This window comes from Eptesicus fuscus, chromosome 2 (assembly GCF_027574615.1).
Source record: "Eptesicus fuscus isolate TK198812 chromosome 2, DD_ASM_mEF_20220401, whole genome shotgun sequence".
In the NCBI taxonomy this organism is placed as follows: Eukaryota; Metazoa; Chordata; class Mammalia; order Chiroptera; family Vespertilionidae; genus Eptesicus; species Eptesicus fuscus.
Window position 1 is genome coordinate 43,600,223 of NC_072474.1, and position 144,179 is coordinate 43,744,401.

The following is a 144,179-nucleotide window of genomic DNA, read 5'->3' on the forward strand; positions in this document are numbered from 1 at the left end:
AACCATAAAATTAATAAATAAGAGTACATTAAATTGAGTAATTTTTATTTGTTAAAAGATACCAGTAAAAGAGAAAACTGATCACCTACAAATTGGGAGGAGTTAATTTGCAATATATATTGTCAACCAACATCTCGTATCAAGAGTAGAAATAAAAAAGTTTAAAAAGTCAAACAACCAAATAGAAAAATGGAAACTAAAATCCTGAAAGGACATGTCACCAAAATAAAAAGACTATAAAATGATTAATAAACATAAGCTCAGTTTTCTTAAATCTGAGAAATGCACATTAACCATTATGAAATACTATCACATAAACACACATGCTATAATGATTAAAATAAAAAAGAGATAAAATATTAAATTTTGGCAATAATGTGGAACAACAAAATGTCATATACCTTTTCTAGTGAGTATAATCACATTGAATAAGTTATTGGCACTGTATACTAAACTTGAACCAAAATATACCCTATGACCATCCTGGCTGAGTAGCTCAGTTGGTAAGAGCAGCATCCCAATAGGCCAAGTTTGTGGGTTTGATCCTTAGTCAGGGCACATGCAATAATCAACCAATTAAGTGGAACAACAAATCAATGTTTCTCTTTCTCTTTCTCTCTCTCTCCCTCTCTCATTCTCTCTATCATATCAAAAAATTAAAATTTAAAAAAAGATATACCTTATGACCAATAATTCCACTCTTAAGTATAAATATAGATGGCCTTTGACAGAAGTATTCTTACACATAAATTCATATTTTGAAGTGATTTTTATAGCTTAGACATGTATATACTGACCTACCTATGGAAAAAAATTATGTTATGTTTTTATTTTGTATCTAACAACAAAACCTATAATAACACATTGAAACATCATGACAATCTTAACAACAATACAACATAACCAACCAGAAATGCATATACTATATGGTCATCTCAAGACATTACAAAAATATTCATAGCAGCATTATTTGTAATAACCTAAAGCTAGAAATAACACAAATGTCCATCAAGAGTAGAAAGGGTAAATAAATTGTGGTATCTATATATATATAAAACCCTAATATGCAAATAGACCAAATGGCAGAACAAACAAACAACTGGTCGCTATGCCTTGCCCTGACCACCAGGGGGCACGCATGGAACATGGCAGGCATCGGCCACGGTGGGATGGTGGAGCAGGTGAGTGGGGGTGCCAGACAAAGGTGGGGTGCCGGTTGTTTTCATCAGGGTGAGCGTCTGGTGGTTACTGAAAATTCTTTGCTCCCACGTGCCACAGTCCCACTCACTGGGTGCTCGCACCCACTGCCAGTGCCTAGTGCCAGCCCCAATTGCTCGGTGCTGTCAGCAGGTGCAAGTGGCAGCTGCTAGCCCTGATCGCACCTCAGGGCTTCTCCACCTCCCCCTGCTTCTGAGGGGCGATTGGGGCAGCAGCCACCACTCGCACCCACTGATGGCACTGGCCCCACTCACACCCACTGCTGGTGCTGGCCCCAATCGCTCAGCTCCATCAGCAGGTGTGAGTGGGGCCAGTGATGTCAGCATTTGGGAGTGGTGGCAGTGGGGGCTGCCGGCAGACAGAGGACTGGGGGCCACAGTGGGAGGGGCTGGACAGGGGCACTGAGGATGGGCCAAGACCCGCCACTATGCTCACTATAGCCTCACGGCCCACAGTTCCTTTCAAGATGCACGAATTCGTGCACTGGGTTTCTAGTCTATAAATATAAAAGCCAAACAACCAGTCGACTGGTTGCTATGACGTGCACTGACCACCAGGGGGAAGATGCTCAATGCAGGATCTGCCCCTGGTGGTCAGTGTGCTCCCACAGCCAACCTCCCTGCAGCTGGCCAACCTCCCACAGTCCCTCCCCCTGGCCAGCTGGCCCTGCTTGTGGCCAAACTCCCACAGTCCCTCCCCCTGGCTGGCAGTCCCTGATTGGCACCAATCAGGGTGGCCGGCCAACCTCCCATGGTCCCTCCCCCCCAGACTGGGCGAGATGCCCCAATCGGCCCCAATTGCCAGGCAGGCTGAGGGACCCCACCCATGCACGAATTCATGCACCAGGCCTCTAGTATTCATACAATAGAATAATAGTTGATTAAAATAAACAAATTAATGTCATGCACAAATGCTACATGTATTAACATAGATAAATCTCATTAGTGAAAGAAGCTAGATACAAAAGAACACATAATCTATGCTGATTTCATTTTTGTAGAGCTCAAACTCAGGTAAAAATCTATGATATGTGAGGAGAGTGGTTAAATTTGGTGTGAAAAATCCACCTGGCTTAATAAGCAATTTCAAATTAAATTTCCATAAAATGTCTTATCAAATGACTACAATATCCAGGTATACACATTGTTATGTAAATTTCTCTATACATGTTTATTATTCTGCTTTGTAAGAATTTTGTATTTCTAATCCATATTAATTATTTTCCTGAATTGTTGCAGAGGTTATATACCATTTTCATGCTGTTCTTTTTAACCCTACCAAAAAATTAAGAATGCAAATTTATTAATATTTAAAGTATTTGAGCCATATTTCTTTTCTGATAGCAATAAATATGTCCTGCTAACATTTTTCATATATAAAATGGAATTGTTGAGTTCAAAGTGCATTGAGAAATTATTTCAGTTAAACTCACTATATAAAACATATTAAACCCATAGAATCCATTATGTCCCAGGTGAACCAAATTAATGATACTGAAACAAAAAACAAGACTATTTCCAACTGTAGAGAAGAACAATTCTTAATGTTATTTCTTTACTTATATACTTATGAATTGATAAACGGCTTGTTCCTAAATTTCAGTCATATGCTCTGCATATACTGCCTTAGAAAATTAAAGAAATCTTGCATTTGTCTTTGATTTTTTAACTCTGTCATTTTATTATTTCAAATTATATGTCAAGATATATATTTGCAAACAACAGGTACTTGAAAATTATTTATTAAATGGTCAGAAACTTTGTGATGTGAAGATTATATTTATTATAAATTACCTTTGTGAGCATATCTGGTCATGAATGATCATCAAGATGCTGGTTTCCAAGATTCAAGATGGCAGCTGGCAGGATGACAGGTTGCAAGGTAGTGTGTGAGTGAGAGAACTAAAGGAGAATCTGTGGACATGCAGGGAGTGTCTGTGTTTGTGAGTGAGGGACAGTTACATTCCACAGGACTGTTGGGGACTGGCAGACAGGCATCCCTGGCTGGGCAGCCTCTACTACTGCTAAAATCTCTCCTGGAGCAGCCAGCTCTGCCTCAGAGACCACACCATCTTAAAGGGAAAAGCAGCTATGACTGAAAGCCCAGCCTTACCTTCAACAGGGGAGACCTCGGATACCTTCCAGGACTCTAAAACCACAATGCCCGGGGACCAGCTGCCTCAGCTGCAAACCCACAAACACTGAGACTCCAGCCTCCCCAGCTGTGGGCACCTAAAAATTTGTCCAGGGGGAGAGAAGATGGCGGCAGCATACATGGACAGGTCCTGTGCCTTCTCACAGAGCAGACAGAAGGAACAGCTGAATCATATAACATCCACCTGGAATTGACGAACTAAACACAGCTGGTGAGGCAATCCATGGACAGAAAGGTCAGAGATCACCTAAAGAGAGTCAATGCAGGAGAGAGAGAGCTACATAACCAGACACCCTGAGAGGAGTGAACATGGGGAGACAAAGAAACAACCCTCATATGAAAGAAAAAGAAGAATCACTGGAAAAGGAAGTAAACAAAATGGAGGCAAGCAATATGTCAGAGAAAGAAATCAGAGCAATGATCATAAGGACACTGAAAAGGATGGAATACAAATTCAACAATATGTGTAAGAACCAAGAGGGAATGAAGAAGAACCAAGAAGAAATGAAGAGTGACATTGCTGCAATAAAGAACACAATAGAAAGCATCAAGAGTAGACTAGAAGTGGAGGACCCCATCAGTGAGCTAGAAGACAAGGTAGGAAAAAATACCCAAGCAGAGCAGCAACTGGAAAAAAAAATTAAAAAACAGGAGGAGAGCCTAAGGGAACTTTGGGACAACATGACTTTTGTGACAACATGTGCATTGGGCCTCTAGTAACATACCACATAATAGGGGTGCCAGAAGGAGAGGAAACTGAGCAAGGAATACAAAACCTGTTTAAAGGAATAATGACAGAAAACTTCCCTGATATTGGGGAGAAAAATCTCACACAAATCCAAGAAGCTCACAGAGTCCCAAACAAGATGAACCTAAAAAAGCTGACACCAAGACACATTATAATTAAATTGGCAAACACCAACAACTAAGTAAGAAATTTAAAGGCTGCCAGAGAGAGACAGAAAGTTACCTACAAGGGATCTCCCATCAGACTATCGACTGATTTCTCAACAGAAACACATCAGGCCAGAACGGAATGGAATGAAATATTCAAAGTCATGCAAAGGAAGGGTCTGAATTCTAGAATACTGTACCCAGCAAGGCTATCAATCAAAATTGAAGGTGAAATCAGGAGCTTTACAGACAAAAAAGAACTAAGAGTTTATTACCACCAAACCAGCAGTGCAAGAAATGCTAAAGGGTCTGCTGTAAAAAGAAAAAATAGCAAAGTGAGAAGGAACACAGGCATAAAGAATAAGAATGGCGACAAACAAGTACCTATCAATAATAACTTTAAATGTAAATGGATTAAATGCCCCAATCAAAAGACACAGGGTAGCTGAATGGATAATAAAACAAGACCCATATATCTGCTGTCTACAGGAGGCCCACCTCAGAACAAAAGACTCACATAGACTGATGGTGAAGGGATGGAAAAGGTTTTTCAGGCAAATGGAAATGAAAAATAAAAGCTGGGGTAGCAATACTTATATGTGACAAATTAGACCTCAAAGTTAAGGCAATAACAAGAGATAAGGAAGGCCACTTCATAATACTAAAGGGAGCAATTCAACAAGAAGATATAACTCTGGTAAACATTTATGCACCCAATACAAGAGCAGCCAAATACATAAAAAAACTTCAGGAAGATATCAAGGGAGAGATTGACAGCAATAAAGTCATAGTAGGGGACTTTAATACCCCACTAACACCACTGGACAAATCTTCTAAACAAAAAATCAGCAAGGAAACATCAATCCTAAATGACTCACTAGACCAGATGGAATTAATTGACATCTTCAGAACATTCATTTCACCCCAAAGCCACACAATATACATTCTTCTCAAGTGCACATGGGTCATTTTCAAAGATACACCACATATTGGGACACAGGCAAAATCTATCCAAATTCAAGAAGAAAGAAATCAGCTGAAACCGGTTTTGCTCAGTGGATAGAGCATCGGTCTGCGGACTGAAAGGTCCCAGGTTCGATTCCGGTCAAGGGCATGTACCTTGGTTGTGGGTACATCCCCGGTAGGGGGTGTGTAAGAGGCAGCTGGTCGATGTTTCTCTCTCATCAATGTTTCTAACTCTCTATCCCTCTCCCTTCCTCTCTATAAAAAAATCAATAAAATATATTTTTTTTAAAAAAGAAGATAGAAATCATATCAAGCATTTTCTCAGATCACAATGGCATAAAATTAGAAATCAAATACAATAAAAACAATGGAAAAAATCAAACACCTGGAGGCTAAATGGCATACTATTAAACAATGACTGGGTTACCGAAGAGATCAAAGAAGAAATAAAAAGCATCATGGCAACAAATGACAATGAAAACACAACAATCCAAAATCTATGGGACACAGTGAAAACAGTCTTGAGAGAGAAGTTCATAGCTCTACAGGCCTACCTCAAAAAAAAAACAAGAAAAAATGGAAATAAATTATCTAACCCTACAACTCAAAGAATTAGAAAGAGAGCAACAAGAAAAGCCCAGCATAAGCAGAAGGAAGGGAATAATAAAGATCAGAGCAGAAATAAGTGACATAGAGACTCAAAAATTACAAAAGATCAACAAAACCAAGAGCTTGTTCTTTGAAAGGATAAACAAGATTGGTGAACCTCTGGCCAGGCTCACCAAAAAGCAAAGAGAGAGGACCCAAATAAACAAAATCAGAAATGAAAGAGGTGAAGTAACAACCAATCCCACAGAAATACAAAGGATTATGAAAAAATACTATGAACAAATATATTCCAACAAAATGGACAACCTAGATGAAATGGACATATTCCTAGAAAAATACAAGCTCCCAAAACTCAATCAAGAAGAATAAAAAAACCTGATTAGGCTGATAACTACTGAAGAAATTGAAGAAGTGGTAAAAAATCTTCCAACAAACAAAAACCCTTGTCCAGACATCTTTACAGAGGAGTTCTACCAAGCATTCAAAGAAGAACTAAAGCCTATCCTTCTCAGACTATTCCAAAAAAAATTCAAGACGAAGGCACACTTCCAAGCTCATTCTATGAAGCCAGCATTATCCTAATTCCAAAACCAGATAAAGACACCACAAAAAAAGAGAACTACAGGCCAATATCCTTGATGAACATAGAGGCTAAAATACTCAACAAAATTCTAGCAAATCTGATCCAGCATTACATTAGAAAGATCATACACCATGACCAAGTGGGATTTATTCCAGGGATGCAAGGATGGTACAACATTTGTAATTCAATAAATATGATGCATCACATAAACAAATTGAGAGATAAAAATCCCATAATCATATCAATCAGTGTAGAAAAAGCATTTGACAAAATCCAATACCCTTTCTTGATAAAAACTCTCAGCAAAGTGGCAATAGAGGGATCATACCTCAACATAATAAAAGCCTTATATGACAAACTTACAGCCAACATCATATATCAATGGGCAAAAACTAAATTCATTTCCCCTAAGAACGGGAACAAGACAGGAATGCCCACTTTCACCACACCTGTTTAATATAGTACTGGAAGTGCTAGCCATAGCGATCAGACAAAAAGAAGAAATAAAAGGCATCCAAATTGGAAAAGAAGAAGTAAAACTGTCCTTATTCGCAAATGACATGATACTATATATAGAAAACCCCAAAGACTCCATCAAAAAACTATTACACCTAATAAATGAATTCGGCAATGTAGCAGGGATACAAAATTAACACCCAGAAAACTATGGCCTTTTTAAACACCAATAATATACTCAAAGTGAAACTAAAAATAAAAAAATAAAAATCCCATTTATCATTGTATTAAAAGAATTAAGATACCAAGGAGTAACCTTAACTAAGGACTTAAAAGACCTGTACTCAGAAAACTACAGAACATTGAAAAAAGAGATAGAGGAAGACATAAACAAATGAAAGAATATACCATGTTCATGGATTGGTAGAATCAACATCATTAAAATGTCCATACTACCCAAAGCAATCTACAGATTAAATGCAATCCCTATTAAAATACCAATGGCATATTTCAAAGATCTGGAACAAACTCTCCAAAAATTCATCTGGAATAATTTTTTAAAAAAAGACACTGAATAGCCACAGCAATCCTGAGAAAGAAGAACAAAGTTGGAAGGATCACAATACCAGATATCAAGCTGTATTACCAAGCCATAGTTCTCAAAACTGCCTGGTACAGGCACAAGAACAGACATATAGACCAATGGAACAGAACAGAGAACCCAGAAATTGACACAAGCCATTATGCTCAATTAATATTTGACAAAGGAGGCAAGAGCATGCAATGGAGCCAAGACAGTCTCTTCAATAAATGGTGCTGGGAAATTTGGACAGATACATGCAAAAAAAATGAAACTAGATCACCAACATACACCATACACAAAAACAAACTCAAAATGGCTAAAGGACTTGAATGTAAGATGGGAAACCATAAAAATCCTACAAGACTCCATAGGCAGCAAAATAGCAGACATATGTGGTAGCAATATCTTTGCAGACACAGCTCCTAGGGCAATGGAGACCAAGGAGAAAATAAACAAATGGGACTACATCAAAATAAAAAGCTTCTGCATAACAAAAGAAACCATCAACAAAACAACAAAAAAGCCAACTGCATGAGAGAATATATTTGCCAATGATATTTCAGATAAGGATTTAATCTCCAAAATTTATAGAGATCTCATACAACTTAGCAAAAGGAAGATAAACAATCCAATTAAAAAAAATGGGCAAAGGACTTAAATAGACACTTATCAAAAGAGGACAGACAGAAGGCCAAAAGAGACATGAAAATATGCTCAAAGTCACTAATCATCCAAGAGATGCAAATCAAAACAACAATGAGATACGATCTCACACCTGTCAGAATGGCTATCATCAACAAATCAACAAATGACAAGTGCCGGTGAGGATGTGGAGAAAAAGGAACCCTTGTGCACTGCTGGTGGGAATGCAGACTGGTGCAGCCACTGTGGAAGACAGTATGGAGTTTCCTCAAGAAGTTAAAAATGGAACTCCCATTTGACCCAGTGACCCCACTTCTAGGAATATATCCCAAGAAACTAGAAACACCAATCAGAAAGGATATATGCACCTCTATGTTCATAGCAGCACAATTTACAATAGCTTAGATTTGGAAACAACCTAAGTGCCCATCAGCAGATGAGTGGATTAAAAAACTGTGGTGCATCTACACAATGGAATACTACACTGCTATAAAAAAGAAGGAACTTTTACCATTTGCAACAGCATGGATGGAACTGGAGAGCATTATGCTAAGTGAAATAAGCCAGTCAGAGAGAGATAAATATCACATGATCTCACTCATATGTGGGATATAATGATCAACATAACTTGATGAACAAAAATAGATCCAGAGACAAATGGCAAGGAAAGTGGGGGTTTAGAGAGCAACCAAAGGACTTGTATGCATGCATATTAGCATAACAATGGACACTGACACTGGGGTGGAAATGGCTGGTTGGATGGTCAATTGGGGGAAAAGGAGACATATGTAAAACTTTAGACAATAAATAAATAAAATAAATAAATGTTTTTAAAAAGTAAGGGAAAAAAAGATGCTGGTTTCCACAGAGTACAGCAAGTTTCCCAACTTTAATATTTATGTACATCTTTCTAGATACAACAGTTATCCAAATTTGGAAATGTGACCCATAACTTATTTAATGTTGACAAATGTGTTCTTGCTATTTGTTTAGAATAGATTTTAAATCACTAAAGAAAATACCAAATAAAAAAGTTTGTTTTATTGAAACCAGACGTAAGAGACTCAACATTAAATATTTCAAAGATTCATGGAAAGTTCTAGAAGACAGGCCAACACATTTTTTTAAGATTGTTATTGATTTTGAGAGACAGGAAGGGAGAGGGAGAGAGACAGAGAAACATAAATGTGAGAGGAAAACATTGATCAGCTGCCTCCTGCATGCCCCCATCAGGAATCAAGCCTGAAATTGAACCGACAACCTTTCAGTGCATGGGATGATGCCCAACCAACTGAGCCACACTGGCCAGGGCAACAAGCCAACAATTTAAATGGTGCAGAATTTATAGCATTCTTACATCAGAGTTTTATGCTAAGTATGTAATTTTACATTTGGTATTTGATTTGCTTGAAAATCATCAATAATACTTATCTGGTCATTTTAATACATGCATTATAAAGTTGTTCAAAAGATATTGCATATATATCTATATTTTAATTTTAAAAGTATAAAAATTAAAAAAATTGTGGTTAATATGATAGAAAGTATATGGGAAGAGCTAACAAATCAATAAAATACTTTAAGCCTAGTTTCCTTATTTATAAAATTAAAAATACTAATACCAGCTAGGGTTTCCCCATGGAGTTGTTACTGTGAAGACAAATGTATCTGTATCATATAAAAACACTTGGTAAACTGTGAAGTGAATTAAACCTAGGACTCCAGGGCATCTGTTCAATTACATGAGGAAAGCTTCAGTCCATATGGAAATAGACAGCTAGTGTGACAGCTTTCTTGGCAATTAAATTAATCCCCTGGTATTCTTCCTAGTCGCTCAACTCCAGAAGACTGAGCAGAGCTTTATGGGAAAACACAGAACCAAATTTGACCTGTTTCAAGGGCCCTGACAGGGTAAGTGGCACTGCCGGCTTTTCAAGGAAAGCCTGCCCAGGTGTCCTGAGGAAAGCAACACCGTGACCCAAGGAAGAACTGAGATGCCTACATGTTTGAACAGACTCAATTGGAGAAGAATTGTTCATGATCAGATTAGCACTCAGTGATTGACGGGAATATACATCTCACTTCCATGTCTGTTTTCTTTCTTAAGTGGCTGTGCCTATTAGCACTAATATTTTCTCCCCTTAGCTCTTTTTCTTCTTCTTCTTTCTCATTTACTCCAAGTGTGGACAGCCTGGCAAAACTTCAAAAGTTAGCCAAAAATGTTACTTTATTTTGGACCTAGGGCTATAGATTTTAAATGAATATTTACTTTGGCCCATGTTTCACTTTTGTTTATATTTTTGTCTGACAATCTAAATCATACTTGAAAAGAGTTATTTACAAGGCCTCAACTGACGCAGATCTCCAAGAATAACAGTAACAAAGCCTGACATCAGCAATAATCAGGATATGCCACATGAAGGACTCTAGGGTAGCCTCTCCGAGTTAAATCCTAAGAGCTTCGTTACCAAATGCATTGACATAGATGCATACTGAAAACTGAAGTTTTCTTCTTATTTCCCATGTTTTGCTAAACTTTACCTTTTTGATAGATGGATCTACACAGGGGAACTTTATAAGAAATTTGGGAAGTGGGTTGGACTCTATAAGATATTTACCTGTAGACCATGATGCTTGAGATCACTCATAAAAATATGAATTTATTATAGTCAGGCAAATGTGACAGACTTCTGGGAGTTTCAGAACAAAGGTTTTTACATACTACTCATGGGAAAATGTTGACTTTAGAGGTAAACAGCACATTCTGGAGATTCTTCATAATAGATATTCTAATTTTCAAAGCACTCTCAAGCATATCATTAGTAAAAATTTAAAAAGAGGAAGAGATTAACCAAAGAACTTATTTACATACTAGAGGCCTGGTGCACAAATTTGTGCACGGGTGGGGTCCCTCGGCCTGGCTGGTGATCGGGGCCGCAGGAGGTTGGCTGGCCTGCCAGGAGAAAGGGCCACAGGAAGTTGGCCAGTGAGCCAGGGGAGAGGGGAAAAGGGGACATTGGCTGTGGGAGCACACTGGCCACCTGGGGGCAGTTCCTGCATTGAGTGTCTGCCCCTTGGTGGTCAGTGTGCATCATAACGCCCGGTCGTTCAGTCATTTGGTGGTTCGGTCATTCAGTGGCTTAGGATTTTATATATATAGATATCATAACCCACAGACACAGGTAATAGTTTAATGACGGCCTGGGTTCAGAGGGTGGGTGCAGGCTAGAAGAGTCAATGAGGGATAAAAGGGGACATATACATAATACTTTCAACAATAAAGATTAAAAAATAATAGTAAGTTCTCCTGTTAATTACCATATTTTCCAGCATATAAGATGACTTTTTAACCCAGGAAAATCTTCTATACGCCCAGTCGTTTTTTACGCCGGAAAATATAGTATATGTGCATAGCCCATGGACATAGACAACAGTGTGGTGAAGCCTTGGGAAGGGTGGCGCGGCAGTGGAGGGAATCAATGAGGATAAAACAATAACAAAAGAAAAATAAAGGGGACATCCGTAATACTTTCAACAATAAAGATAATAATAATAATAATAATAATAATAATAAAAGAGATCATAATCTCAATGCATCTGCAGAATTTAAATAACTAGATTGCTTTTTGCTTTAACTTTCTATTTAAAAAATGTGGCTTTCTTACTGCCACCATGGCCAATTTCATCTCTATCTGTTTACAGAAACAGTTAAACTATAAAAGTACAAAATCCAGCCCTAGCCCATTTGGCTCAGTGGATAGAGCATCGGCCTGCAGACCTAAGGGCTTCCAGGGCACATGCAGGAGGTAACCAATCGATGTGTTTCTCTCACATTGATATTTCTCTCTGTCTTTCCCTTTCTCTAAAAAATCAATGTGAAAATATCCTTGGGTGAGGATTAAGAACAACAACAAAAAATACAAAATCCACATAGTAAGTATTTTGAATGCTTAATTAAGCCTTCTGATTATATCCTGTCGATTGGTTCTAGGTGTTCTTTTACATTTCCACTTCTCAGGGCCTCCTTTCTGACCACAGTTTTCTCTAATTATTCTGATTTTTCTCCCAATTTTCAGTGACCACTTATCAGCCTATCAATTTTGTATGAGTGTACCATGGTTCTGTAAAATGCAGCACAGGGGAAGAGGAGGGAAGGACATATACGAAAACTTTGTACTATCTTTGCAACTCTTCTGCAAGTATAATATTACTAGAGGCCCGGTGCAGGAAATTCATGCACTGGGTCCCCTCATTCCAGCCTGCACCCTCTCCAATCCGGGACCCCTCGGGGGATGTCCAACTCCCTTTCACAATCCGGGACTACTGGCTCCTAAACTGCTCACCTGCCTGCCTGCCTGATCACCCCTAACTGCCCCCCCTGCTGGCCTGGTCACCCCCAACTGCCCCACCTGCCGGCCTGGTTGCCCCCAACTGTCCCCCCCACTGGCCTGGTCGCCCCTATCTGCCCCTCCGCCAGCCTGGTCGCCCCCAACAGCCCCCCCTGACAGCCTGGTCGCCCCCAACTGTTCCGCCCCCGCCAGCCTGGTTGCCCCTCACTGCCCCCCTCTGCCAGCCTGGTTGCCCCCAACAGGCCCCCTGCCGGCCTGGTCACCCCACGCAGCCTGCTGCTCAGTCATTTGGTTGTCCCTCACTAACCCCCCTGCCGGCCTAGTCGCCCCATGTAGCCTGTTCGGTCGTCCATTCAGTTGCGATAGTCACTTAGGCTTTTATTATTACAGATTTCCAAATAAAAAAGTTTTTTGAATGTACCAGATATTGCTATTTAACAAATATCTACTATTTCCCCAAATTTCAAATATACTTTTTCCTTTCAATTTGATTTTTTAATCACCTCTATTTTAATCTTTGTTCAGGAAGTTTGTTCTGCCAAAACCGGTTTGGCTCAGTGGATAGAGCATCGGCCTTCGAACTGAAAGGTCCCAGGTTCAATTCCGGTCAAGGGCATGTACCTTGGTTGCGGGCACATCCCCAGTAGGGGGTGTGCAGGAGGCAGCTGATCGATGTTTCTCTCTCATCGATGTTTCTAACTCTCTATCCCTCTCCCTTCCGCTCTGTAAAAAATCAATAAAATATATATTTTAAAAAAAGGAAGTTTGTTCTTTTTCATATATTATTTTGCTCATAGTCCATACTATTTCTTAAATATGTCTCTCTTCAAACATTCTGTTTATATATTTTTTCTCTTAGGGCTTATGGCATCAAAAATACAGCATATAAGTTAAAATATTAAGGCTAAAACTTCTTTTTTTCTTTCTTCACCCTAATTCCTATTTACCTTCCCCTCAAGGAAAACTTTACCTCTTTCTACTCACTCAGAGAACTTATTTTCTTTTTCTTAGAATTTACACCCATTATATCTTCTCTTATAAATAAGTTTTCCAACAGCTAGTTTATTAATTGAGCTGAAATTTTATACATAATTATATATTCTTAGAACTTCCTTCCTAATCTTCTCATCAGATTTAATGATTATATATTTCCTAGTCTAGATCTGCATTGTCTAAAAGGGTAGGTGTAGCTGCATGTAGCTACAGAAAACTTGGAATGTGACTAGTCTAAATAAAAAGGTGCTATAAGTAAAAAATAACAGGTATCAGACACATAATATAAGAAACAATATAAATATCTCATTAACACATTTATAACTATTTCATTTTAAAATAATTATAAGAATATATTAGATTAGATAAAGTATAATATTAAACTTAATTCACCTATTGCTTTTTACATTTTAATGTGGTTCCTAGAATATTTAAAATTATAAATATTGTTTGCATCATACTTTTGTGGGACAGTACTTCTAAAGATATTTATTTTCCTCCTTCACTTCCTGACCATCTTAAATAGGATTAAAACTAGCTTCTTTTCATCCTTACTGACCTTAATTACAAATGCTCTAAAATTACTTAATTCCTTCTCTACTTATTTTCTTCTTCCTCATCTCCTTTGTCAGCACCTAACCCTCTTCACTCATTTTCCAACTGCCAGGATTAACAGTCTTAGATGTTCTGTGCTTCAATTTATATATCTGCTTCCTTAAAGAGGAACCTCAGCCTATGTGTTATTGGATAGCCTAGTCTCTGTAAATTTCTCCATCAGTGAAATCTAGAAGCAGAGCAAGTGGTTTTCTGAGAGTGCTGTGTGGTAGAAATCTGCAAGAAAAAAAGAGAAGCAGAATCCTAGAGGAGATAAGCAAAGACTTGGGTTCAGCCAGGCCATCTTGGCTCAGTGGTTGAGCATCATTCCTATGGTCAGGGTTGCAGGCTTGATCCCTAGTGTAGGGGTGTGCGGGAGGTGGCCAATCAATGATTCTCTCTCATCATTGATGTTTCTCTCTCTCTCCCTCTCCCTTACTCTCTGAAATCAGTAAATACATATAGTATATTTTAAAGACAGGATCAGCAGTAGTCTAGCCTTAGGGAGTTAGGGATTTTATATCATCATATCCGTCCATTGTTGGTTGCATTTGTAAAGAATGCAGATTTCATGTTATATGTTTCTTACCAAAAAAAAAAAAAAAAAGCATTGACTGTAGGTCACCCTCAGGGAAGAGATAAACCCCCAGCATGCTCTGGGTGGAATGGTTCTGAGCATTTCTCTAGAGAAGGGTGTAGCTGTGAAGTAGCAGCAGCAATTGCTCATAGGAGTTGAGGGACAGGAGAACTAGCCTTGGAGAGGTCTGCACTGGGCACCAACAGTACACAGGGTAAGCTTCCAATCTACCAACTCTTTCTTCGCTGTGTACCCTGTGCCATTAAAGTCATACATTATTGTCAATGTAGGTATCTTTCAGTTCTGTAATGTTTTTCTTATTTTCTAGTTCTCTTATAAAATTTGTCATATTTCATCTATTTTGGGGGGAAAAAATCCATTTGTTAAAAAGTCTATATCTGATAACTCAGCATCTGGGTAAACTGTAGGTTTCTTTCTATTGTCCTTTTTCCTCTTCATTCTGCTTTGAGGTTTGTTGGTAATTTTTTTTTAATTGAAGAGATCAGATATTTTGTATGAGAAACTGGATGAGCTTATCTCCCCTAATAGTGAATTCTCTCTTTCACTTGAAGGCAGATAGAAAGGAGACATGACCAATCCAACCAAATGCCAAGATAATTGGGGTTCAGTAATACTCCCAGTAAGACTCGGTCTACATTTGAGGTGTCTCCTAGGACGTAGTGCTCCATGGTTTGTAAATGAGAACCTTGAATGCTTCCTCCCTTTTGAGTGGTCTTAAATTCAATTTTTTGCTTTTCCAGGATTGCAAAAAAAAAACAAAACAAAACAAAAAACAACTCATCTCTGCCCTGGTTAGATTGCTCAGTTGGTTAGAGCATTGTCTGGTACACCAAAAGGTTGCAGGTTTAATTCCCGGTCAGGTCACATACCTAGTTTTCAGGTTCCATCCTCATGTATGGGAGGCAAACAATGGATGTTTCTTTCTTCCTATTTCTTTTCCTCTCTCTCTCTTAAAAAAAGAAAGAAATCAATGAGTAAGGATTATGAAGAAGAAGAAGAAAAACTCACTTCTGCCTCTCAGCTACTTTCTGCTTGACTTTTAGCTTCTCTTTCTGTGGAACTTAAAACTAGTGTTGAGTGTTGGGCTCACTCCAGATCCCTAGGCCCTCAAGCCTTGGCTGCCTTGAAAGCCTCCTCATTCCAGTTTTGTCTCTCTAGGCCATGACATTGCTGAGAACTCTGCTGGCCTCTGAGCAGCCATCCTCTGTCAGTTTCTTGGTCTTTACTGTTCTTAAAGTTAACAGATGCCTACAGAATATTTGGCTCACCTCAATGCAATTCCAGAATTTCTCAAAAGTAGGCTTCTAAATGGTTGGCTGCCTAAGCCATTTCCTGATGCCTCAAAAATGAATATATATGATTACACATAAAATCTATCTATTTCTATGTAATCCATGTCTGGCCTCTCTTTTGATCCTTAGTGAAGTGGTTAGTTTGCTACAAGCCACCCAATCATAAGTGAAGCAGCAGTCATTTTAACAAGTGTGGTCAAACTTCAATCTTAAAATAGTTTTTGACATTCATTAAGCATCTAGTTTTACTGAGCACTCACCTTGTACAAATTCTGATCCAGGTCCTGGTAAAATAAAGAAATGAATAAGATAAAGTCTATGCTTTCAGTAGGATCTTATAATCTCCTGGGCTCATTTTAAAACCTCATTATATAAGTTTTCCTATAAAATTTCATTATTTCTGCCTGAGTGACAATGCCCTGCTCACCCACTTTCCCATCTCAAAGTTATTCCATGAGTATTATTTTATACTTGTTAAAGTGATAAAGTGAACTAATATTTATGGAGTTCTAAATTCTTTCTATGTTTTATTACTCTTAATCTTTATGCTATTAAGATTTTAACTCCATCATATAACTGTCTCTGAGATTTTAAAAAGAAACAGTATATCAAAAGTCACACAAGATAATTAAGTGAAAGAAATATTATGTTAACTTAGGTGCAGCTGACTCTAATGTCTGTATCTTTCTGCTACTAAGCATTTTTTCTTTATGGCATCTGACTTGGGTAAATGCACTATAAGCTTTCTAAAAGCACACAGCCCACTCAAAATTATGTGAACTAGAAATGAGTTCTATTTCATTTTTATATTTATTTCTATACCTCATATGTATTAGATTTGCTGCCTGATTTCTATTTGGCCCTCTACCATTTCACTAGTCTCTAGTCAAATCAGCCTTTTTTTCTCTCTATGGTTTTTAAATGTACATATTGTAGCATAAATGAATCATCATAAAACTATTTTCTTATTGCCTCTTGAACTAGAGAGTAGAGATTGAACATCAAGCATGAAGCCTGGATCAATTAAGTTCTCAAAAAATAATCACTGATATAGATTCATCAAATAATGTGTTCCTCTTCAACTGAAAAAGTCATACTCAATATTGTCCTTTTGCCATGTAATTAAGAGCATTAGAATTTGTATGAAGATGAAGTAGCTGTTCTTCCTGATAATTTTTTTCTGGTATCTCAGATAGCTTGTGAGTCTTTCCTGGAAGCAAACACCAGGGTAAAATTATTTCTCCAGACTCTCTTCAGACTTCCTCAGGAATCTGTGCTCTAATATCTCTCACATTAGCACCTATAACAGAGTTCCTGGTTAACAGAGAGTTAGCACATGTCCCTCACACCTGGTTCCTGTCTGGGATGTAAGAGCAATTACAAGTCCCTAGCCAAAGATAACAAGTGAAATTGGACAGATGCTTCTTGGTTTCTCCAGGGCTACAATGAAATATTTCTTTTCATCCATGGAAGTCCCTGATACTAACCCAATCCTCTTTTTACTGAAAATGTGAAAGACATAGCACAGTATTAGAAAATAAAGCAAAAGTACTGTCTGACTCTAGTATATCAACCTGAGGTTATTAATATTCTCAGAAATACTTTTATTCTTAGGAAAATAACTTTAGAGAGATAGAAATAGATACATACATATATTTATTGCATTACAGGATAGAAACTTTGGAGTCCTATGAGAAAAACTGGCAATTAAAATATTTACTAGTACTTAGTCTCATCTAGAACAGCATCTCACTGAGAGTAGGTTATTTGCACCATAAAATATTTTGAAGATCATGAGGAATTCAAACACCCTATGGTAGTGTGGCTGATTTCCATTATATTGCAAAAGAAAGACAAGCTTCAAACATTCAACTGATTCTATAGTTTAGTAAAAAAACAACTTAATTTTTTTGTTTGTGTTTTTGGCCATAAGGCAATGATCACAAAGATAGTACTCTGGCTGCTTAAAATAATAACTAAAAAAGAAGGAAGGAATCATCCACCCTCTCCTGTGAAGCACTCTCCAATGACTGCCATTGCCTAAAAAGTAGTTCTTTTTATTCTTTGGAAGTTGCTCTTCCTCCCTTGCCTGAGGAATCTCCTTTATAAGATGTAGCTAGTAATTCCTCTCATGACTTAGCCCACTGTTAATAGACCAGTAAAGAGAACCAGACTCCAGAATGCCTAAGGGTATCATATACAGGATTAAACTGGTATAGAAAACAGTGACAAGCCAAAAGAATGGCAAGAATTTGCTGATTTATGCTAGCAAAAATCTGTTATTTTGGACTTTGAGAGTACATGACCCAGGGAAGCAAAGTTAAATTTAGATTAGTTTAAATTTGTCAAAATTGAAGTACTTACCAGAAAAAAAAATGTATAAGACTTGCCATCTGAAACACTTAGTAGGCTCCACAATCTCAGGGGGACTAAACAAAACCCTGCAGAGGTAGAATCTAGGGCATGACAGCAGTAGAGAAGTATTTGAGATGCCTATAAAGGGGTTTATAACATGACTCTCAAGATATGCTACTTCAGCATGCAGTTTATTTTGAGCTAAAGGTAATCAAGACCTTGTGGGTTCAAGAGAAACGTTTACTTCTCCCTTAAAGAATTTAAATTAAGGGTCTTGCCCATGATAAGAGTTATTAACAGAGATAATCTTTTTTCTTTTTTTTTTTTGACCTATCAATATGGCAGGGCAAATTTCTAATTACTGAACAAATGCTCTTTTTATCATCCTGTGAATGGCCTTCATCCCCTATGAAGGTCCAGGCACCATAGCTCATTAGTTCAGAAAACTACATCAAAATAAAAACCTTTTGCACAGCAAAAGAAACCATCAACAAAACAACAAGAAAGCCCACTGCATGGGAGAACATAGTTGCCAATGTATTAACCGATAAGGGTTTAAGCTCCAACATTTACAGGGAACTCATACAACTTAACAAAGGGAAGATAAACAATCCAATCAAAAAAATGGGCAACGGACCTAAATAGATACTTTTCGAAAGAAGACAGAAGGAAGGCCAAGAGACATATGAAAACATGCTCAAAGTCACTAATCATCTGAGAGATGCAAATCAAAATGACAATGTGGTACCATCTCACACCTGTCAGAATGGCTATCATCAACAAATCAACATAGGACAAGTGCTGGCGAGGATGCGGAGAAAAAGAACCCTCGTGCACTGCTGGTGGGAATGCAGACTGGTACAGCCACTGTGGAGAGCATTATGGAGTTTCCTCAAGAAACTAAAAATGGAACTCCCATTTGACCCAGTGATCCCACTTCTAGGAATATATCCCAAGAAACTGGAAACACCTATCAGAAAGGATATATGCACCCCTATGTTCATAGCAGCACAATTCACCATAGCTAAGATTTGGAAACAGCCTGTGTCCATCAGCAGATGAGTGGATTAAAAAATGGTGGTACATCTACACAGCGGAATACTACACTGTGGTAAAAAAGAAGGAATTCTTTCCATTTGCAACAGCATGGTTGGAACTAGAGAGTATTATGCTAAGTGAAATAAGCTAGTCAGAGAAAGAGAAATATCACATGATCTCACTCATTTATAGAATGTAATGAACAACATAAACTGATGAACAAAAACAGATCCAGAGACAGAGAAGCATAGATCAGACCATCAAACCTCAGAGGGAAGGTAGGGGAGGGTGGGGGTAAGGGGGAGGGATCAACCAAAGGACTTGTATGCATGCATATGAGCCTAACCAATGGACACAGACAACAGGGGGATGAGGGCATGAGTGGGGGCGTAGGGGGGGGGTAATGGGGGAATAAGAACACATTTGTAACACCTTAATTAATAAAGAAATTAAAATAAATAAATAAATTATTTGGACTGAAATAATAAAAAAAAAAAAAAAACACAGCAGAATACCGTATATACCTCATTTTCACTTTCTGTCTTTGAACCTTTCATGTATGTTGGAACTCTAACTCTATTACGTATGTGGGATTCCCATACATACATATGTAATTAAATTTTGTTATTTATTTTGTTGATCTTTCTCATGTTGATTTGATTATTAGACAAGCTGGAAGAACCTAGCAGTGAAAGGGATTTTAGAGACAGGACAGGCAGTTTTAGGGAGAAGCGGGGGTCCATGGGAGAGGAATGCATATGTGATGGGCTCCAATGTTTATCTTAGTTTCACAGAGGATAGAGAAATGTCACAAGGTATGGAGAGAGGAAGAGGGGTCACCATGTGGGCTTTGGACTTTGAAACTGATACTCTGTAGAAGAATGACCAATTAGGAAAGCATAGGGGGGTCATAAATTAAGGAAGGTTACAATTAGAAAGGGTCATGAAGAGACAAAGAGCTACAGCCTTTATAAACCCAGAGACAAGGAGACTCAGAAGATTTTAGGATTGATTTTTTTCCTCCTAGAGAGAGAGAGCAGGTTTTTCCCATCTGGAGACCTCTGCACAGATGGAGTGGTATATACTTTCAATAAACTTCCATATTTTTACTAAAGAAGCCTTTTAGTCCGTGAGTTTATTTTTCAAACTTCGTAGGGTAAGAACCCACAAGGGGGAGATTTGTGCCCCGAACCCCACACTACAGCAGGATAGAGGAAATTTCTTCCTCCTCCACAGTTGCTACTGTGAACATGATACCTCCACTGCTGGGCCACTGCAAGCTGCCTCAGTAGAAAGATCTGGCACCTCTAATATGCACTGGCAAAGGTAAGAAATCTTGCCAAGTCTGACTCTCTGATCTCTACCTGCAGATTTTGGTAGAAGCACAGGTGAGAGTCTTTGTTTTTTCCTATTCCAAATTTATATTAGCAGGAGAAAATATCTGTTGAACTGGTTCCTAGGGCTTAGGTACTCTGGGTTAGTATGAGCAGTTTGGGTTTTTACTGATTATTTTCTCCCATAGAAGGTCACTGTCCTATGATGTTGTTTGTCTTGTTCTATGCTTTGAGAGCCTTCTTTGGCCTCCTCTTTAGTCTCTGCCATCTAGAAGGTGCATGTATTAGTGTTTGGAAGCCAGCCAAATAGAGTGGGGATTCCAGGCAACCACTTCCAGTAGGTCTGCTTGTGACTGGGTCAGCTGTAGCAAGTAAGTACAACTGGCATCACTTTGTCATTTTGTACAACTGTGCCAGCTCTCAGGGGAATTTATCATAAGGGTTCCCAATCCATAAAGGGTTTTATTGTCTTTTTGGATCTTGTGAAGGCTGCTTTTTTTTTTTATATATAGTCTCATGTGACACTTGGTTAAGGCATAAAAAGGCTTATTGGTTTGAATCATTATAGATCCTACCATCAGTGGACAGATGATAAATCTCCTGAATTAGAAAAACTTTAAAAATGAAAAAAAAAAATTAGAGATCTCTCATTATACAGATGTTTTATTGGTATCTATGGAAAGACCAGATTTTAAAAAGTGGATACAAAAAATATAAGGCTGAGCCTTAAGAACTGCCTTAAGAAGACAATACAAAAAAACCAGTTTGTGAAGACTTACTAAATTTAGGTCAGTTAGCATGAGAATGAGAAGTCTAGGGGAGAACCAAGGGACTCTTCCAAAAAAGGTAGAAATTTTAATTTTTATTTAATTTGTTTTCCTTTTTATTCCTTTATTAAAATTGAACTTATTGGGGTGACATTGAGTTGTACACTTGAAACATACAAGTTTCAAGTGTACAACTCAATAAAATATCATCTGCACACTGCATCCTGCGCCCATTGCCCAAAGCAAAGTTTCTTTCTGTCTACATTTATCCCATCTCCACCTAGCCCCCACCCCCTTTCCCTCTGGGTATCACCACATTGTTGTGATTTTATATATATATATGTTTTTTGCTTAAGCCCTTCAACTTCTTTCATTCAGCACCCCAACCCCCTTCCCCTCTGACAGCTGTTAGTCTGTTCCATGTACCCATGCCTTTGTTTAAGATAGAAAATTTAAAACAATATATATATATATATGTTTTTTGCTTAAGCCCTTCAACTTCTTTCATTCAGCACCCCAACCCCCTTCCCCTCTGACAGCTGTTAGTCTGTTCCATGTACCCATGCCTTTGTTTAAGATAGAAAATTTAAAAATATTATTAAGAAATCGGTAAATAAGCAAATACTGACAGAGGTGAAACAAAGAGAAAAAACAGAAAGGAGAGTACCAGGACTTATCCTGACTAAATGGAAATTCTTCTAGTTTCCTCCAATATCTGGGTAATAAATACTCTCCAAATTGACGTTTCAAATTTTACTCCCACCCTCTGACTTAGAATCATTGAGAACTAAAACTGCCCTTTTGGGAAAGCCATGTAAGTTAATGTTGTACAACTTGATATAACTTTGAGGGAAACCACCACAATAGTTCATATATGGGCAAGCTTCATGCTTGTTGCAGAAAGATCACCGGAAACATTCAAACTGCAGACCGGGAAAATCTGTTAGACTGTCACTGCCTGCCCTCACTCCATCTGAAGACATCTAAAATTGTCTCAAGTGGCTATGTTCAGACCTCGGAAACTGGGATCATGGTTTGTTCCAATCATTAACCATTGTTTTTATTTTGTTTCCATAGAGATCCCTCATATTAAATACCTGATTGCATGCACAATATAGGCCTAACTTTGGGAGTTCCACTTACATCACCCCCTCCTGAAATGAGACACAACTGTTTAACTGAATTGACCTATTTTCAAGACTGAAACTGGTTTAATGAGATATGAAACAATACCTGAAGTCTGGAATGTGAAATGTCTTAGGAAGTTTCAGAGGTGGGACATAAGGGGTTCAGAACAGGGCTCCCAAGATGTGCCACTTTGGCATGTAGATTATTTTGATGAAGGCAATTGAGACCCTGCAGGCTGAAGAAAAACTTTCTCATAGCACTTAAAGAATTGAAATTAGCAGCCTTGCCCATAATAAGAGTTATTATCAGTAATAACTTTTTGCCTTTTCTACAGGGCAGAGTAAACTTCTAATTGCTGAACATCTGCTCTTACCATCCTACTAATGACCTTCCTCACCTCTGAAGCTCCAGGCACCGTACCTCACTCTGTAGCTCAGAATGCCATATGTAACTCACTTTAACTTTCTCTTTTTCAACCTTTCATTTATGTCGGATCTCTGACTCTCTCATATGTGTGTTGTTTCCATACATATGTAATTAAATTTGGTTGTTTTATCTTGTAAATCTGTCTTATGTTGCTTTGATAAATAGGTTACCTGGAAGAAACTATAAGGGTAGAGGAAATTTATTTCTCCCCCAAAATTATAATAGTTAGCAGTAATTAGAATAGTCTGATTTGCATAAATGTCTCATGGTGGTTTATTATATATCCAACATATTAAGCTTTTACTTGATTTACATGATAAAAACCACAAATTTTAAAATTTAATTAAAAAATAAAATATTGATCTTAGTACAGAGGACTGATATTAACTACCAAAAAAGTAGAAAGTAAAAAAAAGGAAAAAAAAACACAAATGTAATAGTTGGCACTAATTCCTTTTTGCTATGGGAAAATTTATGAATATTGGCAGTCAAAAATTTACATTTTAATGATATTAAGAGACATTCACAGGGAGAAATTCTGAATGGCCAATAAATATGTGCCTGTCTCACTTGTAATTAGGAAAGTGCAAGGAAAAACAAAATTGAGATAATTTGGTACATATCAGAAAAGTCTGACAATACTGAAGCTTGCACACTGTTTTTGTGTTGTAAATTTATACAACCATATTAAAGAACAATATATTAATACTATCTAATAAGCTAAAGAATGATTTTTACTAAATTCTAAAAAGTGTACTTCTAGGTATATAAGACATATACAAGGCTGTTTATTATATCACTAGAGGCCTGGTGCACGAAATTCGTGCACAGGGCGGGGGAGTGTCCCTCAGCCCAGTCTGCACCCTCTCCAATCTAGGACCCCTATCAGGATCGGGCCTAAACAGGCAGTCGGACATCCCTCTCACAATCCAGGAATGCTAGCTCCCAACTGCTTGCCTTCCTGCCTTCCTGATTGCCCCTAATTGCTTCTGTCTGCCAGCCTAATAACCCCCTAACCACTCCCCTGCCAGCCTGATTGATGCCTAACTGCTCCCCTACCAGCCTGATTGCCCCTAACTGCCCTCCCCTGCAGGCCTGGGTCCCCCCAAACTGGCCTTCCCTGCAGGCCTGGTTGCCCCCAACTTCCCTTCTCTGCTGGCCTGGTCACCCCTAACTGCCCTCCACTGAAGGTCTGCTCACCCCCAACTGCCATCCCCTGCAGGCCTGGTCACTCCTAACTGCCCTCCCCTGGAGGCCTAGATCCCCCCGAACTGGCCTTCCCTACTGGCCTGATCGCCCACAACTGCCCTCCCTTGCAGGCCTGGTTTCTCCCAACTGCCCTCCCCTGCTGGCCATCTTGTGGTGGCCATCTTGTGTCCACATGGGGGCAGCCATCTTTGACCACATGGGGGCAGCCATCTTGTGTGTTGGAGTGACAGTCAATTTGCATATTACTCTTTTATTAGATAGGATTTACTAAATAGGAAAAAGATATAAAAATGATCTAAAATATTCATTAAAAAAGAAAGATAAATTATGATATATGAACACAATGTAATAATATACAATAGTTAAAATAAATGCAATACAGTTACCTCTACTGTATAGGTAAATATCAAAAATATAATGTTGAACACAAGAAATATATAAGCTAAGGATACATAATGTATGATCCCTTTAGATGAGGCTTAAAAACATAAAGATAATCTATCTAGTGTTTATCGATACTACACATATAAAAAATATGTGTGAACTAAATCTCTTAGACACTGAAACTTCTAAACTATCAAAACAAGTCTCAAAAATGGAAACAAGATTTTTTTATGAATCTGTCAAAGGTTTAATGATGAGAAGAACCACTCCACTTCTATACTATGAGAAAAATAGCATTACATAATTAGACACTAACTGTACCTATATACTGCATTTTAGAACTGAGTCTTTTCTATGCCATTTCTTAATATTGTAAAACCAGATAATTTGGGGTATAGAAGTACTTAGTGAAACCAGAACAACCCATGTTGTGTTATGACAATGTATCAAGTATAGTGTAATTCCACATAAACTAACACTTGTAGAGATATACTATAAAATTAGAGACAACAAATCCAAGTCTAAAATGATTAGTTCAGTAAGGACAAATTTTTGTTCTTTTCAAGGTAAAAGTGGAGAATAATCAACCTGAAAACAAGCTGACTTCAAGATATGGTATTTTCAAATATCACCATGAAAATGCACACTTCCTGACCAACCAAAGAACTTGTATGCATATATACATAACCCATGGACACAGACAATGGGGAGTTGAAAGCCTGAGGTGGGTGGGGACAGGCTGGAAGGGGTCAATGAGGGAAAAAATAGGATATATATAATACTTTTAACAATAAAAATGTTTTTTAAGAAGGAAAATGAACAGTTTCCCAAAGCTTTCCTTGTCTCCCATGCTAGGTTAGTGCCCCAAAATGTGTTCCTATAGCAACTGGTAGCTTCCATATTATGGTATTTATCACAACTTATTATTATTATATTATACAGAATATTTCATAGAGCCCTGGTGCACGAATTTGTGCACATTGAATGAAAATTAATTAGAAGGTGGCTGACAGGGTGAGACTGAGTGAGATGGACCAGACATGCCCTGGAGCCAACCTCCTGCAGTCCCTTCCCAGCCATTTGCACCTGGGGCTCAAAGGGCATCTGCAGAGTGAGCAGGGTCCCTCTGGCAGGTGGGGTCCCTTGGCCTGGCCTGTGGGGATCGGGCTGAAACTGGCTCTTTGACATCCCCCAAGGGGTCCTGGATTGCGAGAGGGCAGTTCTTGGGTGACACACCCTGAAATCAGACTCCCTCCTCTCTGGTTCCGGGTGCATCACCCGTGAACTGCAGCTGCCAAGTCACCGCAGCTAGGCAGCTCCTGCGTTAAGTGTCTGCTCCCTGGTGATCAGTGCACATCATAACTACAGGTCAGATGGTCAGACAGTCACTTAGCCTTTTATATATATAGATTGTTACCATTAGACTGAACTCCATTGAGGACAAGAATTTTATCTTTTTACCATTGAACTGTTTCTAGACGGCTTAGAAATACTGTTGAATTGTTAGGCATCAACAAAACATTCTACTTTGTGTAAAAATGTAATGCATGTAAAGATTAAGTTTCCAATGAGCAAAAAAAGAATTCTTATTTAGTAACTAGAGGCCCAGTGCATGATTGAATCATGCACATGTAGGGTCCCCTACACGCTTTTGCTTTCTATCGCGGGGAGCTGGGTGCCTGTCCACTGATGCACCAGGCCTTTCGGAAGCCTCTGGCTCGGCGGAGGCTTCTGAAAGGCCTGGTGCCGGAGCAGACAGGCACCCAGCTCCCCCGCTTTTGATGGTCCGCGGCGGGACGTAAGCTCGCTGCCCCAGAGGCCCCTTCTGTTCCGCAGCACAGCTATGGCGCAGACGCTGAGCTCGCACCACCACTGGAGACGTGAGCTCAGCATCCCGCTGGCCCAATCGGCTACCCCGGCCACCCCGAGTCCCGCCCCCTGCACCTCCCGCTGGCCCAATCGTGGGCGTAGCAGAGTGATGGTAATTTACATATTACCCTTTTATTAGGTAGGATAATAAGTAAGTGACAATATCCAGGGCTTACTATTTGCCAGATACTGTTTTAAGTCTCATTTAACTAGAGGTCCAGTGCATGATTGAATCATGCACGTGTAGGGTCCCCTACACGTTTTCGCTTTCGATCGCGGGGGAGCTGGGTGCCTGTCCGCTGGTGCACCAGGCCTTTCAGAAAATCTCTTTAAATTAATAAATATAGACAGAAATGTTGTTAGGCAGGCCGATTCCCCCTCTGACAGAGAGAAAACACCCCTGGGAAAAAAGAATCCCAGTGGCCACTCGGGGGGATTGCTACCCGTCAGAGCACTCAGCCTTCAACAAATTAAATGTGTTGTTGTTTTTTTTTTTTTTCTTCTATATATATGAACAAATAATTATAACCAGGCAGACAACAAAATATCAAACAAACATCTGTCCTTATATCATTTCAGTAAATAAGTATTCTTATATTCTTGGGATCTAAGCAGATAACAGGAACACTGCCTCTAAGTCCCCTGATGGGGGCCTCCCTTTCCTATCGTCGCTTTTTCTGGCTTCTGCCATAGGCCAGTGGGCGGGACCAGTGTGTTGAAGGAAAAGTCATCCTGCAGTCCGGCTCGGGGAGGGACAGGTTACACATAGAGCGTTATTTCAGGAGAGGCAAAACCTTGATAAAAGTTCAGTAATCCAATCACACAGTCCTGATACCAACACGACAAAACACAAAACAAACACCTGTTGAGAGGGAGAGCCTCCAGCCCCTTCTGGGGGGTCCCTCTCTCCTCTCGCAGGAGGAGATTTCTTGTGAGCTGAAAGCCTGGATGGCCTCCTGAAAGAAAAGATTTTTAATCCAGTTACAGATGCTATTAGGATCAGGATGAGAGAGGAAGGGAAAGTCCAGGTTATGTCCTCTATGAGGATCCTAATAACTGAAAACAGTAAGTTAAACAAATGGTTAACGGAGTCTATAAAGAGTTAATAGTAACTTCAGCCTTAGTTCCACGTTGGACTATGATGTCACAGGCCTGTAAATCTTTCCGCCCTGTGAAGTTGTAAGGGGAGTCTCCCAGCACCAAAAGAGATAAGGAAGCTGTAAATAAAAGTTCTTTTGTTCTTTGAAATGTTATAAATGGATACTTTTAAATCAACCTTAGAACTTTAAAATTCAATTTAATACAGTAAATTCACAAATCAGAGCAAACTGAAACGCATAGACAAAAATTCTTATTACTAAGTGGGCTGATTCCCTCTCTGACGGAGAACAAAAGACTCTGAGAAAAAAGTGTCTCAGCAGCTGCTAAAGACTTTTGCATTCCGTCACAGCAGGTCCGCCCTATCTTTAAACAAATTAAACAACAGAAAGAGATAACAAATACTTTCACACTTACATTTATACATCAGACAGTCTGAGTTTTTGACCTAGGGGAGGTGATCAAGCTCCCCCTTCTACTCACTGGGATATGGGAAAGTTGGCCATTCCCGCTCACAAAATTTCTGTAAATCAAAAGTATTAACGGAGGCTCCGTAATCATCTGCTTGCCACTTGAATTCCTGAAAACTTTTCAAAAAACATTGCAGGGGAGTACAGACAGAAGAACATGAAGCAGACTGACCCATTCTAATGATAAAGACAATTAGACCACAATAACACAGAATAACAAAGACAAAGACAACCAACAGGATCTCCGGGCACCGTCGTGCACCGGGATCTGGTCTCGGAAGTAGCGCTGCGTCCAGCCTTCCAGAGACCCCAGATGGGCACCCACAGAACAGAACCAGAAATAAGTTTCTTACCGGTAAGAACCAGATCCAGGTGGCTCCTTTCCCTCTTCTTTGAGGGTCGCCGTCTGACCCACTTCTCTCCATTTTTGTCCCTCATGCTTCTCTACTAGACTGTCCCTCACCAGGCTCCATAAAGAGAAGGCATCTACCGGCGTTCGGCGGGGACCGTGAGCCTGGAAATGCCCTTGAATTCTCTTCCCTACCTGTTCCCAAGTTTCTAAACACACAGTTCCCTCTTCAGGAAACCATGGGCACACTTCCTTAATAAACATAATGAAGCGCTCTATTTTCTTTTGACTCGTATCAATACCCCGAGCCTTAAGCATTCCCTTAAGCATGTGCACATATAGTAAGCTACTGCTAGTCTGTCCCATTTTCACTAGCTTCTCCCGCCGTCTGCTCTGTCACCGCGTCCCACTTCTTCTGCGAACGTTCTCTTACCTTATTACCGCGGTGCTCCTTCACCGAATCCCCTGTGTTCAGGTCCCTGTTCCGGGCGCCACCTGCCGGAGCCTGCCGGCACTACAGTTGAACGGTACCTGAAAAGGGGGGTGAGGATTAAAAAACACAGACACATTAGTTTCCGGGAGGGCAAACAGTTCAAGACTGCGCGCCGAGTTTATTTTCTCACCCCCTTTTTATAAGCAGAAACAGCTTGTACAAGCATAAAGGTCATTGCCAAGGCTAGATGTTTTTCCCGCCTCCACAGGATCCTAGGTACACTCTATACTTCTCTCCCCGCCAACCTCCCTATCCTAGTTCCTGATATCAAGAACATACTACAGCTTTTGTCCCTGCTATTGAAAACATGTTGCAACTTTTGTCCCTACCACAATGCTACTCCCTCTTCGAGTCTGCTATGTATCAAACCTAAATATGTGAAACAAAGGGCCCCAGTAAAGCGGGGAAAACAAGGTTACTGGATTGTTTACCCGATTGCCTCTCACGGTCTCCCACATGCAGGAGGTAGGCTGGCCAGCCCTGCCCCCTATTGGGGTGGGGGTGTGATCAGGGCGAGCTGCAGGCCTATCGTGGTGGGGCAGGCTGATCGGGGCATAGATAGCAGGGGGGCTAAGGGAGGAAGGGAGGGGACATTTGGCCGGCTGGCCCTGCTCTTGATCAGGGTGAGAGAGTCCAATCAGGGGCAGACTGGCAGAGGGGAGGGGCCTAGAGGTTGGCTGCCAGCCCTACCCCCTGATTGGGTCATTTTGCTGGCCACAGTGGGTATCATAGTGACCTGTAGTTAGGTCATTATGGCCCTTTTAGTAGCTGCCTGCAGCTACTAAAAGGGCCATAATGACCTAACTACAGGTCACTATGATACCCACTGTGGCATATATATATATATATATATATAGACTAGAGGCCCGGTGCATGAAATTTGTGCACGGGAGGTGGGTGGGAGGGTCCCCCCAGCCCAGCCTGCACCCTCTCTAATCCGGGACCCCTTGGGGGATGTCCAACTGCCAGTTTAGTCCTGATCCCTGGGATCGGGCCTAAACCGGCAGTCTGACATCCTTCTCACAATCCGGGACCACTGGCTCCTAACTGCTCACCTGCCTGCCTTCCTAATTTCCCCTAACTGCCCCCCCTGCTGGCCTTGTTACCCTCAACTACCTCCCCTGCCGGCCTGGTTGTCCCCAACTGCTCCCCCACTGGCCTGGTTGCCCCCAACTGCCCCCCCTGCTGGCCTGGTCACCCCACACAGCCTGTTCAGTCTTCCATTCAGTTGTTTTGATTGTGACGGTTGCTTAGGCTTTTATATATATAGATAGTCAATATGATGAAAGTTCAAGCCTCACCACTACCACCTATTGAGTTATACTCACCATCTTTAGTTGTATTTGTTTTTTTGTCACCTACCTGGTCCCTGAAAAGCTTTTCAATTACTCACCTGCTATAATAATAGATGTAATTATTATTTCTTTCTACTCACATGGTAATAATTTTCCAGTTTTCTGCAAGTAGATGAGTAACTACATGTAGTGTTCCCCAGTGGATCAGAAGCAGAGGAACTATCTTATTTTCTATGTGTTATCAAGGGATCCAATTAACTAGTTTTATGTTTAATATAGTTTAAGTTACTAAATATTGAGGGTGGTGATTCCAGAGGTCAGCCTAAATTGGGAATGATAAAATTACAGACATTTGTAAGCATGTCAAAAAGATTAGTAGGTAAAACAGCTGAAGATTTTGCTTGGAAGCTGACACATTTACAGAAATAAGACATTTCTGAAGGAAATAAGACTAAACTGGTCTAAGAAGAATAGTTTGTTGTAAGTAATATGGGATGATTTTCAGTTTACTAACTTTTTTTCCAGCAAGCCCCTGGTGGCGGAGTGCAGGAAAAAAAAAAAAAAAAACTATGACAGATGTTTTATCACAGTCAAAGGCAAGGCCTTAGGATATTTTATTAATACCTGAGATAGCTCATGCCATGAAAGTTAAGCACTGATCCATTCAAATCTTTATTCAAAAGACAAATTTAACAACTCCAGTAATTATATTATTTCCAAAGCTCCCCCCCGCCCGTCCCAATTCTTCCACCTTCCAGCCAAACCTAATAAATTGACCACTCATTCCACACCCAACGTCAGATTAGGGAGGTGGAGAAGCAGGAGAAAAACAACTGTCTGGAAGGATAACTTTGCTCTTCCTTGGGATTTCTTCTCTGGTTTTCTCTTGTGAGCTTATGTCACCTTTCATTTTTGGCACACCAAGAAATCTAACTGTAACTGCACCTCTTGGACTTAGGTTTCTGCATATGTTCAGCAGGAGGGTTAGCCAAGATCTAGGATTATCTGGCCCATAGACCATCTTGGAAAAAGGTGAAGAGTTAAGAGGTTATCATGAGCTGACTCCATTAACCAGATAACATGCAGTGGCAGGAGCCACACATCACCCCATTCTGGAGCAGCTGACACTCTGGACATTAGATACTCCCCCAATGTCTTTGAAAGCATCTGAACACCTACCTCTGCATGAAAAGTTCTAGTCACATTTTAAGCCCCTTTCTCAATAAGGAATCCAAAATTCAATTAATCATAAATTGTTTTCTCTATTTTCTCAAGATTTTTATTTTATCCCTATTATAGCATTCCTTGCCATTTTTGCTATACTCATTGTTTATATCCATCTCTCAACAAAACTGTAGCTTCAGGAGGAGAGGGGAAAGATCAGTGTTATATTCAGTTTCTTATTGAATGAAATTGACTTCATTGAGCCATGAGGCTCTTATGTATGCACAAGCACAGCATTTTTTACTCTTTCAGTCTGTTCTGTTTAAAAGTTCCTCATTATATCTTGGGCCTAAGCCAACCTTAATGTTAGAATCTGATAACTGGCCAATGAAGAAGAAGAAAAAGATCTAAGTGTTCAGTTTTCTTCACTGCCTGTCTTGAAGCAGGTCCACTATTATCATCACTTCCATTTCATAATGGAGGTGGTTAATAAAGTACACAGAAATGAACTGTTCATATAGGAGAGGGTTCAAACTGGGGAGCATAATCCCCAAATTAGGAAACAAGGGAAATTGTTTGACACAAAATATTATCACACTCAGGAAGTATATTTCATAAGAAGGAAGTTATTAAATAGCCTAGGTGAGTTCAACTAACACCTAAATTTATTTTTGGAACCAATCAAGAAAGTAAATAAACACAAATCAAAATTCTCTTAAATTGTAAAATTCCAATATTCTAATTACTTAGAAAACTACACCTACTGAAAACTCTAGAATCTTTTTATTTCTAAGTAGATATTCAATTTCCCCTTGTTTGAAAACCTTTCATGATGGAGCAGATTTATGTAAAGGATATGTGTTTACAATAACTCTTTTGAGAGGGATCCATTTCTTGTTTCTAAAGATAAAACTGTTTAAGTGAAGGAGAGAAAATCATGAATTCTAAGGACTATCCTATATAATAAAGAGATAATATGCAAATTGACCATCACTCCAACACACAAGATGGCAGCCCCCATGTGGTCAAAGATGGCCACCCCCATGTGGACACAAGATGGCCACCACAAGATGGCCAGCAGGGGAGGGCAGTTGTGAGCGATCAGGCCAGCAGGGGAGGGCAGTTGAGAGGGACCAGGCCAGCAGGGGAGAGCAGGTGGGGGCAACCAGGCTGGCAAGGGAGGGCAGTTAGGGGCAATAGGGCCAGCAGGGGAGCAGTTAGGCATCTATCAGGCTGGCAGGGGAGTGGTTAGGGGGTGATCAGGCTGGCATGCAGAAGCAGTTAAGTGCAATTAGGCAGGCAGGCCCGCCGGGATCGGGCCTAAACAGGCAGTTGGACATTCCTCGAGGGCCCCATATTGGAGAGGGTGCAAGCTGGGCTGAGGGACACATGCCCCCCCTTCCCTGTGCATGAATTTCATGCACCAGGCCTCTAGTAAAATTATAAAATGTTATTTAATAATTATAATAACATATAATTAACAAAAAAGAGAGATTTCTGAAAATAGCAAGGAACTTGGATATTTAATGCTTTAAACTCAACTATGGTCAGAATTTAATTCATGATTGTACTAGAGAGATGGTAACATGGATAATGAGAATGATCATAAACTTATTATTGTTATTGAAATGTTCTTTTTAATTATGAGATTTCTATGTACTTATTGCTTCAAATTAAGTCTCTCCACCATACCTTTATAGATATTTATCAAACAACCTCATGGATTTAAGATGGTTATAATCCTGAAACATAATGTAGCATATTTCACTAGATTAAGACTTTCCTCCACTGCCCACCCATCCCCAATACCTCACTTCCAGAAATGCTCCTAAGACCTGCTAGCTTAATTTGCTGTATCATCACTACTGAAATGTTAGTAAAAGTTATTCATAAGTACCTGTAATCTCTTCAAAAATCACTAGAGTGTCAGCTCTTCTCTAAATAAATCATAGGACTATTTTATAGGTTTTAATGACTAGATGTACTTTGCTTCCTCAATCATCTGATAGCATAAGAAACATCTGCTAGCTCTTCCAGAGAAGAATTAATTGTTTTTTTTCCTTTTCATTCTTTCTGAAGCTCCTGGGAGCTGGGTCACACTAAGCAGCAGAAACAGGATGGAACCTTTCTGACTATGTTTATTTGAACCAGTCAACTGGAGGTCAATTATACAGCAGTAAAATTGACCAACACCCAGGAGCATAGGTTGAAATTCAGCTAATAAGTTCACCCTACATCATCACTGCAATTTTCCTATAATTGTTTTGCCTCTAAATCATAAATTTAAACACATATTGCTATGCAAGATTGCCTTTCCTCAGAAACCCCAAGAATCCCATTAGAGTTTTATGCTGTATACTACTTCCTCTCATCTCCTCCAGTCTTATTATTTTTAATTATATTGTGGTAAGAACACAATATGAGATCTACTCTCAACAGATTTTTAAGTGTACGATACAGTATTGATATCTATTCACAGTGTTGTACAGAGGATTTCTGGAATTTTTTCATCTTGCATAACTGAAATTTTATACTTGTTAACAAATCCCTTTTCCCCCTGCTCTTTGTCCCCTAGCAATCACAATTCCATTTGCTTCTTTGAGTTTCATTCTTTTAGATATCATATATATGGAATCATGCAGTACTTGTCTTTCTGTGACTGACTTATTTCACTTAGTATGATGTCCTCAAGGTTCAACCATGTTGTCACATTTTGTAAGATTTCCTCTTTTTAAAGACTGAATAATATTCCATTGTATATATACACCTTTTTTTAATCCATTCATCTGTCAATGGACATTTAGGTTGCTTTCATAAAAGTGTTCCAATGAACATGGGAGTTCTAATATCTCTTTTACATACTGATTTTAATTCTTTGGATAAATACCCAGACATGGGATTGCTGGCTCATCTGTTAATTCTATCTTTAATGTTTTCAGGAACCTCCATACTGTTTTCCACAGTAGCTGCATCATTTTGCATTCCCAACTGTGTTCAAGTGCTTCCATTTTTTTCACAACCTTAGCAATACTTGTCTTTTGATTTTTAAATAATAATAATTAAAATTGGTGTGAGGTTACACATTGTTATGATTTGAATTTCTGTTTCCCTGATGATTAATGAAATTGAGAATTTTTTCAAATATCTGTTGGCTTTTTATATATATCTTCTTTGGAGAAATGTTTATTCAAATTCTTAGCCCAATTTTAAATTGTTCATTGGTATTTTTTTCTATTGATTTCTAGCAATTTCTTACATAGTTTGGAAGCTAACTTCTTAACAGATATATGGTTTATAAATATTTTGTCATTCATATCTTGCTTTTTCACTCTATTGATTTTTTCTCTTTCTGTGCAGAGCCTTTCTAATTGAATATAGACCCATTTATCTAATCTATTTTTATCTCTTCCATTCTAAAAATAAAATAAAGATGCACCATAGCTTCTCATTAATCAGTAAGGTAGTATATGTGCTACCCAGTTTATTTCCTCTTTATTTTATTATTTTATATTTATTGAAAATAATTTATTGTGCATGCCAGACACTGTTCTCGACATTGGGGATAATAGTGGTGCAAAAGATAGTCCTACCCACATGTAGTTTACCTTCATGGAGGAAGAGACAATAACGAGGTAAAAACAATGTGTAGTAAAGTGTCATACAGTAAGTGTTGTTGGAAAAAAGTGAAACAGTGAAAAATTAGAGAGAGACTGAATTGTTTTATTTATTGTTTGTATTCTAACTCATTCAATCCACATAACCTTTTTTTAAAGATAAGTAACAAAGCAAATTAAGTGGAATCAAGAGTATCCAAAGAGCTTAATCAACACTAATCACTTTACTATCCTATCTAATAAAAGAGAAAAATGCAAATTGACCATACCTCCACTCTGCCCACAAGCCACGCCCACCAACCAATCAGGAGTGAGTATGCAAATTAACCCAACCAAGATGGCTGCAGCCATGGAGCAAGTAGGAGGCTTGGGTTTCCCTGGCAATGGAGGAAGCCAAGCTTCCTGCCAGCTCTGGCTGGCCCTGGCCTCCGCTCAGGCTACAAAGTTTCAATTATAGAAGATAAATAAATCCCAACAAAAATGGCAACAGCCACGGAGCTGGAGAGAGTAGGAGGCTTGAGTTGTCCCCGGCAATGAAGGAAGCCAAGCTTCCCGCAGCCCTGGCTTGCCCTGGCCTCTGCTCAAGGCTACAAAGTTTCAATTATAGAAGATAAATAAATCCCAGATCCCAGGGCCTCCGCTTGGGTCGCCAGGGGACGTGGCTGGCCTGCAAACAACCACAGGCCCATTTCCCAGGCCGCCCCATGCCCCAAGAGAAGCCCCACCCTGATCCGGGACAACCCTCAGGGCAAACCAGCTGGCACCCACCCATGCACCAGGCCTCTATCCTATCTAATAAAAGAGTAATATGCAAATTGACTATCACTCCAACACACAAGATGACTGCCCCCATGTGGTCAAAGATGGCTGCCCCCATGTGGACACAATATATCCACCACAAGATGGCCAGCAGGGGAGGGCAGTTGGAAGGGACCAGGCCTGCAAGGGAGGGCAGTTGTAGGTGATCAGGCCAGCAGGGGAAGGCAGTTGGGAGAGACCAGGCCGGCAGAGGAGGGAAGTTGGGGGTGACTGGGCCTGCAGGGAAGGGCAGTTAGGGGCAATCAGGCTAGTAGGGGAGCAGGAGTGGTTAGGGGGTGATCAGGCTGGCAGGCAGAAGTGGTTAGGAGCAATCAGGAAGGCAGGCAGGCGAATAGTTGGGAGCCAGCATTCCTGGATTGGGAGAGGGATCCCATATTGGAGAGGGTGCAGGCTGGGCTGAGGGACACACACACCCCCGTTCATAAATGTCATGCATCGGGCCTCTAGTGATATATATATATATATATATATATATATATATATATATATATATATATATATAATAAAGAGCCAGGGTTATAGCGACTGTTATGACCGAAGGCTCGACCAGACTGGTAGTCAGTGCTGGGTTGCCATGGTGACCCAGCACTGACTGGAGCAGCTGCCAGCTCCCCAACCCAGCACTGACTGCCTAGGGTGCTGCAGATCAGGCCCAGAGAGAGGCCTGCAGAGAGAGAGGCAGGGTCTGATCCGTAACCTCTGTGGCAGCCGTTGATCAGAATTTGCCTCTCTTTCTCTCCTGGCCTGGCCAACAGCCGGGCCTCCTTTTCTCTCCAGGCCTCCACCAGGACTGCTGATCAGCCCTGCCTTTCTGATCAGACCCCATTGATAGGCCCAGAGATGCTGATTGGCATAGAAACTTACCAATCAGAACCAAATCTGGGTGAATGTAAGGTGCCAATTGCTGCCTAGGAGGTGAAGCTTTTGACGCTGACTGGCATAGAAACTGACCAATCAGAACTAAATCTGGGTCAACTGTGAGGAGCTAATGGCTGCCTAGGAGGCAGAGATTTTGACGCTGGCTGGCATAGAAACTGACCAATCAGAACCAAATTGGCCACCATCTTTGTTAGGCATCACAGTCAATTAGCATATTTCCTCTTTATTAGATAAGATATTCCTCTTATTCTGTTTTATTTTTACCTAATAATTGTCTTTCAGCCAAATATGAAAACATCACATAACTATGATTCATTGGGCAGGTGATTTTGATCCTCCTTTGGAAGATCACTAAGCCTTTCAAAATATTTTTTAAGTAGATGTTTTACTTAGTTAATGTTGGTGAAGACTGAAGCATTTCACTGTCTTTAGTGCATAACCTCATTTGCAAGAGTAATTTTTCAAAAGATAGCAGTTGCCACAGTAATGTGGAATCTTTGATAGCCATCCTTATAAAGAGTCCTTTGGACAAGCCACAGACATAAGGAACCACTAGTCCTGGTCTCCTGTCTTCTTCTTACTACTGATTGCCATGTTCTATTGAGAGATCCTTAACATGAGGGAAAACATGAAGGAACTTAAAGCGATCTTCAAAAAGATTCAATTTGGACGTTTTACAAAGAAAGGTGCCAATGTTCATGGAGCAATATATTCTAGAAGGAATTACTTCATAGAACCTTAATCTGAAGAAAATCTAATTTCTCAAAAATGTACTAACAGTTTATACATTCAGAAGATCTTTCAATGTCACATAAATGCTAGAAGAGAAAATCATTACTTTAGCAGAATGTGTTTAATAATTTTTATTTCTCTGCCAATAAGCTACTCAGATTTTTTCATAGGAAAAAACTAAATTTTGGCAATTTATGTCTTTGTAATATTTTTATCAAGGTTAATGTCACTCTTCAAGCTCTAGACAAATACTCCCCAAAGTAGTATACTGATTCTGTGCTATGTATTTTTTGTGTAGTTTGATTAAACAAATATCTCTGATAATAGCTATTGTATACTCACAAAAGATAACTTGTATATAGTACCTCAATCTTTATACAAAGTTATAGAAAGATACTATAAACCTCAGTTATAGTTGAGGAAATTGAGGCTTAGACAAGTTAAATGCTCTGTGCAAAACCATTAGTTTAAGCTGGAATGGAGTATTGAACCAGATCTTTGACTCCCATGTCTTGCCATAACATTGGTATAACAATATTACTATGTATTTTAATAATATAAATTTATGAAATATGTTATGTATTATAATATTAGTTATACATCCCCAAAACAAAGCTGGCATTGGCCTTCAGAAATAAAAGATATACAGTTCATTACTTTCAATATTCAGAGGATCTGTCATTTAAAAATAGTGATGGTAATGATAATAAATTTTTGAATGAGGGAATGATACCTGATATTAGTATTTCATTGTATTTCAGCCAAGAGCAATCAATCAGGTGTGGAAAGTTTGATTGTGAAGTATTGAAAAAAAATTTATCCTAACAGAGAGCTCTAATATTTCCTATTGTTTTAACTACACTTCTCTTTTGTATGAGAACTTTTCGAAGTACAGTTGGTGTTCCTTTTCTGTAACTGCACATTAAAAATTAGATAAGCTTGGGGAAGTTTTTTGCCACCATCCCCACCCCTTTATTAAATTTTCCTTATGTTGCATACCACTGTAAAAAAAATTAAACAAAATTAAACATGCGATTAAAATATAAACATGCAATACAGATTATTATTTAGAGAGTGATATTACAATTTGTTTTAAGTGTTTACCAGTTCAAGAAATTATTAGTTTACCTCAGTTACCCCATTAACTGTATTCTTAAGCTTGAATCAATTGAGAAATGAGAAGTTGAAAGGTAAAGCCTGGAATTCCTTTGTGAAGTGAAACTGGATAATTAAAGAAGGTGAGGCATATTTAGAATTAAAATATAAATTAATAGGTAAATGTGATTCCATTTACTAAAATGCCTACCAATGGACATTATTTATTTTAATGCACACGTGTGAAAGAAGCAGGTGTAAAAGGAGTGAGCCAATGAAACACAGAAAAAGTTCAAAAGGACATGAATCATCTGTGATGGGCACTTAGGCTGTTTCTAAATCTTAGCTATGGTAAATTGTGCTGCTATGAACATTGGGGTGCATATATCCTTTCTGATTGGTGTTTCTGTTTTCTTTGGATATATTCCTAGAAGTGGGATCACTGGGTCAAATGAGAGTTCCATTTTTAGTTTTTTGAGGAATCTCCATACTGTTCTCCACAGTGGCTGCACTAGTCTGCATTCCCACCAGCAGTGCACCAGGGTTCCTTTTTCTCCGCATCCTCACCAGCACTTGTCATTTGTTGATTTGTTGATGATAGCCATTCTGACAGGTGTGAGATGGTACCTCATTGTCGTTTTGATTTGCATCTCTCAGATGATTAGTGACTTTGAGCATGTTTTCATGTGTCTCTTGGCCTTCCTTATGTTTTCTTTCAAAAAGTATCTATTTAGGTCTGTTGCCCATTTTTTAATTGGGTTGTTTATCTTCCTTTTGTTAAGTTGTATGAGTTCCCTATAAATGTTGGAGATTAAACCCTTATAGGTGATAACATTGGCAAATATGTTCTCCCATGCAGTGGGCTTTCTTGTTTTGTTGATGGTTTCTTTTGCTGTACAAAAGCTTTTTATTTTGATGTAGTCCCATTTGTTTATTTTCTCTTTAATTTCCATTTCCCTAGGACCTGTATCTGTGAAGAAATTGCTTTGGCATATGTCTGATATTTTGCTGCCTGGGGATTCCTCTAATATTTTTATGGTTTCCCGCCTTATGTTTAAGTCCTTTATCCATTTTGAGTTTATTTTTGTGTATGGTGTATGTTGGTGGTCTAGTTTCATTTGGAGAGCATTATTCTAAGCGAAATAAGCCAGTGGGAGAAAGATCACATGATCTCACTCATTTGTGGAATATACTGAACAACATAAACTGATGAACAAAAACAGATCCAGAGACAGAGAAGCATCAATCAGACCGTCAAACCTCAGAGGGAAGGTAGGAGAAGGTGGGGGTAAGGGAGAGATATCAACCAAAGGACTTGTATGCATGCATATAAGCCTAACCAATGGACACAGACACCAGGGTGGGTGAGGGTATGAGTGGGGGTGTTGGGGTGACAATGGGGTGATGAGGACACATATGTAATACTTTAATCAATTAAGAAAAATTTTTTTTAAAAAGAAAGTAATGTATGTTGCAAGAGAAATAGGTTTAAAGTATTATATTTGACAAGAAGAGGGGGAGTGCCCTTGTGTTGATGGATGAGTCAAAGAAGTCCTCATAAAAGGAAAGGGTGTTCAGTTCAACCTTTAAAGGATGAATCAGATTTCGATAAGAGGATTTGGGCATTCTTTACAGAAAGAAGGAATGGCAGGATTAAAGGTTTAGAGTTGAGAAAATAATTTGTTTTTAACTGTGAGTGTTTGAGGAGAGAAGGAGTGGGATGCAACACCAATGACAGGCTCTTAGAAACCACATCATGAAGGCCTTGGAAAGTTAGGCTAATAAATGTAGACTTTATTCTTCAGGCAAAGGTTTGTGAATCTGGATTTGTGCATAATTTTCAAGGTGTCAATAAAACTCCTTATGTTAAAAAAAAAAAAAAAAGACATGAATAAGCCACCTGGAAACTTGACAGTAGAAAAACTCTACTGTTCATGGGTTCCTCAAAACTGGCATAGCTGACTAAATTTATAACATATAAACTTAAAAGAAGAAAAGGAAGAACTTTCAAGATATAGAAATGGCATGTGGCACCCAGTAAATGAACAAGAACTTTATTTGTGGGTCTTCAAATTCAGTGTGATTGAAGCCCAGGAGTTATAAGGAGGAGTGGCAAAACTATGATTGTTGATATAGCTATATACCTGGAAATCCCAAAAGAATAAATGAAGAACTTTAGATAATATAACTATGAAATCAGGTAAATGCTTTAAAAATATATGTATACGCATGTACATGTGCACACACACACACAAACATATAGTTTCTCTGTAGTCCCCAAAGAATTAATTAGTTAACATATTAAGTAAAATATCTCATGTACAATAACAAAAAAGTGAACATTAAATATGTAGAATTATAAAAGAAATATGAGTATCCTATCTAATAAAAGAGTAATATGCAAATTAACCATCACTCCACAACAAAACTGGCAATGCCCATTGACACAAGATGGCGGTGCCCAGTCCTCTCAGGCCCACCGAAGTCCCCCAGTCTCAGGGAGGGCTGCAGCTGAGAGCAGGCAGCATGCAGCCCGGGCCGTTGGCCTGGGAGGCTCCTGTGCACCCCCGGCCAATCTGCTCCCCCCCCCCGCCATGATGTGCTCCCAGTTACAACCTGGGCAGTGACCTAGGAGGCTGCGTGCACCCCCAGCGTGATCTTCTCCCAGCTGAGACCCGGGCAGTGGCCTGGGAGGCGGCGTGCACCCCAAGCACAATCTGCTCCCAGCCACGACTCAGGCAGTGGCCTGGGAGGCCACGCGTACCCCCGGTGTGATCTGCTCCCAGCTGCGAACCGGGCAGTGACCTGGGGAGTGTCTGCACAACCCCCCTGTCCCTACATCCCCACACGATCCGCTCCTAGCCGGGGCGTGGGCCTGGGCTGTGGGCCTGGGAGGTGCCAGCACTGCTTATCCCCCTCCCATCCAGCGATCAGCTACCATCCGTGGGGGTGGGGGGTGGGGGGTTGGGGGGGGAGTAGTCCTGGGAGACAGCCGCACCTCCCAGAGCTATCCCATCCCAGGTGCAGCCTGGGGTGTCAGCCTCCAAAGGGCCTATGCCCCCATGGAGTGATCACACCTATAGCCTTAGAAATTCCCTTGCCCCCAGCCAAGTGATTGGAGATGGGGGTGGTATCTGGGCTATGCTGCCCAGCAAACCTCTCCCATTGGGTAGAAATTCTGACCAGGTTAGGGAGGTAAATGGGTTTTGTTTAAAATCTTTAGAAACCACAAAGGAAATGTCTGAGGTAGGGTTTCATATCGGAAGTAACTTACAACTAATTTCTGAAGGCAAATGGGGACATTGCAGTTACATTACTGGAGAGTACCCCAAGGTCCGGAGGTTGGCTCTGCAAGGGCGGTGGTGGGTGCTCCCCACCCTGGTTCCTCAGCACCTTGGGCAGGGTTTGAGCCCACCCAGGAAGGTCTTTTCCCCTACAGTTTTCACCAAGGCAGGGAGGTTTTGTAGACATGAATAAGAAGTGCCCATGCACAAGTCCTGAAGATGCCAGGGCCAGCAGAAATGACAGACAAACCGGGAAAAGAGCAAAACCAGAAACACCACTGATCCCAAATAGATCATCTTTTTCTTCAGGTGACGGTGTGTTTCCCTCTTCTTCGTCTTCTGGAAGCGAGACAGATTCAAGTACTGACGATTCTACCAAAGGAAAAGTTAAGAGAAATAGAGGACAGAAAAGGAATAAAAGGAGAAAAGAAAAGACAAAAGATGAAACATCAAGAAAAAGAAAAAGAAGGAAAAAGGAAGAAACAACCACATGATATCACCTTTCCAAGGTCTCATGAAATTTCTGTTTAAGGAGTCTATTTTATGACACTTTTAGTTTGGGTTTACATTTTTACTGGTTTGTCAAGACCACGGCAGGTACACTGTCCAATATGTTAAAGAAAAAACCCTATCTAATAAAGAGGGAATATGCAGGGGAAGGCATTTGGGGGTGACCGGGCTGTCATGGGAGGGCAGTTGGGAATGATCGGGCTGGCAGGGGAACAGTTAGGCATTGATCAGGCTGGCAGGGGAGTGGTTAGGGGTAATCAGGCAGGCAGGCGAGCAGTTGGGAGCCAGCAGTCCTGGATTGTGAAAGAGATGTCCGACTACAGGCAGTCGGACATCCCCCTGAGGGGTCCCAGATTGGAGAGGGTGCAGGTTGAGCTGAGGGACACCCCCCCCAGTGCACAAATTTTGTGCACCAAGCCTCTAGTATTAAATTATTAATTCATAATTCTAAGTATAATTGTAAGTTCAAATTAGGGATATTTAAGAAATCTTGAAAGAGTGAATGATCATCTTATGCTCGAGAAAGGAAAAACTCAGTGATGTGAACATACCAACCCTGTCTAAATTCAACTTTAAACTCAGTGTATAATAATGAAAATCCAATGAGCATTTTGTACATTTGTTTTAATGCTATAAAAATGTTTCTAGAATTCTTTTAAAGAAATTACTTTGGATGAGAATAGACAGGAAATTTCTGAAAAATAAAGTTAAAAAAGAATACTTGCCCAGCCAACTATGAAAGCTATTTTAAAGACAGAACAATAAATAATATTCAAGAAAGCAAGCATGTTATTTTTTAAAATTATATTATATAAAATATATATATGATTTTTATTTATAGTAAATTTGGCCAGTAAAGTCAGTAAACAATAAATTAATTACTCAGTAAATACAAGGATGGGCAAAAGCAGGGTTACAGTTGTAAGTACACAAGACAGTTTATTCTTATATTATTATTTATTAATTGTTGTATTATTTGTTTGTAGTACAATTATAAACTTACTTTTGCTCACTCCTGTAATGTAGTACTTCTATTTATTTTGCAAAAATGAAAGTAAACTCTACTAATTTACTAAGTTATACTCTGTCTCACATCTTAAACTAAAGTAATTTCAGAAAGAAGAAAACATAGATGCATGTCTTTTTATAATATTCAGGTGAGATAGGTACTTTTAAGCATGGCACCAAAGGTACAAAGTATTAAAAATTATTGATAAATCTGATTCCATAAAAAACTCCATGGAAAAAAAATGAAAGGCAATCAACAAACAGGTTGTGTTGTTTGCCACCAGTGCTGAAATTGCATGATGATGTATATTTGTGACTATTTTCTTGCATTGAACAGAGTACTTGATAAGGATATTGGGTATGCCTTAACACTAACGAAAATCAATCATGTCCTTTAGTTCTGGAAATTTTTCTGCAACTGTCTTTATGTTTCTCTCTTCCATTTCTTTGTTCCCCATTTTCAAAATCCTGATTTTAGTCCTGTGTAGCTGTGTGACAATGTTTGAATGTTGACCTATGGGCCAGGAAGTCGTGATTGAATTCCTGGTTGGGGTAGTGCCTGGGTTGCTGGCTTGATCCCCTGTCAGGGGGCTTGCAGGAGGCAGCCTGTCCATGATTCTCTTTCATTGTTGATGTTTCTATTTCTCCCTCTCCCTTCCTCTCTGAAATCAATATAAAATTTTTTTCCAAAATTATAATTTTACCATTGGATTCTCTGTACTAGTCCTCCATTTATTTCCCCTTTCTTATTTTCGATATAGTTACTTTTTTGTTCTTGGGAAGTGCCTCAATTTTAACTTTCATCTCTTCTAATGAATGTCTCAATTCTGCTATCATATTTATAATTTTCATGAAACTTTATTTTCTAATTTTTTTAGCGTGCGTCCTGTCATTATTTAATATATGCAATATATTTCTACCTTCATCATATGTTTCCTTCTCATGTGTTTCCCTCAAGTTACTTTTGCTTTGGCCTCTGTTTCCTTAAATATATGACATTCCTTTGTTATTTATTCATATTCATGTTGGGACCTAAAAAAACTATATGCCTGAAAGCAACTCATCAACTGTTGGCTGTAAAATAATCTACAGGGTCATTTCAATAATAAAGTCTTGACATCTTTATCCTCAGATCTTTTCTGTTGTGCTGTTCAGAATCCCAGAGGACACACCATAAATCTGCTTCCTCGAAAGAATAAGCCTACTACCTGGCATTCTGTGTAAAGGATATGGGAAGAAGGCTAGGAAACCTTAATATTTATAATATAAACTTTTAGATAAAATCTTTTTATACTACAACTAGAGGCCTGGTACATGAAATTCCTACACTCAGGGCTGGAGGAGGGTCCCTCACCTCAGCCTGGCCTGCACCCTCTTGCAGTCTGGGAGTCCTCAGGAGATATCCGACTGAGGGCTTAGGCCTGTTCCCACCACTGCCACTGCACTCACCAGACATGAGCCTGGCTTCTGGCTGCTGAGTGGCGCCTCCACTATGGGAACACACTGACCATGAGGGGGCAGCTCCTGCATTAAGCATCTGCCCCCTGGTGGTCAGTGTGCATCATAGTGACTGGTCATTCTGCCATTTGGCCTATTTGCATATAAGCCTTTTATTATATAGGATGCCCCTTCCTAGCTAGGACTAAGTTTCTCAATAAAAAGAATAAATACAGTTTTCCCTAGAGAGAGACAGTCTCCTAGTCACACAAAATATAGGAGGAAATCAGAAGGTTCAATTCATTCTTAATTTGATTTGCAAATAATTAACCATATTTATCCCCTACCTCAAATACAACTGGTCTCACCAGTTTCTGAGACTTTGGGGTTTAGCAGTATAACTTGACAAGCTTTATGCTTTCCCCATAACAATCTTAAAATTTAACTTTCTCAAGTCTAAGTTAGTTGCTACTCATCCACCTGCTTTCTAACTTCCAAAAGTGTTTTGCTAATAATCCTAATTTATGCATTTAATATAATTTTAGAATTTTAGGAAGAATCAGAACTAAATGAAAATTCAGTGAGTGATTCAACATTCTGTCTTCAACAAGGCAGACCTAATGCTGAATTGAACACTTGAAAGAGTGATGTTGGTATATGCTTAGGCATATGGTTCAGGTAAAAATGAACCAATCAATAGAGATAAATTGTCCAGCTAAGTAGTGCAAAGGAATCGAGGGCCAGTAATATAGATAGAGCCCTTCATTATCTATATACTAGTAGCCCGTTTGCACGAAGATTTGTGCAATAGACCTTCATTCACCTGGCTGCCTGCACCAGTTTTCTGCCAGCACCAGGGACCCAGGCCTTGGCTGTGGCCACTGCCTTCTACCTTCTTTCAGGGTCCCAGCTTGGCACTGGGCGGTGGCCTTGGGCTCAGCTGCACCCAGCGTCCCTGCGACCCGATTGCAGGAGCAGACCCCCAGGTCGGCTTGCTCCTGCCATCGGAGCAGGCACCCGGCTGGAGCCCAAGGCTTTCCGGTCCATGGGCTTCCCCACACCCCAGCTGGGTCATTGCTCCGATCGCAGGCACCCAGCTGGCGCCCAAGGCCCGGAAAGCCCCGGGCGGCTTTCCGGTCCTTGGGCTCCGCCGCACCGCACCCCAGCCGGGTCCCTGTGATCGGAGCAGGCACCCGGCTGGCGCCCAAGGCCCGGAAAGCCCCGGGCGGCTTTCCGGTCCTTGGGCTCCGCCGCACCGCACCCCAGCACCCCAGCCGGGTCCCTGCTCCGATCGCAGGCACCCGGCTGGCACCCAAGGCCCGGAAAGCCCCGGGCGGCTTTCCGGTCCTTGGGCTCCGCCGCACCGCACCCCAGCCGGGTCCCTGCTCCGATTGCAGGCACCCGGCTGGCGCCCAAGGCCCGGTAAGCCACCCGCCCCAGCGTCCCTACAACGGTTTCCTGGTGGGCGTGGTTGATGGGCATGGCTTGGTTGGTGGGCGTGGCTTGGGCGTAGCGAAGGTGCGGTCAATTTGCATATTTGTCTACTATAAGGTAAGATACAAAGAGGTAATGTGCAAATTTGTCAAGGACGCCGTAAAGTCACGACCATTCCACAGGCTGCGTGGGCAGCAGGGGACTTGCATGAGGCTTGCTTCCCTGAACCTGGCGTCAGACCAGGGAAGTGAGGCTGCATCCTCCGCCAAGTGCCGGAGTCCTCTTTTTCTCCTGGGTTCACACGCCTGACAAACACCCCTGCGACACTGTGCCCTAACTGAGAGCACTCTGCTGGGGATGCCACCAACTTCCCCTGAAGTGGGGGGAGCCGAGGGGCGATACACGCATTATGGAAGTTCTTGGGGCATGGTCGGCAGACACCAACCAGGGGTTGCGAGTGTCAGCACCCCCGGGAGGTGTTGTGCACACAAATCGAGAGGGTGTGGACCCAACACAATCCGCCCAAGCACACAACCTCGAGGCCTCCTCCCCTGACACAGACCTGTCCCCACCACCGTGGAGACCACAGGCAACCCTCACACCACAGGGAAGCTGCCTTGGCTTTCTCTAGCCATCCACCCATTCACCTGCGCAGTCCAACACGGAAAGGGGCTCGCATCCTGGGCAGAATGCCCCTAGAGGACAAGGCAGGCCCTGACCATACCTGCGCAAGCATGCCCATTGCTTGCGAATTCAGAACAGGTGTGGATGGAGAGCCACTCGAGGCATGGGAGCAGGCATGCTGGGGGACAGTAAATGCTTCTGTGTCCACCCTCCCTTTGGCACACAACAGGAGAAAAGCCTCTTGCGCGTGCATGCACATGCACACACACACACACACACACACACACACATAACGCAGCGGTCCCTGCGATGGACACAGCCCCGGCTGGGCAGGACCCTCCCCCGACTCAGAGCAGGGAGGCACAGGCCACAGTAGTTAAGACACAGCTGCATCATCGCTTGGCCTCTCAAAGCTGGTGCGAGAGGGGCCCGAGTGCCCAAACAGAGGCGGCTACAGGTCCCATAGACAAAAGAAGTCAGTACTAAGACAGGACGAAAAGCATAGAATTTTAATTAGCCTGTAAAAAGAGTAAAAGAGTGAGGGAGGAGGGAGGAGAAGGGGGAAGAAGAAAAAGAGGAAGGGTGGGAAGGAGGGAAGGAAGGAGGGAGGGAAGGAGGGAGGGAGGGAGGGAGGGAAAAACTTTATAAATGAGTCAGTAGACAGAAGAGTTAAAGAAGAAAAGAGGATGTATGAGTGAACTGTAGGAGCTATAATGAAAATCAAGTATAGTTGTATACTGGGGACAGATTTTAAAAGTAGGAGTCAGAAAAGAAAAAAAGATAAATGATAGTGAATAATTAGGCAGGTAGATAGATAGATATTAAAACAGAGGAAGTAAGTAGAGAAGAGTGTATGGGAAAGGTGGGATGACAGAGAAAGAGGGAGGGAAGAAAAGTTTTAAAGGGGAGCCGGTAGAGCTTAAAAGGAGAATGGGAAGAAGGAAGAAATGGGGGAGGGAGCAAAGCAGGTCCGAGGGAGGAAGTGAAGAAAAAAATTAAGGTGGGAGGGAAGGAAAAGGGGAGGGAGGGCAGAGGTAAAGATAAAGGAAAGAAGGAATGTGGGGAGGAAGGGAGGGTAGGAGAAAGATGGGAAGAAGGATGATGGAGCAGAAGTAGAAAATAAGGAGGAAAGAAAAGTTTATAAATGATGAGTCAGTAGGAAACAGTGTTACATAAAGGAGAGAGAAAAATTGTGTGAGAGGGAGAAGCCAATAAAGAAGTCAAATACAATTGTGTGTGAAGGGGATAAGATTAAAAAAATAAGTTAATAGGGGTGACCAGGCAGGCAGGGGAAGGCAGTTAGAGGGATTAGGCCAGCAGGGGAGGGCAGTTAGGGGAATCAGGCAGGCATGCAGAGTGGTTAGAGCAGGCAGGCAGGTGAGCGGTTAGGAGCCAGAGGTCCAGGATTGTGAGAAGGATGTCCGACTGCCAATTTAGGCCCAATCCCTGGGATCAGGCCTAAACTGGCAGTCAGACATCCCCTGAGGGGTCCCGGATTGGAGAGGGTGCAGGCTGGACTGAGAGGACCCCCCTCATGCACGAATTTCGTGCACCGGGCCTCTAGTATAAAACAAAGAATTAGAGGGCATGAGTAGAATTATAATCAAGACAAAAGCTAAAGTTATTTCAAATAACTTTGTCTGTAGAGTGCATCCACCTCAATGGTCTTACAAATGAGTTATCTTAAATTCTCAAGGCACAGATAATTCTCATATAAAATGTTTGAAAAAATATCTATTATTATGCTAATACAAAAACCCTAACAATATGCTTTAAAAATGAAGCAAGCCAATCTCACTGATGAATATAAGTACTACATTCTGAACATTTAACAAATTGAATCCAGCATTCTCCTATAAAATAATATAATACATAGCCAATTTTATTTCATAAATACAAGATGTACTGTATCCTTCATTCTTAGCAGTTGATCTTGTTTCTTACTTCACTCAGAATACAGAGGTTATGCAGTGTAAATACTCTGAACTTTTTTTTTTTTTAAATATTAAGTGTCTCTGTAATGGTAACCCTCCAGCTGGCCTTTTTATCCCAAGTCTTCTTGATTCTGCTAGTACTTTTCCCATCATTTTATTCCCACTTCAGTTTCCCACATCTTCAATGAGACCTCTCCATTGACTCATTCCTTTACATCTGCAACATCACGCTATGACTAATTCTTCTCTTCACAGAATTAGTTGTCTACTTCACTTCCTTACCATGTTCTTATTTCTTAATCATCTGCAATTTATATCCTGTTCCACCTTTGCCCCACTTTCCCCAATATCTTACTTGTACAAATAAGTATAGTTTTCTCATACTCGCCAGTCATTGACTGCTATACAAAATTAATGGTGTTGACCACGCTTCTTTGCCTGTAGTGACTACACTTCCTTGAATCTTCTAAAGAAAGACTCTAAAGACTGCTAAAGACTGTTTAGTCATTACCTGCCCCTTGAAGTTTTCAAATCAGATCCCAGCTGATCCATTGATATTTCCTTCTATAATATTAAACAGCTTGTCAAGCCTGCCTCCTTCCTGTGGAAAATTAATGAAAAAACAAACTACTGAATAATCTCCTACATTAAGATAAATGGTTAATTAGACAATCTGAAAACTAATGAGGCAGATTATGTGTTTTGACAGAATCCACAGGTCATGTTCTAGAATTTGGATAAAACCTAACTACTAAATGAATATATAAAAGTATATACAAAATCTTGAATAAGAGTATCTATTTAAACTGAAAAGTAAACTTTTTTGCAAGAATAACCTTAAGACTATATGGAAATAGTAGTTTTTCTTCTGTTTAAGTTTATGACTGATAAAATATGTGGCAAAGTTTAAAATAATTCTAAAAGAAATGAACATTAACTTATTAGAGTCTTTGTGCTGAGAAAAAGGGTATGAGTTACCTTTTAATTGACATACCTAGAAGTCAAAATCCAAACCCTGACATCTGCCCCACTGCAGACTGTTACTATGCAGTGTACTCATCTAGACTTCAACCTGATGTCCCACACAAAACTTGGAAAAGTATGGGCCCAACAGATGTGTAGTATGTTTACCCACTAATCTGGCAGACCTAGAAAAATTATTTCCCATAACACATTTTGTATACTGTGGAGATTTCAGTGCCAGAATTGGTGCTGGCTCATTACAACTTGTGGAAAAATCTGAAAAGTATATATATGTCCAGACAGCCTTTCCCTGGAATGAGTGTTTCAGAAGAAGCACATAAATTTGGTTTGTGGTTGCTTAAGTTCCTATTCTCATTCCCAAATACACTGTCCCCATAGAACCAGATAAAATAATCCATGTGGAATTTGAACAGTTTAAAGTAGTACACGTGCCAGCACTTTATACAAAATGAAATTTCCTCCACATAAACAAATGTTATTAAAAACATAGTTAACAAAAGAACTAAAAGCAACAGCTACAGATTAGTTTTGACACTTGACATCCCTAAGAGATAGTCATTCCTACTCTCCTCCATTTATTTTGGAAGTCACTAAATATTTGCCATTGGAAACTTTTAGAAAGCATATTCATTATCTACATATATAAAAGCCTAAGTGACTGAACAACCAAAAGACCGTAATGACCAGAGACCAGTGGCTATGACATGCACTGACCACCAGGGGGCCGATGCTCAAAGCAGGAGCTGCCCCTGGTGGTCAGTGCGCTCCCACAGCGGGAGTGCCTCTTAGCTGACCAACCTGTCCCAGTGGCCCACCAGCTCTGTGGCAGCCACTCACTCCCTCAGTAGTCTTGCAGGTCCAATCTCCAGAGAATGGGCCAAGCACTGAAGGGCCAGCGCCGCCAGCAGGATCCCGATAGCACTGCCAGCCTCCTGGAAGTTGGCCTCGGGCACCTCAACCGATTACCCTCTCTAGACGTTCCACAAGGAAGAAACAATATAAAAGCGGCTGCCAGGTGGCTCTCAACAACCAGTGTGAATGTCAGCAAGATGGGTCCAGATAGGCCCACCCAGAGGGCCGATCGCATCCTGACCCTCCCCAAACTCCTCAGGACCCCACCCAGGCACGAATTTGTGCACCAGGCCTCTAGTATTAAATAAGATACACTAATACACTAAAAATAAGGAAAATTGCAGAGAAAGCCATTTTCCTGGCCCCTCATATCTCAAAGGCACAACACATGTGCCCTTTACACTGGATCCTGGTTTCCATTTGTTCTGTTCTCTTTCTAAAAAAGACCCCAATATTCTGCCTCCTTTGCAAAATATTGCAGCAATCATATTTATTCTTTCTCCCACCCATCTCCACCTCAATCAATCCTGTTACTATAGTCATTTTATTATGTGTTTGCTTGGTAACATAATTTTTTTTTTTTTTTTTGCAAAACACTTAATGACTCTGCTGCCTACAAATATAGTTTAAATTCTTTAACCTGACATTCAGTCCTCCAAAGTCAAATAAACCTCTAAAGTTGCATTATTTCCAATAACATTTACTCACTTGAAAAATCAAGCTTGCAGGTACCCAAGATGAACTATTTTTTTCTTTTGCTCTTTCCTCCTCATTAATTTAAAATGTTCTTTCTTTCCTCTCTACCTAGCTAAGGCCTATCTTTTAACAATTAATTTATCTTCATTTACCAAAAAACTTCCTCTAGATTACAATGATATTTCTGTCAGCTACAATAGAGCAATTATAGGCTGTAAAATTTATTGAGGATTTTTCATGGTGTCTTAACTCTCCTATTATTCTCTTGAAATGTTATTTAAATGTTGTATGAAAATTTATATTAAATTTTGAAGTTATTTCAATTTGGGGTGGTGATTCTCCCAGCTAGATTGAAAAGATTTGGGGGCAAGGTTTTATGCTTTTTGTATCCTCTCTGGCAATGAGTACATATAATATCTGTGACCTCACCAACTGCTGGCTTAGTTGAAAATAAAATTTACCATCTCTATGGTTCAGAGATTACAGTTAAAAGCTAAAGATAGACACACATACACACACATGCTCCTCTAGACACACACAAATCTAAAAGCATATACATCTCAGATTATTTTTATTATGAAAAAATGTCAACCATATACAAAAACATGGAATGAAATAATGACTCACCATTGACTCACTATTCATCTTCAATAATTACTAATGAACAGCTAGTCTTGTTCCACCTTTTACCTATACGTCTCTTTCCTCCATGTATTGTTTAAAACCCAATCACAGACATCATATCAACATCAGAAATATTTCTAAAATGCATTAGCAACAAAATTTGTTATTAAGTACTAAGTGGGTTATTGGACTGGCTATCATTGGAGCCAAGTAGGAAGGTTGGATTAAGGTAAAGCAAACCACAGTGTGATAGGCCAAAATCATGATAAACACAGCTACATAAAATGCTTCTTATGTCTCAAAGAAGACTAACACTCTAGCTGCCTTCTCTATTGAGTAAGCTTCTACATGGCTAGTTCTATGAAGGGATGGACAATTGACTTCCCCTTATATTGCAGCTAATTTACTTAAATGTCTTTGTCCCAGAAGTTAAAATATCATTATTTTTAAATATCATAATTTTTTAAACCATTCATCTTTCTTCATTTTCATTTCTTCATTCTGCAAAATACAGTATGGAACCTCTCTAAATAGCAATCATTTCTATAAGTCATGCTAGTGGACAATACCTCAAGCTTGGGAACTGGCTAAATGTAATTGGCTTGAGAACTTCAGGCCTCAGATTTGCTGAAGTATTGTATATAAAACAAAGAAAGCTGCACAGAGATTCATAGTAATGAAACTCACAGATTTCCTTCACAACTATGGGAGTAATCTAAAATAACTTATTGACATAACTGCATTTCTTGTACTGTTTTGGGATGTCTGTGTTAAGAAATGTACTTTCAAGACACAAATAAGATTAAATGAACTACAGGTTTGAAAAGTGGTTTTAAAATAGAATTTTAGAGCAAGATGGTGAATTTTGAGATTCAATTATCTTGTAAAAAGCTAAAGATAGACACACAGACATACCCATCTAGGCATACACAAATCTAAAAGAATATACATTTGAGATTAAATTTTATTATTGGAAAAAGATAGTTGAATTGAAGAAGAAAGAAATGTTAAATTATATGACAAATCAAAGCAGGTAGCCATGTATTTCTGAGGTTTAAATTTTTATTTTCTGTTAAGTCTCAGAATATTTTTCAAATAATAATATTCATAAACTCCCTTATTAGCCATTAATATCTGACTTTCATCTAGTTAAATTTTACAAGTTTTTATAAGCAATATCTGTAATATGCATTACCCACTAGATATGTATTTTGCCAAAATATGTGCAGAGGACAGGCGTGAGGCATCCTGATGGTAGGAGTTACAGTGCGAGGGGAAACCAAGGAGCTGGACTTCATGGGAGCAGCCTCGCTATAAGGAAAGGCAAAAGGCAGGAGAGAGAAGGCAGAGTAAGGGGAGGAGGTGCAGTCAGAGCAGTGGGAGGTTGGGATTTGTTAACCTAGGAAATGCAAGAGCTTATTTATGAACCACGGGAAGGAACCAGGAGGGATGGAGGAGAGCGAGAGAGAGAAAGAGACTTAAAATATAGGGAAGGGTTGATGCTGGTTCTAAAAGAAACAAAAGGAAATCAGCGAAGCACTTGTAGGACTGAACATGGACAGAAAAAGAGGCTCCTTTCTTCTGAGACTAAAGAATAAGACGTGACAGCAAAAGCCAATATCACTTTGCACTATGAAGACCAAAATAAAGAAGTTCACCAGTGATGGCCTCAGTTTGCACCAGATGAAGAACATATCTATTTTCAGAGAGATGAGAATAGAGAAAGCTAAAAAGGACTTGAAATGGCTGCTTTGGGAAAATGGCCGAAGAGCCTGCACAGATAAGAAAGCAGCTGCTCAGTGCAGCTGAGGGCCCAGCTGAGTGGCCAGAGTGAACACTAATATGATATTATCCCACCACAGATAACTAAGTACAATGAATGTTATGCTTGACCTAATCTGGATGACATGCTACTCTATAAAACTAGCAGGCTAGCTGACTGTCAAGCGGAGACATTGTTCTCAGTAGATAACTTGTTCTCAAAGTATTTATTTTTGCCTGCCTGGTGTGGCTCAGTGGTTAAGCATCAACCTGTGAACTAGGAGGTCATGGTTCAATCACAGGTTGTGAGCTCGATCCCCAGTAAGGGTTGTACAAGAGGCAGCTGATCAATGATTCTCTCATTGATGTTTCTAGTTCCCTCTCCCTCTCCCTTCCTATCTCTGAAATCAATAAAAACATATTTTTTAACACATTTCTTTATTTCTCACATACTACTCCCAGTATGTGAAGGCCAAGATTCTCCCCAGTATCTCAGGAGAATTGGCATCGGCTACAGAGCAATAGTGACTAAGAGGAGTCCACTGGCCAAATGTGCCCTGCAAATGTTTTCCTTGAGTGTTTTGAAATTTAGGAAATAAAACTCTGGATTTGCCATATTTGTTATAAAAGTCCACCGGTCACTTGGTTTGTATAAAGAATGGGCTACAGGAGAATTGCAATCATCACACATTCTTTTGCTCACCATGTTGTCTTAATTCAGATATTTGTACTTCCTTCTGCTGGAAAGGGAATGGTATTTATTAAGAGGAATTATTAATCTAATGTTACACTTTCACCTATACTACAAAACACACATAAAATCGTAGAAATAATGAGCTCCTCCTCCACTTACTGATAAAACCACCCGTCACTACTCAGCAGGTGAGCACAAAGACATTAAAAAGTTGTGAGTTGTACTTGACACGTAAAATCTCACCAAGATTGTTGCAATAGCCTCTCAACTGAACTCCTTGTTCAAGACCTCCTTCTCCTACGATCTTTCCCACACACAGCAATATTGTTCACATATGCTGTTTTACAAATGTGGAGAGCACAGCCCAATGAGGTCAAATAGCTTACCCAACAATACAGCTGCTGGGTCTGAGACCAGAATGTGGGCCTTAGCATTTCTTCCAGTGCTTTTTGTGGTCTGTCTTGTCTTTAAAAACATTGCTTAGTTCCTGAAAACTAAAAACATGTTGTTGTGTTTTTGCTAAACTTGTTTATAACAATTAAATGCTTCTTGGATTTCATTGTATAGGAATGTAACCCCTGCTGCTGTACTCCATACTCAAACTTATACATACACCACCTCATTTGGCAGTAAACACACAGTAATGGTTTTTCTCAGATGAGACACACTGTACATGAATATGGTGATTGGTCTTTAAAAGATATTTCTACCTCATGCACAGGACAGCTAAATTTAGCACAAATTTAAAAATGCTTTGAAACAAAATAGTCTTCCATGAACAGTTTTTATGTCTTTTGGATGCTGTTGCAATAGAGTTACTTAGTAAATCTGTGACTTATTTGGAAAAATAAGTGTTTTAGGGTATGGATAAATCTGGACAAACCCAGTTCTAAAAATCTTCTATTCATCTCATTTTCTGGGATCTAGTACATTACACAATGGCCCTGAGAATTTTGTATACATTCTAATTTTAAAGAATAATAAACCTGGCAAGATTATAGCTTTGTATTTGACCATTATTCATTAATAATAGCTTTAATCTACTTTTTGGATTATAGGGAATTAATTATATGACATTCCACTGTAAAATTCTGAGTGGCATTTATCAAAGCTTAAGAATGTGGTATTTAAGATAAATGAGTAACAGGATTCTAATTTAGCTTGTGTGGTAAATTTTCATGTAATTTTCTAAAAGTTTTGCTAATAACTGTAGGAGTCAAATTCAAGATATAATAATTTAGAAAGCAATAGACACAGTCAACTCCTGATTAATCGTGACAATAAAGGACAGGAAAGTATTAGTAATTTATTTAATAAGTTAAAACACAATTGCATTTACTGTGTGTCAGGTAGTGTTTAAAAAGCTTTATAAATTTTCAATAACTGAATATTCACAAGAAACCTATGAGGTGTATGTACTATTATTATTATCCTCATTTTACTGATGAAGGAAGAGAGCTCTGGAAAAACTAAGCAACTTGCCCAGGTTGTGTATCTAACAAGTACCTCTCTCAGTTCAACAAATAAGATTGCATTTGACTGCTTGAACATGTTCAGGTGACATAGGTGGAAAATCATTTCTGGAATGAGAAAACAAGGCAAGGAGAAGAGAAGCAGAGATGTAAATGAGAAAGAAGCAAAAGAAGACAAGAGCAAAATGCAGGGCACTGAGAAATAGGGATAATGTTCTGAATGAAGACCTGATGCTGAAAGTGAACTTAGTGCTTTATCCCAGCCTCCCATTTTTCAGATATGGTGACAAAGAAAGATTCAGTATTGTCAACTTTCCACAGATGATTTACCTTAAGGCTTAGAGCAGAACTCTGATGGACTCTCTCATTGGGCATCATCCCTGAAACAGGCTTGCACTGAGCACATAGGGTAAAATCTAAACCAAACAGGATCCTCACCCATCCAGAGGTTGGCATTAAGAAGAAATGACCAATAAATACACAAATCATAACTGTAATATGAGGTAAGTGCTGGACAGAGAAGAAAAAAAAAAGCTAGTTAACACTGCTTAGGAGGCGAGGGAGTCTACAGAATAATGAACTGTTAAGGAGAAATGTAAAGGGCAAACAAAAATTTGCCAGTCAGAGAAGAGGGAAGGCCGATGAGGGCAAAGTACTAAGCCCACAAGACAGACTGGATTTGATGGCCACGGTGCATCTCATGAATATCATGTCTATTAAATCTATTCATTTGAAAATTTTTAAATTAAACCAATATCTGTTGAGAGCCTATTAGGTGCCAGGCAATGGCACTTCAAAGATGAATGATAAAAATGTTGCTCTCTTCAAGTCTCAGGGAGTTCACAATCAAATTATGGAAGCCAATTAGACTCAAGTGGAAGCTGATTAGCCAAAGTGTTAAGGGAAAGTCTTAGTCTGTTCTGGGGCTTACAGTCCAAAGAAGTAGTTTCTATCTGGAGAGGACATGTTGGTAAGAAAGGTTTCAAAATGAAGCAACACTTGGTTTAAATTTTGAAAAATGGATAGATAAGTGTTAGCTGGAGTGTAAGTAAATGATAATCTGACTTAAATAGTACCTTTCTGCTTATGTCAAAGACTGCCCTATTTGATAAGAAGACAAGCTTGATCATTTCCTTATAACAGGCTTCTCAGGGCATCTGGATGCATATCAGTTAGATAGGCCCTAAAGAGAAATAAATAACTCTAAATCTATGAACCTCAAACATAGCCCATAGTCTCAACTGGTTCTAAGTGACACCAGACCACATGAAGTGTCAAATTCCTTTTAAAGCACTTTCCAGATGAATGAATCACAGAATAAAATGACCGTGGCTCTGGAAAATAAATAGAAATCCCGGTCTATTTTATTCTTTTTCTTTACACTGTTGGAAAATCTCAACCAAGCAGTATAGTTTCCTAAACCACACGGGCCTCACCGCAGACCCCGCCAGCTTAGCTCTGGTGTCCAAACATTCGGAGTGAAGCTTTGCCTTCATCTCTTTGGGTGGCAACTGAGAAATGGCCCATGGAAAATAAGAAAAACAGATGTGGAAAGAAAAAAAAAACCTGTGACCCTTAATTTTGCAGGTTGAAGAAACCAGATCATACTCAGACCCTTGCAGTACATGAGGAAGAGGTTAGTAGTGGGAGCGAGTAGGGACAGTGTTGTGGTTTGCGTGGATTAATATGTTGGCTCAAAAGCAAGCAGGTTGATGACTAGATCTGTAGTCAGGGATCAGTCAGCTTTTGATGGAAATTAATTGAGTGCAACAAAGGACACTTCTCAGCAATGTGCTTACCACCTGTTAATAGGGTTTAACCAATCCTAGACATCTCCAAGTTTGCCTTAAAAACCCAAATGATTTGTCAAACACCATGCATGTCTGAGAACATAATGAGCCAGGCTGAAGACCAATAAATGCCCTGGGATCTCAAGCATTTTTGAACCAAACATCACAGGGAAAGAAAGAGAATACCAAGAATACATAAGCCATAAAAAATGAAAATGAACAGAAGGAATAAACATTTTGAACCACACTTCATCAAACTAATCAACCAGTGCCTAAAACCAGCAATTCCTCTGAAGCCTCTTTAATAAGGCCACAAATCACCACTGTTGACACAGCACAGCAGGCACGCTTTTGCTGGATGGGATCTTGAAGACATGGACATCTGTTGCCCAAAGAAACTTATTGCAAGGGACAAATTCAGTGGACAGCAATCTAGACTCATCATCCTATATAGCAGATTTGTATTTTAACGGGAAACCAATGAGAGTGGCATGGTGTCATATAAATAAAACTCTAGTCTTCTCATTGACCCATGGACTTTGCAGTGCACTACAAGATCACAATAGTGACTGATTGATTGACTTGGGTTAGATGTAGTTACACATAAAGAGTGATAGATCATATCTGTAAGGTACCTGAGGTCAGAAGTAAACAATCTCATCATTTTATCCTAAAGTTGGCTGCAATAGCCTGTGGAATTTAGGTAATTAAATTTGTTTAAACTGAATAGATGATTTTAAACTCTTGAGAATTTTTGCTTCAGATAATTTTTTGGACAGTGGACTTAGAGCGATTAAAGTTTTGGTGGTTTTTTTTGTTTTTTTTTAAACAAAACCCTGTAGCAGAACCTTATTTGAAATATAATAGCTAAAGAAAAGGGACAGAGAAAGGGAGGGGGAGACTGAGAGAGTGGGAGGGAGACAGAAAGAGAGGGTGAGGGAGGGAAGGAATGGATTTTGAGGGGAAGAAAAGTGCTAATTTTAATTAACTGGCAATGGTTTGCATCTATATATAACTCATTAGCTGTCATTGCATAACAGATGATTGTTTTTTATTTGCTCAGTGATAAAAGAAGATTTCCAGTCCCCAGAGTCAAAACCCATATGAGATGTTATATCTTCTCATGTGAATAATTACTCAGTGGTCAGGAAAAGACAGAGTCTTTGTCCACAAGTGGCTACCAGATTGAATCAGAATCAAGAGTTCCAATAGACTCTGGTCTGACTTCCAGGAGAACACATTTCTATCCATTCATTCTTTCCTTGATTTTTTCCAACAATTTTTGGGTGAACAAAACAGGCAAAAATCCCTTTCCTGATATTCTGGTGAATGGAGATAATCAACACAATATACAGTATATTACATGTTGTATATGTTAGATATAAATAAATATCAAGGATAATAAACATAGACTAGGGCTAGGACATATGAAAGAAGGTTGCATTTTAGATCAAGAGACAAGGGAATAGCTTATTGAAAGAGTGTCATTTGAATCAAAATCTGAAAGAGGTAAAGAAGTGATCTGCGTGGATAGCTATCAAAGCAGAATTCCAGGAAAGGAAAGAGCAAAGGCCAAAAGCCCTGTGGTGTGTTTAGTAACACCCAGGAGGGCAGTGTGCCTGTACTAGAGTGAGAAGAGGTGTGGGCATTGAAAATGGAATCATAGAGATTTTTGGGAACCAAGTTATGGAGCAACTACATTAACAGGATTTTCTTCTCACTCTTATTGTAATGGGGATCCATTGAAGGACTTTAAAAAAAATAATATAATATGATTTATGATTTATAACAGGATCTTTCAAGAAGACTTAGGCATGCCATAGATGGTTTCAACATACAATTCCAAAAATGTTTGAGTTTTTAAAATCATCAGTGTTGATCAAAAAAGAACTCCAAATTTCTCATGTTATGGTGAAGAAATTCAAGTCCAGTGATGGTGAATAACTTTCCCAAGGGTATGCCAGCGGTTGGTAGTTGAGCCAAAATTTTTCAATCTGAAGTAGATATTGGAAGTAGAAGTGATGAGTTCTGTGGATGGAAACAGGAAAATGCACTGCTTTATTTTTGGAAGAGCCCATATGTGGAGAGCTCACAAGATCTAATGACAATTTGGGTTTTTACTTGATCTGGTCATTATGTAGTCATGGCCTAAGTCTTCATTTATTACTCGTTATCCCAGTGAGAATGATATTTCACTTTTGCCATATTATAGATACCCATCACTTTTGTAAGACTGGGAACTGAGGAATAGGTTTACCATGGAGTACAAGGGACTAGTTTGAGTATAGACAAGATAAAGTAGACATGACCTAGGTTTGGTAAAAATCACCTTGACTGAACAGAAAAGGCTTCAGCGGGGCTAAGAGCCCATCTTGGAGAGCTGCTTTGGTAAGTAGCATTTGAACATGTAGATTATAACCACCTTTCATATGTATGGCCATGCAGCTGAATGTAATCTTCCAGTTCTTCAAAAATTAGACCATTTAAGGCAGATAGTTTTCTTATAGAGCATATTCCTATTCATCTAGACCAGCGATTTTTAACCAGTATGCCAGAAGAATTTTTAAAACATGAAACGCCTGAGTATTTAGTCAGGGACACAGACCTCTTTTCCCTTAGATTGTCAAATATGAAAATGATATCAACCATCACAACAATAGCTGTCTGGTATGAATGAATCAAAATTAAACCTATTTTTTTGGTCAGATTGGCAAAAACTATAATACATTTTTTGGTGTGCCACAGAATTTTAGTAATTGATTTATGTGTGCTATGGGATGAAGAGGTTGAAAATCGCTGATCTAGACCAAAGTATGTGGTTCATTTGGGACATGGTTGTTTGACTTCTACTAGAGGAAGCTATATGCTCTTCAAATATTGTATCCTTCAAGATTTCAATATCTCACATTTAATAATGGAAACCAAAAAGAAGATTGCTAAGGAGACACTGAATTCCATTCAATTAACCATACACTAACCATCTGACCAAGTGATCTAACTCATAGAGATTACCTAAGTAAAATGCAAACCTATATTCACACAAAAACAACTTTGGACAGATGTTTAGTAACTTTATTCAAACTATCCAGATACTGGTCAATGTGGGTCAGTTGGCTGGAGTATTGTCTCATACACCAGAAGGTGGCGGGTTCTATTCCAGATCAGGACACATACTCAGGTTGCAGGTTTGATCCCTGGCTAGGCGCACGCAGAAGGCAACTGATTGATGTTTCTCTCTCACACCAATGTTTCTCCCTCTTTAGCTCTCTCCCTTCCCCTCTCTCTAAAATCAATAAAAAGTAAAAATGTTAAAAAAGAATTCAGATATTTGAACCAACCCAAACGTCCTATAAGGGGGAAATGTAGAAACAATTGGTGATATCTATATATAATGGGATACCTTTCAACAATAATAAAAAAGATTTTGCCACACACACAAGAAAAAGATTACATCCTTCTCCTCATAGATGGAGTTGTTGTCCTTCTGTAGCTTGAGTTCTAGCCACATAGATCAAAACTCAATGCATAAATTCCCATATGGTGGGTCTCTGAGTATCTTTCATCATACCAAAACAACACAGAGCTTTCAAAACTAAAAGCACTCAAGGAGCAAGTATCACCAAAAATAAACCCAAGAAAATTTAAAAAGCCTAGACAAATTCTGAACAAGCACTATTAGAGCTCCAGAGCAATGTCAGTCTTTTGAACATTGCCACCATAACCACATCAAGGGTGGCAATAAAAGGCTCGAATGAATCAGAATATGAAATAGACAATTAAGCATCCACACATGCTTTTGTCTCCCCATTTAGAAAGAAGAGTCTCGTATTCTCACACAGGTCTTATCAGTAAGATTAAGCTGTCAAAATAGAGCCCATAAGAAGTAGGACTGCTGCAACTCATTTGCTGGAAAAGATGACTAAAGATTTAGGGTGGATTATAGAAAGAAAAGACTAGAGAAAGGAGGACCCCAGTAGGCTGTTGTCATCTAGATGTGAGGCCATGAGGATGGTGTGAGGAACTTGACTCCAAAGCCACTATAACCACAGTGGAAAGACTGGCCTATGTAGGATTTCAAATGAAAAGTTGATAAAACATGGTGATTGGCTAGATAAACAGCCAATCAATAGAGGAGTGAATTAAAAAATGACTAGTACTTCAAATCTAGATGTTAGAAGCAGAACCACTGACAGATACAGGCAGTTAAAAAAGAGGAATTTGGATTGAGGAGACGAGAATACAAATAGAAGCTGCTATTTACTATTCACTACGTCCAATGTTCTAAGCACTGTAATCATTATCTCATTTAATTCTCTCAACAACCCTATTTATTCATATACTTATTCACAATCATTTGTCAAGTGACTCTTATGGAACAGGCATTGTCCTATGTAAACTTTTCTAACTTTCTACATGAGGAAACTGAAATTCCATACCATATGAAGGCACCATAGCCATAAATGGCAGAGCTGGAATGCAACCCAGATTAAATGGATTCCAATGTCAACATAGCTACATAAGATTTAGCTTTGGATTGATGCACTTCAAAAGATGACAACTGACCTCCCCAATAAAAAAAAAAGAAAGAAAGAAAATGCCAGTTGTGATAAGACAAGGAACAAAACCAAAACTGGGGAACCATGAGGCTAGTGGAAGTAGCAAATTTCTTTATTAATTAATATGTTACATATGTGTCCTTATTCCCCCATTACTCCCCTATCCCCCCTCCACTCATGCCTCACCCCCCTGTTGTCTGTGTCCATAGGTTAGGCATGCATACAAGTCCTTTGGTTGATCTCTCTCCCTTACCCCCACCCTCCCCTACCTTCCCTCTGAGGTTTAATGGTCTGATCGATGTTTCTCTGTCTCTGGATCTATTTCTGTTCATCAGTTTATGTTGTTCATTTTATTCCATAAATGAGAACATGTGATATTTATCTTTCTCTGGCTGGCTTATTTCACTTAGCATAATGCTCTCCAGTTCCATCCATGCTGTTGCAAATGATGCTGCCCTCATTTCTCGGTTTGTAGCTCCTTCTCCTATCTTCAAAGAGAGCAGCATAGCATCTTAAATTCTCTCTGTCAACTCTGCTTCTGTTGTCACACCTCCTGCTGTGACTCTTACACTCTTGCCTCTGGACTTCTGTGATTGCAAACAGTCCACCTGGATAATCTGCATAGGATAATCTCCCCACCTCAAGATAAGATTCTTAGCTTGATCACATCTGCAAAGTCACTTTTGCTAGGTAAGGTAACATAACATTCATAAATACCAGAGACTAGGACAGAGACATGTCCTCGAGTGAGGTGGGGGGCATTATTCAGCGGGGATGCTGGAGATCAAATAGTATTAGAGGTAAAAAATGAATTAACAACGTGGAGGTGATTTGGGGTCCTTGACCAGAGCAATCTGGCCAAGTGATGGGATGGAAAAGCTGATGAGAATGTGTGAGAAGAGTTAGGAAGTGTTGCAGTGGGAGTACCAAGGCAGTCAGGCTGGAGATCAGGAAGAGGTGATGTTGCAGGAGAAGTCTGAAGGCAGCCTGCTGGCAGAACGCTCTCTTGCTAGAAGGAGGTCAGCCTTTTGTTCTAATCAGGCCTTCATTTGATTGAAGGAGGCCCACCTGCATTATGGAGGACAATGTGTTTTACTCAAAGTTCATAGACTTGGAAGTAAATCTCATCCAAAAATACTTCAAAGAAATATTCAGAATAGTGTTTAACCAAATATCCAGATACCATTACCCAAACAAGTTGATACATAAAATGAATCGTCACAAATAAGAAAGAGGAAAATAGCATATTAACTTAATATGAAGTGAGGACAAAAAAATAGTTTTTAGGATGGGAGAAATCAAACTATATTTACATGCCAAAGGGATGTCAAGTACAGGTAAAAAATGATAATAATGTGAAAGAGGAAAAGAAAAATAGCCAGTATTCTTGAGTAGGTATAAGGGATGGAATTTGGTATACAGGGGAAGAGATTAGCCTGAACCAGGAGGATGGAGATTTCTTTTCAGTAACAGGAAGGAGAGTAGAGACATGAAAGGCACATATGCATGTAAGTTTTCATGGTGCTAGAAGTTTTTGGAAATTCTCCTTTGATTACTCCCATTCTCTTAGTGAAATAAAAAACTAGGTAATCAGCTGATAGTGCGGATAAAGGAGAGAATAGAATTTGAAGGAAAGAAGAGGAAGTATATCCAGGAAAAAGAGAGAAATGAATAATGCAGAAAATATAATAGGAGCTGTTGGTGGTATTAATGCCAAGCTTATGAATAGTGATCATGAATTTGAAGTGAACCAGTCAGTACAGTTCTGTGTTTCTCTGCAGCAGCCTTCAGCAGGATGTACTTATGCATAGAAGAGTTAGATAGATTTAACTAGAGTAACGATTTATCCTAGTAAGTGCAACAAAGGAGAAAGGTGGGGGACGGGGGACAGGAATAAAGGTGCATGCAAGAAACTAGTTAAAATGATCACCCACGGAATTTGAGTTGTATAAGACAAGGTGAGGAATAATAAAAAGGTGAAATTATTAATTATATTAAAATCTCCATGAGACAGAAGAGTTGTTGAACTTGGGTTATTAGGAGGAATGAGGTGGAAGAAGAAGTCTGAGAGTAAAATAAATGAAACCAAGGTTATGAATAGACTAACGCTATTGGCAATTACATAATCATGACAATGAGATGATCCCTTTGGTAAAATGGAAGACAAAATGGGGAGAAATTTAAGAAAGTTGGTGTGGGGGCGGAAGAGGGGGAAGTTCAGGTGTTAAAATGTGATGCTAATATCACCAGAAATTCTAATAGTGTTAATGCCAGCAGACAAAAATCACCAGGAGCACACTTGGATTTGAACAAGTCGAGCTTCTCACTCAATGTAGCTAGGAAAAACACCTGGGATGCATAAAATGTCTCAGTAAAAGGGTGTTAGCAAAAACCAATTAAAGGACTTAGATTTTGGTTGAGGGATTTTAGGGAGGATCTAAGAAGTTGGGGTCACTCTAGACTAGAAAGTAGGAACAATCCGACAACTGACTAGACCTCAATACGTCTTTCTAGGGAGGGCAGAGTAAAGTAAGGCTAAAGCTGTAATTGGTAAAGAAGTAACAATTACTCATTTCAGCCAAGAAAGAGGGATATTTGGTATTTCAGGGTAGTACAATAATCTAATTTATGTCTATGTTTAGACAAATTTGAAAAGTAGTCTTATTTTAGCTCCTTTTATTAAAATCTCAGAGTCTGAGGTTTATATCCTGTGAGATTTTTTTATTAGCCAATAAAAAGTCATGGGGCTTAGCTTTCAGATGTCAGGGGCTTTTCTTTTATTGATTTAAAATTTACCTTCACACCAGGAATAATATTAAACAGAGTGTCAATAACCTGGGAGCTGAAATTTTCAAGAAATACGGTAAGTGGAAGGGATTTAGGAGTCTAGATTTCTGTAAACAGGGGTGTAGAGGACATAGAATCTAATAGCATGAGATACAAGATATGTGTACTTGCTTGCTTGCTTATTTAAAAAGGAGGTTGGGAGGATTGTGTGAAAATAGCAATAAGATGTAAGGAAGGTAATTCTCCCAATGTAGGGTTAAATCTACCACAGCTTTTTTATCCACTCATTTATTTACTGATGGGCACTTGGGCTATTTCCAGATCTTGGCTATTGTAAATAACACCACTTTGAACATAGGGGTGGATATATTCTTTTGAATTGGTATTTCTGGACTCTTAGTATAAATTCTCAGAAGTGGGATCGCTGAGTCAAAAGGCAGTTCATTTTTAAATTTTTGAGGAAACTCCATACTATTTTCCACAGTGGCTACACCAGTCTGCATTCCCACCAACAGTACCCAGCCCAAGTGCCCATCAGTAGTTGAGTGGATAAAAAAAGCAGTGGTACATTTACAGAATGGAATACCACAGGGCCATTAAAAAAAAAAAAAAAAAAAGAACTCTTATCTTTTGCAACAGCATGGATGGACATGGAGATTATCATGCTAAGTGAAATGTGAGAGTCAGAGAAAGACAAACACCATATGATCTCACTTTTATGTGGAATCTAATGAACAAAATAAATTGACAAAATAGAAACAGATCCATGGATACATGGAACAGACTGACAACTGTCAGAGGGGAGGGGTACTGGATGAAAGAATGTGAAGGGATGAGCCAAAGAACATATATGCATAACCCAGGGACACAAACAACAGTGTGGTGATGGCCAGAGGGAAGGGAGGGGGTGAGAGCTGGGTGGAGATGGGCAAAAGAGGGGAAAATGGGAACCTCTGTTATAGTGTCAACAATAAAAATAAAGTTTTAAAAAGAAGTAGGGGTAGACAAAGGAATATACAGAGCCACATCAGGGATAACCTACTCCTATGGCATATAATGGTGGTAAAGCGGTGAGTGTTAAATGGTAGAAGGAAGAGATGGAAACACTGAATTTTGGTGATGGAGGCTGGAGATCTGCATGGAATCAGTCTTCATCATTACCTTGGCACTATTGTAATTCTCTGCCAGACTGACTGACCTGCAAAGGGATACTCTGAACCTACAGAATTCCCCTTAAATTATAAAGTATTATTTGTTGCTAGCTCATTGAAATATTTTCCTTATGTGGATTTATTTTAATGATTCATAAAAGACAAGGAAGTTGTTCAGTTAATCCAATGAATTATATTGTATTCACTTGATATTATAAATATTTTTTAAAGTCTCCTGATGTCCCTCACATTTTTCTCCTTATTCTTTACTGAGTAATGAAGTAATTAACTGTAGACCTCGTTTGCTTTTTCTTTGGGTATCTTAGTATTTGCTTTGATTATACATTCATTTAATTTAGTCAGTCAAATATGTATTATTTTACCACCATAGACAAAACATCGTGCTATGTATTCTGTTTATTTACTCTATTTAACCATGAGTTTTGATATATTATCAAGAAGTAGAATACAATTGGGGTTAGGAATGGGGGCTCAGGTTCAAACCATATGGAATTGAATCCCAGCTACACTGCTGATAAGTGGGTGACTCTGTGTAACCAATTTAGCTCCAATTTTTGTATCTGTTAAATGGAGTTAATAATAGTACCTAGATCATAGGTTGTATGAACATTATGAAATGAGATCAAACTCGGTGAGACTTCTTGGTGCTCACATTCTGAATCATAATGTTTAAGGAAGCAATCGTGCTCACAATCATTTCCTGGGCGACCAACGTGGCAGGTACTTTGTTGGTTACTGGATGGACAGCAATGACGAGGATACCGACAAGCCGGTGGTGATGCTAAAGGAAATAAAGTCATCAAGAAAACACTAGAAGCCATTACTGTTTCAAACTTGAAGAAGACTTGTTGTTGGGGATATGAAGGAGATGAAGGATTCCAAGATAATTTCTAGATTTCTGTGTTGGGTGACAGTGTAGGTAGTAATATTATTCACTAACATAATAAGAACAAAATGAATAGAAGCTTGGGTGTTGTTGTTTTTTTCCTTTGAAGAGGATAGAAATGGATAAATAATAGATTTGCTTTGAGGTAGAGTTGGGCATACAATTCTGAAACTCAAGGGAAATGATTGGCAGTGTTACTTGCAGAGCTATATGCATATGGGTCACATAGCAATGAAAACAGATGAGGGCTGTCCAGGAGACCTTGCCTCCCTAGACTGCCATTGTTATGCATGAAAGAAATCCTAAGGCAAAGAGTAAATCTTCAAACAGTTCTCATGGTCTTAGTACTTTACTCTTGTTCATGCAGCCTATATGGTTGCCAAGAATGAAGTGATCTTTTTGAGCACTCTTTATCCCAACTCAGTGAACTATTTTTCTCCTGTTTTTTCCAGTTAATGAATAGGAGTACCATTTTCATACTACATACCATGTGCTTAACAAACAAAGATTTTAAGCCTAAGTTTATCAACTCTAATAAGGAAAGCTTTCCCTAAACATTTCTGAAGATTCTTCTATATTACATCCCAAATCTCCAGCAGTGCTGGATCAGTGGACCAATCCAGCAGAAAATCAAACTTAAAAAGAATGAGGTCAAAAGTTTAATACTGTTCCTTTTGAGGAGAGGAATTCTGATTGATATTTTCCCCCAGTTCTTTTTTTACTTTCCTGTATTTTTAAAAAATACTACTAGTAAATATTCATTGCTTTAATAATTAGTGGGGTGGGGGGGGGGGGGAGTTTTAATGAAGTCAGTCTGGCAAAAACTTCCAGATGAGCTGAAGGCTCTCACCTAGTCAATTGAAAGGGCATTTTATGAAAATCACAGTGGGATATGCTCATCTCAAAATTAATGGATGGATGAAGAAAACTAAAGCAAAGAACATCATCAACTAGCAAGGGCTCTTAAGGTCCTGTTTTTGTCTTACGAAAAATACTCTAGACCTCCCAGAAGAGCATGTAACAAACAACCTTCAAAATAAAAATTATTCATCTAATGATTTCTGCAGGCAGCAAAAATGAGTCTACCCTCTGCAGGAGTAATTTTCTGGAAGGCAAGTTAAATTCATGGCATTACATCAGTTTCATAAGCAAGGAACTCTGAGTTTATGCAGAAGGGCAAGCTAAGGACTACTTTGCAACCAGAGAAACTGATGAGCAATGGTAATGCCCTTCAAGTGAGGAGAGTTCTCTATTTTTGTTTTCAAGCACATATAATCACATTACAGTAAGGAAATTTTATAGCTTGATAACAGTTGTTTGGACTGGTTTGTCATGTATTACCAATAATGCAAAGCAAATGCAAAGAGTTTCTATTTCTATGGGTTTTTTCATAATTATTAGAATGAAAATCACTGCCATTTTGTTCAAGCTTTTTCATTTTTTGAGATGCATCACAATATCAGTTTTCAAGTTAAAATGAAGTGTGACATTTCAATATAAAGAAAATTATGGAAACCAAATACTGAACCTGTAGTAATCAACAGAGTAAGCAGCCTATAGATGGAAGAAAAATAATAAACTTTTTTGCCTATATTTAAAAAAAAACATCAAGTACTTATATACCATGTCTAATGTTTAATACAATATTTACACATGTCAATAGAATAACTAAAAACAATTTGGTGTGTTGCTAAGGATTATGTAAAATAGCGCATTTCCAGCCCCTTCTTAGTTGGCCTAATCCACCAGCATTTGCCATCTCATAAACCAGGGTGTAGTTTTGTTTTGAAAAACAACAAGCTCCTAACAATTGTCTTCAGTTCTTAGGAAGATTTTGTTCAAATATCAGACATGGTTACTCAAAGCTAGCAATTGTAAAAAAAAAAAATGAGCTCTGCTACTTTTTTCCCCTATGAAGAAACCCTTCCTAAATGTTAGGAGGTGTTTTGATTTTTTTCATTTATGGGAAATTAATTATAATTACGGAAGCATTCTTTTCTTTGGTCACATTTCTTCGTGATTTTTAAGAAACAAATGGTTGAAAATCATTAGGTCAGATACTGTAAACCAAACAAAAAACAGTGTACCTTCATGCAAAATCATGATACATATCAATCTAAACTATTGTATTGCAGTTCTGGCCACAGGATCTAAGAAGTATACCCTAATGGAGTTTGATAAAATTCAAGGAGTTGAACTTTTAAACTAATTAAAATGTTATATAATTTTTAACAATATTTTCAGAAAATGGAACAAACACATTAAGTATTATCTTCATATCCATTACCACCAAATCTTGAATGCCCGTAAGGGTGAGCTTCTTCAGTGAAAATCAAAGTTATCTTAACTTCAAACTCCTAGTGCTTTGTCATAGTCAACCAGATATCTCAATCAGTAATGCGATCACTGGTCTCCAGGATTCACTCCTTTGTAAATAAGATGTACACATATATCTCTTCTTTCTGCTCTTGTGAGACTCACCAAACTTAATACGCACTCCTGGAGAAACACGACCTTATTCCTACTCCAACCCACTCAGTGAGTGCCAAATGCTTTCTAGGAAGATATGACAAAAAAGAAAGTGCAACACGTTCTAAAATGACATTACTGCACACATAGTTAGGGAACAATAAGGATTTCTTGATAATCTTGACTTAATATTTTTGGCTTCCAGAAATGTTGAAAATAAAAATTCAAACATTTGCATCACAGGGTTACCAGAAAAAGAAAAGAGAGAGCAACCCGTGTGAAGAAATAATAATTGAACACTTCCCCAATCCAATGAAGGAAATAGACATACAAGTCCAGTAAGCCCGAAGATTCTCAAACAGTATGATATCAAAGAGGACTACACCACAATACATCATAATTAAAATGCCGAATGTTAAAGACAAAGAGAGAATCTTAAAAGCAGCAAAAGAAAGGCAGTTAGCTACCTGCAAGGGAGCGCCCATAAGACTGTCAGTTGATCTCTCAAAAGAAATATTTCAGGCCAAAAGGAATTGGCACAAAATATTCAAAGTGAGGAAAAGCAAGGATCTACAACCAAGACTACTCTGCCAAGCAAAGGCTATCATTTAAAACTGAAGTGGAGATAAAGAGTTTTCCAGATAAGAAAATACTAAAGGAGTTCATCACCACCAAATTAGAATTATAAGAAATACTAAAGGGAAGTCTTTAAAAAATGGGGAGGGGGAAGAAAATAAATATGAATAATAAAATAGCAATAACTATGTACCTATCAATAATCACTTTAAATGTAAATGCATTAAGTGCTTCAAAGCTGAATGGATAAGAAAATAAGAATCCTACATATACTGTCTATAAGAAATCCATATCAGATTAAAAGACACACAGACCAAAAGTTAAGAAATGGAAAAAGATATTTCATGCAAAGAGAAATGAAAAAAATCTGGGACAATGATACTTATATCAGACAAAGACTATAAGAGACAAAACAAAGGCTATAATAAGAGACAAAAAGAACATTTTTAATGATAAAGGAATCAATCCAACAAGAGAATATAACCTTAGTAAATACTTATGGATACAACATAGGAGCACCTAAATATATAAAGGAAATATTGATGAACATAAAGGGACAGATGGACAGTCATACATTCATAGGAGAGGAATTTAACACCCCACTGACATCAATGGATATATCTTCCAGACAGAAATTCAACAAGCAGCCTTAATTGGCACATTAGACCAGATGGATTTAATAGATATTTTTAGAGCATTTCAACCTAAAGCAGCAGAATATACATTTTTTTCATGTGCACATGGAACATTTTCCAGAATAGAACACATGTTAGGCCACAACACAAGTCTCAATAAGTGTAAGAATATTTAAATCATATCAAGCATCTTCTCTGAACACAATAATATGAAATTAAAAATTAATTTCAAGAAAATAAACCTGAAAAACACACAAACGCATGGAAGTTAAATGACATGCTACTAAACAATGGATGGGTTAACAAAGAGATAAAGGAAGAAATCAAATGATATCTCAAAACAAATAAAAATGTAAATACAATAAACCAAAATCTATGAGACACAGTGAATGCAGTCCTAAGAGGAAATTCATAGCAATACAGACCTCCCTCAAGAAAGAAGAAAAAATGCAAATAAATAATCTAACTTGCACCTACAAAAATCTAGAACAAGGCCCAAAGTGAATAGAAGGAAGAATATAAGATCACAACAGCCCAGCTGGTATAGCTCAGTGTCTGAGCATCAATCCATGAACCAGGAACAGCGATCCATGACACCCAGTCAGCGCACGTGCCTGGGTTGTGAGCTTCTTCCCCAACAGGGAATGTGCGGGAGGCAGCCAATTGGTGATTCTCTCTCATCATTGATGTTGCTATCTCTCTCTCCCTCTCTCTTTCTCTCAGAAATCAATAAAAATATATTTTTTAAAAACTTAAGCCAAAACATAGCAATTGAATTACTTTTTTTCAATTAAAGTAATTCAAAAAAAGCACTTAACAATTGTTCTTTCTTTTAAGATCAGAAGGAAACTTTGATATTTGAAGGAGCATAATATAAGATGCTTATACTTTTTGGCTAAAATAGTGCCAAGAAGGACATTAAAAATAATTTTAAATGCAAAGTGGTCAACAGATACTTGTGTGCTGTCAGTTGGTGCATACTGAGGGTCCCTTTCTTCTTTTCTTAATGTCAAATAGCAGAACCATTTTCACAATCGTCACAGAATGATGTTCTTCGGACACACCTGAAGATATTTCGGAGGTGACATTTTTATGATTTATTTACAAACACATGAGAAACCAAAGCATTGTATTCTAGTTTCAAGATAGTATGATTACATAATAAAATTATGATATGACATCTGCACATTTCAAAATATTGCATATTTGGTTTGGTTCTCTATGGGGAAGGGGGGAAATGTATCTGAAATGTCCTTACATTTGCTTCTCAAATCTAGCACATCTTCCTTCTCTCACTCTGGTTGGAATTTCTTTTTCCAAAATTTCTTAAGGCAAATTATAATAGTCATTGGTTCATACAAATTAAAAGAAAAATAAATAATCTATTATTTTACAATTTTTTTCCTGAATCACTTTTCTGCAAATGTGGGTTTTTGGTTCCCTTAAATTTTAATAGCTAACACTTACCAAAAGTTTTTATGTACAAGGCCTTTTTAATGTTTTAGCATATAATTGTGGAGAGCGGCTACAGTGTTTGGACATGTTCAAGCCTTGGTCTCATGAGAGGGCACAGTCCTCTCATGGCCATATGCAAGTCCCAGCTTGGAGGGCAGAGCCCTCCCAGCATAATTATAGCCAACAGCTAAGCTTGAACCTATGGTCTGAACACGTGGCACCACATGTCTAAGTGATATAGGCTGCAAGTAAACAAAGCTTGATCAGGTGCATGTAGTTGAGTAGGATCGAAACCCATGAGAATGTCGTAAACATCTTGACCACGCCCTTACTTTCCCTCATGGCATCTGGCTATAAAATAAAGACACAGCTTGTAGTCTGTGGCACTGTTGCTAGCTCTCCATCAGAGAGGCTCTCCATCAGAGAGGACAGTGTCCCACCAAGACCCAGCTTTCATTCTCTTGTCTGTCTTTTCTCAATCCATCACCGCTCCCACTCAGGTTCACCCTTGGCCATGCTGGCGCGGCACATATAATAATTGGTTTAATTTTCACAGTATCCCTAGGAGATATTATTATTATCCCATTCTTCAAATAAAATTTTGGCACAGAGAAGTTAAGTGACTTAAGTAATAGAAATTGGGAGGACGCAAACACTGAAATGGAGGGACCTAACACTGAAGCAAGGCCATAATAGTTTTATTCTGTGTAGGTTTCTTTGTTCGTTTGGTTTTGTTTGTTTGTTGTTTTGTTTTTGTTTTTGTTTTTTAGTGTTTTTCAGCAAATAACATCAGGCCTCTTCACAGCACTCCAGAGACCACTAGATGTAGCCAGAATACACTGGTGTCAGATGCTTGAGCAACCACAGTGAGCAACTAAATGACCCTAAACTGACCTTGAGAGCATGGCAGAACCAGGGTTTTCAGAACTCAAGTAACAGAAGTGCTCCTTGTTTGCCATCTGGGACCCTTTCAAAAGTAAGAAGTCCATCAATAAGGCAGATCCTGTGCCTAGACCAAATAAAGACACATTAAGGACCAGTTAAACTCTACCAGATTGAAATCATTTTGTTTTGTTCTGCCCTTTTTCCTGTTCCTTGTGTTATATGGCTTGGTTCCCAGACTATCTAAACAGATCCCCTGAATAAGAATTAATGAATATGCATAGACCTTTCTTACCGTATTCTTTAAATTTGCTTCAAATTTTTATTTGGGCTTTCTCCCCATCTCCACATTGGGCTGCCTCATGAATCAAAAACCACTTTTCTCAGCAAACAACCTGTTGCTTCACAATCTGGTCTTTCTGTATTTGATGGGCTAAGGACTTACCAACTGTGTCTGGTAACAGGATTTGAACACTAGCATCCTGACTTGAGTTAGTGTGCTTTATCAAAATACTTTTCACAGGAAATCAGAGAAATGTGAATTATTACCCAAAAAAAATAAGGATCATCTCATCTGCATAATATGTGTATTAGTCAAAGTTATATGTAACTTTGAGTCCACCAAAAAACAATATCTTCCAATCCCCATGAGATAATTTATACCTAATAAAACCAAAGTTTCCAATCTGAATGGCCAAATTCAAGAAAGGTTTGTTTTAAAACTATTATTATAAGTATATCCTCATTTCTTGGATTCTCTAAACATCACTACCTGGTATTCTGTTTCCACTGTCTTTACCACATCTAGTACAACTTTGTTATTTTCCCTAATGTTCTTCCTCATATTCACTTAATATTCACTCCCTTTGTAGAATGAATCTCAGGAACACTCCTTGCTTAGTGGTTGGATTATATATGCGTTATTAAGCTTACACTCATTCACACTGCATACGTTAATGTTCACACTTGTTTGATATTAGCACTTTTTATTAAGGAATCTGCACTGGTTGTTAAAAATTGATGTTTATTAGTAGAGACAGTTAAATTTCAAGTTAAACCTAAATGCCGTGGTCTTTGTGGTTGTTTTGGAGGGCAGTTGAAGTACATTGCACAATGCAAAACCCAGCTGCTTGCCTTTCCTGTGCAATGAAGTATAATTCTTTGGGAAGCAGGATATCTGGTTATTAGTATATATCTATGCTCTGGTTCCACTCTCTCAAATAAAGTCTTTGTCTGACAGATGTTGTGCAATCTTCTCCAAACCATAACCACATCTGGCACAAAAAGAAGGTCATCACTGTCAATATTCAAATGGAGCCATTATGTTTGCCCCAAATGTTCTCTCATATCATCATAGTCCCACATGAGACAAAGTTGAGACATTTCTTAGTCCAGAAAATATTTCCAGCATACTACTTCACTGTAAAAGCAGAAGAGAACCACTGGAGTTTCCAGCAGGCATGCCCATTCCTTATTTGAATAAATAAATATCAGTTTAACTTTGAGCAAGCTACTTAACCTCTCTGTGCCTGTTTCCCTAACTGTAAGATGAGAATAGAAATAGTACTTATATGGTTGTTAGCAATATTAAATCAGTAATTATGACTATTAAGTCAGTTAATATATATAAAGCATAAACCAGTGACTGGATCTCAGTGTGACATCTTTATTTTATTCTCTGTTTGTTGAGATCTATTGTCATGAAAAAAGTAATTATATTTAATCCATTGTTTTCCAAAACTAGAAAAAAAATGCAATTGTTAAGCACTGTCTATAGAACATTTGTATTGCATCCGATCCGGTTGTTAAGAAACAACTTGAATTTTTACAGAATGTACATTTGTTTCATTTTGGTTTACTGGCCTTCTGGGCACGTTGGAATTTATGGTGGTTAAAAAAAAAAAAAGTTCCTGAAGTTTATAATTTACCAGGAAAAATAAAGTTGATTTTTTTTTAAATTTCTTTATTGATTAAGGTATCACATATTTGTCCTCATCCTCCCATTCCCATCCCAAACCCCTCCCCACGCATGTCCCCACCCCCCTGTTGTTCGTGACCACTGATTAGGCTCATATGCATGCACACAAGTCCTCTGGTTGATCTCTCCCCCTTTTCCCCCACCCTCCTCTACCCTCCCTCTGAGGCCCGACAGTCTGATCTATACTTCCTTGTCTCTGGGTCTGTTCTTGTTCACCGGTCTATGTTTTTCAGGAAAAATAAAGTTTTCAATCAAGAGTTAGGAACACAATTTTGGAAGTAAATTTGTTTTCTTTTGTGAATTCAGACCAGTAATTTTAAAGCAATTGCATTCTGGATAGATCTAGGAATTCTTTCTACTTGATTGTTCTTTTTAAATCTTGTCAAGATTTCTATCCTCCAGCCCAGCCAGTGTTGCTCCAGTGGTTGAGTGTCAACCCATGAACCAAGAGGTCACTGGTTCTAATACCAGTCAGGGTACATGCCCAGGTTGCAGGCTTCATCCCCAGTAAGGGGTGTGCAGGTGGCAGCTGATCTATGATTCTCTCTCATTGGTGTTTCTATCTCTCCATATCTCTCCCTTCCACTCTCTCTAAAATCAATAAAAACATATATTTTTTTAAAAAAAATATTTCTCTTCTCCAGACTTATAGAACCTGAAATTAAGTACATAAGTATGGTTAGAAAGTAATTTTGTATGACCAAAAAATATATACTTTTATTAAAATGTGCTTATTGGTGGTGGTGAAACTATTCTGTATGATATTATCATGGTGGGTACATGACATTATGCATTTGTCAAGACCAATACAACTTTACAGTACAAAAAGTGAACCTTAATGTATGCAAATTATTTTTAAAAAGTTATTTAGGAGGTCATGGGATCCTAGGAAGGAATGACCACGGTGAAAAGAGAATCTAGCCCCAGCCAGTTTGGCTAGAGTGTCAGACCGCAGACTGAAAGGTCTCAGGTTTTATTCCGGTCAAGGGTATGTACCTTGGTTGCAGGCTCAGTCTCTGTCCCTGGTTGGTCAACCAATCGATGTGTCTCTTTCATATTGATGTTTCTTTATCTGTGTCTCTCCTCCTCTCTTCCACTCTCTCTAAAAATCAATGAAAAAATATCTTTGGGTGAGGATTAACAACAACAACAACAACAACAAAGAGACAGAGAATTTAATTATGTTACAAATATATGGGGAAAGGAACTCATTGAAAGGATTGGGAGATTTGCAAAGACTTATGTAACTTTGGGAATATATGGAATCTGTAAAACTTAGGGGAAAATTAACTACACATAAACACTAGGCCCTACTTGTTAAGTTTTTTTTTTTCCATGGGAGTATAGGTTAACAAGTTTGATACCATTACACATGTGTACTGGAATTGAGCAATTAAGTAAACAGATGGTGGATCATAACGGCCAGGTTTCTCACTGTTGGAGTAGGAATTTACAGATTAGCAAGGTGAAGAGCTTTGAATGACCCATGTGTAATGAATTGGTATTTGAGACATGAACTCATATTTAGTATAATATAAATGCAGATGACTACATATAGAAATATTTATAGGCATGTATATAGAAATGAGTTAGTATGTTCAGATGTATTATTATTTGACCTTCTGTCAGATGAAAGGGCCTAAAAAAAAGACATGTCAGAGGCAAAGTGCATTCAGAGAATCCAGATCTTAGTTTCTAACACTATTCTTCGATGAAAAGATAAATGAATGATTCTAAGACTGTGACAGAAAATATACAAGATGAGCCTGGAACATCTTGTAGTGCCAGAAATTAAGAAAGGGCTTTAAAAAAAAAAGAAAGAAAACAAAAAACTCATATTGATGGATTAATAGAAGTATGCAAAGAGGTTTAGGAGTCAAATGAAAGAGGTCCCCGTGGCTAAAACTGCAACAATGTGAGCAATATAAAGTACTGTTGGATAATTACCCAAAATATAAAATAAATATTTATAACTTCATATTTATATAAATGAATGATTGAATGAACAAATATATGGGGGATAAGACAAATTCACCCATGCAGAAAAATTCCAAAGAAGTTATGTAGATATTCCATCCTCAAGAAGGGGAATGTAGCTCCCCACTCCTTAAATGCAGGCTGTGCATAGTGACTTACTTCCAGTGAGCAATAGTATAGAAAAGGGAAGAAGAAAATAGAAACTTTACAGTGGAGAAACTTGACCCACACTACTTCAGACAGGTGAAGAAGGTAAAAAATCATGCTGTTAGTACATACCTTGAATAACCTGAAGGTATTAATGATGTAGTGAGAATAGCATTTTACCTCTGTGATTTTCCTCTCAAAACATGTAACTACTTTTTAATCATGAGAAGAAGAAAAAATACATCAGAAAAATTTTAATAGAAAACCATCCTACAAAATAGCTGCCCAGAATTGAAAATTGTCAAAATCATCAAAAACAATCTGAGACAATGTCACAGCCAAGAGGAACCTAAAGAGAAATGACACATTTTGGTAATGTGATATCCTGGCTAGAATCCTGGAACAGAAAATGGACATTATGTAAACACTAAGAAAATGTGAATAAAGTATTGACTTTAGTTAATAATGTGTCACCGTTGCTTCATTAATTGTATCAGATGTACCATACTAATATGTATAATAGAAAAAAATTCATTCAGGGTATACGGGAACTCTCTGTACCATCTTCTAAATTTTTCTGTAAATCTAAAATTCTTCTAAAAACTAAAGTTGATCTTAAAAGATGTACCAGCAAATGCTTGTTTGTTTGTTTTATGTCTGGGACGTTTTTTGTGTGAGTTTAGTGGCAGAACACATCCTAGAGTCATGAATTGTACCAGCTTTGCAGTGAGTGATCCAGTTGACATCATTTCAAGAATGTCATAGAATAGGACCACACACTTGTTTTAGTTTAGTTTTTAATTTTAATTTTAATTTATTTATTTACTTTTAATCCTCCCCTGAGGATATGTTTTCACTGATTAGAGAGAGGAAAGTAGAAGGAGAGAGAGAAACATCGACCGGAAATCCAACCCATGACCCTTCGGTGCACAGAACAATGCTCCAACTGAGCCACACCAGCCAGTGCAGGACCGCACACTTTTTAATTATTTCACACACTTGTGGGAAATGAAGACACGTGTTATAGCCTTAATATGGTCTTGTCCACAATGGTTGATAAATGTGAAGTCTGGGAGCAGCTAGTAGTATTTCTGATTATAGATGTAGGAATTTCTTAATTTCATGTTTGTTTTCTAAAGGAAAGCCTCTAAAATTATATGAGTTCCAGGTCATATGATACCCAGGGACACACCCACTAATCATGTAATTGAAAGAAGGAAATATCATAGAGATTTAAAACCCACAAATAATTTGTAACTACAACCACCAAAATATGTAACTATAGTACAATTGACAAAAAAATAGCAAGTATATATTTACTTTCTATTTCCCTTGTATGTTTTCCTAGAGAAGGGTGTAGGGAACACTGATATAATCAAATGTAAGGGAGCCAGATATGGGTTTTTTGTGAACTTATCAACCACTATGCATTAACAATTAATTAGTGACTAATCCCATGTTAAACATGACATTTGAGTGTTATTAAGTCATAATAATGTAAGAGAATGCTTCTTGGTTTCTATCAGCCTAATTGTCTAATCTAGTGTAGACTATGATAGTCTCAGTGAATCCTCCAGTTGTTTAAAGTTGTTTTTAGAGAAGGCTTCCCTTGCTTTATAGAAACAAAGGGAAAATGTTGAGCCTCTAATCCATTCCAAGGCACAGCATCCTGTCTTGCTAATACAATACAGAAAGGGAAAAGGATAGTTTCATTAAAATGTTTCCCCTTCCTCAAGGCCTAATTCATTAAGAGTTTATTATGTGACATTATACTAGAGGTTGTGGGTAAATAGCTGATGAAAGCAACCCTGATTTAAAATATCTCACAATCTGGCAGGTTAGGCAAACATGCTAGTCAACTCTTACATGTAATTATAAAACAATGTAGAAATACAGTGGGACAGAGTACTGTCATAAAACAGGAGAACAACATCACTTTGCTACTTGACAGTGGCCACAGGAGAGCCTAATGGAGTCAGTAACTTCCTAGAAGAATAGGGAGATTTTGATTAAAGTTATCCTACAAGCAATTTGGTATTGCTGAGCTTACATTTTGGTGTAGTGGTTAGACGACCAGCTCATGGAGAAACTTAACACAGAATGTAAAAGAATTGGACTATACCCCGCAGATGATAAGTTACTGAGCAATTTCAAAAAGGGAAAACTATGGCCATCCCTGCATTTTAACAAGATCAGTCAGATGGCTATGTGTCATATGAGTCAAGGAATCAAAAATTAGAGGCGAGAAGGTCAATGAGGAGACTTCTGTATCCAGTGAGGCATTGGTAGCAGGACAGTGAGAAAGGAAGAGATTCAAGAAGTGTTAAAAGAGAAATCAACTGGTTGAATGCAGGGAGTAAGAAGAGGGAATGTTAAGGATAATTCCTAGATTTTCAGCTAAAGGAACTGAGTACAAGATTATGCCACCAAATACTGAAGGAGGAATTAGGTTAAAATGAGAAGTTGTGGATTCCATGTGGATTTTTTTTTTTTTTTTTTTTAGTTTGAAGTACTCCTGGCACATTCATATCAAGTTGTTGTCAACAATCAGATGAAGCTATAGTTCAGGTTATTGTGAGTCTTCTCTGATTAACTAACCAGATGAAAGTTCTTCATACAGAGATTCCCTATAATGCCAAGAGATGTTAATATATCTCTTAAAACACAAATCTAAATCTGCCTTGCGATTTAGTTCTTGCATGCTTTTGCTGCATTGGTAGGCTCTTTGATGGAGCAAATGTATCTCGTATTTGTACTCTTACTAAAAGGGGCTAGCAAGTGACCTACATATAGAAGATGCAAAAGTTCCAGGCATGTAATGGTTGCCCAATGTTTATTGAATAAGTAAATAAATGTGTAAAATATTTACCAAGTTGATGTTAATTATATGTAATAAATATGCAGGTTGCACAGGTTTTTCTAATTACATTTACATTTACTTTATGTATGTTTCATATGATTATCTGACTCTTTCAATGTGTTAGCACTTTCTAACAATGTTAATAATAGTTTCCATTTTTCCTTCTTTTCTTTAAGTTCTTGTTAGCATAGCCAGGAGGTTCACAAGAAGAGACAGTACAGTTGGTCAATAAAGAATCTTTAATGCTGTACATAGTATTGGCTTTCCAACAGTTTATATACTCCGATCTCTGGGTACTGTAACGGGCATATCTATTTCTTTACTACAATAATAATATCCCTGCAATTAATTCACTGGGGACCATTTTCTTGGGAACTAAAGTAATAAGCTCCTGATACCAAAAGTCATATCAAAATGTTTAAGTCTCTTTGTTTGTATATGCTATTCCTAGATCCCTGGAGTTGAGCTAAAGAATGATAAAAATAAATGAATTTATGAGGATATTTTAATCATTATTATCAAGTAATCACTCTTTGTTTAATTTAAATGATTGCTGAAGTTCCTAGGAAAGAAATATGTCTTGCAAGCTGAACTTTACAGACCACCCCTTAAAGAGAAATAAACATAATTGGGATTTAATTTGAGGACATAGCTTAATTGATCACAGCTGTAGGTAAACTACTAATTGGAGTCACAAGCATGATGCCATTTAATAACTTGCTGGTTTAGTTCATGGTTTTCTGGCTATTATTAAGCCTTTTGAGATTTTTGGTTAATTATTTAATGCCTACCACTGAACCCATGGTTGCAATGAAGTTCAATTTATTTTAAAAGACAATCCAACTCCAAGTTTGCTTCACTCACAGCTGGGTGTCAATGGGTCATATTTGGCCTAACCTGACACTACCGCAGCTCTTTTCTCCAAAATATTTCCACCAAAGCATGGGTATGATGGAAATGGAAGTGAATTATAAGCATAAGAATCCACTCCGTTATACAAAAAAAAGAAAAGAAACTAGACCACCAACTTACACCGTACACAAAAATAAATTCAAAATGGATAAAGGACTTGAACGTAAGATGGGAAACCATAAAAAATCTTAGAAGAAGCCATAGGCAACAAAACAGAAGACATATGTTCGAGCAATAACTTTACCAATACAGCTCCTAGGGCAATAGAAACTAAGGAGAAAATAAACAAATGGGACCACATCAAAATAAAAAGCTTCTGCACAGCAAAATAAACCATCAACAAAACAACAAGAAAGCACACTGCATGGGAGAACATAGTTGCCAATGTTATCTCCAATAAGGGTTTAATCTCCAAAATTTACAGGGAACTCATACAACTTTACAAAAGGAAGATAAACAATCCAATCAAAAAACGGGCAAAAGACCTAAATAGACACTTTTTGCAAGAGGATGTTCAGAAAGCCAAGAGACATATGAAAACATGCTCAAAGTCACTAATAATCCGAGAGATGCAAATCAAAACAACAATGCGGTACCATCTCACACCTGTCAGAATGGCTATCATCAACAAATCAACATATGACAAGTGCTGGCAAGGATGCAGAGAAAAAGGAACCCTCATGCACTGCTGGTGGGAATGCAGACTGGTGCAGCCACTGTGGAAAACAGTATGGAGTTTCCTCAAAAAACTAAAAATGGAACTCCCATTTGACCCAGTGATCCCACTTCTAGAAATATATCCTAAGAAAACAGAAACACCAGTCAGAAAGAACATATGCACCTATGTTCATAGCAGCACAATTTACAATAGCTAAGATTTGGAAACAGCCTAAGTGCCCACCAGCAGATGAGTGGATTAGAAAACTGTCGTACATATACACAATGGAATACTATGCTGTGGTAAAAAAGAAGGAGTTCTTACCATTTGCAACAGCATGAATGGAACTGGAGAGCATTATGCTAAGTGAAATAAGCCAGTCAGAGAAAGATAAATATCACATGATTTCACTCATTTGTGGAATATAATAAACAACATAAACTGATGAACAAAAATAGATCCAGAGACAGAGAAGCATTATACAGACTGTCAAACTTCAGAAAGAAGGTGACTGGGGTGAGGGGTAGGGGGATGAGAGATCAACCAAAGTACTGTATGCATGAATATAAGCATAACCAATGGACACAGACAGTAGGGGGAATGAGGGCATGTGCGGGGGCTGGGAGGTTGGGGTGGCTGGGGAGAGGTCAATGGGGGGGAAAGGAGACTTAGTTAATTCTATCCTATATAATAAAAGCCTAATATGCTAAATGTCCGGTTGTCCAGTCATCCGTTCAACCAATCAAAGTGTAATATGCTAATGATATGCTCAGGGTGCCCAACAGCTTACTATGATGTGCACTAACCATCAGGAGGAGACGCTCCGACCAGTAGGTTAGCTTGCTGCTAGGGTCCAGCCAATCAAGATTGAGCGAGACGGACTGGACATGCCCTGGAGCCCTCCTGCATCCCTCCCTGGCCCCGATCGTGCACCAGTGGGGTCCCTCAGTTTGACCTGTGCCCTTTCATAATCCAGGCTGAGGGATCCCCCCCAAGTGCATGAATTTCGTGCATCAGGCCTCTAGTATGTAAAACTTTAAACAATAAAGAATTTTAAGAAAAAAAGGAATTCACTCCCTTATACAGCTATAGCTATTTTTCAAGGAAGAAGCTTAAATTGTCCATGTCCCTTTCTGGAATGTGCATTCCCTCTGTGAGCAGCCAATTAATCCAACCATAAGTTTCAATATGGGTCCAAAATAAGTTCCATTTCTTCTGGGACTCCTCCCTGAATGTCAGACTCTTTCAGCCCATGGTGATTTCTCTTCTTTCTATACATACGCTTTCCAAAAACATTTATTGTATTAATACTCCATCAGGTACTATGCTAGACCCTGGTGATGCCAAAATAAAAGTTTCAATCTTTAGCTCACTAAGATCTGAGAAGGGTAAGAAGACAGAAAAGTAAATTGAAAGAAAAAATACAGTGACATGGTAACCATGACAAAATGTGTATCTGCTGTTTGTGTGCATGTGTAGGTGAAGGTAAGAGGAAAATTACTTAGGAAAGTTAAATAAGAAGCAACAAATGAACTGAGTTAAGGATTAAATTGTTTTCTCAATAGGGTTATCACTACAATTATTATTAGTACAAAATTGATTAAGCAACATAAATATATAAAAAATTGTTTATTATTAATAATACTACTTTGTTAGAAATAGATCTCAGATATTACTTTCAATAAACTCATGTATCTATACATTAATATTAAATTTTTCTAAAATGGGACATGGATCAGCATCAATTCTATTCTCATTTTTTATTTTTATACAAATAAGATAATATGTGGTCTTATAAATAATCAGATGGAATAGAAAGCAATTTATAATAGTAATACTTTTCAAATTTTTGAACCCCTTTTGGACTTCTGGGTCATATGTCCAAATCACCTAGTGACATACCATAAAAATAACTTTAGTGAGCTATCAGTTGACAGTTCAAGTATTCCTTCAAATTTGTTAAAAACAAAGAATGAGGAGCTACCTGACTTTAAAAAATTATTTAGAAAAGTTTATGTCCAGTTACTACATTGCCAGAAAATATGCTTTATAAATATTTCAATACTTCTGCACAGAAAGGGCTTTCTGAACCAAACAACCCTACCAGCAACCTGGATTAAGGATAACCAGGTGGCAAACATGCCTTGAAAGTTAGAAACCTGTAGAGAAATTTAGGGGAGACATTTGCTTACATTCCAAGGGTTGAAAACTTAAAGGATATCCCTCCTCTCCCCAGAGAGGGTTTATTTACATTCTGGAGCAAAGGTCTCCATCTCTGTCTCCAGAGAGGAGGTGGTTAACGAGTCAGCTGCTCTATATAAGCTTCTAGATTTATAATACCACGGTTGCTCTCTTGAGGTACAAACTCCACAGTGTGCTCGAGTGACATCTGCAATCAGCACGTCTCCCCATGAGACATTGTGACAGAAAGAACTGATGATACAAGATTTTCTGTATGATCAATGCAGCATTCTTTATAATAGCCAAGATTTGGAAGCATCCCTAGTGCCCATCAGTAGTTGAGTGGATAGAAAAGCTATGGTACATTTACAAAATGGAATAATACTCTCCTGTTAAAAAAAAAAAAAAAAAAAAAAAGGAAATCTTACCTTCTGTGACAGCATGGATATACCTGGAGAGTACTATGCTAAGTGAACAAACGAGTCAGAGAAAGACAAATACCATATGATTTCAGTTATATGTGAAATCTAATGAACAAAATTAATAACAAACAAAATAGAAACAGACTCATAGATACAGAGAAAAGTCTGACATCTGTCAGAGGAGAGGGGTGTTGGGGGCTGGGTGCAAAAGGTGAAGGAATTAAGCAAAAAAATAAAATAAAACTTATATACACAGACAACAGTATGGTGATTGCCAGCAGAAAGAGGGTAGGGGAAGGTAGGAAAGGGTAAAGGGTGGATAAATGGTGATGGAAGGAGATTTGACTTAGGGTGGTGAACACACAATACAATATACAGATGGTGTATTATAGAATTTTACATTGAAACCTATGTACTTTTGTTAACCAATGCCACCCCAATAAATTCAACAAAAGTAAAAAAATCCCCAAAATATTATCAAACAAACTATGAAAATATTTTTATCATTAAATGTCTGTCTCTTGTCCTGGTCTCTTGTCCTGAGGTCTCATGACTCTGTGTATGTGTCTCTGTGTGTGTATACACACAATTGATATAAAGATATGTAAAACTATGCAAGTGCAGTAACATCTCAGAACCTTCACAGTTTCAGACTCAACACCAATTAATTCACTTTCACAAGTCCAGTCTTTCTAACTGCTCCTGTTTTAAATCCCTGAAGGTTTGACTTTGCAAGAAAGGTGTGTATTCTTTTGCAAAGTGGAAAAGGAGCTATTGTAAAAGTAATAAGTAATGCTCTATTACAGACCGATCAATTTTAACATGTGATAGTATACTCTTTAGAAAGTTTATGCATATCATAGGACCATTAAATTAGAGTTTGTGAAAAAAAATCACAGAGAAATAATTGAAGATGATTCTATTTATACAGAGTAAAAACTACAAGATTAAATTTATATTTTCATAGTTGCATGTTTCTATAATTAAACTACTAAGAAATGAAAGGAAACAAACATTCAGAACAGTGGCTACTTTTTAAAGGAAAAAGAAATATATTATGTAAGGCATTTAGGGAGGCTTTAAAAGATATTGGTAATGTTTTATTTTCTAAATATTTACCTTTTATTTTCTGTAAGCTATAAGACATTACATTTCTATGTGTGAAATTTACCATAAAATTTTTAACTTATCAATTTTTAAAATAACTGTCAGTGTCACAGCTGAAGGATGATTAAGAAAAACTTAGTAACATCATAAATGCTTATTTACAAAAGGTATAGCAAATAAGAACATTTTATTTATTAATTTGCTCACCTGCAAATATTTACTGGGCATATATTATGTGCAATTGCTCTAGGTGCTTATGAAATTGTTACTAAAACAGGATGAAACAAAGGAGAGCAGCTAAAGGGCTATTGCAATAATCCAGGCAGAAGATGATGGTGGCTTTGATAAGGAAGGTAATGGTGGAGATGAAAAGTCATCTGGTAGTCATTCTATTTTAAATTTAGAACTAACTGGATTTCCTGAGAGTTTAGAAGTATGGTGTAAAAGAGAAAATATTCAGTACACCTCCATGTTTTACCTGAGCAACTGGAAAAATGGAGTTTCTATAAATGAAGAGAGGTTACAATGTAAATGAAGTAGGTTTAATGGGAAAGAAAATTTAATATCTCCATTAGATACCCAAGTGACACTGTATGTATAGGTCTGGAGAGCAAGGAGAAACAATGGAAACTCCAGATGTGCTGCTTACCAAGTCTGTCAACTAAAAGCATCTTACTCTTTTTTTAAAATATATTTTTATTGATTTCAGATAGGAAGGGAGATGAAGAGAGAGATAGAAACATCAATGATGAGAATCATTGATCAGCTGTCTCCTGCACGCCCTCTACTGGGGATCAAGCCCGCAACCAGGCCTGTGCCCTTGACCAGAATCAAACCCTGGACCCTTCAGTCTGCAGGCCAACGCTCTATCCACTGAACCAAACTGGCTAAGGCAAAGCATCTTACTCTTGTTTGAAATTTTCATTTGACTTCTTTTCTTATTGCAGTAACTCAATTAACAATATCAAACATTGTCTTTTGACTCAGAACTATAAAAGAAAACAAAAGTTTGTTTTTAATTGTAGTGTATAAAACTTTTTGAACTTCAGCACAAATACATAAGTGTACATGCATGCGTGTGTGTGTGTGTTTGTGTGTGTGTGTGTGTGTCTGTGTGTGTGTGTATGTATTTACTTAACTACAATGCTAATATAGTTTTGGCTCTGATTTCCAAACCTTCTCATGGGGAAATGGGGAAACATTGGCCAGTAATAGCTAAGGAAAATGTCTATGTCACCTTCCAGCTCTGCATTGTCTTTCCAGGGACCTCTGTTGTGACCCACGGCACACTGGTCTGAAATAGATATTTCCCTCGGTCATGATTTTTTAATGCCAATGACAGAGCTGTTTTGGTCTCTCTCTTTGTAAGTGCTCAAATGTCAGGCTTTAAACAGAGAGCCAATTGTTTCTTTGGCTTTAGTTATCTGTGTTCCTAACTATAGATCCTTTGATTAATGTCTGTCCCACACCAAACATTCCGTACTATAGCAGTTGCAACTTTGTTTCTCAGCTTTTAATGCTCTCTCACAGTCACTCTAGGTATCTTAGCCCTATCTGAATTATATGGGGCACATTTTACAGGTATTATAGATTTTGTTTGTTTGTTTGGTTGGTTGTTTGTTTGTTTTAAATAAAAAGAGTAGGTTCCACATGGCTAAACTACTAACTGAAAAAAGTCTCCCACTTTGTGGAAAAGTCATGGTCTCTATGTTACTTCATGTATAACATTAGAAAATGTGCTCTTGTCTCTAGAACTCAGAGTTTTCTTACCTGAATATAGTATGTCTTATTCTACAAAAACTATAGCAATAATTTTGTGAAGTTACCTTAAGCCTATGGTATGATTTTTAACTTTGCTCATTAACAAGTGTGGTTGTCAGTTGACCCCTATATCAGATTCATTCTATCAGGATAGGCAAACTTAGATAACAATTTATTATTTTACAGGAAAAATTTAAAGAGTGAAACTGTTATGTTTACTTGACTCTTTAGTCTATTATCTGTAAGAAATTTAAACAGATAGCCAAATTTTTACCCGAATATTGCTTAGCAGGTAGAGTAATATTGTTTGGAGAAAGTCATTGATTGACTTTAATACCAACAGTTATAAAATTACATATCTGAGAAACAAATTAGAATTAGAGGAACCTTCTCTAGATTATATATGGCTGCTGACAAATTTTTAATCTTTGACTCTCCTTTATCCTGCACTCAAAGAGACCACCACTCATCTTGTGATGTATTATTACCTCAGATGGGTAACAGTACAGTTTTTTATATCAATTGCATTAAAGTAATACTCATTCAACACATTTCTTAACAAGTATTGTACTCCATATGCATATTGTATTAAGCATGAGAGTGATAAAAGTTAAAAAATAAAAATAAACCCTGACTAAAAAGTATACACAACCTAAAAGAGAACAGAAATGTATTAAATAACTAGTTTTATTTCATTATGGAGAATATGTTTTCAGATTTGTGCACAAGAATCAATGATATTAATGAGATATCCATAACTCTATTCTAGGAATGTTTCAAATACATAGTGATACTTCATATTGAAGAATAAACTAAAATCTATCAAATAGACAGGCGGTAGAAGATAATTCCTAGTAAGAATATGATGAGTTCACATAGCAAACTGCATAAAGTAATTTGGTCCTGCTAGAACACACAGTAAAAGAGGGGTGATGTCAATAGGTAAAGCTAAAAATACAGGCAGGAATTTCGTCTTTCTTCAGTATAAAGATAAGATCCATGGGATACTCAGAAAGCCTTTCACAATCCAATAAAAATAAATTATAACAAACATTTTAAAAGCATTACAGGACTTACCTAAAAGTAAGAAAAAGTCAGGGATGAAATAAACAAGTGAGAAAAGTGAACTAAAACTTGAAAAATAAGCATAGTCAATAAACACACACAAATGCTGGGTTTGCCCTGATACCAGTACCCAGAGACTAAACTAATGTTAAGGGTTAAATATGACATTACTGAATTGGGTAGAGCTGGTTGAAGGGGACTGGAGTCACAAATTTGTTATGCCACCAGAATCCTAGAAGAAGTAAGAAGTTAAGACAAATCCTCTGTGGAGAAATTTAATACCCTTTTATGACTCCAGGATTTCCACTGACTAAATCCAATTAGACAAGAAAATAAGCCACCATAAGTGAAAGTTGGGAGATTACCTCTGAAGGAATTCAAGTAATGGAATTGCTGAATCAGATGTTTAAAAACTTATATTTGGAGATTCTGAAGATGACGACCGGCAGAAAGGGAGGGAGGGAGAGAGTGTGAGAGAGAGTGAGGGAGTGGTAGAGGAGTATGTGGACGTATGTGGTGTGTGTGTGTGTGTGTGTGTGTGTGTGTGTGTGTGTGTGTATGAGCTAGGGACAGTTAGATCCTGCAGGTCTTCCAAAGGGCTGCCAAACTGGGCACATGCGAAGCCCCACTGCCATCGTGGACACTCTGGGGGCGGCCAGCACAGGCACAGAGACCACGCCATCTTGAAAAACAGAGCTGCTTGAGACTAGGATCCTGGCCTCAGCACCATCCAGTCTGGTCTCAGACACAAGCTGGGACCCTGCAGGCACTGGGGACAGCGACCTGTGACCACAGCTGCAGACTCACAGACACCAAGAATCCAGACATCCCAGCTGCAGATTTCTGTGAGTCACAGAGCCCATCCCCCTCCCCACAGGCTCGCTGCAGCGCCATAGGAACTGCCAGACCCGCCCCTTGCACAGGGCTACAGCTCTGCTACAGAAATTTGAATCTGGGAGTGCAGGTACACTGGGAATCTGTTCCCCACAACTCAATCGGGAGACCAAACCCCACGCCCACACAGGGCGGCAGTGCCACCTGATTTCGATTCTGGGTAAGCGCACACAGAAGTCTGTTTTCCACAGCGCAGGAGTGGACCTTCTGCAGACACAGTGCAACTGTGCAATCCGGTCCCCCAAGCAGACCGGGGACCCTGATTCTCCATGCGAGAAGCAGCACTGAGCACCAGTGACTTGACTCTGTTTCTCATCGTGTGCACCTGTGATCCCTGATTCCCAGTGCATTCACACTAAGAGCCAGTGACTCCAATTCTTGGCACATGCACACACAGGGACCCTGAGTCTTGGTGCGAGGCCGCACCAAGTAACAGAGACTCTGATATTTGATTCTTGGTGCGGGCACAGGGGGACTCTGACTCCTGACACACTCTAGGGGACTCTGATATTAGACACATGGCAGTGGGGCCTCTTTTTCAGCTAGGAGCAAGTGGGGCCCCTGATTCTAGGTGCACACATGAGGCCACACTGAGCGCCAGTGACTCTGATCCTGGGTGAGCATGGCTCCCACCAACTTACAGCAGCCACACGTCTTGGTGTCAGAGCTCTTCAGTGATACTCGGGTGGTGCGAAGCTCCCACTGCACATGGCTCAGGCCCACACAACTCGTTGTTTGAACCTTCTGGTGATAGTTAGAATGGGGAGACAACAACGCAATCCCCAAAGGAAAGAAAATGAAGAATCGCCAAGACAGGAAATAAGTGAAATAGAAGCATGCAACATGACAGAAAAAAAGAATTCAGAGTAATAGTCATACAGTTCATACACCAGATGGATGAGAAAATCAACAACCTATGCAAAAATCAAGAAGAAATCAAAAGTGATATATCTACAATAAAAAACACCATGGAAGGTTTCAACAGTAGACTAGAAGAATCAGAGGACCGAATTAGTGAGTTAGAAATAAGGTAGAGAAACAAGCCCAATCTGAACAGCAACTGGAGAAAAAAATTAAAAAGCAGGAGGAGAGTCTAAGGGAGCTTTGGGACAACAGAAAACAAAGTAATATACATATAATAGGGCTGCCAGAAGGACAAGAGCAGCAAGGATTAGAAAATCTATTGGAAGAAATAATGACAGAAAACTTCCTGGATATGGGGAAGAAAAAGTTACACAAGTACAGAGACCCAAGCAAGATGAATCCTAAAAGACCCACACCAAGACACATCATAATTACAATGGCAAATGTTAAAGACAAAGAGAGAATCTTAAAGGCTGCAAGAGAGAGACAGAGAGTTACCTACAAAGGATCCCCCAACAGATTATCAAATGATTTCTCAACAGATACAGAATCAAGCTAGAAGGAAATGGAAGTAGGTATACAAAGTGATGCAAAGCAAAGGACTGAATACTAAGTCTAAGAATACTCTATCCAGCAAGAGTATCGATCAAAAGTGAAGGGGAAATCAGGAGCTTTGCAGGCAAAAAAAGGCTAAGGGAGTTTATCACTACCAAGCCAGCAATGCAAGGAATGCTAAAGAGAATGCTGTAAAAAGAAGAAATAGAAAGGGAGGAAGGAACACAGGCATAAAGTACAGAAATGGCTACAAACAAATACCTATCAATAATAACATTAAACATAAATGGATTAAATGCTCCAATTAAAATACATTGAGTGAGTGAATGGATTAGAAAACATGACCCATATATATGCTGTCTATAGAAGACCCACCTCAGAACAAGGGACTCACACAGACTGAAAGTGTTAGGGATGGAAAAATATCTATCAGGCAAATGGAAATGATAAAAAAGATGGGGTAGCAATACTTATATCTGACAAAATATACCTCAAAGTGAAGACCATAACAAAAGACAATAAAGGCCACTTCATAATTCTAAAGGGATCAATAAAACAAGAGGATATAACTCTGGTAACCATTTATGCACTCAATGCAGGAGCACTCAAATACATAAAAAAATACTTCTGGAAGATATCAGGGGAGAGATTGACAGCAACACAATCATAGTAGGAGACTTTAATACCCCATTAACATCACTGGATAAATACTCTAGACAAAAAAATTAGCAAAGAAACATCAATCCTAAATGACTCACTAGATCAGATGGACTTAATTGACATCTTTAGAATATTCCACCCCAAAACTACAGAATATACATTCTTCTCAAGTGCACCTGGGACATTTTCAAAGATAGAACACATATTGGGACACAGGCAGAGTCTCTCCAAATTCAAGAGGATTGAAATCATATCAAGCATTTTCTCAGATCACAATGGTATAAAATTAGAAATCAACTACAGTAAAAACAATCACAAAAATTCAAACACTCGGAGGCTGAATAGCACACTATTAAACAATGAGTGGGTTACCAAAGAGACCAAAGAAGGAATCAAACACATCCTGGAAACAAACGACAATGAAAACACAACAATCCAAAATCTATGGGACACAATGAAAGCAGTCCTGAGAGGGAAGTTCATAGCTCTACAGGCCTACCTCAAAAAGCAAGAAAAGCTGGTAATAAAACATCTAACTCTGCAACTTGAAGAATTAGAAAGAGAGCAACAAGAAAAGCCCAGTGTGAGCAGAAGGAAGGAAATAATAAAGATCAGAGTGGAAATAAATGACATAAAGACCAAAAAAAATCAATGAAACCAAGAGTTGGTTCTTTGAAAGGATAAACAAGATTGATGAACCTCTTGCTAGGCTCACCAAGAAGCAAAGAGAAAGGACCCAAATAAACAAAATCAGAAACAAAAGAGGTGAAATAACAGATCCCACAGAAATACAAAGAATCGTAAAAAAATACTATGAGCAACTCTACTCCAACAAAATGGTCAACCTAGAAGAAATGGACATATTCCTAAAAAATACAACCTTCCAAAACTCAACCAGGAGGAATCAAAAAATCTGAATAGGCCAATAACTATGGAGGAAATTGAAGGAGTAATAAAAAGACTTCCAACAAACAAAAGTCCTGGACCAGAGAGCTTCACAGCAAAGTTTTATCAAACATTCAAAGAAGAAATAAAACCTATCTTCTCAGACTATCCAAAAAAGTTCAAGAGGAAGGAACACTTCCAAGCTCTTTCTATGAAGCCAGCATTACCCTAATCCCAAAACCAGATAAAGATAATACAAAGAAAGAGAATTACAGGCCAATATTCCTTGTGAACATAGCTGCCAAAATCCTCAATAAAATTATAACAAATCAAATCCAGCATTACATTAGAAAGATCATACACCATGACCAAGTAGGATTTATTCTGGGGATGCAAGGATGGTACAACATCTGCAAATCAATAAATGTGATACACCACATAAATAAACGGAGAGACAAAAACCATATAATCATATCCATTGATGCAGAAAAAGCATTTGACAAAATCCAACACACTTTCTTGATAAAAACTCTCAGCAAGGTGGGAATAGAAAGATCATACCTCAACATAATAAAAGCCATATCTGACAAACACACAGCCAACATCATACTCAATGGGCAAAAACTAAAACCATTTCCCATAAAAACAGGAACAAGACAGGTATGCCCACTCTCACCACGCTTGTTTGACATAGTACTGGAAGTACTAGCCATTGCAATCAGACAAGAAGAAGAAATAAAAGGCATCCAAATTGGAAAAGAAGAAGTAAAACTGTCCTTATTCGCAGATGACATGATAATGTAAAACCCCAAAGACTCCATCAAAAGCTATTAGACTTAATAAACGAATTCGGCAATGTAGCAGGATACAAAATTAACACCCAGGAGTCTATGGCTTTTCTATACACCAATAATGAACTCACAGAAAGATAAATTTAAAAAGCAATCTCATTTACCATTGCAACAAAAAAATTAAGATGACTAGGAATAAACTTAACCAAGGAGACAAAGGTCCTGTACACAGAAAATTTCAGGACGCTAAAAAAAGAGATAGAGGAAGACATAAACAAATGGAAGAATATACCATGTTCATGGATTGGTAGAATCAACATCATTAAAATGTCCATACTACCCAAAGCAATCTATAAATTCAATGCAATCCCCATTAAAATACCAAGGCAAACTTCAAAGACCTAGAACAAATCCTCCAAAAATTCATCTGGAATAAAAAAAAAAAGACCCCGAATAGCTGCAGCAATCTTGAAAAAGAAGAGCAATGTTGGAGGCATCACAGTACCAGATATCAAGCTATACTACAAAGGTACAGCACAAGAACAGACATATACACCAGTGGAACACAACAGAGAACCCAGAAATCGACACAAGCCAGTATGCTCAATTAATATTTGACAAAGGAGGCAAGAGCATACAATGGAGACAAGACAGTCTCTTCAATAAATGGTGTTGGGAAAACTAGACAGATACTTGCAAAAAAACTAGACAGATACTTGCAAAAAAATGAAACTAGACCACCAAGTTACACCAAAAACAAAAATAAACTCAAAATGGATAAAGGACTTAAACGTAAGATGGGAAAGCATAAAAATCTTAGAAGAAGCCATAGGCAACAAAATAGCAGACATTTGTTGTAACAATATCTTTGTAGACACAGCTCCTAGGGCAATGGAAACTAAAGAGAAAATAAACAAATGGGACTATATCAAAATAAAAAGCTTCTGCACAGCAAAAGAAACCATCACCAAACAACAAGAAAGCACACAGCATGGGAGAACATAATTACCAATGTTATCTCCAATAAGGGTTTAATCTCCAACATTTACAAGGAACTCATACAACTTAACAAAAGGAAGATAATCAACCCAATCAAAAAATGGGCAAAGGACCTAAATAGACACTTTTTGCAAGAGGACGTTCAGAAAGCCAAGAGACATATGAAAACATGCTCAAAGTCACTAATCATCTGAGAGATGCAAATCAAAACAATGAGGTACCATCTTACACCTATTAGAATGGCTATCATCAACAAATCAACAAACGACAAGTGCTGGCAAGGATGCAGAAAACAAAAGGAACTCTTCTTCGCTGCTGGTGGGAATGCAGACTAGTATAGCCATTGTGGAGAACAGTATGGCGTTTCCTCAAAAAATTAAAAATGGATCTCCCATTTGACCCAGTAATCCACTTCTAGGAATATATCCCAAGAAACTAGATACACCAATCAGAAAGGATATATGCACCCATATGTTCATAGCAGCGCAATTTACCATAGCTAAGATTTGGAAACAGCCTAAATGCCCATCAGCAGATGAATGGATTAGAAAACTGTGGTACATCTACACAATGGAATACTATGCTGCTGTAAAAAAAAGAAGGAATTCTTACCATTTGCAATAGCATGGATGGATCTGGAGAACATTATGCTAAGTGAGATAAGCCAGTCAGTGAAAGATAAATACCATGTGATCTCACTCATTTATGGATAATAAAGAACATTACAAACTGTTGAACAAAAAAGAGACAGAGGCAAAGAAGCATCGAACAGACTGTCAAACTACAGCAGGAAGGTAGGGGAGGGTGGAGGGGGTAAGAGATCAACCAAATGACTTGTATGCATGCATATGAGCACAACCAACAGACTCAAGACACTGAGGGTTGGGGGATGAGGGCAAGTGCCGGGGGGTAGGGGAGGCCAAGGGGAGGTCAGTGGGAGGGAAAAAAAAAAAGGAGACATATGTACTATTATTTGTAATACCTTAAACAATAAAATTAAATTAAATTTAAAAATAACAAAATGGTGAATGAACAATATATTATAAAAAATAATGTATATGCTTTGATACATTTTAACTTTCAAGTATTTTGTTACCCCACAAACAAAAAAACTTTTTAAAAACTTAGAGTTGAATTGTACCTAGAAGTCATTTTAAATAAACTGCATATCTGAACATTTTCAAAAAATAAATAATAAATAAATAAATAAATAAGTAAGTAAAAACTTACATTTGAAATACTTTAAAAATACAAGGTGAAATTTTAAAATTAAAAATAAATGGGATACTATCAGAAATTTTTAGGGATATTTGATAATAAACCTAGTAATACAAATAACTACTAGAAATAAGATATATAATAGTTAACAGTTTAAAATTAATATACTCAATGAGTTTGTTAACAGTAGATAAAACATAGTCAAAAAGAGGATTTTGGAAATGGAAAAAGATATAAAAAAATTAACCAAAATGAATCACTGAGAGTCAAAATGATGAAAAATATTAAAGAGAATTTAAGATAAATGTAAGATAGAATTAGAAACCATAAAATATGGCTAATCAGAGTAACAGAATAAAATAACAGAGGTAATGGAAAAGATGTAATAGCTATATGATAATGCAGAATTTTTGAGAACAGAATAAACCTTGACTGTACATGTATGAAAATTTACAACATGTAACAAGAGGAATAAATAAAATAAATCTGTACCTAAACACATTTTAGAAAATAAATAAATAAAATGAAACATTCCTTTAAAAATATAAACTCTCATAATTAGATCAATTTCTGGCCATGAAGAAGTAAAATGACATTACTGTATACAACTAGAAAGCTGAACAAAATACAGTTGACCCTTGAACAATATGGAAATTAGAAGCACTGGCCCTCACACAGTCAAAAATCTGTGTATAACTTTTTTTTTTTTACTTCCTCAAAACTTAGTTACTAATAGCTTACTCTTGACAGAAGTCCTTACTGATAACATAAACAGTTTATTAAAACTTATTTTGTATGTTATATGTATTATAGATTGTATTCTTATAAGAAAATATGCTAGAGAAAAAATGTTACTAATCAAATAATAAAGAAAAGAATATATTTACAACATTTATTGGGAGGAAAATGTGTATATAAGTAGAACTGCACAGTTCAAATCCAAGTTGTTTAAGAATCAACTGTATATGAAACAACTATTTCAGACATTGGATAGCCAAAAGTGCAGGACTTTGATTACTGGGAAAAGAGAAAGAGGAGCCTTACAATTGTCACAGATTTCTGCTTGGAGTCAGACTCCAGAATGTGTTGTAGAGAAAAGAATCCCAAGTAGAGCATAGATGTCTCACTGCATTTCCTTGTCTCAGATCAGTTAAGGGCCTGAACGGAACAAAAAGGTGGAGGAAGGGAGAATTTACTCTTTTGCCTGAGCTGGGCACTTACATATAGGCACTCTTGGTTTTCAGATCCTTGGACTCAAATAGGCACCTACACCATTGACTTCCTTGGTTCTCAGGCCTTCAAATTTGCACTGAAACTACACCACCTGCTTCCCTGGGCCTCCACGTTACAGACAATAAACTGTGGGACTCACTGGGCTCTACAATCATGTAAGCTATTTCTGTAATCTCTTCTTCCTTTTCTTTCTTTCTCTCTTTCATTTTTTTTAATTTTTATTATTCTATCTATCTTCCATTTACCTCTCCATCCATCCATCCATCTATCCACCCACCCATCCGTCCATCCTATAGGTTCTCTTTCTCTGGAGAACACTAATACACTACAGAAATAAAAATAAGGATAATCACAGATTTCTCATTATAAAATATTTAATTCAGATAAAAATGAAACAACATCTTTAAAGCACTGAAGGAAATAACTTTCATATACAGAAAAAAAAAATATCCTTAAAATAAAAGCAAAAGACAAACAAAAGAAACTTCCTTTTATGGTAAACAAAAATAAAAGAATTTGTCAGCAAAAGCTTTGCACTATAAAAAAAGTTACTATTTGTTATACTTTAAATAAGTTTTTATTTAAAGTATAACAAATAGTAGTACATAAGTCTCCTTTTCTCCCCATTGACCTCCCCACAGCCTCCTCCATGCCCCCCCCCCCAGAGCATGCCTTCACCCCCCTAGTTTCTGTGTCAATTGGTTATGCTCATATGCATGCAAACAAGTCCTTTGGTTGATCTCTTACCAACCCCCACCCTCCCCTGCCTTCCCACTGAAGTTTGACAGTCTGTTCAATGCTTCTATGACTCTATCTATTTTTGTTCATCCATTTATGATGTCATTATATTCCACAGATGAGTGAGATTATGTGATATTTATCTTTCTTTGACTGGCTTATTTCACTTACCATAATGCTCTCCAGTTCCATCCATGCTGTTGCAAATGGTAAAAGTTCCTTCTTTTTTATGGCAGTGTAGTATTCCATTGTGTAGATGGACCACAGTTTTCTAATGCATTCATCTGCGGATGGGCACTTAGGCTGTTTCCAGATCTTAACTATGGTAAATTGTGCTGCTATGAACATAGGGGTGCATATATCCTTTCTGATTGGTGTTTCTGTTTTCTTGGGAAATATTCCTAGAAATGGGATTACTGGGTCAAATGGCAGTTCCATTTTTAATTTTTTGAGGAAATGCTACACTGTTTTCCACAGTGGCTGCACCAGTCTGCATTCCCACCAGCAGTGAAGGAAGGTTCCTTTTTCTCCACATCCTTGCCAGCACTTGTCGTTTGTTGATTTGTTGATGATAGCCATTCTGACAGGTGTGAGATGGTACCTCATTGTTGTTTTGATTTGCATCTCTTGGATGATTAGTGACTTAGAGCAGGTTTTCATATGTCTCTTGGCCTTCTGTATGACCTCTTTTGAAAAGTGTCTATTTAAGTCCTTTGCCTATTTTGTGATTGCATTGTTTATCTTCCTTTTGTTAAATTGTAGGAGTTCCCTATAAATTTTGGAGATTAAACCCTTATCGGGGATAACATTGGCAAATATGTTCTCCCATGTAGTGGACTTTCTTGTTGTTTTGTTGATGGTTTCTTTTGCTGTGCATAAGCTTTTTATTTTGATGTAGTACGATTTGTTTATTTTCTCCTTAGTTTCAATTGCCCTAGGAGCTATATCGGTAAAGATATTGCTATGACAAATGCCTGCTGTTTTGCTGCCTATGGCTTCTTCTAAGATTTTTATGGTTTCCTGTCTTACATTTTAGTTTTTTATTCATTTTGAGTTTATTTTTTGTGTGGTGTAAGTTGGTGGTCTAGTTTCATTTTTTTGCATGTATCTGTCCAATTTCCCCAACACCATTTATTGAAGAGACAGTCTTGACTTCATAGGCAGAAATGAAAATTTGGAATTTTACAAATGAAGAAATTAGAGCTAAAATGGTAAATATGTGGTGAATATAGAAGATGTTTTCTCATTTTCAATTTTGTTTTAAATTATATTTGACTGTAAAATAGTAATAATAACAATAATGTGTTATAGGGCTTATGGCACATATAGAATAAAATGTATGACAATAAGAGCACCTAGAATGAGGGGAATATGTAATGGAAATATATTGATATAAAAAGTAATATAATATTAAAGGGTAGATTGTAATAAAATAATGATGAAATTTTAAAACCAAAACAACCGTGAAAGAAACAAATACATCAATATAGGAATTAAAAAACACATTAAAATTTTAATTGAAAGAAGGAAATAAAAGTGGTAAAAGGAAAAAAAAAACACACAGATGGGATAAATAGCAAGATGGTAGATTAAAAGCCAACCAAATTGATAATTACATTAAAGATAAATGGTCTAAATACTCCAGCTACAAGACAAATAATGTCAGAAAATTCAAAATCAAGAACCAACAATATGAAACCTATTTTAAATATAAATACAACAATAAGTTTAAAAGTAAGTTGATGGAAAATAAGACCATGCAAACACTAATTCTAAGAAAGAATTACATTAGCAATTTTCACTTTTATTCTATAGGACATAACTGAACAAAACTTGCTCTGCACAGCACACCAGGAGAGCCCGGAGATCAGTCCATTTGTTCATCAAAAGTGGGTAGATTTTACCTCAGTGGAGGCTACAGAGCCAAGGAAGTGGTGGTGGTGGTGGTGACAACCTGTCTAGCAGAAAATGTAGAAAGTTAAAGTGATTAGTTAAAGTCTGCTTTGTCATGGGGACTGCATTTGGAGAGTCCCATCGTTGTTCAGCATCTCCAGATTTCTGAGGACATACCTCTGAAGGGAGGGAAAGGAAAAGAAAGAAGGGAGACAGAGAAATACAGGAATGCATTTCCTACTGTCATTCCCAGGATTTCAGCAAGAGGTCCACCCACAGATCTCTGGGACTCCACCACTCAAAGATTACCCTACTGGGAAGAAGTCATACTGAAATCCAGTTGTTTTTTTAATGCCAACTTTTATTTATATGCCGTACTGTCAACTTCAATAAGAAAAAAAAACAAAACTTGTGCTATAGTGCCACCTTCAGAAAAACAAAAGAAAGGCTCTTCATTGCCAGCCTCTTGAACTGTTAGAATCAAAACCTTATCTAGATAAGAAAAGTCTTTAATACTTCAAATGTGATGGCAGAAGCACATTTCATCAAACACTATGAAAGATTACGATAATAGGATGCTGCAATGAGAAAAATTCTCCAGTGACTGAACTCAAAGACACAAAATACTATGCAACTGCCCAGACTGTGTTGCTCAGTGGTTGAGTGTGGACTCAGGAACCAAGATTCATTTCCTGATCAGGGCACATGTACAGGGCATGCAGGAGGCAGCCGATTGATGATGTTTCTCCCTCATGGATATTTCTATCTTTTTCTCCCTCTCCCTTCCTCTCTGAAATCAATGAAAATATTTTTAAAAAAATACTATGCAGCTGTAAAAAAGAAGGATCTCTTACCCTTTGGGACAGCATGGAGGGACCTGGAAAGTATTTTGCTAAGCAAAATAAGCCAGTCAGAGAAAAGACAAGTATCACATGATCTCACCTATATGTGGAATCTAATGAACAAATAAAACTGATGAACAAAATAGGCCTAGAGACATGGAAGCATAGCACAGACTGATGGATCTCAGAGGGAAAGGGGGAGGGCAGTAGGCAGAGAATAACCAAAGAACCTATATGCATATATTCATAATCCATGGACACAGACAATATTGTAGTGAAGGCCTAGGGCAGGTGGGAACTGGGTTCAGAGAGGCAATGGGATAAAAGAGGATACATCTGTAATACCCTCAACAATAAAGATAAATAATTTTTTAAAACATAAATATATCCATCATCCCCCCAAAAAACAGACACAAAATAATGTGACCTAACTATTCAAAATAGCTCTTATGAAGAAATTTAATGAGCTGCAAGAAAATTCAAAAGGCAATTGAATGAACACAGGAATACAATTAATGAACAGAAAGAGTACTTTACAAAGAGATTAAAATTCCAACAAAAGAACCAAACAAGTTCTGGAGCTGAAAAACTCACTAAATGAGATGAAGAGTGCATTAGAAAGTACTGGACATATAGCAAAGCAGATGGAAGAGAGATAAGTGATTTGGAAGTTAGGAAATTAGAAATTATTCAGGTGGAAAAGAAGAGAACTAAGATTTTTTTTTAAGTAAATAAATCCTACAGGAGTAATCAGAGTCCATTAGAAAATCCAACATAAAAATAATGGGTATAAAAGAAGAGAACAACAAAGAGGCATAAGGTTTATTTAAAGAAATAAAGCCACAAATCTAATAGAACATCTTATTATCTCAAAGTAAAAAGATCTTCTCCAAGACACATTTTAAGAACAATCTCAATGATGAATTTTAAAGGCAGCCAAGGAAAGAAAAAAGAAACCTCCATTAGGAAATCAGCAGATTTCTCAGTAGAAACTCTAAAGGCCAGGAGAGTAGAATAATATATTCAAAGTATTGAAATAAAAGCATTGCCAGCCTAGAATAATCTGTCTGACAAAGTTATCCTTCAAATATAGAAGATACATATTTTTTGAGACAAACAAAAGCTTAGGGAGTTTACCACCACAAAACTGCCTTACAGGAAATACTGAAAGGAGCGCTTCAAGCTGAAATGAAAAGACAGAAGTACACAAACTCTGATTAAGGTAATAAATACACATAATTATAAAAATGTACCTTTATTTTAGACTAGTGTGTTAAACAGTTAATTACTAGTACAGTCATGCAGCACATAATGGCATTTTGGTCAATAAGGAACTGCATATACAATGGTAGTCTCCTAAGATGATAAATCTGGAATTCCTGTAATAAATGGAAGGATATGTGGTTCAGAAAGAATTTTTATTTCTCTCATGTGAGCAATATTGGTGGGGCTTGGCAATAGAACCCTCCTTGCTCACAGCATCTCAATGTTGATTGCACAGATTATATCACAGTCAGCCCCTGACCTTCTTCCACACAGAGTAACCTTCCCCCAGTGCCACATTTTCAGAGGGTCCCCAGCTGCCATATCGATCTCGATGGTCTTTGAGAGTACACTGCTGTAAATATTTGTTGAAGACCTAAAATAACTGCCACTTTAGCAAAAGCTCTCTGTGGCAGTGTAGAGCCAACCTGCCCAGGTACTGTGGAAATACTTTCAGGTTGTAATGATGTAAAGCATACATACATTTTATTTCTTTATTAATTCAACACCAGAGAGAACCCTTTGTGTCAGATAGGGTCAATGAAACCAAACACAATTTCCAAAGTCACAGTATTGAGACCTTAGTTCTGCACCCTGTCCATGTTTAAACACCTTCTTTTTTTAGGAATACTAAATTCCTGATTCTGACTATTGCTCCAACATGCAATAGGCAGAACCACATTGCCATGACCAGCTGCTATGATCCTTTATCTCTCCATGTTGATTTCTTATTCCTGCTGATGCTCAGGTCACCTTTAATCACTCACTATTGTGGAGATCTATGCCTTACTTAGCCGGTTTCTCTTTGATATTTCCAATGAATCTAGTCTACATTCCTGTTCATGGAGCTGTATTACCAACTTCAATGTTCTATTTCTGACCCTCTTGGAAGGAAGCAGAGGCTTGTGGAACAGTATTTATAAAGTCTACAGTAAGGCACTCGGCCTTAATATCCATTCACCACTCACTTACTAACTGACCCTGAACAATTTCCAGTCCTGCAAGTTCCATTTATAGTAGGTACTCTATAGAATTATACCACTTTTATCTTTTATTCCATTTTTACTGTATTTTTCTATGTTTATATATGTTTGAATACATGACTACTTACCATTGTGTTGGAATTACCTACAGTATTCAGTACAGTAACATGCTGCGAGGTCTGTAGCCTAGGAGCAACGGGTTATGTCATAGAGTCAGGTGTGTAGTAGGCTGTACCATCTAGGTTTGCTTAAGTGCATTTTATGATGTTTGCACAGTGACAAAGTCACCTAATGACACATTTCTTAGTACAAATCTCTGTCATTAAGCAATGCATGACTGTATACCATACAGGTTAAAGAAAAAGAACATTAAAATAATTATAGCTGCTACAATATGGTAACAAATTTACAACCTCAAAAAATAATATGTGACATCAAATATATAAAAGGGGAGGAATACTAGTAAAAGAATGGAACCTTTATGGGTGAATGAAGATAAATTGCTGTCAGCAGAAAATGACTATATATCTATGAGATGTTTTATGTAAACCTCATGGAAACTGGAAAGCAAAAATCTAGAGAAGAGACTTGAAACATAAAAAAAGTGGAGACTCAGAAAATAACCATGGAAGCCCACCAAATTACAAAAGTGGACAGAAACAGAAGGAAAAAGAAACTGGATCTAAAATAAGCAGAAGGCACAAGGTAAAATGATAGTTGCTAAGTTCTTCCATATCAGTAATGCCCTCAAATATAAATAGGTTTAACTCACCAAAGGGCACAGAGTGACTGGATGAACAAGAACAAAAAAGACCCAACTATATGCCACCTGCAGGAGAGTCATTGCAGCTCTAAAGACACACATAGGCCCAAGTGATAGGATATAAGATGATATTCCAATATCAAGTGAAAATGAAAAGAAAGCAGACATAGCCATACTTATATCAGTTGAAATAGACTTTAAGCCCAAAAGGCAAAAGAGACAAAGAAGGTCATAGACATAGTGACAAAGGGGTCAATATGTCAAGAGGATATGAACATTGTAAATATGTACTCTCTCACCACCTGAGCACTGAACTATATTAAACAAATGTTAACAGATCTTAGGGGAGTAATAAAAGTAATACAATAACATTAGGGGAATTTAATTTCCAACTGTCAGTAAACTCTAAGTCCAGACAAAAAAAAATCAACAAGGAAACATTAAAATTTAACCATACTTTAGAACAAATGGACTTAACAGATATATAGAGAATATTCCATCCAATGGTGGCAAAACACACATTCTTCTCAAGTGCATTTGAAACATTCTCCAGGACAAATCATACAATGAGACATAAAACATATCTTAGCAAATTTAAGAATACTGATATCATACCAACTATCATTTCTGACCACAATGGCATGAAACAAGAAAATCAACAATATGAAAAATGTGAGAAGACCTATAAATATGTGGAAATTAAACAACACATTTCTAAATAACCAATGGATCAAGGGAGAAATCAAAAGGGAAATTTAAAAAATTATCTGGAAACAAATGAAAACAGAAATAAATTATTGTGGGATGTACCATAAGAAAAGAAAGTTTATAGCAATTAATGCACGTATTAAGAAATTAGAAATATATCAATAAGCAACCTAATTTTATTTAAAGGAACCAGAAAAATGATAAATTCAGCCCAAAAATTAGCAGGAGAGAGGAAAGAATAAGGATCAGAGCAAAAATAAATGAAACAGATACCAAAAAAAACAAAACAACCTAAAATCTATTAATGAAACTAAGGGCTGGTTCTTCACAAAAGTAAACAAAATTGAAAAAACTTTAGATAAACTAACTAAAAAAAAGAAAGAGAGAGAGAAGACAATTAAGAAAAATTCAAAATGAAAGAGGAGACACAACAACTGGTATACACAGGATTTTAAGAGACTGTGATGAACAATTATAGGCCAACTAAGTACATAATTTAGAAGAAATGGATGCATTTCTAGAAACACAAATCTACCAAGACTGAATCAGAAAGAAAGAGAAAATCTGAGCAGACCAATAATGAGTCAAAAGATTGAATCAATAATCAAACTTCCCAACACAGAAAACTTCAGGGCTATGTAATTTCACTGGTGAATTCTACCAAACATTTAAAGAGAAATTAATACCAATCTTCCTCAAACACTTCTGAAATATCAAGGGAGAGAGAACACTTCAAAACTCATCCTATGAAGTCATAATTACTTTGATACTAAAACCAGACAAGGAAACCACAAGAAAAGAAAACTATAGACCAATAGCTCTTATAAATATAGATGCAAACACTCTCAGCAAAATATTGACAAACCAAATCCAATAACTTACCTGGTATTAAAAGGATTATACAGCATGACCAAGTTCCTGGTATGCAAGAATGGTTCAACTTATGCAAAACAATAAATTTAATGTATCACATGACCACCTCAAGAGATACAGAAAACATTTTACCACATGCAACATTCTTTTATGATGAAAACCATTAACAGGTTGGGAATAGAAGAAACATACCTGAACAAAATAAGGTCCATATACAACAAATCCATAGCTAGCATTATACTAAATGGAAAAAAAATTGAAAGCTTTTCCTCTAAAATCAAGAGGAAGACAGGGTGCCCACTCTCACCATTCCTGTTCGATGTAGTACTGGAGGTCCTAGCCAGAGCAATCAGGCAAGAGAAAAGAGTAAGAGGCATCTAAATCAGAAAATAAGAAGTAAAATTATAACCATTTGTTAATGATATAATTTAATATATAGAAAATCTCAGAGTGAACCAAAATTATGTTGGAAATAATCAATGATTTCAGTAAAATTTCAGGATACAAAATCAACATATAGAAATTAGTTACATTCCTTTATACTAGTGATTAAACATTTGAAAATAAATAAAACTATCCCCTTAACAATAGCATAAAAACTATAAAATACCTAGATATAAATTTAACCGAGGAAGTGAAAGATCCATACAATGAAAACTACAAAACTACTGAAAGAACAATTCATAATAGCTAAGATTTGGAAACAGCCTAAGTAGATGAGTGGATTAAAAAACTGTGGTACCTCTATACAATGGAATACTATGCTGCTGTAAAAAAAAGAAGGGACTCTTATCATTGGCAACAGCATGGATGAACCTGGAGAGCATTATGCTAAGCAAAATAAGCCAGTTCGAGAAAGATAAATATCACATGATCTCACTCATTTGTGGAATATAGTGAACAACATAAACTGATGAACAAAAATAGAGCCAGAGACAAAGAAGCATCAAACAGAACATCCAACCTCAGAGGGAAGGCAGGGGAGGGAGTGTAAGAGATCAACCGAAGGACTTGTATGTGTGCATATAAGCATAACCCATGGACACAGATAGTACACAGGTGAGGGCATGTGCTGGGATGTGGAAACGGCCAGGGAGAGGTCAATGGAGGAAAGAGGAGAAATATGCAATACTTTAAACAATAAAGAATTTAAATTAAAAAAAAAAAAAAGACTGCTGAAAGAAATTGAGGAAGACCCAGACAAATGTAAAAAGACATCTAGTGTTCATGGGTCAGAATTAATATTGTTAAAATGTCCTATTACTCAAAGCCATATATAGATGCAACACAAATCCCATCAAAATACCAAAGCCAGGCCTTAGCCAGTTTGGCTCAGTGGATAGAGCTTCAGCCTGCAGACCAATGGGTCCCTGGTTTGATTCCCGTCAAGGGCACATACCTTGGTTGCAGGCTCCTCCCCAGCCCAGGCCCTGGTTGGGGCTCGTGCAGGAGGCCACCAATTGATGTGTTTCTCTCACATCGATGTTTCTCTCTGTCTTTTCTCTTTCTTCCATTCTCCCTAAAAATCAATGCAAAAATATCCTTGGATGAGGATTAACAACAACAACAAAAAACCAAAGCCAGTCTTCACAAAAATAGGAGAAATAATCCTGAAGTTTGTGTGGAAACAACTATAGACCTCAAATAACCAAAGCAACCCTGAGAAAAAAGAACAAAGCTGTAGATATAATGCTTCCATCTTTCAAACAGTGTGATAGTAACCACAACAGTATGATACTGTCACACAAACAGACATATAGATCAATGAAACAGAATAAAAAGCCCAGAATTAAATCCTGGTCTATGTGGTCAACCAAACAAAAAAGGCAAGAACACAAAGTTGGGAAAGGCTAGTGTCTTCAACAAATGGTGCTGAGAAATCTTGGAGTAACATGTGCAGAATAATGAAATTGTACCCCTATAACACACCATTCACAAAATATAGCACATTATTCACAAAAATTAACTGGAAGTAGATTAAAGAGTTAAACATAAGACCTGACATCACAGAACTTCTAGAAGAAAATATAGGTAAGAACTTCCTAGATATCTGCCTTGACAATGATTTTTTAAATATGACACCAAAATTAGGACCAATAAACCAAAAAATCAACATATGAAACTGCATCAAACCCAAAAAGGTCTAGACAGCAAAAGAAACAATTAATGAAATGAAAATACAACCTACGGAATGAAAAACATTTTAGTAATATATATCAGATAAGGTGTTAATATCCAAAATATATAAAGAACTCATACAACTTAATAAAAGACAATCTGATTAAAAAATTGGCAGAAGAATTAAGTTGACAGTTTTTCCAAAGAGGATATCAAAATGACCAACAGGCGCTTGAAAAATGCTTACCATCACTAATCTGGGAAATGCAAATCAAAGAGGCAATGAAATGTCACATCACACCTATTAGAATGGCTATCATCAAGAAGATACTCAACAATAGATGCAGCCAAAAGGTGATTAGGACCTGAAATAAGGATTTACTTGTAGAATGGAGGACAGTGAGTTATCTTGTGAGCAATTTGGGCCACGGAATTAAAAAAATGTGATGACACGCCCTAACTGGTTTGGCTCAGTGGATAGAGCCTGGGGACTGAAGGGTCCCAGGTTCGATTCCAGTCAAGGGCATGAACCTTGGTTGTGGGCATATCCCCAGTAGGGGGTGTGCAGGAGGCAGCTGATAGATGTTTCTCTCTCATCGATGTTTCTAACTCTCTATCCCTCTCCATTTCTCTCTGTAAAAAATCAATAAAAATATATATATTTTTTAAAAAGTGTGATGACTGATGGGCATGAAGCAGGTGCAATGCTGAGACTAATGTGGAATCAAGGAGGACTGCCAATTCCTTAGGTTTGGTGAAAGAATATGGGGTACATCCCACTGTGCCTTAGGGAGATGTGAAAAACTTCCCAAACTCCTTCATGGAGAGCTCAGAATACATTCCTTTTTATTATTGTTACTAGAGGCCCAGTGCACAAATTTGTGCATGGATGGGGTCCCTCGGGTGGCCTGTGGGGATCGGGCTGAAACCCGCAGTCCAATGCCACCTGGTGCTCCTGCCTGCCGCTCCAGATCATCCCAGCCCAGCTGCGCCTGCTGCTGGCTCGCTCCCAGTCAGTCCTGATCTGGAGAGGCTCGTGCTGCCACAGTGGCGCTCACCAGCCGTGAGCCCTGCTTCTGGAACCCATCCCAAGGAGGGTGAGGGGAGCCCAGGACACGATTGGCCCTCCGGGTGGGTGGTGGGACACCCTTGATGGCCTGGGATCTAGATCCATCCTGCTGATGTTCACGCCAGTTGTCGGGAGCCACCTGGCAGCCGCTTTTATATTGTTTCTTCCTTGCAGAGCATCTAGGGAGGGGAAATGACCATGGTGCCCAAGGTAAACCCATTCTCTGGAGATTGGACCTGCAGGACTACTGAGGGAGTGAGTGGCTGCTGCCGGGCTGGTGGGCCACCAGGATGGGTCAGTCAGCAGAGTGGTGTTCCTGCTGTGGGAGCACACTGACCACCAGGGAGCAGCTCCTGTGTTGAACATCTTCCCCCTGGTGGTGAGTGCATGTCATAGCAACCAATCAACCCGTTGTTCGGTCACTTAGGCTTTTATATATAGAGATCCTATCTAATAATAGACAAATATGCAAATTGACCATACCTCCAACACACCCACAAGCCACGCCCACCATCCAATCAGAGCGAGCATGCAAATTAACCCAAACCAAGATGGCTACAGCCACAGAGAGCAAGGTTTCCTAGGTAACAGAGGAAGCCAAGCTTTCCGCCTGCCCTTGCCAGGCCTAAGCCTCCACTCAAGCTACAAAGTTTCAATTATAGAAGGTAAACAAATTCAAACAAATGGCGGCAGAATGTAACTTGAGAGAGCAGGCCAGGGTTGCCACCGGCAACAAGGGAAGCAAAGCTTTCCGCACACCCTGGCCGGGCCCACCCGCTTAAGGCAACAAAGTTTCAATTATAACCCCAACACAAATGGCTGCCGGCCTCGGCCTCGGAGGGAGCCCCAGGCTTGGCTCCGCTCCAGGCTACTAAGTTTCAATTGTAGAAGGAAAATAAATTCCAGATACCAGGGCCTCCTCTTGGGTTGCCAGGGGGCGTGGTCAGCCTGCAAACCACCACAGGCCCCTCGCTCAGACCGCCCCACACCCCAAGGGAACCCCCGCCTGATCCGGGACGCCCTTCCGGGCAAACCAGCTGGCCCCCACCCCTGCACCAGGCCTCTATCCTATCTAATAAAAGAGTAATATGCAGATTGCTCATCACTGCAACACACAATATAGCTGCACCCATGTGGTCAAAGATCCTGCCCCCATGTGGACAAAAGATGGCCACCACAAGATGGCCAGCAGGAGAGGGCAGTTGGGAGGCACCCGGCCTGCAAGGGAGGGCAGTTGAGAGGGACCAGGCTTGCAAGGGAGGGCAGTTGGAGGTGATCAACCCTGCAGGAGAGGGCAGTTAGGGGTGACCAGGCCAGCAGAGGAGGGAAGTTGGGGGCAAACAGGCTGGCAGCAGAGTGGTTAGGGGGTGATCAGGCTGGCAGGCAGAAGCGGTTAGGGGCAATCAGGAAGGCAGGCAGGCAAGCAGTTGGGAGCCAGCAGTCCTGGATTGTGAGAGGGATGTCCGACTGCCCGTTTAAGGATCCGACTGCCCACCGGGATCGGGCCTAAACGGGCAGTCGCACATCCCTCCAGGGGTCTCATATTGGAGAGGGTACAGGCTGGGCTGAGGGACAACACCCCTCCGTGCACGAATTTCGTGCACCGGGCCTCTAGTTGAGGTATAATTGACATAACATTATATTAGTTTCAGCTTTACAACATAATGATTTAATATTTGTATAGTAGTGGCCCAGTGCACAAATTCGTGCATATTGAAAGGAAGTTAATTAGAAGAAATATTTTAATATCACTATTCGCCCTTTTTCTATAATAGAAGTGTCAACCAAATTCATGATCGACAATGACACACACATGCGATTGGTGCCAGTGAGCGCTTTATATGTATCACACATGCACAAGACAACTTAACCTTTTATGTATATAGAATAAACTTTCTTAATTAGACCTGCTTTCTGATTTAGCTAAACGTTTTCCAGCCCAGTGAAGCACCCCAACTTCTCTTTCAGGTAACTGTCAGCAACACAGCAGTAAATATCAACATGAAGCAGATTATTATTGTAGATCACACAGAGAGAATAAAGGGTAAAATATTTAACTGCAGCAGTGTTTGACTATATTCTGCACAGTGAGAAAACCTGAAGTCATTTTCAAGGTCCACCATTTCTTACTTCTTTTCAGTTGGGTCAAGTTTCTAAGCTTTCTAAATCTCCATGTTCCAGCTAATGAAAAGAAAATAGGATACCACTGAGTCTCCTATGTACCTACTCCAGGACTTCTGTGAGGATCAAATGAGATGAGGCAATGGAAAATGCTTCACAGACATTTGGTTCAAGTATAAATGTTTCCACCTGGCTATAAAGCAAGTCGTGTTCCTGGGCTGAAGAACCTGCAAGGAGGCTAGTAACTAGGGAGAGGAAGACGAGTGTTGCTACATGACATCATTACCCACAGCAACCCTTTCCAGACTGGCCATGAGGTCTCGGCAGCATCAGCTGCGATTTGGTGGGCTGTTGCTCAGGGTGGTGGCGGGACCTGTGTCCCACTTGGGGGATGTCGAGTGTTGCTTTGTCGGCACCAGGTCCACACTGCCGTTTCTCTGTAAATGGCCAGTGCGCATCACAGTAGCTCCTGCGTTGAGCGTCTGCCCCCTGGTGGTCAGTGTACATTATAGCAACCAGTCGGACGGGCAGAGGGACACTTAGACTGTTAGCCATATATATATATATATATATATATAGAGAGAGAGAGAGAGAGAGAGAGAGAGAGAGCGAGAGAGAGGGATTATGAAACAATTACTATTGTAAGTCTAGTTACCATTCATCACCATACATGGTTACAGAATTTTTTTTCTTGTGATGAGACTTTTAAGATCCAGAACCTACTTTATACATAGCTAATCTTACCTGTTTAATAGGTGTAATTATAAATAGATAACCTCTGACTTTCAAATCAATTTAGTTTAATATACATTTATTGAATATTTAGTGAATACCTCTGTTCTTTATCATAATATTAAAAATCAAGAAAAATGTTCCACTTAGGGTTACTTTCATTAACTTTTAATAGATATGCATGTTTTAACACTTTATTATATGTTTATTATGTATGTCTACATATTTTTCATTCACCAACCATCCCTTTTTGAGAATATTAAATAGCAATGGACAAATATGAAAAAATACTGTTTTAAGCAGAAAACCTATAACCGTAAAAATATCTATACAATACCTTCACTTATTTTTTTGCATTTTTCAGAGCTGCCATTTCCCTTTTGTGAGCACTTTTGCTAGTCTTTTTATACAGCTTTTCTCTGAGAGTGGAAAAAAAACTACAATTATTAATGATACAGTGATAAGTGAGTCCAAAAAGAAGAATGAACTTTAAGCCAAAACAAGTGAAAAAATTAGACTATTGCTGCCAGTGAAAATCACAGCCTAAACATACATTACTATATAGCTCAATGAGAGAAAAGGGAAGAGAATAAGAAGGAAAATGGGGCAAAGCAAAAAGAGAAGTGGCATATGTCATAAAGAATAAAGACACAGGCCCTCAGTTTTCTTGAACTGACAGTGGCCTTGGTTAAACTATTGTAATTCTTGTCTAAAATTATACAATATATTATTCTGACATGTGGGAGTAAGTTATTGTGTGTGCTTCATATTAAAACAAAAAGAAAACGAAGTATTTTAATTCTTTTTGAAGAATACCTAGACTCTAGGTCCTAGAGCATATTCTTTGAAAACTTGTGAGTCACAGATATACAGCCTGCAAGTATTTAACAAAGAGAACACTGAGAAATTCCTTTTTCTCCTTCTTTCCTTTTTGGCTCCATATTGTTTCAGAATTCATGACACAATTAATTAGGCAAAAATAAAATGCAAAAGGAATTCCTACTGGCATTTGGCAATATAAATATTAAATGTACAGGGATGAAGTTTTGTTAACATTCTGCAATCCTGTTTTCAATTTCCTCAATTCTTTTATATAATAAAGTTTTAGTTATGCCTCCGGATGCAGGGTAAATTAGGTAAAGTTTAAAGTCCTGTCTTGCTAATTACTCTTCTTGTAAAATATCTTAAAAACTCCATTTAATTGGTTCCTGCAGGAGTTTAAATAGAAGGGCACTAACAAATTTGCATGTGATGAAATGTTTGACATAAAAATCAAAAATAGTGAAATTATACCATAACTGTCTGGTCTTACTTAAAGTATTCATTCTACAATATATAGAGGCAAGTCTTTAGTTTTCCAGTTCCTTCTTGATTCATGTCCCCAATGACTCCAAAATAGAGGCTTTTTGCAACTCTCAGAGAGACTATTCATCTCTTATCCACATTTTTATTATGTATTAAAGCCAAAGGAAAAATCACTTTAAAAGGTTACATAAGCCCTGCCCTGTGTGTCTCAGTTGGTTGAGCAGCATACCATGCACCGAAGGGTCACAGGTTTGATTCCTGGTCAGGGCACATACCCAGGATGCAGGTTCCATCCTTAGTCTGGTGCAAGCAAGAGGCAACCAATTGATGTTTCTCTCACAATGATGTTTCTCTCCCTCTCCCTTCCTCTCTCTCTCAAATCAATGAACACACACACACACACACACACACACACACACACATATTTAAAAAGAGTTACATAATGCATAAGCAAAATGTGATATATATGTATACATACACACACACAATGTAATATTAATACATTATTCAGGCTTGAAAAGGAAGAAAATTCTGACATGCTGAATGAAATAAACCAGTCATAGAAAGACAAATACTGTATGATTCTACTTGTATGAAGTACCTAGAGTAGTTAAGTTCATAGCAGCAGCTGGCAGACACTCCACGGGGCAGGTACAGGCTCCACTGCACAGGTGCCGGGTGCTGATAGCTGGGTGGGGTGCCTTTTTTCTCAGATGCAGCCACAGAATGAAAATGGTGATTTCTGCTGTTAATCCATATGAGTCCTTGCACAACGAAATCCTGCACATTCTCCACACTCCTGCTGGAACCCTCTTCGTACTGCTATTCAGTTAGTGCAAAGCTCAGCACAGCGGTGGCCTCAGTTCTCTCCAATCTCCTGGCGCCTGTCTGCAGCCTGCTCAAGGAATCAATCCCAGGGCTGCACCAAGGAACTCTGCAAGGACCGTTCCCAGGTGAAAAGGCCCAGGCAGTAATTCATCTATTGCAAGACGAATCCAAAGCACACGCAGAGGAAGAGTAGGTCCCTTGGCTGTGAAATAATGTGCCAAATTGTATTTCCTTTGAAATTATCTTACCTTATCGAAAGAAAAAGAAAAGTTAAGCATATATATTAGCTGTACCTGGCTACACATTGCTGTGGCTCAGTCTGGTTAAATGTAAAAGAAAGAAAAGAGAAAGCGCACGTTTCTAATATGTTTAATTTCACAATGTTTGTGGGTATACAATATTTTTTGTTGTTCCATTGTCTGCAGATATAGCGATTGTCTGGTTTGCTGACTCTAGAACACGCAACATATAATTGTCCATGTGAGAAGCAATCCGTGTCTAGATCTAAACCGCACAATTCTAAAGATTGGCCCTGAGCTTTGTTGATGGTGATTGCAAATGCCAATCAAATTGGGAATTGCAATCTCTTAAATTGAAATGGCATATCCGTTGGAATCATAGGAATGCGAGGAATGAGGACATCTTCACCTTTGAAAGGTCCTGTCAAGATTGTTGCTTCTACGACGTTGCTCAGTAATTTTTTTACTGCAAGCCACGTGCCGTTGCAAAGCTTTGGCTGGTTGATATTTCGCAACATGATAATTGGCACGCTGATTTTCAATTGCAGTACGTGCGGTGACATCCCTGGCAGATCGAGTGAATTCAAAAATTCTGTTGAATAATTAACCGCTTCATCTGCTTCCACAACAGTATTGACGGACTTGTATGTGACTGCCTCGCTTTGAATGTTAGACTGAATAATATTGTTAAGTTCATAGACGGCTTTGTTCTTGGCCGCAACAATAGCTCGTTCACTCAGCCAATCGTGATTCTTATAATTGGTTTGAATATTGGGAAATACTTTTTCAACCAATTCTTCTTTTGACATCACTAAATTGCAGAAGTTATGAGGCAATGAAATTCATCCTGAGGTCAGATCAACCGGCACCTTTCCGTTCCCAATTTCCAGCAATTGATGTGAGACTATCTCAGCTGATCGATCATTTTGTAGCTGGACATGCATATTTGTAGTTAATTTTAACATCTTTACGTGTTACCACAAAGTTGAGTATTTCAGGCAAACATTTATTTCATCCACTGGTGTCGATCGAGGAATTACAGGTAATGTTTGCCTGAAATCTCCTGCAAGCAATAATAATGCGTTCCCAAATGGTCTGATGTTTCCACGCAAATCGTGCAATGATCGATCAAGAGCCTCAAGCGATTTTTTGTGCGCCATTGTGCATTCATCTCAAACAATAAGTTTGCATTTCAGCAATACTTTTGCCATGGCGGATGCTTTGGAAATGTTGGACGTGGGAGTGTCAATGAATTGCATGTTCAATGGCAATTTCAAAGCAGAATGAGCAGTTCTTCCACTTGGTAGCAATGTTGCAGCTATTCCGGATGACGGAAGAGCTAAGGCTATGTCATTTTGGGATCGAATTGCTGCCAGAATCAATCTAATTAGGAACGTTTTACCAGTTCCTCCTGGCGCATCTAAGAAGAAGATTTCTCCAACCCCCTTATTGACAGTTTGCATTATTTGATCGTAAATGCCTTTTTGCTCAAGCGTTAGCTTAGGAATACTTGATTGCATATATGAAAAAAGATCACCCGTGTTGTAATTTTGTTCAAGATGCAATTCTACATCGAATGAAGCAGCAGCAGATCGATTCGGTGATGGCATTCCCAATTGATTGAGAACTTTGTTCGTGATTTCTAAGCACAAATCTTCAATCATTATCAACGTTGAAATGGAATCGTAAAATTGGAAATTTGGAAATTGTAAATGGATTGTAAATCGGAAACATTGAAATGGAATCGTAAAATATTTAGTATAGCGTGTGTTGCTTTTACATCCAACAAATGGCACTGTTTTTCAAAAAAAAGCATGTTTTTACCAGTCACAGGTGTGACATCTATATAATAGTAGGTATAAGGTATATAAAAACACGCACATATTCGAATGCAACGTTGTGTCAAAATTTCAAAGCAATCGGTGAAGAACTTTCGGAGATTTAAGATTTTGAACAAATGAACATTTACATTTTTTTTTTATATACTAGAGGCCCAGTGCATGAAATTCATGCATGGGGGGGTGGGGGTGGTGTGTCCCTCAGCCCATCCTGCACTCTCTCCAATCTGGGACCCCTCAAGGAATGTCCACCTGCCCACCGGGATCGGGCCTAAACGGGCAGTAGGACATACCTCTCACAATCCAGGACTGTTGGCTCTTAACTGCTTGCCTGCCTGCCTGCCTGCCTGATCACCCGCAACTGCCCTCCCTTGCCAGCGTGGTCACCCCTAACTGCCCTCTTCTGCAGGCCTGGTCATTCCCATCTGCCCTCCCTGCAGGCCTGGTCACCCCTAATTGCCCTCCCCTGCTGGCCTGGTTGCCCCTAACTGTCCTCCCCTGCAGGCCTGGTCCTCCCCAACTGCCCTCCTCTGCCGACCTGGTCCCTCCAAACTGCTCTCCTCTGCTGGCCTGGTCACCCCTAACTGCCCTCCCCTGCTGGCCTGATCTGCCATAACTGCCCTCCCCTGCTGGCCATCTTGTGGCGGCCATCTTGTGTCCACATGGGGGCGGCCATCTTGTGTGTTGGAGTGATGGTCAATTTGCATATTACCTCTTTATTAGATAGGATATATATGCAGAAAGTAGAATGGTGGTTGTCAGTGGCTGGGGGTAGGGGGAATGGGGAATTAAGGGGTACAGAGTTATAATTTTGCAGGATGAAAAGAGTGCTGGTAATGGATGGTAGCACAGCAATGTCAAAGTATTTACTACCACTGTACTGTACACCTATAAATGATTATGATGCTAAATTTGATGCTATTTAAATGTTGCCATAATTTAAAATAATTTTTTAAAGTTTTACATGTCTTCTGGGTCTTACTCCAATTATTAGTCATCCACTCATATTAAGAAATATAAAGAACTAAAACAAGAATATATTCTTCTAAGACTTTCAAACAATGCAGAATTTGATAAAACAAAACAAGTGCCTCCCTGACTTACACTCAACTTCTCCCTTCCCTGGGGTCACAGGTGATGTGTATTGTTCCAGTTTCTGTTGTCTATGGGATAGAAAAAGATCTATATATAAAATTTAATGTTTGACATATGCATATTATATAAAAGGATTTCTTTTAACCTAAGTGGAGTCATGTCATGTACAAAGTTCTTAGACTTGATTTTTTTCATTTAATATGTCTTAGAAATATGTCCAACTCAGTATATAAGGCTTTTCCTCATTCTTTTTAATAACTACACAACATTCTTTTCAATAGCAACACTGCCATTTATGTAACTATTTCTCTAATGATCAGATATTGAAGTTGTTTCTTCTTTCATTTTGAAATGTCTAATCTAAGGTCCACTCAATGCTGGAACAATGTATAAAATCTTTGCATGGAAGTATGCCCAGCACCTACTGTAGCCCCCAACATGCACTTGTGAGTTAAATAACGTCTTAGCTTTAGATTCTTTGGGGTGATGGACCTTGACTTCTAACCTTAACATATTTTCTTATAGTAATAAGAAAGATAAGAAAATGTGTATTTATACATGCATGCCAAATATGTAAATGTGAATATTATAACAAATGAGTGCATAATTTTTAAGAAACTAAATAAAAATGTATATCCACAGGGCTTGCTTGGGTCAGGAATAATTTTTCCCAAGCAGTATATTTATTGCAAAACCAGGGCTTGCTAGAGCAAAGATAAGTAAATTAAATATCTTTTTTTCTTCCCAATTTCCTGTCTCAAAACCACAGAGGATATTTCAAAACACTTTCTTATCTTCCGAAAAGAAGGAGCAGATGGAAATGTGATGTGTCGTGGACCACTAAAGTCCAGAAAAACAAAATTCAATCTTTAGAGAAGGAGTCCAAAAAGACTATTGATCTGTTGGAGTTACAAAGGAACTTGAGTTTTCAAAACAAAACAAAAATTTAAAAGTTGAATATTATTAGGACATTAAATAAATTATTATCATTTTATTTATTTATATTTTTAATATTTATTTTATTAATAATTTCCCCTCAAAAAGAGAAATAAAAAATCAGCTATGAAACTTCTCCCTGCAACAATTTAAGATGATCTGGGCTCCACATGCCATTTTTGATGGTCATTTCTGCTGTCTTCCAATTCTCCTTAAGCTTGCTCATGTTCTACCCAAGACACACTCCCTTCCCTGGTGAATATACATCATAAATCACTGACAGCTAGGAAGGTGGCCTTCTCTAGTGGTTTCCTTCTCTGCTCCTCAAGAATTGAACTTGGTAGAGAAAACTCGGGTTTAAAAAGGCCAGTTAACAACTAAGTAACTTCATTTTGCGTGTATAAGTGGCAAAGTACCCTATATGTAATTTCACAATATAAATTAAGATAATATCTATTACCAGAACATATAAGTTATTTAATTTTTCTCAACTAGAACAATGTATGGTCTCATTAAGAGAGTACTTTTGCTCTCTTATCTCATAACCTATACCAGTTATGTTGGGAAGAATAAACAAGTGGAAAAAAAGTACCAAATAAATAAATACATAGTGCCAAACTAATTAAATAGCCAACGAGTTTTAACATATCTATCATTTAAATCTATGTTTCTTACAGGAAACTCTGGTTACTGATGTATATACATCATTTAAAAAAGTAAGAAAAACTAAAAACTATAGAAGTAATAAATTTAAAAGCATGGAAACCTAAAGCCATTCAGTATAAAACAAACCAAATAAGAGAATCATTGAGAATATTATTGTGTCACATTAGGGCTCATTAATTGTTATTCATAATGACAGCACTGGGACACTAAGAAAATGTTTAAATTTAGTACCAAATAATCTTTTTCTGAAAAGGCTATAAAAATATGCAACACACTTTGAAAGATTTCTTTTAAAAATTAAAATTTTAGCACTTAATACAAATAAGCTATCTGGGAAAATTACTTACAAAGATTGTTTCATTTCTTACATACCTAAAATATTAGGTGTCTATTTCTACTGCATGGAACTTTTTTATAATGAATTACTTCGTCTTTCCCTGAGACTCTGGAAAATAATGAATTTTGGCTTTTAACATCTAAAGAAATCATCAGCTTTTCTCTTTTGGAAATTCAGTGCTGGAATCAAAGACATCCATCTCTCTCTGCTTTTCATTCCAGCCTCTTACCAGCTAGTTTAGAATCCAGAGAGCCTGGCAGTTTTTTTCTACATATGCTATTGTCTGCCAGCTCTAGAACTTCCTCCTTTATTCCATCTAATCTCCTCAGCCTCTAAAATAAATAAAAAATAATTGAAACAAATATGATAAAGGCATTCCAAGATTGAAAGTATGAAACAAAAATTCTTGACATTCAGTTAAAAGAAGTGGTCTGTTCATCATCAGTCAACACTAGGAGGAGATCACATAATTTACTTTGGCAATTTTGCCTTTAATTCCTTCAAAGAGTGATCTGAGAGACAATGGGTCAAATGCAGAATTATACTTCAGATATAATGTCTTTATTAAGATAAAAAGGAAACCACCTCTTTCAAATCATAGAAGGCTAGTTGGGGATAGTTCCCAAAGCAATTGATCTTTTTGTTATATGACTTTGATGCCCAGAGCCAAGATAGTATGATAAGGAAGCAAAATAAGACTTAGAGAGGAAACAGGTCTTGAACCATAGTCCTTTTGGGGCAGGACTAAATCAAGTGCTGTAACTTACAGTTCAGTAAGTCAGTAACAGGAACACAGGAGAACAAAAATCCTGACACCAAAACACAGCAAGTCTGGTATTCATCATTGTAATAAAGGCTTTCTTTTTAGAAATTATCCTTTTGACTATAAATGGAGCTATTCCATTGCATCTTCTTTATAGAAGAATCTTGTTGAATCTCTTCCTGGTAGCTCAAGCCCCAAACAGGAAATTTCCTGTGACTCTCCTTTATTTGCATTCCTTCACCCTTCCCCCCAAAATAAATAACAAGTCTACAGCCATTGTCACAGTATTAATCCAAGTCAACACATCACTTGCTTAAATTTTTACAGCAGAACACAGTTCATTGACCCCACCTCCAGGACAGTAACACTGTTCCCATTCTTATTCACTCATTTCTGCAGATAAAGTAACTTTTTAAAATGTAAATCTAAGTATGCCCCCCCTCTGCTTAAAACTCTTCAACAGATTCCAATTGTCCTCAGATGACACCCAAAATTTGAAGGCAAATTGACAAGATTCCCTTCACTCAAACTTCTTCACACTTTTTCAGCCTCATTTTGTGCCAACATTTATTAGGGACCTTATGAGCGAAAGAGAAAAAAGAATTAAGATTGGGCAGAGGGAAAAGTCCAACTGTGATGCAGGTATAAAGAAGCCTCGGTCACCTGGAGAGAATATGTGGAATGACTACTGCCCATGAAGCCTTCCTTCACTGAGCTGAAATGGAAAAAGCTTCTATGGGTTTGTCTCAGTCTGTCAGTGGATGCAAACTGCCCCTGGGAGGGAGAGCCCTCGAGAGAAACAACTCTGTGTGGCTGAAGCAGATGCTGAGGAGCTGGTACCTGCAGGCTGTCTGCTAACCTCACTCCACAAATTTGTCATCCAAAGCTTTCTTGGAGGAGGGGTTGGGTGAAGCAGGCCCTTATCTACTGCAGACCTTCCTTGGTACCACTCAGATAGAATCTACGCTTGGGAAATTGTTCCTAAAGGATTTTAGTGGGCCTCCCTCCCAGAGAGAAAACTTAGAAGAGAGTTTAGTGAGATGAACAACAGTCTTTGCTTCTATAACTGTCTCAGGTCCACAATTGATACTCATCATGTCTCTCAGACAAAATATATTTTAGATTTCCTTCACACTTAGCTTCCGCCTCCTCTGGACTTGGTGGTTTACCTGGTGCCGTGGCCCAAATCCTCATGCTCAAGCACCCTGGTTCCATGGTCACCATGCACTCTTCAGGCTGAGGTTGCTGGATATTATTCATTTGCAGTAACCTTTGGGAAAGTGAATACCAAGGGGCACCCATGTAGTTCACCTGAGTTCAACACATATTCCTTCCTGTCTCATTGTATAGCAGCAGATCTACCTCCTCGTGATTGGAGTCATTTACCTCTACCAAGACGCTGACACCTGTTCTTGCATGCTGGCATTCAGATATAAGGAACCCAAATGTGTAGTTTAAAATTCAATGGTACCTTCTCTGAGTCCCCTTGCTAAAAGGGTGGCCTTTTGGAAGCCTAGTTCCTCTAATCCTTCAGAGCCAAGAGTTGCAGGAATGTGAATCCAAATGCCCACACTGGGTTATTGGAAGTCACAATACATAGAGCCACTCCTTCTTCCACCTGTTTTCCTTTCCCCAGTACCATACAGTTTCTTTGATTCAATGCATAATACTGTGTCCTGAAGAATGGCATGTCATCCATGCAAATTGTCACCTCTAAAACTGGCACTTTACCTGTGTCTGCAGCAGGTGATCCCAATGTTCTATCTGGCTATCAGCCTCTAGGTAGTACAATATGTGACATGACCAGTTTATCCCATGGTCATGGGTCCATTCCCACACCATTTCTTTTTATATAAAGCATGCTTCCTGTTCTGATGCACTGTTATGTGAATCTCACACCAGTGGATCAAACACTGAAATCTTCAGATAATGATATGGGCTAAGGTCTTATGGACAGAAAAAGCAAACCCATACCTGGAATATATGCAAATTCTTGTAAGAATGAACCACTGGCTCTCCAAAGATGAAAAATGCCCAATAACATAATCAGCTTGCCAACAAGGGCCAAATTTATCTCTTGGAGAAATTATGCCATAAGGAAAGCTCAGTACTTGTTTTACTGCTGGCAGATTAGAAACATGCAGCAGTTGCAATATCTAGCTCAGCCTTGGTAAGTAGGAGGCTGTGACATTGAGTATGTGAAGCCTCCATCTTCGTCACTGGCACTTAATGTACCCATCCTGCCAGCATTGAGCAGACAATGATAGAGGCTAGCTAACATCAAAACTAGTTGGGTCATATTGTTAACTTGGTTGTTTAGTGCCTTTCTGTACTGAATGTCCTTTGGCGAGCATGAACTACGGATATAAAGATCTTTCTACTTTGTGCCCATTCCTATGTTTACTCACACGTTTCTACCCCATACCATCTTATTTCAAATTTGTAAATCTTTTTCCTTTTAAGGTGCCTGCTAGGCCATTTGTCTCTGCCCATATTTCATATCTATTCTAGTAGATGCACTTCCCAAAACTCTGTCCGCTGGGAGAATTTTTGATCACTACTATTTTTCAAGGCCACCCCTGAGTGAGGTTGCCATGCATTTCTGAGGTATATCCATATTATTTCCTTCAACTTTTATTGAGCACCTACTGTCTATCAATCACATTGTTAGGGTGTGGGAATAAAAGAAGAATAAAACACCATCTTTGCTCACAAATTCAGAGTCTAGTAAAAGTAGGAGATTGAAAGAACATGGTAAGTGTTACTAGTAGCATTAGTTGAATGCTGTGAGGGAAATAGATATAAATATTAGATGTTTCAAAGAAGAAATTTACCAAGTAGCAGAAAGGTTAGCCTGCAGGCTGAATATGCATAGATTCACAAAATTACAGTTGTAAATAAAAATAAGTAACGTTCCACCTGCAAATGTGATTATCAGTCACGGAGATGAAGCCAGGTATATACTTTGGGGAAGATGGCAAAACAGCACCTGTTTCAATGTAACCAAGTTCTGAGTTTGTGTAATTCATCTTTTTCAAACATGTGTCTAGGGTACCTCTCAGGTGCCATAGCTATAGTGGAATGGATGCCACCTTGGAAAGATGATGAGAGAGGGTGCCAAAGGAGGCAAAGAGGAAAGAGGGAGAAGAATATGCAAAAAGATGAGTATTACAGAACAACGTGTTCCTAAATAATACAGATGTGCTTTTCAGTTCAGAGCCTATGTGGTTTCTGGCACAACTCCTCAAAACAAGTCAATTAGACATAGGCAAATGTTCTCAGCACTGCAGAATGAATGGTTAAGAGTCCAAAAACAAAATTATACCCCAATTGAGATTCTGACATAAAAATCTCAAGCTACTCCAAAAGGGAGAAGGCCAACAGTCTACTCCAAAAGAAGATGTTGCTCATACCAACATCTGTTTATCAGTCTAGATCCCCTAGGTGGAAACAAAGGACCTCAACTTAGGAGGTACCCCCCATCAACAGCAGTCACAGAATAAATCTAGACTCCTTCCTCCACAACTAGACAACCCTAACCCTGAGGAATGTTTCCTCTCCTTTAAGTGTAGATAGTGAAAAAGAAAAAGAAAAAAAAATCAGCTAACTAAAGCCTGAAATTCTAACAGAATAAGCATTGAAACATTTGGACATGTACCCATGTCTTTAAAAATTCCAAAAAATCTTAAGTTAGGAAGTCTGCTATATCTATTATGGGAAATATGGAATTTGGCTTTTCCAAAATTTCCTGGATATAAATCATAAAGTACCTCATACCTCCAGTATGACTCACCTATTCTAATGATGAGAATGAAAATCAAAGCATGGTTTTTAGTGGGTTAGCTTATGGTATTTGAATGAAGTACAATAGACAAGTCCAAAATTATTATCAAAGCATAATAATGGACATTTCACTGTGGACATTTCTGAGGCTAACTCCTTCATAACAGGATTTACAGAAAATTTTAAATAGTGATCCAATATGTATTAAATTTTGTAGAAATTAAATTTTATACTATTTTTCCTGTAAAATATAATGTGCCCATAAATTTTCTTTTCATTATAATTGTTTATTTGATCTACCTCTTTCCTCATAGCTAATCAATGTCAGACCTAAGTCCTGGATTCTAAAACTTACTCATTTTATAATAGTTGTTCACTGATTCTATAAACAATTAAGAGTTTCTAACACCAAATGCTAGTTTTTGGAGGTAAGAAGAGATTTATGAAAATATTCATTTTAGGCAAAAACTTAGTTCTCCTATAGTCTTCACTAGAAAATATTTTATTTTTAGAGGAACAAAATATATAAAAACTAGTATTAAAATTTAGATTTTAATAAAAATTTTCAAAATAAAAAATATCTAAGGTGAAATAATAGGGTTCTTTGATAATGAATTAATTAAACAGATTGTACTTCCTAGCCTATCTACCTGTCATAAGTATTACTTTGTTGCAGCATCAGAGAGCACAGCTATTACCTAGAGATATGGTAAGACCCCATGGAGTGTAACCCCAACAATTATTTACCACAGATAAACTCCTTTTTCAAATTTGCATTTTGTATTTTGAAATGCTCAGCTGTTTTTAATTTTATTAGCAAAAGAACAAAAGTAAAGCTTATTAAAATAAAATTAGGAACTATCAGGGAATGATGTAAACATTTGTAAGTTAGTATGTTTTGGTCACAAGTAACAGAAACTCTAAGGAAATTTTAACACAAAAAAAATTAGTATCTCATGTAACAGAAAGTCACAGAAGGTTCAGGTTATAGGACAAGTTACTTAATCATTCCAACAATTTCCTCAAACCCTGAGGATTTTATAATCTCCCCTTTCTTTCCTCCTTGCTTTGACCTCATTTATAGGCTATTACATCAAGACTAAAAATAGGACCAATTGTTTAATCTAGACAATACTAGTAAAAAGAGAGAGGTCATTGTGTGATGTGATTATCTCTTAGGATTTAGATCATTTTCCAGAAGATGCACCAACAGATTTTACTTCACAGTTCATTGACTAGGACTGGGTCACTTTTCCATTCCTGGACCAATTACTAGCAAGGATAACCAGCTCATCCTTAGAGGAAGTAGTTATATTACTACAGCTGGATCATCTCTTGGGGGCACATTGCTGCACATGGCACTGTTGTATATCTAAATAAATTGAGGTTTTGTGAAAAACAAGAGGAAAACTAAATGGTGGCTAGACAACCAAAAGTGTTGTCTTTACAGTAACTATAACTGCATAAGAATTGTAAAGGCTAAAGGTCGGGGAAAAGATGGTTAGAGTATTGTTGAGAGGGTAAGGATCAGAGATTAGAAACAGAGATTAAACAAAGGCCATACATCTTTCAAGAATAAGTATTTATCAGTATTAAAAAGTGAACAATTATGAAAATTCCAGTCCTATTGTTCCAATTTATGAATGAGGAAACCGAAATTTAAAAGCATTTAAATTGTTTGAGGTCAGGCCCCAAATAACCATAGCAATCTTGAGAAAGAAGAACAAAGTTGGAGGGATCACAATGTCGGATATCAAGTTATACTACAATTCACTGTACTCAAAACAGCCTGGTACTGGCACAAGAACAGGCATATAGATCAATGGAACAGAACAGAGAACCCAGAAATTGACCCAAGCCATTACGCTCAATTAACATTTGAAAAAGGAGGCAAGAGCACAGAATGGAGTCAAGACAATCTTTTCAATAAATGGTGGGGAAAAAACTAGACAGGTATGTAAAAAAATGAAACTAGACCACCAACTTAGACCATACACAAGAATAAACTCAAAATGGATAAAAGACTTAAATGTAAGTCATGAAACCATAAAAATTCTAGAAGGAAATCTAGGCAACCAAATATGAAACATCTTACGTAACAGAATTTTTACTGGTACATTGCCTTTGGCAAGAGAAACAAAGGGAAAAATAAACAAATGGGACTACACCAAACTAAAAAGCGTCTACACAGCAAAAGAAACCAGCATCAAAATGAAAGGTCACCCACAGTTGGGGAGGACGTATTTGTCAATGACACATCTGATAAGGGGTTAATTTCCAAAATATATAATGTACTCAACAAGAACAAAACAATCCAATTAAAAATTGGGCAGAGGACCTGAATAGACACTTCTCCAAAGAATACATACAAATGACCAACAGACATATGAAAAAATGCTAACTGTCACTAATCATCAGGGAGAGGCAAATTAAAACAACAGTGAGATACCACCTCTCAACTGCAAGAATGGCTACCATCAACAAATAGCAAGTGCTAGTGAGTATGTGGAGAGAAAAAAAAACAACACAACCCTAGTGCACTGCTGGTGGGAATTCAGATTGGTGCAGCCACTACGAAAAACAGTGTGGAGTTTCCTCAGAAAACTAAAAATGGAACTGCCATTTGACCTAGTGATCCCACTTCTAGAAATATATCCTAAGAATTTCAAAATACCAATCAGAAAGAATGTATGCCCCCCTATGTTCATATTGGTGTTATTTACAATAGCTAAGACCTGGAAACAGCCTAAATGTCCATCAGTAGATGAAGGGATAAAAATGCTATAGTATATCTACTAGTACATAATGAAATACTATGCAGCTGTAAAAAAAAAAAAGAAGGATCTACTATCCTTTGAGTCAGCATAGAGGGGCCTGGAAATGATTATGTTAAAAGAAATAAGCCAATCAGAGAAAGACAAATTTCACATGATATCACTTATATGTGGAATCTAATGAACATAATAAAATGACGAATAAAATAGGACCAGAGGCATGGAAACATGGAACAGACTGGCGAGTCTCAGGGGGAAAGAGGAAGGTGGGGCAAGAAGAGATTAACCAAAGAACTTATATGCATTGCCCATGAACACAGAGAATAGGGCGGCGAAGGCCTGGAGCAGGGTGGGAACCCAGGAGTGAGGGGCAAGGGCAAAAAATGGGGGAGGGGGCACATCTGTAAACCATCAATAATAAAGATAAAAAATAAATAAATTGTTTGAGATCACATAAGTAATCAGTGATAGGCACATATGTTAAAACTCATGGTATTCTTTCTGAATGTCAACATTCAGCTCAATTCTGCACCAACATTATAATACATTCTTTATTGGGTATCATTTTTGGATATAAAGATAGGTCATTTATGATTTGTAAAGAAGAATACAAAATTAGTATTCCACATTTTACAAAATGCTCTATGACAGTACTAGCAAGTGAAATGAAGCACCCCTTGTCTGTTTTAGGATCCTGAATACTTTTGGAAAACAAGTTATTATTATTAATATTTATACCAATATTTGATGATCTACTCTGTGCCAAATGTTGTGTCAGATGCTTTGTAGTTATTTAATTGTGAGCATTCCAAAAGGGAACTCATAATACCTCCTTTTTGAAGATGAACTGAAACTCACGGGCTTTAAGTTCCTTGCCTGAGATTAAATTGGTTCTGGGGTCATGATTTAAAGCTAGAAATCTTTACCTTTAGAGCTCTTTCAACCCACTAACATTCTTCAAAAAGTGTTTTGTTAATTTCTTGTCCTAATAGATGCTTCATAAAAAGAAGCACCCTGGTCAAATACATTTAGGAAATACTGTGCTTTTTATCCCTTTCCTGGAGATTAGAGGTACACAATGTAATAGTTACAAATATGTAAAATTGTACAAAAACAGAAATTCATCCAATTCATTTTAAACCAGTAAATCCTATTGTTTGAAGATAAATTTTTATTCCTTTTTTTTAAATTTCTTTATTGATTAAGGTATCACATATTTGTCCTCTGAAGATAAATTTTTTTCCACATAATATACATTAACTAGAGGCCCGGTGCACGAAATTCGTGCACAGGCATCCCTCAGCCCAACCTGCACCCTCTACAATCCAGGATCTCTCAGGGGATGTCCTACTGATGGCTTAGGCCCACTCCCCAAGGTTCTCTGCTCTCTGTGGGCCTGGAGGTTTCGCTGTATCCATGGAGATGAAGCTCCCATGCCATGCTCTCCACTCTCTTCCTGCTTCCGCCATGCACCATGCGAAGGAAGCCCCAATGCCATGCAGTGTGCTCTGTCTGCCAGACCTGGGGGCTTTGCCAACACCAACACACTAAGGAAGTCCCCATGCCCTGTTGTCTGGACTCTGTTTGCTGGGCCTGGGTCTTCTTTAGCACAGAGGCAGCAGGGACACCCCAGGCCCAGCAGATAGAGCCCTGACAGCAGGGCATGGGGGTTTCCTTAGCATGGAGGCAGCAGGGAAGCCCTGCTGTCCGGCTCTGTTTGCTGGGCCTGGGGCTTCCCTGCTGCTGCCGAAGCCTCCATGCCCTGCTGTCTGGACTCTGACTGCCGGGCCTGGGGGTGCTCCTGTCACCGCTGCGCTAAGGAAGTCCCCAAGCCTTGCTGTCCTGGCTCTGTTAGCCGGGCCTGAGTCTTCGCTGCTGGCGTGGAAGCCTCCATGCCCTGCTTTCTGGGCTCTGTTTGCAGGGCCTGGGTCTTCCCTGCTGCCGCTGTGCTAAGGAAGCCTCCATGGCCTGCTTTCTGGGCTCTGTTTGCAGGGCCTGGGGCTTCCCTGCTGCCACAGCATTAAGGAAGCCTCCATGCCCTGCTGTCCAGCTCTGTTTGCAGGGCCTGGGTCTTCCCCACTGCCGCCGCGCTAAGGAAGCCTCCATGCCCTGCTGTCCAGGCTGTCACTGCCGTGTCTGGAGGCGGATCAAAAACCGCTCCAGAGGTGGATCCAGCCTCGCTGCTCCTTCGGACAGGCTGGACACTCCAGCAGCGGAGCTGAGGGGACTGGGCGCCGCCATCTTGTGGCTATGGGGGCCGCCGTTTTTGTCACAGAGGGACGGTTAATTTGCATATTACTCTATTATTAGATAGGATATTCAGAGAGGTCTTTTGGTGGTACCCACTTTGAGAAATTTTGCACTACATTATTTGACATTCAAAATGCATTAATGAACATCAACAATCAAATTATATTAAATTGATAGTATTAATATGTAATTATAGCATACATATGTAACCAGTATAGTTGTCTTACTGTGAAATTATTTTATTTTTTACAGTTATTATTCTCAAATGTAGAATTTTACTTTCCTATCCTTCTCAACAATAGTCTTCACAACATCTTGCTTAAATTAAATTTGTCAGTTATGGTTATTTTTCACATTTAAAACAATATTAAAAATAATAGGGAAATCAATGAAGCTGGAAGATGTAACAATTAGATTGTTTCCATATATTAAAAGAATAACAGGGGCTGTTATGAACTTTATATCCATAAATTTAACATCTAAAGTTGCATAGACAAATTTCTTGAAAGATACTGCAAAATCTCACCAAGAAGAAATAGATCATCTTAATAATTCTATCTATAGTACATAAATTGAATTTGTAGTTGAAAACCTTCCCACACACAAAAACTCCAGGCTTGATGGCTTCAGTGGTGAGTTCTAACAAATACTTAAGGAATAAGTAACAAAAATTCTACATAAACATTTTCAGAAATTTGAATAGGAGAAATATTTCTCAATTTATTTTATGAGGCCAGCACCACCCTGATACGAAAAACTAGACAAAGGTATCATAATAAAACTATATAACAATATATCTCATGATATAAAAATATTCTAAACAAAATTTTAGAAAATTAAATATAATAATACATCAAAACCAAATGGGATTTATCCCAGGAATATTAAAGAAAATGTAATTTTTATCAAACATCAATCAATATAATTTACCATGTTAAGAAATTAAAACCACTTGACCACCAGGGCCAGGTAGCTGTTGCTTAGAACATCATCCCATATGCCAAGGTTGCAGGTTTGATCTCCAGTCAGAGCACATACAAGAATCAACCAACTAATGCATAAATAAGTGGAACAGCAAATCAATTCTCATTCTCTCTTTCTCTCTCTCTCATCAATCAATAAAAAGAGTTAGTAAAAAAAAAGCCACTTGATCATTTAAATGAGTGCAAAAGAAGCATTTGACAGAATCCAATGTCTATTCCTGGTTAAAAAAAAAAAAGAGTGGGAGGGCTCTCAACAAACCAGAAATAGGAGGTAACTTCCTCAACCTGATAAAGATTATCTATAAAAATCTTTCAGCTAACATCACATGTTGTTTCCCTTCAGATAAAGAACAAAGTAAGGCTGTCATCTGTCATCACTTCTATTCATCATGTACTGGTGAATAAAAAATATATATATGGCTTCCCAATTAGAAAGTTTAAAAAAAAAACTGTCTTTATTCACAGATGAAGTAATTATCTATGTAGAAAATTTGATGGAATATATAAGATAGCTACTAGAACTAGTAATTGAGTTCAGCAAGGCTGCAGGATAAAAGATCAACATATAAAAATCAACTTTATTTCCATTTATGATAGAAACCATCATAAATTAAGAATTTAAATTATCTATCATAACATCATACATATTAAATATTTAGAGATAGATTTGAAAAAAAATTTGAAATATCTGTATACTGGAAACTACAAAATATTGCTAGGGAAAAATTTTAAGAGTCTAAAAATATGGAGGCATATATTGTGTACATGGATTGGAAGACTCAGCTATGTCAAAATATCAATTCTTCCTAAATTGATATATCAATTCAATGTAACATCCCAGCAGGGTTTCTTTTTTATAGGAAGTTACAAGCTGAAAAGGAAATGCAAAGAACCTAAAGAAGGCAAAACAACTTTGAAAAAGAAAAGCAAAGTTAGAGAATTACTGACTTCAAATCTTATTTGTAAACTACAATAATTAAAGCAATGTGGTAATGGTTTAAATATGCACAAATAAATATATGGTCTCATACACATATAGACAACTGATACATACAAAGATACAAAAGTAATTTAGAGGAGAAAGGATAGTCTTTTCAACAAATTATATTACAAATTCACATGCAAAAAAAGAACCTCGATGTATATGTAACTCCTGCCATGAACAAAAATTAACTAGAATTATAGATATATTTAAACATTAAATCTAGAAGAAAACACAGGAAAAATCTTTGTGATCTCAAATTAGTTGAAGATTTTTTAGTAAAACACAAAAACACATGATCCATAAAAAAACTATTTGACTTTATCAAAAGTTACTTTATTTTTGTTGTTTATACTATAACTGATGTCCCCATGTCCTCCCTTTTGCTCACCTCCCCCACACCCCTACCCCCTTTCCTCGCCTTCCCTCTGGCCATCACCACACTGTTGTCTGTGTCTATGGGTTATACATATGTGTTCTTCGCTAATCCCTTCATCTTCTTTCATTCAACCTCCCTCCACCCCCCTCCAGTCTGTTCCCTGTATCCATGCCTCTGGTTCTATTTTGCTTGTACATTTATTTTTTTCATTAGATTTCACATATAAGTCAGCATGGATGGACCTGGAGATTATTATGATAAGTGAAATAAGTCCATCACTGAAAGACAAATACCATATGATCTCACTTAAAACTTCTAATTTTAAAAGACAATGTTAAGAAAGTAAATAGAAAAGCCACAAACTTGGGGAAATATCTACACTAATAAAAGAGAAACATACAAATTACCATCACTCCGCTATGCCCAACAGCCAATCAGAGTGAGTATGCAAATTAACCTGAAAAGATGGCAGCAGCCCCACCCCCCAGCCACTCTAGGCCTGTGGGAGTTGGAAAAGTACGGTGCCAGTGCCTGAGGCTGGCTGCAGCCAGGGAGACCAAGAAGCCACCTGCCTCATGATCCTAGCCTTCAGCCAGAAGAAGCCTCACATCTGCCTGCCCCACGTCCTGGGGGAGACGGAGAAACTGGGCTCCAGCGCCTGAGGCTGGCTGCAGCCTGGGAGTCAAAGAAGCTGCCTGCCCCGTGATCCCAGGCCGCAGCCAGCAACAGAAGCCTCACATCCGCCTGCCCCACGTCCTGGGGCATCCCAAGCCGCAGCCAGCCAGAGAAGTTGCCCACATTGCATCTCAGGGAAGACAGAGAAGCCGCCTGCCTGTGGTCCAGGTGCCAGCACCTGTAGCTGGCTACAGCCTGGTAGTTGGAGAAGCCGCCCACCACGCAGTCCCAGGCACCAGTACCTGCGGCTGGCTGTGGCCCGGGAGGCGGAGAAGTGGCCCACTCTGCGGTCCCGGGTGCCAGCACTTGTGGCTGCAGCCCACCATCCCTTGCGGCTGCAGCCAGCCTGGGTGCCTATGGCTGACCAGAGGGAGGGAAGCCCGGATCCTGGGTGCCTGTGGTCAGCTGGAGGAGGGAATCCTGGGTCCCGGATGCGGGGCCGAAGCAGAGGTGGTTAACGGCAATCAAGCCAGCAGGGGAGCAGTTAGGGACAATCAGGCTGGCAGGCAGAAGCAGTTTGGGGCAATCAGGCAGGCAGGCGAGCGGTTAGGAGTCAGCAGTTCTGGATTGTGAGAGGGATGTCCTACTGCCAGTTATCCCCTGAGGGGTCCCAGATTGGAGAGGGTGCAGGCCGGGCTTCCTCCCCCTCCCCCCCCCCGCGTGCACGAATTTCATGCACTGGGCCACTAGTTTATAATAAAAGCGTAATATGCTAATTAGATTGGACGTCCTTCTGGATGATCTTCCAGATGAAGCTGGGGCTGCAAGGGAAGCCCAGGTCCCGGGTGCCGGAGGGAAGCCGGTGCCAGCAGCCAGGAGAAGGAAGGCCTACTCTTGCACGAATTTAGTGCATCGGGCCTCTAGTTTTTAAATAATATATTTGACTAAAAAGCTTGTGTTCAGAATATATAATGAATTTTAAAACTCAATAATAAAAAATGTCAAATATATAAACACTTCACCAAAAACATACAAATGGCAAACACATAAAAAGATGCTCAACCTCATTAGTCATTAAGAAAATGAAAAAAAAAATCACAACAAATATAATCATGAGCTTTTAGAAAGACTATAATTGAAAAGCCCAATAATGCCAATATTGTCAAGGACATGGAACAACTAGAATTCCCATGCAATGATGGTGAGAATATTTAATGATACAATGATGTTGGGAAACACTTTGGCCATTTCCAATTCAGTTCATCATACATCTTCCATATAATCCATCCATTTCATTTATCAGGATTTCTCATAAGAAATGAAAGTATATTTATAAAAATACTAGAGGCCTCGTGCATGAAATTTGTGCCTGGGGGGGTGTCCCTCAGACCGGCCTGCACCCTCTCCAATCTGGGACCCCTTGGGGGATGTCTGACGGCCGGTTTAGGCCCAACACCTGTGGGATTGGGCCTAAAGCGGCCGTCGGACATCCCTCTCACAATCCAGGACTGCTGGCTCCTAACCAATCACCTGCCTGCCTGCCTGATTGCCCCCTAACTGCTCCCCTGCCAGCCTGATTGAGGCCTAATTGCTCCCCTGCTGGCCTGATCACCCCCAACTGCCCTCCCCTGCTGGCCTGATCGCCCACAACTGCCTTTCCCTGCCAGCCATCTTGTGTTAACCATCTTGTGGTGGCCATCTTGTGGTGGCCATCTTGTGATGATGTGGGGGCAGCCATATGGTGGCGTCCATCTTGTGATGACATGGGGCAGTCATCTTGTGGCAGTCATCTTGTGATGACAGGGGGGCAGCCACATTGTGGTGGCCATCTTGAGATGACGTGGGGCAGCCATCTTGTGGTGGCCATCTTGTGACGATGTGGGGGTTGCCATCTTGTGATGATGCTGCGCAACACCACCTAGGCTTTTATTATATAGGATTTGTACGCAAATAATCATAGTAGCTTTTTTTGAAAATGTACAACACTGAAAACAGTATAATTGTCTATCAACAGGTGAATAGATAAACAAATTATGGAATATTCAAACAAAGAAATACAACTCAGCAATAAAAAGGAATGAACTATTGACACCCACAAAGGATGACTCTCAAAACAAGTATGATGTAAGAAGACAGACAAAAAAGAGTTTCACGAAAGAATATGAGAAAATTTTTTCAATTTGTTGCAGGTGATATATAATGATTTTGGTAATTTCTCATATATATTAAAGTTTACTTTAATAAGTGCAGCTTATTGTATATCAATTATACCTCAATAAAGCTGTTAACAATAAAGAATTAATCTTAGTCACTTTGAAACTTAAAACTTGAACTTGAGCCAAAATTAATTTCCTCTCCTAGCCCTACAGAAACTAAACCTCAGCTGCCTAGAGTAGATGGGGTTGGGGAGCAGGTTCTATTTCCTCTAGTGCGGGGCAAAGACAAAGAAGAAAGAAGGTGTGGTCTCTATGTACAACTTCCTCTTGGTAGTTTGTTGGTGTTTCTCTTCTCATTCTGGTTGAGTCTTATTCCATCTGCTATTGGGGACTTGGCTGATATTAGGATGTCCACATGGGTAGTTTGCATAATTCCCTCAGGGTGGTGCTCACTTTCTCTGAGCTTCCTCCATCGCTCAAAAGACCTCCTTAGAAGACCAGCCATGTCTCTCTTTGGCTCTACTGGCAATAATATAAATCTCCCAACTTCTCTGAGTTAGGCATTTTGTCACTTTCCTTAATGGCTACCTATGCCTATATAGAAGTTGCCCATTCCCTACCCTCTATGAGCCTCCATGTGAAGCCACCTCTCAGGAACCTTGCAGACCTAAATTGGGAAGCAAGTATCCTGATTTTCTTCTCAAGGCAAACTGCTGTATATTGCTCATCCCTCAATTCCCACTACTCCAGGGAGCCTTCTGTCTTCAGAAAGCAGATGCCAGCCTCTGTTCACTACCTAGGCCCTTAAACCCTTTCCTTCACAGAGTGAAATGGGAAGAACTTAATAAGACTACATGCTATACTCCTGGGCCCCCAAAAAATTCCCACCAGAACTCTCTCACCAAGCTTTATGCTTTGGAGGGTACTGAAGCTCAGAAAGCACCCATTAACGGAAGAGAACTCAGTTTCCCCTTCTTAAAGACACCACCAGTCCTCATGAGTTATCTTCTTGAGTTCCCCTTCACTTAGTTTCAGGAAGGAAGTGAGGGGAGACCTTTTGCCATGACTATTTTACTTCACAGTGGCACAGGCAACTATTTGATTACCTAATCTTCTTTCAATTTTTCTTGGGCACAAAGCTAGTCTATACTTTCCAGAATTGCTAGCATTTATGTGTGGCCATGAAACTGCATTCTGCGCAATGAGCAGAAGTGAAGTGTACTACTTTTAGCCCTAGCACATTAAAATCTCTAAGAAATAATTTCCTGTTTTATCCCCAGACTCCAACAGCCTGGATCACAAAATGAATACATAGACCCAATATCCTTTTCTTCCCAATTGGTTCCACACTACTCTTAAGTAAGCAGAAATAAACTTTTATTCTAATAAAAGTCCAAAGATTTTTTGTTTGTTTGTGATAGTAGTTAACCTGCCATAACTAATAGAAGGGGGTGGGCGGGGGAGGCATTGTCTAATCAGGCAACTAGTGGTAAGGACAATAATATTGGAGCTATAGAGATGTTATGCAGTGGCAAAATAACTGGCAAACCTTCTCCTACTTGGAAGGTAAAACAATGAGACCTGAATCAGTCATTCTAGGGGAAGTGGATTTAAAAAGTGAGTAAGGATTAAGGCTTTTTCTTAATGCTTTATTTTTAACAAGGTATTACAAGAGAGAAATGAGTTCAGGAAAGACTTACACAGTCTGCAAACAGAAATAGAGGGAATAGAAAGAATCCAAAAATTCAGGCTCTCAAAAATTCAAAAAGCAACTCTTTCTTGACTTTAAATAGTAAGAAATTGATAAATCCTTTTAGCAACAGAGGCCCAGTAAGACTTCCTTGAACAAGGAATTTAGCTCTACCTTTGAAATTTAATTAAAGAGAGTGCATTTCTACTTCAGACTATAGCTTTATATGATCTGCAGGTAGTTTTCCTTAAGCTCTAAGTTGAGAGCAACATGGAAGGGAGGCAGCAAAAGCATAAACAGATTTGAGCTATATTTGGAAATGAATTTCAGGTGTGCTTATTGACACATGAAACTGATTAGATGCACGAAGATCAAAATCTTCCAAAGTTGCTGAGGGCATTGTATTGCCAAAGAAACCATATATGCTTTTGACTTATTGAGTCTTCAAACAAGCCATGGGTACTCAAACTTTCCTGAACAGGGAATGGCTGAAAAATCTGAATAATTTCCAATAAGCATATCCCCAAAGCTCACTTGAGATGTTACCACAGATGATAACAGACAAGAAGGAACTTCTCAAAGAGTAGAGAAAGGGGCTTCAGGAACAGTACTCAGGGATTGCATTCCCAGAGGGCAGAATAAGGGTCTAATGAAGAACTGCCAGAGCAAAGGACCCTCATAACACGCTTTACAGGAGTTCATTACAGCTGTTTACCAAACATTGCTGTGTATCTCTCATTCTTCCTCATTTACGCAGTTCATTGCTGCTATTATGTCCCTGTTCCACGATTATATATTAGACTAGTGGCCTGGTGCATGAAATTTGTGCACTCAGGGTGGGGGGGATCCCCCAGCTTGGCCTGTGCCCTGTCACAGTGCGGGAGCTCCACGATCCATTGATGTAGGCCCTGCCCACCCATCCGCGGCTTCTTGATGGATTTCCCAGAAGAGGTAGGCCAGAACCAGGAGAGACCTGTGGACCCCAGGCCTCCCTCTGCACACTCCTACCTAACCCCCAGCACAGGCACAGGGAGACAGAGGCCTCCGCCACTGCCCTGCCCCTGGGCCAGGCCCACGGCGGAGGCTTCCCTCTGCGTGCACCTGCCTAACCCCCACAGTGGTCCTGCCCCTGTCCCCCACCCGCGCCTGCTGTGCATGCTGCCTGCTGAGTGGTCGTGACATTATGGTGTCCTGGATAATTTGCATATTCCTCTATTATTATATAGGATTTGGAGGGATGGATGAGCAGATAACTTGTCTTTTTAGTTCAAGAAGCTATACCTGAATCTTATAGCAAAATCTGCACATGATCTGGATATCGTATACACTATATCTGTGGAGGCAGGGTAAGTCAATTCCATGAGTAAGTAGAAGTGTTAAATGGATGTTTGGTGACCAGACTATGGAAGAGACTGATCCCTGATCAAAGCCATTTATTTTCCTCCTTTTTCCTGGATACACTGGTACGTGACATTTCCTAGATCCTTTTACATTTAAGTGTAGCCATAAGTCAGATTTCTAGCCAAAGATTCCATTGAGTGGAAGTGATGTATATCACTTCATTAGCCAGCCCATGTTATTGCATTATATTCTCAAATAAATATGTTCAAGTTCTAACCCCTAGTACCTCAAAATGTGACTATGTTTGGAGATAAGGCCTTTAAAAGGTGATTAAGTTAAGATGAGGCCATTAGGGTAGGCCCTAGCCAATCTAGTGTTCTTATCAGAAGATGAAATTTGGACACACAAAAAGACATCAATGATGCAGAATACTAAGGAAAGACCATGAGAGGACATAGCTAGAGGTAGCCATCTGCAAGTGAAGGAGAGAAACCTCGGAGGGGGGCTGGGGAGGACACCTGCTGGCACCTTGATTTTGGACTCCTAGCCACCAGAACTGTGAGAAAATATTTTTTTTTTGTTTAGCTCCCAGCCCATGGAATTTTGCTATGGCAGCCCTTGCAAATGAATACAGCCCATAAAACCCTCCCATGTGCAATGCTCCATGTTCTCCCTTCCTAGCTGTCTGGGTTGAAGATGACCCCACAGAACCAAGCTAAAAGTCATGTACTAAAATGGCAACTTACAAGCCGAAAAGTGTGCTTGAAGGAAGAGCATCCAACCAGGAACACTCAAATTGTTCAATTACATGAGTGAAAAATAATTTTATTATAAAATATAGGGGTTTGTTAGTTACAGCATTAGCATTCCTCCAACTAATATACCTGCAAGGTTGATGATTCCTTTTATTTCCCCAGCTCTCTTCTGAGTCACTGTTGGCAGAGGTTGGTATGTACTTTTCACTTCTTAACAAGCCTTGTGGGAATAGAGTTGGCTTCCATTACATGCTGGCTTTCAAAGTAGGGTATTTAGCGCCTCTTGTCCACAATTTAAGGCCTTAACCACAACACTGGGATACAATGAATTTTCCACTCAATGTCTTCTAATGTATTTAAAAAATATATTGCTTAAGGTAAAAAACATAGAAAATTCACAAATATATAAATAATAAAAATATATCTCAATTATGCATCAAATGGAATAATTTTTATTATTTTGGAGGAAATGAGGAAGCAATCTATTATTTTTTAGAAACACTACTTCTGTGATATAACTATTTTGTGTTTCAAGACTGGAATATACAGATCATAGTCCAGCTGCTGACAATGTCAAGGACCTTGAGCTCAATAAATAAGATTCTTTCCTCTCATCTTCTATCCATACTCCTTAAGAATTAATGGGGAAGAAGAACTAACAAGTCTATAAATTACTACTTATACAAAAAAAAATGATTAATTTATATAATGACTGTCATGCTTCTTTACTGATTATTACCTCTTTAAAAAGTAGCTTATGTGTTTATCTTTGAACTAATATGTCAGATATCTTTAAAATTCAAAGCCAGAAGCTACACAAAATTATGCAACTTTTCCTAATCTCAATTTGCTTCATAAGTCTTCTTTGAGCTTTTTCTTTCAATTTGTTTAACATTTTAGACCATTAAGTAAAGCCAAGATAGATATAGTGCAAAATATTATTAGTTAAAGAATGTGAAGTTTATGCATTAGAAATAGGATCATGGAATTAGTTAGTCCCCCTATGGCCATCAACCATGGTAACTGAGAGAGATCTATGGAAGGAATTCCTCCTACAGCTCTATGAATGCTTCCCTTGCTGTTTATGTTAACACAGTTCATATCTGCCTTGTGAGCCTTGACTAATGATCTCAAATCCTCACTGATCTCTGATTATTGCCTTTCTAACAATCTCAACTTTGGGAGTGGGGGGTTATGGTTCATAAAATATTTGTTGAATGCTGTCTACATACCAGGCTGTTAAGAACCTTCTTTAGCTTATAAGCTCTTGGAAGTAGTATCTTCATCTTTCTATCTCTTTCAATCATAACATCTCTAATGCCTTCCTTTGTGCACAGTGTGCAGTGTACATATTAGTAATTCCATAACATTCTAAAACAGGCTTATTACAAATAGAATGTAATTTGGGTCAGGAAGCATTGCATAAGGCAATGTAATAAACAGTGTCATCAATAAAATCTAATATTCTGTTAACAAATAAAACAAAGGAATTTCAACAACCAACATTGCCTCTACTGCATGCCTTGATAGAAATATTACCTAAATATTGAGCTATGTAATCTTTTCTTTAGTTTTTATCCAATTTAATGGGGTATTTCAAGAGATGGATATGCCTTGCAGTGGGATGGCTTCTACTAATGAAGTCCTCCAAAGTGGACATTGCTAATACAAATCAATTCTTGCTTTATGTAACATATATCAGTGTTCCCATAGGCCTTGATAATGCTCTCTCCAAATATTCATCTTCCTTAAATTCTTTTTAAACTAGTCATTATTTGCCATAAATTTTCCTCTCACTTTATGCACAGTGACTGAAATGAATTTTCAGCTTAGAAAATATTTGCAGGATGATCTCTCAACCTTGTTCAAGTTCAGAAGTAATCCAGTTCAGGTTAGCTTTCATCATCTTTGGTGTTTATTCTAGGAATTCTATCATCAAAAGTAGCCCAGGGCGGACTTAGCCACATTGACACAGCAGAACTCAATTTTTCAAGAAAAAGAAAACTCTCAATGTGCTAAAATGATTTATGATCTCTAGGTATTTAAAATTATGAGCAGAGAAGCATCTAAGGCAAGCTTTAATGGCAGAACTTTTAGGAGCATATTTTTCAAGTTGTATAAACAATATGTGATATTTCCTTCCACTATGTATTTTTAAACTCCATATCAAGGACTTATAAGCTTAAAAGGAGGAGGAATTTCATAGTTAGGCTGCCAGAAGCCAAACTGTCATCCTTGGTGTGCATGGTTCTGCACAATGCGTGCTTCAGGGAAATCATTCCCTGCATATCAGAATTGGAAATAGTAATTCATCTAGTCAGAGTCACATTTTAAGCTTTATGGTATTTATGTAAATACTAGAGGCCTGATGCACAAAATTCAAGCAAGGGGCTAGGCCCTCACAGCCCCAGCTGCCTCAGCCAGCCCTTGCAGCCCCTCGCAGCCCCAGCTTCATCTGGAAGGTCGTCCAGTCATTCTGCTGTTCAGTCTAATTAGCATATTAGCTCTTTATTATCTACTAGGAGCCCAGCGCATGAAAACGTGCAGCCCCGCCACCCACCCGCCACCCTGCCTTGACACCTGAACCTCTCCATGCAGAGCTTCAGCACGCCTGGCCCAGGCCCGACCCCTCTTGCCTTCTCTGGCCGCTTCAAGCCCCACCCTCAGTCCTTCCAGTCGCCTTGGGCTGGTCCCGCCTTCTTCCGGGTGCCTCCCCGCTTCCGCCCTGTCTCCAGAGCAATGCGGCAGCTCCGCCTTGTCCTGGCACTGGAGGACAGCATGAGAGCCTCCCGCCTGCTGTGCTGTGCTCCTTCCCCTGGCAGGTGGGTGGCGGGGCACTCTGAGTGAGAGCAGTGGGTGGCGAAGGACTGGTGAGGGGGGGCGCTACAGGCTCTCACCCCCTCTCCCCGGCACAAGATGGTCCCGCCTCCTCCAGGTGCCTCCCCGATTCCACCTCGTCTTTGGAACAACGCCCCACAGCGCACATGCAGGCAGCCTCCTGAGATCAGTCATTACACATTACGGCGTCCCAACCATTAGCATATTAGCTCTTTATTATGATGATAATAATAAAAGCGTAATATGCTAATTAGACTGGATGACCTTCCGGACAAAGCCGGGGCTGCAAGGGAAGACCGGGTCCTGGGTGCCAGAGGGAAGCTGGTGCCGGCAGCTGGGGGAAGGAAGGCCTACTCTTGCACGAATTTTGTGCATCGGGCCTCTAGTATAAGATAAATGAGCTAGGCCTCTTCTGAGCTGTCTACAGAATAATTTTCAACCATAATGATATTTTACTTTAGTCCCATCTACACCACCCTACTCTGAGGTTTTCCTACTAGGACCACCTATCAGAAGGGTCATGTCCTTTTAAAAATAAATTTAAGTAAAAAGTAACTCAGTTGGTATTTTTTATGTAGATATAAATGGGTTTGTTAGCACCTTAAAAACAAATTTCATTAATACTAATGACATTCTTTTTTACATGAAGTTCTCCAAGTTTGCTTCTCATAAACTAAATGGATACAATATGACTCAGCTGCTGGGAAACAGCCTTTGCATTGCCCTGGCCCTCTTGCCTTAGCAGTTATAAGATCTCTGTACTTTAATGAGGAATCAGAAGTAAGCTCAGCAGTTGCAGGCTACAGAGATTAGGCTCCTCCTATATTCTGTAGTAGAACTTGTCAATTTTGTGAACTTGGGAAAGATGCTAAACCTTCCCAGTGCCTCAGTGGAAAATGAGGCTAATAAAAATGCCTACCTCATAGGGTGGCTATGGGGATTAAATGAGAAAATATTTGTAACTTGCTTACAATGATGTATGGTACACACACAGTCAGTGGTTAATAGATGTTACATAGTTTTATAACAGTGTAGGTAATTAGAATGTGTAAAAAGCAGTGTACCAACAATAGTGCTAGAAGTGGTAGGTAAGGGAAGGAAAAGCTGCCTGTACCCAAAGACTGGTTTTATTCAGTGTCCTTTGGAATTTTGGCTGTATGTCAATAGCTATAAAATTCCTATTGGAATTCCTATAAGAAAAATAACATGCAACTGCAACATTAACATTCTAATCTCCTATTTGCATTGAAATAATCTTATATAATAAAAGGCTAATATGCAAATAGACCGGACAGTTGAACAACTGAACAACTGAACAACCAAACAACCACTTGCTATGATATGTGCTGACCACCAGGGGGTGCGCGCGGAACATGGTGGGCATTGGCAGCAGGCGGCAGAGCATGGAATATGGCGGGCATTGGCCGCAGCGGGATGGCGGAGCAGGTGAATGGGGGTGCCAGACCAAGGTGGGGCACCAGTCGCTGTCATTGGGGCAAGCCTCTGGTGGTTACTGAAAATTCTTTGCTCCCACGTGCTGCAGTCCCACCTGGTACTTGCACCTGCTGCCAACACGGCCCCGCTCATACCTGCTGCCAGCGCCTGGCGCCGGCCCCGATCACTCTACACTGTCAGCAGGTGTGAATAGTGGCTGCCAGCCCCAATCTCCCCTCAGGGCTTCTCCAACTCCTCCTGTTCCTGAGGGGAGATCAGGGCAGCAGCCACCACTCGCACTGCTGCTGGTGCCAGCCCCAATCATTCCACGCAGTCAGCAACTGTGAGCAGGGCCAGTGAATGGGAGCGGCGGTGGGATTGGGGTTGCCAGCAAACAGGGAACCGGGGGCCATGGTGGGAGGGGCTGGGTGGGGGCACGGAGGATGGGCCAAGACCACCCCCCTCACCGTGCCCACTGCAGCCTTGCAGCCCACAGTTCCTTTCAAAGTGCATGAATTCACTCTCTGCGTCCCTAGTTGTTTGATACTATGACTTATATCAACTCAACTCAAAGCTTCCTAGGAATACAAACAACAGTTTACAGTTTAACATTAAGTACATGATCTTATTTCCATGTTGCAATAAAAAATGAGGAATAATAGAAGAGGATACTAAGAATGATTTAAAATTTCACAGAAAAGCATTTTGCATTAGATGGACACCTCAAAGCATATAATTCCATCCACTAAAGCTTTCAACACTCTTAAAGATTCCTTCCACAAAAGATTTAATGTGATGTGATTTACCACATTGATCAATGGATTAACTCTCAACATTTAAAAGCACAAGATTCCGAGTCCATTTAGAATTTCTCTGATCAGGAAAGCAAAAAAGAGCACATCAAAGGCTAATAATGTGAGTGAACCCAGCTGGGAAACCATTACAATCCATTACATAGAAAAGTCTACTAAGTAAATTATATATTCATATATTCTCAGCATATCTATCTATACCTACATATATATGTCTTTATATACATATATATGTGTGTGTATATATATACATATATATATGTGTGTATATATATATATGTGTGTGTGTGTGTGTGTGTGTGTGTGTGTGTGTGTGTGTATGTAAAAACCACATTGAATCCTACTATAGGACAAGAAATTTACCTTTTTTTGGTTCCAAGGTTCCAGGTTAATAAACCATACCCTGACCTTCTAATGTATAAATTGAGTTGGCACTTAGCTTAAGTGACTCCTTCCCAAGAAAACATTAATTTAATACCTTCTTTAACTAGGTCTTCTCTAGTTAATGTCCGTCATTTCAACCTGTTTATTGCTTCATATGATTTATCATTACATGAAAGTATTGTTTATTTACTCACATAGGTCCTTGTCTAATGTTTGTCACCCAGTTTCATGTGCACTGGTACCATATGTGTTTTGTTAACCTAAGCATATCAAGTATACACCGCAGCACCTAGCATAGAGCAAGTACTCTGTGTAGGTCAAATGAATAGGGATAAAACTTCTGCAAGACAAACATCACCATTTAGGACCTCATGTCTTATCACTGGGCAAAAGAGCAGCACAAACTCATCAAATACAGTTATTTGAGCTAATCCCACTCCTTTTGTATTGTATTCTATTTTTTACTATTTTACTACTTATCATTTCTCTAACCTTCTTTTGTTAATGCAGTTTTAAAAAACACTGGAATGGTAGTGCCTTATGGAATAGATTTTTAAAGCTTATTATTAAACTGTTTCCATAAAAGCATTTCTACCTATGGGGAAGGTAGATGTCTAAACTCTTAATAAAAGGATAGATTCTTACATGCCCAGATAATGCAAATTGAATTCCAGAGCAAATCAGCAAGGTGTGGAGTTGAAGTACGTGCTGAAATAAGCATTGATATTGTCTTAAGGACAGCCAAGTGGCTAGGCCTTCGCTTGAATTCATATCTCAACTTAGAATAAACACATGCCTTTTTAATTTCCAACACTATAAAAGGGTTCATGAACTAAAACAAAAGAACTCCAGCTGCTTATTCCCAATTATTGAAATTAAACAAAAAATATAATTTGTGTGGAACCAAAATTAACATATGTAACAGTCCCAAATCCAAAAAGTATGCTAACACAACTTTTCAGTAGTTTATGAAACATCAGAAAAGGTCTGCTTTGCAATCAGTGATTGTACAGCCATGGTGTAAATTTGGCCTTGAAACAGGTACATCGTACAGACTGATGTTATGGTCCCGGATGAACTCAAACTGAGTTTTAAGAAGTCATCTTAAGCTCAATGAATTACTTCCTGCAAAACAACTTCCAAGTCATTTGCCAATATGTTTTATGAAAATTTTACAATTGTAATTGATAAGTAAAATATGAGCAGTTACAGCAGGTTGAATAGTTGAATTTTTTCCAAAAAAATTTATAGAGAAAGATCCCTGAGGACATTTTTGGTAGTAATCTTACAATGCTTTACTGCTTGGGAATTGGGGAAATTAATGCTTCAAGAATTGATGCTTTAGTGATTTCTTTTTTCCAATTCAATTTCCTCCAATTCCCTAAGGAAATCAGAGACTCTAATATGCTGTTTCTTTAATGAATGAATACCTTTTTTGACATGTTAGATGAGTAATGACAAAGAAGTCGGTAGTTTCTTTTTACCAGTTTATCACAACAAGATGGACTTTATGAGAAATTTTAAAAACTCAAAATAACATTTGATTAAAAAATAAATCATATAGTTATTGGCAGTGTCAAGAACTATAACTGATATTTAAGGAAGTACTTAGGACTCAGAAATCAAACAGAATCTATTATCCCATTTAATTTCCTTCATACATTTTTCATTCTCTAAAATGGTCTTGTTTATTTATTAGTTAATTGTCTTATATATGTATTGCTCCTTCTACCTCCCTCCCAATCATAATACCCTCAAAAGATGTATCCAGGTTTTAACCTTTGGTAATGGTGAATGTCACCTTATCTGAAAATAGTCTTTGTAGATGTAACTAAGTTAAGAATCTTCAGATGAGATCATCCTGGATTTAAGGCGGGCCCTAAATTTGGTGACTGGTATTCCCATAAGAGAAAGAAGAGACAGTTTTGAGACACAGAGGTCATTTGGGAGGAGAAAATATGAAGATGGAGACCAAGATGATAGTGATGCATCTACAAGCCAAGGAACATCAAAAATGTGCCTACGAATTTCTACCTAAGAGCCTCTAGACCAGTGATGGGCAACCTTTTGAGCTTGGTGTGTCAAACTTCGCCAAAAAACTGAGCATAGCTCGGGTATTGTGTCACTTTGAGGAAAAAACATTATTTCGCAAATGTTTCATCCTCGGCATGCGTCCGCCTCAGCAGCCGCGTGTCATCAGAAATGGCTACGTGTGTCAGTGCTGACACGCGTGTCATAGGTTCGCCATCACTGCTCTAGACTGTATCTTGATTTTGGAATTCTGCTGTCCAGAACTGGAAAAGTATAACTTTCTGTTGTTTTAAACCACCAAGTGTTTGGTGATTTGTTGCATCAAAGGAAATTAAAACAAAAGCAAACTGAGCCCAGCCAGGTGTAGCTCAGTGGTTGAGTGTCAACTCAGGAACCAGGAGGTCATTGGTTCAATTCCCATTCGGGGCCAGGGTTGTGGGCTCCATCCCCAGTAGGGAGTGGCTCCATTCCCAGAAGGGAGTGTGCAGGAGGCAGCAAATCAATTGATGGTTCTCTCTCATCATTAATGTTTCTGTCTCTCTCTCCCTCTCCCTTCCTCTCTGAGATCAATAACAGCAAACTGAAATCATAATTATTAACTTACTCTTTTTTTGCAATGGCAGAAAGGAAGAAAGACAAATCTTGACTGGCCATTCATCAGTGTGTGATGAAAAGAGACTATATAATTCAATTTCACTAGGAACATTTTATAATAAACACTAAT